The sequence below is a fragment of the Indicator indicator genome, chromosome Z (genome assembly GCF_027791375.1).
Source record: "Indicator indicator isolate 239-I01 chromosome Z, UM_Iind_1.1, whole genome shotgun sequence".
Classification (NCBI taxonomy): Eukaryota; Metazoa; Chordata; class Aves; order Piciformes; family Indicatoridae; genus Indicator; species Indicator indicator.
Genome location: NC_072053.1, coordinates 73,351,863 through 73,475,696, shown reverse-complemented (window position 1 = coordinate 73,475,696; position 123,834 = coordinate 73,351,863). Strand labels below are relative to the sequence as shown.

The following is a 123,834-nucleotide window of genomic DNA, read 5'->3' as shown; positions in this document are numbered from 1 at the left end:
CATAAAAAGAAAATGCAGAATATGAATAGAGGGAGAGCAAATGTGTGATTCAATTTTTAATTATCATCGCCTTACTCTAAAGTCAAGTTCATCTTTTGTAAGAGACAGAAAGCAACAAATTTCTTTCTCACCATAACCTGATTTAAATGATCAGCATCACATTTTTCTGGGTTTTGTTTTTGGCTTGTTTTTTTTTTAAGGAAAAGGATAAATCATCATAGAAATAGAAGAACACAAAGAAGAACACAAGGAATAAGGTAGAACAGTCTGGTTTTATTACCATATGTAATCACGAGCTTTTACTTCCCCTTTTTTCTCCTCCTTCTTTCTTTCTTTTTCTTTCTTTTTTACCCTTCTTTCTTTGTTGGTTTTTCTTTTTTGTTGTTGTTTGTTTGTTTTTGTTTTTGTTTTTTTTTTACAACATACATTAAGTTGTGAATCAGATGTTAGGGAGTGTGTGGAAATGAAGGGAAACTGGTGACATCACGATACTTTACAACTTTACAACAAATGAGAGTCTGAATTTGTTGCATCTACCAGTGTATAGCAAGGGTGGAAAGCAAAGGCACACATAGGTTCATGAATCCCTCGGAACAGAGGGTGGAAGGGAACCAGGGCTGGGAAAGGACAAAAACAGAAGACCCACCAAGCACAAAATGCATGTTTCCAGGTCAGTCTGGTAACTGGTGTGGTGTATGTTGCGAAGGCAGATTGCTGCACAAGCTGTTGCCATAATTATTCATCTCTAGGTTTTGGGAGAACGCTTTGCGGGGTAACATCAAGGGGACCTGCACAATTAGTGCTCCAGGGGGTTGGAGCTTGGTAAAAAGGTTGTGAGTTGGTGGTTTTTTTTTTAAATAATTATCTTGCTACCTACTGTTTTCAAAGGGTTTTCTGTTTGTTCCTATTGAAACTACAACATTGCTTTGGATACAGATCTATCTACTCCAGTCTGCATAGTTCGCTAAGGGCCAACAAAACTGTTTCATAAAAGAAGCCATGATGAAATGAAAGAACATGCAAGCACCCTTGTTACACACTTTGGTCTAGACCATCCAGAGTTTATATATACCATCTCTAAGCTAATGGACTTAAAATCTGTCTTTTCAATCATTCAGACACAAAACCAAAACCCTGAAAAACAAATGGAAGTATAAAATTTAAAAAAACAAACTGAAACAGAAATAACCACCCTACTCAAACATACTGTTCAGTAGATATATATATATATATAAAAAGCTTAGAAGCGATCCCCATCATTTTTCTACAGTATGTTGACACAGTTATTGTAACAGATTAAAAACACATCTAAGTTTTTGCATAAACTAAAAGACTGGAAAGGAACTTACACACCTGCCCGCACACACACACGCACACACTTGTGTACGCTCACACTCCCACCCTAGCTACATGCACAGTCACACAAAAGAAACAAAGGAAAAAAAAACCCAAACCAAAACCGAAACATTTTTCCCCAAAGTAGTATATGCAGCATCCTTCTGGAGCAGCAGGTAGCTTCAGCAGGAGCCTGCCTGCCTGTCCTAGCTCCATGTGCCCTGCATTGCTGCAGGATGTGTGGACGGGCTTTCTGCAGGGCTTGGGCCCCCTCGCTGGCATGCGTCCCCAGCCAGCAGACGCACCAGCCCAGCGGACAAGGGTGTTGGTCATTTCCCTGCCACCCAGACAGCATGATCCCTATGCTGACACAAGGTAAAGGGGGATCTGGAGGTGGGGGAAGGCAGAATCCCCAGGAGCATCCCCGCTTGTGGGTGGTTTTGAGAGAGGACTTGGCACAGCTAGTCAAACTCAGGTGGAGGGTATGGTGCTAGCCTAATTATTGAGGGACACTGGGTTATGACAATAACCACCACGTTCTGCTTTCAAAGTCTTTACTCCAGTTCTTGAAAGGGCTTGGAGGAGGAATAAATATTTGCATTACTCAAAGGGGAAAAAGAAAAAGGTTTTACATACTACAGCTCACAAGTATACACAACTGAGGGTGTAAGGCACAAATTTACATGTGGAAGAAAACAGGCTATTCACAGATATATTCCCACGAAAAACCCGTGTGATAAGACCATAATTTATGCATGGTAACAGCCGGCATATTAACTAGTTCACACTGTTTGAGGATTTTGTTTGCCGTCTCACATGCAAGGTGAAATGAGATGGCACATCACAAGCTGGTGCCTTCACAGAAAGTATTAGCTACTGACAAAGCCATGTTGATAGCAATGGTGCACAAATGTGCGGCTTTTAAGAGTTTCTCTTGCAGTTGCTTCAAAAGTTATGAACTTGTGGTATTTGTTTGTTGCTGTCTTAGGTCAGAGGCCCAGGCAGCTAATTAGCTGAGAGACTTAAATAGATATCCCCTTTTTTTTTTTTTTTCAGCTAATCAGGCAGTCCAGGCACAAAGTTCAGAATTCCAGCTCCAACTTATCTAACTCAGTGAATTTATTGGAAAAATAAAAGAGTTTTAATTACTCCAGTTAATGGGCTTCATGTTAAATAGGTGTAAATTTCAAAGTACTTCTCTGAAGAGCTGCTCACAGGATGATATGCAGAAGTCATTTCCTTAGGAAAAAACAAAAGTTGAACAATAAATAAGAGGAGTTACTCACATTAACAGTCATGTGTTATTCATTAAAAGAGAAGGGTAGCAGAAATCTATGATATAGTTTGCCCAACACGGTATTTAACTGATGTAACCAAATGGCGGTAACACTGATGGGCATCATTTCACAGTACCAGCTCGTAGTAAACTTCTGCCATGGTTAAGTCAGAGTTAGCTTTATCAATGGATTCTTTTTTTTCCTTCTTCCTTTTTTTTCTTTTTTAAATTTTTATTTTTTTTGTTTTTTTAAAATTTGTTCAGTTTTGTAAGTATTCATTTTGCTTTTCAGAGCACTCTTTCCCAGTTCAGGAATGCGCTGTGCAGTTGGGGGAGGGGGGTGAAATGTCACAGTCATCTTTCATCTGTGTGCTTTTGGCTCAATGTTTTATGACGGAGGGTTAGTCTTTTGAGCAAAGAACTGGCGGGTTGTGGGGGTGAGTCCTGCAATTGCAAACCTTCAACCATGTGTCATATGGCTCGGGTTTAAAAAAATATTCCACTTTTCCCAGAGAGCAGAAATCCAACACATCTTCAGCTTGCAACAACCATCTTCTCAGAGAAGTAAGTGTTAACAGTTGCAGAACATTGGTTCTCAAGGGCAACCTCTGCTTAATCGCCATCCTCCCCAACCCACTTCACTCTGATTATGTACACGCATCGTTGGGCTTCATGGACGTGGAGAGTGGAGCAAAGGAAGGTTTGGGAGGTACATCTGGCTTTAGCGAGGGTGTGCGTTTCAACCCTGACCTCGTCAGCGAGTTGTAGGCGGTGAGACTTGGCTGCCGAGATACAGTCACAGCCTGTGCCTGAGCAGCATGGACTTGTATGGAGTCCACTCGCTGTGGGGCTGGTGGCGGATTGTCACCCCGGCCAAAACTCTGATTGCGGGAGAGGTGGGAGGAGTTAGAGGAGTTAGTGTTGTTTCTTTTGAGGGTTGACGTCTGGTGACTTCTTGTCAATGAGTTTGTAGGGTAGCTTCTCTTGTAGTCCACACTGTAGGCAGAAGAGTGCATCTCCAGCCGCTTGCTCAAGCCACTTTGCGAGAGTGAGGCATTTGGGGGCCCAAGGGAAGCCTCCCGCTGGGGTACTTTTGGTGGCATGCTGTCAAGATTTTCCACCAGGTTAACCCCATGGCTGGGGCTTTTGCCACTGAGATGATCTTTGATAGTTTTATACTCAAGAGTGGCATTCTGGTCCTCCACAGACATCTGAGCCCCATCACTCATTTTTGGCTGGTCAACATACTCATGCTGGTAGCCTTGCTGGGCTATGGGCAGGACCACAACACTGGGAATGTGGCTAGGAGAAGCCCTGAGTGGCAGGTCAGTTGGGATCACGGGCGACGCCATTGGGGGGATATCTTTTGTGCAGGCATTGATGAGGTTCTGGTTTCTCTCCCATTCCCTGCTTCCACGGCTTGGCTTTCTCTTCTGTTGCAGGGTTGGGGTGGACTCAGGAGTTGGCAGGGCAGCAAGGTCCAGATGGTGCTGGTCAGCTTTGATTAGCATTTTGGCAGTGCTGCCTGGGGTAGCCAGCTTGCCATTGTGCATCAGAGGCGTGAGGATAGCTTCAGGCTTTGGCTCCTTGGACTGAGTGTCCCCAAAGAGGCCACTGAGCTTAGTCACGCTGCTCATGGAGCCGCGGCGGGAGTGGGTCAGCTCCTTCTCCTTCCTCTGCACAACAGCCACGTCTCTGCGGCGATGGTCGCAGATGCAGTACACTACGATTCCAGAAAAGACGGCCCCCATAACAAAAGCAAGAATGACAGCGATGGCCAACAGGGTGACCGGCACCAGCTGATTGTGACCCTTCAGGTAACTCTCGCGAATCACTCCTGCAAGAGACAGCATGCAGCAGTTAAAACAAACTAAGGACAGGGAAAAGCTACTTATCATTAACTACTTTGTTCAAAGGCACGCCCCGCGTGGTTTGTCTGTGCTTTGCAACGTGACTTTTGATCAGCTTGCCCAAATTTGGAGACATACTGTACCTGCCAGCTACATCTTGTTCATACAAGAATACAGTTGAAGTTGAAGATCATGAAGTTCGGGAGGAAAGAAAGAATTTGCTTGCAGGGTAAGTGCAATTAGTTTAAAATCCTGGCCCTGGGCAACTCACACTGACATCAGTGGGTCAGAGTCATTACTTCTGCTCCTCTGACATGCTGCTCATTCTTCCCCTCCCTCCATCTGATCACTTATCTAATGCCACCTTATTTTTATTATAGTAAACCATTCACATTGAAAGGATGAGGGGACACAGAAGGTCTACAAATACCAGAGAAGGGCATCCCACATTGTTTAAGGCTTCTTTCTCCACTCATCATTATGTTATCTTTGTCATGTGTTTTAAAAGCATCACATGCCTGAGCTTCAGGAGGACGCTTAAGCAACTATGAAAGGCAGAGCATAGTGTTGAAATCTATTGAGCCTGCTAGATGACTGTCCTTGCTATTTTCATTTTAAAAGTGCTCTCTTGTTCTGAACACATGAATAGCTTGACCTCACTGCCAAAGCCTATGCTTTCTCATTTGAAAGCTCTGACTCTCTGGGCCTCATCTTGTAGTCCTTTGCCATGGTCAGAGCTCATTGTCAAATCTTACTTGGCCCTCTAAGAGCCTGCTGTCAGAGATGGCGTCTTTGGCAAAGCGAGCCTTCTCCCACCTGAAGTCACTAACACAGCATTAATCAATACCTTGAGTTTCTGAAGAAAGCAGTTTTTATCTGACACAGTTGGGCACCAAGCCAGAAACACTAATGAAACACAAGTACAGAGCCACTAGTTTTCTTTTTTCCATTTCTGGTTTTGTTTTTAGCGCTTAAGAAGCAGCAGCCACGGCCTGATAAAGGGCTGAAGGAACATCTCTTCCACCTTCTTCTCAAGAGAGGGTTCACATGCCAGGGCATTAAAAGCCCCACACGCTCTAAGAAAATGTAAAACCTTGTCCTTATTACATCATAGAGAGTAAGACAGAAAATGTACCTCTCCTGAGACTTTGTGAAGATACAAAAATTTCGTGTCATAAAATGACTACTTCTAAAGTAACATCTTCTCATGGATTTAGCAGAGAAGATATTAATGGCCCAGAATTAGAATACAATGCAAAATCTTCCTCAGCAAACTATGCTAAATGAACACTGAAAAGTTCCCATTATTTCACAGAAACCTTTGACAAGTATTCTGGCTAGATGCAGTATTGCTCCCATAGCATATATTTTTCTGTCTCCATTTAACTGTGGTGTTTAGATGGACAAGGGATATTTGCTTATATGATATGAACTTTATATCTAAAAGCAGAACAATTCTTGAAATCATCAGCCCCTGTGTGTGACATCACAGCTGGTTGTCATGGAAATTTTTGTGCTTTAACAAAGGATTCTGATTTCACAAGGAGAATAAATAGCAAGAGTGGATGATAAGTTAACAAAAGAAAGTCCTGCATTCATATATCTTAACAGTAAAAAGTGATGGGAGGAAAGTGAATCTCAGAAAACAATATACAATTAGAGACGATCTTCCAGTTTAGTGTTTATAAAATGATTCCCTTTTAAAGGCCAGCAGCTTTTTGAGAGGGAGATTTTTCCATTCTTTGCCATCTTAAGAAGCAGCTGTAGCATCTAGGTCTGTAATTTATATCCACAGACAAAATTGCTGTTATACAGACCAGAAGCACAGTCTAGTGGTTATGGCACAGTCAGCACTAACTACATTCCACTGCAAAGGTGTTGGTCTTCCACCTGCTGATATTTATATGCTGTACTCTGCAGCATTTTGAGATCAAATTTCTTTACACTTGTAAAACTGTCTGCAGTCATTAACTGTAGGATCAGAAATAGTCTTAAACTGGTGGGAAGGCTGGTCAGGGAAGTGTTACGTCTTATCCAGAAATGCATTGCAGGGCGTGAAGCTAAGAAAAGTTTCTGTTTATAAAAGTCTAATTTCCTGACACATTCTATGCACAAACTTCTTAAAAGAGATGCTCCCTTGATCACTAAGACTAAAAATACCTGCTCAGTGCCTACCTAAGGGTTAAAGCACCTACAGTGAAGGCCAGCAGCATGAATTCACAAAGAGCTTAGAGAAGCAGAGACTTCATTTATATCTAAAACTTCTTCGTGATGGGGACTGGATAGGAAGGTGCTGATCTCTCTCTCAGTGATGGGATGTAGTGTCCATGCCTGACATTTCCTATTGGCAAAGTGACTTTATTCTACACACTCAGCCTTCTGCTTTAGGGTAAGTTCTACTCTGTGAATGAATAATTTGTGCCTTAAGCACAAATCTGCATCACTACATTAAGAAACAGTATGAAATATTCAGTTTTACATCACCAATGGATATTGAATCATTACAACTCATGTTATGGAATTACCACGCAGTTCAGACTGAGTGACCATGTGTGTTCAACAAAGGGGTAGCTGAAAAAATGTTGCTCACACTGCAGGTATTTTATGGGCAGAAATTTTAGAAGGTCTTAAAACAGTTAGTTCCTCTTGAACCTCAAACCTTCCTGATGTTTATTATGTTTTTTTATACTGGAGTTAAAGGATATTTAACGTTAGTGGCTTTGCTCTAGGGAATGGATCTTCTCTGGACACAGTGTCAGGTTAAGGATATAATTTATTTTTTATCATGGATAACATTCATGTGTCTTGAATTATTCAAGCAATCCCCACAACTTTAACTTAAATAAGATGGGCAAGATTTGTCCCTGTATTCATGTTTATGGTATATGTACAATTGAGTAGTTTAGCTTCATACTGTCAGGACAACACAGTTCCCAGGGCTCAGTCCAGCATCATTCATTAGCACTCATTAGTCAAATAATTAAAATAAATGGAGAAAGTAATCAGAAAAATGTAGGGCCTACATTTTTGAAAGTCATGTAAAATATTCAGACTCCCACCTTTGAGGACATATCTCCTGTTGAAAAGTCTTATAGTTATAAATTATCTGACATCTTCCTAAGACTTTATGTACTGGAAAACTGACTGGGCTAGCTGCATAAAAGGGTATGGAATCAGACTGTAAAACATAATTGATATAAATATCACTACAGTATTTTAATCCCACATTTAATAATATAACAGCTATTCTAAATTAAATAATTTTACTTTTAAAATATTATGTCTAGCACTTTACAGTACATTCTTTCCCAATGTCAAAACACACTGCTTATTTCATTTTATGAACTCGGAACTGTTTATCCACAATTTTGACTGTTTTCTGTAGCACATGGAGACGTATCGCATGGATAATGACCAGATACACTTGGGCAGGGATATTGTTACAAGAACTACCTGTATTAGATCATACTTGGCACAGGTTTGGTAGTGAAAATAGGAATAAAATTGAAAAAACTTCAAAGATGTAGGTGAGGTTAAATATTTGCACTTTGAAGGATCAGACATTACGTGTCACTAATACCACAAACATGCTGACACATCTATCTCCCTGAAGCCTTCTGAGCTCTTCACTTTGCACAGATCTGCACCCATCACAAATGGGTTTACAACTTCAGAATCTTCCCACATATGATGATTATTTCTGGCTGCTAAAGGAGCCAGGCTAGTTACCTGATATCCTCCACTTTTCATGGCCATTCTGATTCACATAGAAAACCTGATCCTTCCTCCTCCACTAACTTTCTGTAATTTCATCCCATGTCCTTTTGTCTGCACCTCCTAACAGCACCATTCATTTTCTCAGTCAGTATGTCCTGTACTGTCATAGCCTGGAACATGCAAAATCACCTCTTCTTACTTATCTAATAAGAGAGAAGACCTGATATTGTACTGTATTATTCTGCTATACATAATTCATTCTTTCTTCTAGCAGAGCTTGTAGGTGAGGTAGAGAGTTGTCTGTCTGCTTGGTTAAGAGGACATTAATAAAAATGTTTCCAAACCTTCAAAATGTTTCAATTCTGAAATGACCTAGTGCTTGGATAAATCACATGAGCAGAGTATTGATCTAGTTTGTTCACTAAAGGCAGTTGGGGAAAAGGCAAGCAGACATTAAATTTTACACCATTAAGATGTATATTTTTCTGATGTTCTGGAATAGGTGATAAGCAGACTTGTTGAATGTCTCTGGGTGAAAATAAGGGAGAAAAGACCAGAAGTGATACAACGATGTAGATCTACTGTAGCCTAGATTATTGTAAATAGTAAGGGATGAAGCTTTTTCTTTTCACCAATTAACTCAAGTATTCAAGGGTTAGAGCTGTATCTCTACATCTGCTTAAAAACAGGTTAAAAGGCAAAATATGCACCGTGCTGAAAGTATTATGTTAAGAAAGCACTGATGAAGATGTTCTGGACTTGTTTTGTTCCTAATTCTTATAGAAAAGAGCTTCCAAGGGTAGAAATGTAAGTAGGATGAAATAATCACCAAAAAGTAAGAGTTCAATGGCATGAGCATAACCAAATAAGAATAATGAATATCAGGACAGTAACTTGAATAAGAGAGGACTGCTAACACAAGACACAGAGCATGAAGCATTTAACCCTTCTTCTGCTTCACTTTTCAGTAAAAATCTCCACACTGATCTGTAATCAGAAATGTAACAAAGTCAGAGAAAAGAGGTAAAAATAGGCAATAGGTAATTTTCAAATTGTCTAAAGGATTTTATTCCCAACTGCTTAAGGAGCTAGCCAAAGCAATATCTAGACACTATGCAGTATCCTGGAGAACACTAGAGGAAGTAAGAGCATTAAGAGCTCCTGAAAAAGGACAAGCATTTTTACCTGACTTTGAGATGAGCCAAAGGGAGGACCTCACAAAAGACAGACCTGTCAGTGTTTAGAAAAGGAATGACACTTGAATAAGTGATTAAAAAAATCAATTTTATGAAGTTCTATGCCAAAGATGATAATGTAATTACATATTAAAAAGAAAAAAAAAAGCCAAAGCAAATTTGTCAAGAATGAATTATATTAAATCTCAAAAACTTCCTTTCTTGACAGGATAAGTGGCTTACTTGCTACGCAAAATATTAAACATGATAACCTTTGACTTCTGTAAGGTCTTTGACTTATTTTCTCAGAAGCAAATGAAAGTGAGATAAAACTTGCTGAAAAGCCACAGTTGAAAAGTAATGATCAAAGGTCTACCCGGAAAAAAATCTTAAATAAGATGTCTGTCTCAAGAGAATAGCAATTAAGAGGCATCAGCAGAAAGAAGACCTCAACTCCAGAGGGTCAGCAAAAGAGCTATGTCCTTTCAGCATGTACAGCACAAAAAGAAACACCCTGTGATGAAGCCTGAATTTGTCTCACCTATGATCAGGGACACAGATGGCAGAACATCACACAGAGCCCCACTGTTACATTTCTCTAGGTTTAGGTTCTGGTGTGTGATTCACAGTGAGCACAAATGAAAATTCCAGCTTATAACCCTTATAACTGCTTGATGAATGAAAACAATAGCAAACAACTTCCCAGTTTGAACAGCACTGAGGTGATACAACAATTGGACACTGCCTTCTTTCACAACCCAGATGAAGTCAGTGAGAATAACTCATGAGGCAGAGAGCAATACCTTGTCCCATCCCATAACTGAGTTCTTGTGCACGATAACCTAACTTTTCACCATAAACGCCTTTCAGTTTGAGCACTACAGTTACCTGTAGTGTTAAAACAAAGACACCCCTGTCTCGGAAATGATTTACAGCTGTTAAGAGGTGTATCCCAGACAATGACATGACTGTGTGCCATGTGTGCCAAGAGTGTTCTATGATCACTTCTGCAGGGAGCCTTATTGTCCAGCTTTCCGAAGCTGCCTGCAACAGATGGTAAAGCAATAACCCACAAGAGTGGCACACACGAAACTGAAACACTGAAGTTGGAAATGAAGATGGATGTTTTGTCATGGAAGTGACGGAATAACTGTCAGGGAATAAGGTAATTACTTATGTCTAGACCACACATTAACAGCAGTCAGTGAATAAGTGTCATTGCTGTCTTAAACTTCACCTCTCTAGCTAAAAGTGAATGAGCCCACTTCCATCTCCAACACCTAAAAAATCGCTTGAGACTTTTCACAGAACAAGTAATTGTTTCAGAAAGGCACAATAACTTCTTTATTGTTATTAAGGGGAACACCTTGCAGTTATTTGATTTCTTCAATGCAAGCATCTGATGCACGTCTCCCTCTGCTTAGACTTGCAAGAAACACTGGTATAGAATCATTATGAATGGAGACGTTTGTGGGCTTCACAGTATCTTTTTAAAATACTACTGAACAGGTTTTCAACATGTGTCTACAGGTGTTAGAACTGTGTTTACAGGCAGTCTCATGCTGTTAAAAGACTATTTCAGCCTGGAAAATCCCTGCAGGAATTAGCAAGCTCTCTTCTTCCTTTTTAACGAGGAAAATGAGTAAAAACCAATTCAGGTTAATTTAGACTGGACACTCACATTTAAAGTGATAGGAAATTCAGGAATGACCAGAGTCTAACATGCACTTCTGAGATCTTATCTCACTTTTTTCTTGAAGAAATAATTTCAAGATTTGACACCAACCATGTTATAAACCCAATGTTTTGATGTTTGCAACTGTTTTGTTGAAAACGGTAAGCAAGCTTTTCCCTTCATCTTCCTTCTGGCTGCAAGGACTCAGCGCAGTTCTACCCTGAATCCGTATTTCCGGACTCTTGGTGCCACCTGCTAGAAAAAAGCAAACCTCAAACATTTGTAGTTAAATCTGCTGGCAAATGTTTGGTTTTGTTTGGTTTTTTCCCCCTTCCCTTGCAGTAAAGTTGCAATGTTGTTTGTAAAGGTCTGCAACTGTTAAGTTTTGTGTGACTGCAGATTTCACCCTAACATCTCTCAAAGCCAGCTGCCCAAGCTAGCAATCTGAGATAGCCAGCAAACAAAAAGGGGATGCATGCCCTTGGAGAGAACAATGAGTCTAGTAAAGAAAAAATCTTCAGGTACAAGAGGCCTGGTGATCATTGGAGGTGTGAGGAGAAAACATACTTCAGAACTATGAAAAGAAGATCGATATACAATACGACTGAAGTAACATGCAACAAAGCCTTGATCTGATTCTGCACAATCAGATCACCCATCATGGCCTCAGTCCGGATTTTCTGGCCCTTAATTAGACCTATTTCAGAAGCAATCCCTCCAGGATAGGTTCATCTCTTGATCTCTAAGGGTGGTTTTATCTCTCCTTTCTAGTGGTCCAAATTATATCACTTCTCTCCACTTTTGGTGAATGACTGTCAACAGGACTACTTATAGAAAAAAAGGTAGCTTTGCTCTCAATGTGAGGATGGAGAACTTTTTTTTTTTTTTTTTAAGCTAGAGAAACAAGAAAGGTGAGTAAAGAACTCTACCATGTCCATATGAGATAACACATGAGTCTTTAAATAACATTTTCAGAACAGATTTCAATTATCTCTTTTTAGTTCAGTTATGAGCCTACAACCTAGTGCTTTTACATCCCACAGTAGCCACACAAAACCTACAACATGGCCATGCCTGAAAAAGGCTAGGATAGAGCTTTTTAAAATTACATTACCTTTAAGAAGTATCTCTGTACATAAATCAGTTTATTAAGCTTGCAGGTATAGGAGAAGATTTGAGATACACACCCTCGTGGATCTATAATATATATTGGTGGAAGCCACTGCAGTCCTGAAGCCAGCCTAGTTTTATTCATCTCAGTGGCCAGGCTCAAGGCCAGCTCTTGCACTAGAAAGTGCTTGACAAACTCTCCCACTGGTAGGTGGTATGCAGTGGCTGATCATTTTGAACTTTCTTAATTTCAGCACATTCCTTCAGCTCTCATGCTTGAGCATGACAGTTTCAGATGCCTCTGTGTGATGGGGAATAAGCAGTCTGAGCAGTCCTTTAAAAAAGTAAATCATAGGCATTCACAGAAGTTAAAATGAGATGTATAAAACCCAAATGTCAAGGCAAATTAATTCTTTTGTAGCTTGTCTCAGTAGAGGCAAACTTTATGCTGCTTTGCATCTTAAAACACAAGTTTCCTTTAAAGTCTGCTGTATTTCCTCTAATGACGCAAAAAAAGCTCAGTGAACATTCTGGGACATTTCTACTATGTCTGGGATGAGCTTAAACATATCCAGCTGTGCTTTATTAGTTTACTTCAGGGGAATTTTCACAGCTGGGTTAAACCAGGCTTACACATGTTTGGCTGAATATGCATGATTTCAGAGCTCCAGAGAAGCTGTTGTAGCCTGAAAAGTGAATCTCTCATCTTCACAGTTCCCATTTCACTGCATGGAGCTCCTCTGATGGCACAGAACAAATGCCGTACTTTTTGTTGTTGTTTTGCTTGTTTGTTTGTTCTTTTTTTTTTTTTTTTTTTCCCCTGCTGTGGGCATTATGTATTCTGGGCAGCCCAGTGCCTTTCTGGAAGCAGTTTTTATGAACAACGTCAAGGAAAGAGAAGCTGTCACTGAGAAATTTTGTGGCTTTTCCTCTCCTTTTTTAAAGCCTGTGTTGAACTATGGCCTTTTGGCACAAAAAGGGAAAAGTGAAGTTTGCTGAATGTCAACATAAGCAGCTCTGCTTAGCAGGCTGAAGCTCAAAGCAGCCTGGTTGAAGAATTGGGGTTAAATTTCAAACACTGCATGTGAGATAAAAGCAAAAATTGTTTCCTCATCAGCTCTAAACTTTTATTAAAAAAAGACCAAAAAATGGAAACGCTAGTTTTAAGTTACTAATCCAACTGAACATATCAGAGCTGAACTAACAAAGGAGCCACCTATTAGACATGCAAGACATTTAAATATGAGACCATACCCTATATATCCAGGCCCCTGGAAACAATTATTACACTGCTGAACATGTGACCATGCCAACAGTATTTTACTAATTCACATAGACTGTAGTCTTTAGGGATAGTCCTTCTGGACACAGCTGGGTTGCTTGTGTATGGACTGTATTCTTTAGGGATAGTCCTTCTGGACACAGCTGGGTTGCTTGTGTATGGGCTGGACCTCATGTTAGGTCTGCTCTTACACAAAACAGGGATAAATCTCCTGTCAGTAAAACAACAGCACTGTACATTTTGTGACAGAAAGCAAACACTGTGGATTAACTCTTCATTTTTCCTACTCTCATGAACACTTTAGGTGTAGTCACAGTCTGGATTTGAGAATTAAAAGATGCCCTCAGCGATCAGTAAACAGCAAGACTGCTTCTTCTAGAAACATTTGCAGGGCTGGTGTTGTAGGGAGAAAAATAGCTTATAAATGTCTGATGCTAGGTGTATAATTTCCCTCTGTACTGCAGTCCTATAGCCTCATCTGCTTTTGCATACATTAAGTGACTAAGGAAGTACAATGAGTTTGAAACACTGGCTGTAACAGTAAGGATAACTTTACCACTAGCTCTTTTTCTGTATCTCACTACTCTTACAATATAACTATCAGAAGCCTTCTTTCCTCTCAGCTACATTCAATTGAATTCACAGTAGGTTCAGTAAAGCAAGAATGGTTAGCCCATCCACATCCCAAGGTAAAAGCATTTCCCTGTTGGACTTCCTGTCTTCATGGTGCTATGATCTCGCTCTAACTTCATTTTCTGCCTTCAGTGATGGCTTCTTTCATGCATTTTTCTGTCTGTCCAATTTTTAGTTCTCTGTACTTTTTTACCTGATTTTTTTTATCACCTTCCCAACTTGCCTGTACATGTACACTTTGAAGCCATAACTTCACTGATGTCCGCTATCTCTGCATTTTTTAACATGCTCAGTGATTACTGTGGCCAGCCTGCTTCCCTGGATGAGGTGAACTTGATGTTTTATCTCAGAGGATATACTTTGGCAAGCAGGTACTGCGTGTACCAGCTCCAAGAAGGCTCTGCTGGGGCCAGCCACAACCTAGCCACAGCAGTGTGTGTAAACCAGTGTTTTCTCCAACACACATTCAAAGCCCTTGCAGATACCCTCTTGACCGTTCACTAGCAGGCCAGGCAGGCTTGTCTGTGTACATATCTCTCAAACAACACAGTTTCTGCAATACAACAACTTTCCCAGGCTTCCACTCAGTTCTATTACTGGATCAAATCTCTGCTTTCTGGATTTACTTGTAGTGTCTTCTTCTCCTCATGCTCTTTAAGCCAGTATTTTCCAATGATGCAGGCAAACCAGACAGCTTGCACAGCTAGTTAATCAACATGAAAGCAGGTGCTATAGCAAGGAACATGACTGGCTTTTTTGTATCTGTAGACTAGCTCTCAAGATACGTTTGCAGATCTACAGATACACAAACTTCCATGGGATAGGTTAAAGCAGTTTTTCTCCTAGCATTTAGACCCCAACAAATTTTATCACAATCCCTTTTCTTTCAGTGATATATATTTATTCTCTCTCTGCCTTTCTAAACACAGTGCAGGTGAGATCAAGCCTTTCAGAGAAGCACAGCTGATGTTATCAAGTTGTCTTGCCATGAGCAAGTGGAGATAAACGGTATTGTCTTTCCAGGTCTCAATGCTGAGTATGTGGAAGTAGCTGCTGATTTGATATTAGCAATTTAGCTCAGTGAGTGAGAACTGCACACTGAGATATACAAATCCCCCTGTGTACACAAAATTAATTGGTCTTATTGGATGAGTGCCTCAGGGCATTGCCTGTAGCTTGGTCATATTTAGACAAAAAGCATATAAAGTGCTGCAGGACTGTAAGACCTTTTTAAGACACTAAATGGAGACTTGTGTTTTGCAGAGATAAAGCTGAATGCTATCTGGAAAAAAAGAGCAGTGGTCTTTATGTTCGTTATTGTGAGCCACGATTGCCCAAACCTCTCGGCAGGCTCTGTGGTGAATGCAAGAGGTTCAGTGGGGAGAGCAGGCAGAAGAAGGGACAGAGGGCACTCCAGCTCTGTGCTCTCCTTTGAGTCTCTGATTGGGACTCATTCAGCAATGAATACACATGGAGAATTGTTGAATAGTTTGATGGGAGCTATAAGCTGGTGGCAGGAATTTAATTTCTCCAGTTCTGACCACAGGCTCAAAGAAACTACCAATGGCCTTTTCTGTGCCACATGATGGGACTGCTTCTGTTTGCTTCTTTAGAAACAAGCAGAGTTTACCCAGCATGATGGCTTATGTCTCACACACCCTACTTGCTTCCAAAGAGAAACTCAGTATAATTTTCTGATTTAAAGAATAAGGAAATACCTAAAAAATAGGTGCTTTTCAAAAGACTTTTAGAATTATTTTAATGAAGGCTTTGGTGTACTGCTATTCAGGAGATACTTCTGTGCACACTGAAATTCCTTGCCTGTTTGTGTTAAGTAATCACAGATATTTCAGGCTTTCCAAAAAATCCGTCTATTTCTTTTTCCAAGAACATGATAGTAAGTAACAACAGCTTTGTAGAACTTTAAAAATATGCCTGCTCCCTCCTCTCCCCCATCCCCCCCCTCCCCCCCATTTTTTTTTCAACAGCTGTTCTTTTATTTTTCCAGTACAATTGTGTGTAAGACGGGAAGAAGCACGGACAAGATGGCATATTATTGACAGCATGCAGCTGGTGCTATTTTTAATTTAAAAAAAGTCTTTGTCATATGAAAGAACTGTCTAGCTTATGTGAAGTTGTGACAATGTTGCTACACCTTCATCTGAGATTTTATTTCACAGAAGATAGCAATCTTTGGTTGCCGGTTAGAGAAATACAGTTTAATATCCAGGGCTAACCGCTTAAGTAAATGTGGGAGGCTGGAACTGGTCTGGAGGCTATCCACTGGGACCAACTATTTCAGAGTATTACAGGTATTTTTTTCCCAGCCAACACAAAATTGGTGATGAATGTGCTGTTAGCCATTTCCAAATGTTTGCTGTATTGTACAGCTGTGCCAGAAATGCCTCTTAATGCTTCCTGAGCAATTTCTCCACAAACTGCCCTAAGCTCTTGTAATGCCAATGGAGATGTTAGGATCTACTTCAGCAGGGACTGTGACTTATTCTGATCTATTGTGGCAGACTATCAGCTGGTGGTTAAAGTGCTTATCAGTCACAGCACCAATGCTCAACATACAGAGAGTTGTCTATGTATTTCATTGTCTAACTGTGACAAGTCTCTTCTGGGTATAAGGGACTGAGAATTTTTTTTAAACTTACAGCTTGGCCAGTAGGAGGTCTTTTCACCTCATGGAGATGTTGGGATGCACCTTTTGGTTATAACGATACGTTTGGGCTATATGCTTCAAAACTCAATAAAATGTCCTTAAAACTGGTTTTTTTTGGTTTTTTTTGTTGTAACATGGGAATAGCAACATATTTCTCCCTATCCTCTTTTTCAGCTACTGGCACAGAAAATCTTAGAACACATGATTGCAATCTAGGAAAAGTCATAGCAACAGTCATCAGATACCAGAGACTATAGTGTCTCACTAAAAGTCTATTAAACAGCTTTGGCTTACACCTGCCTTAACACCTGACTAAACTAAGGATATTCACAGAAACAACTGCTTTCCAAATGTGACAACACTTGTTATCTGTATTTAATGTTCAATAAAATTAACATGGCAAAATCTAAATTATGCCCTCTCCAGGCTTTTCTTCTTTTTTAATTAACTGCATGCTGTTAACCAGTAAGCACCAGCCCATCCTGACATAAAGAATTAAGCTCACCTTTTTTCACAGTCTTAAACAAAACTAAGAAAAAAAGGGAAAACAGTCAGTTAGGATCCTCCCTACATACTGAAAGGGATGCTGATACTATTTACTGAAAGGTTATCTACCTGTGAAGAATGTAGGTAGTGTTTTGTACTGAGACATTTAATTAAACTGTTCACAGTCCACAGATTTTATTAAAAGTGCTCTGAACCAGAACTGTCAATGTTTAGGTCATTGTAAAATTACTACAGGACATCTTACCTATTAATTAATATAATTATTGAAACTAGGCACATCCTGTATGAGAAAAATGAATTATTCAAACATCTTTAACAGCGTATTGACATTTTACTTGTACACTGGCATTAACACCAATAGGTGTTTTAACTGTCTTTCATCTACAAGATTTTCTGCTCTTTAACTCCTTCGAATTTCAAAGCATTTTAAGAAATCTCTTATTTAGAGGACTAGGTTGCCCTCCCATTTTGGCAATTGCATATACAGAAAAGTCTCCTTATACTCAACATAGAAGCCAGAAAAATGAAACTGGGTGTTCCTTAACACAATGCTGTTTCCAGATAGAGTAGTAGCCCTGTGGGGGAAGCAGGCCCTACAGCAAATTCTCAGCTCTTGATAAATATGGCAGTGCTACAAGGGTCAAACAAGAGCACGAGGCAGCCGGTGTTCCTTCACTGAGCTGTCCTTACCGGGTGACTATGGATGAATGCAGCCGGGGATCTAGTCTATCACACAATAGCTCTAATGCCCTAAACACTGAGCAGCTGCCTTGACAAATCAGACATGGCCTCTTTTATTGAAAAAGCAGATCAAGGTCCCTGGGCAATGACAGGTTTTGCCTGTTTTAGTAAGACAAGCTTCTACTGCTCATTGCAGCTTGGAAATGGATAGTCTGACTCTCAGTCTATGCAGGCGGACAAACACAGGTCAAGGATACCTGCTGTTTCCTGCAGCCACATTTGACGAGCTCTATTTTAAACTTTGCTCTTCTTTTATTTGTAGGATCCATTAATTTGGGAACAGAAAAGCTCTGTTAGTTTTTGTAACCAGGGGCTGCACATTGATACAACCTCTTTTATTACTAATAATGTCTTGTTTTGCCTATTAAATAGAAAATTTTGTTTCCAACACTTTCTGTGCACATTTCCATTCCTGCTACCTTAATCTGGAATCTGCAGTGTTAGTGAAACATAGAAACATTTTTATTTCTGAAAATTTTAAGTTCATGTCAGTGCTGAAGTACAGGCACTTATTTAGGCGTGGCACAGGCAGTTGATGAGTGTTGGAATACACCTCCTCCTTTATTTTGGTTTCCTCATCCCTGCCTATCTTTTGCAGTGAAAACTGTACCTCGCCTTACACTTTCAGAAGGTTACTAGACAAAATCTGTGACTAAATGAGCAGGGGCTTTTTTTACATAAGGTTTGAAATTAAGATTTAGTCACAGAGAAGACAGACTACATCACTGCCCTATATTCTACTACAATCCCCATGTTTGATTAAAATTGGCTTAAGGATGTGACCCTGCCTGGAGACTTTTGTTTCTGTCATCTTTTCTGCATGCCTTGTCTCCTCTCTGTCTCTTCACTCTTGTTCTCAGAGAAACTTACAAAAATGTAATGAAAACAAATTTGAAGAAAAATCGTCAGAAACATCCTTCCAGCATTCTTCTTTCATCAATTTTATATGAAATTTCCATTTTATTAATTAGCATCTAATTTTCTACTACCACTGTTTGAACTTGAGGATGCAATCTGAGATGATTAGCTGTCTCTAGCCCCAGGAGCAGACAGCTCGTACATGCAAGACAGAAGAGAGGAAGGATCAGTGTCATTCCTCTGGACACGTCTGGTGTGTTCCCTTAATCCTGACTGCACAGCCCTTTGATGCATGTCATAGGACACCAGGGACTCTGGTGCGATGCGGTCATCATCCTTCTGGCACGCTTGCTCATTATTAGCCCAGTATGGTGACACAGATATCTGTCCATTAAAAACTCTGCTGAGAAATTTGGTCCCATTTAACTGCTAACAATGACTTTCTGTTATTTATCTGATATGGACCTAAAATGGCACCACAGTAGGTATGTCGTGATTAGTCTCTGAGACATTCAGTTTCTAGCTCATGAGAGGAGTTCCATAGAAAAACAGAAGTGTTCCTCTATTGGCTTTGTTAGGTTTTTAAAAAGATTTTTTTTAATTTTGTATTTCACCCAAGCAGCTAGTATATGTCACAAACAGAATTAAGTTCCCCTCTAGAAAGAGGTATGTTTACAGTAAGCTGATGCTAATTTACCTAAGAACATTTCAGAAAAAAAAAAATCTATAGGGCTTTGTTTAGCATAGGCTCATCCAACCAACCTCTGTTTAAATCTTAATGGGAAAAGTAAGCAGGCTTTAATCTAGATAGGGATCTATAAAACTTTAAACGGACTAAATCCCATGTCATTGTCTTGTGAGGTGAAATCTCTTTGCGAGGCACTACAGCTCCAAGTAACCACACCTCTCACTTAAATCTCAGCCAAATGCTACGGAATCATAGACAGAATCAGGGCAAACTCCCTACTCCCTTTCTCACAGCACTCTTCTACTAGACTGTGGGCAAAAGACTTCAAACGTATAGTAAATGGAAGGATCTGGTTTTATTCCATCTTGTTTCCTCAGCACTTGAAATTTAACAACCTGCAAAGTACTTGCAATCTGCTTTATGTTCATATGTAAGAATGGTTTTGAGATATGGGAAAGAGTAGCAATGTTTGTGTTGCTTGTGTTGCTTTCTTCCAGGCACACGCTTTGAGTTTTTACCTCTTCCCAATCTAGCCAGGACTGACTATGGTGCCACTCCTTCTCCCATTAGCCTAACACTTTTCTAGGATCAGCCAGTTCCTTACAAGAGTTCCAGGACAATGACACAGATCACACAGAGAGTATTTGTTTCACCTTGAAAACCCAAGTCCTCCCTCTCAGACCTGCAAACACTGACTTAAAAGATTAAGTTTTGACAAATTTTGAGCCAATTTGAAACCTTGTGTGAGTTATTACAAAATAGCAGCAAGATAAAAATAACTTCTCCCTGCTTCCTCTGATAAAAGACACTTTGAATCTTTTAGATCCTTGGACATATTAGCATATAACAATATCTTCTGTGCAAAAACATACTCTGCAAATGTACTTCCTGGTGCAAAACTCAGACCTCCCATGATGAACACCAGTTGTTCAATTTATGCAAAAAAGTGTAAGAAGCCTTGTTCCCACCTTTTGTTTTATGTCTATGTGTAAAGTATCTTGTGAAATCAGCACTTTACATTCTTTATCATAACTGCACCTGAAGTTTCGTATAATTCCGTCTCACTGCAGTAGAATGTGACTGAACATCTGCAGACTCTTTGGAGTCAAGCATTGTCAGCTCTTGGTAAATCTTTCAAGAATCTATAATCACAGTAAAATTTAGTAACATTGCCACTTATATACAATATGAAATGCATTCTGGAATTAGGTTTTGAAATGAACAGTCCTTGGATTCTTCAATAGCAGTCCTCGGACTCATCAATAGCACATTCCTCTCCAGAGAGAGAAGCTGAGTATTCCTAATAATGCCCAATTCTGTATCATAGGAAAAGCTGCAGTTATTAATAATCATAATACAGACACTACAGTCTATACAATAACAAGTGGTACCAGATACTGTATCTGCAGGAGCATTCTTGACACTCAAATACACTAGCGACTATTAACTCTGTAAACTGTGTCCATAACATCACGTTTCTAGTCAGCATTTAACCATTGTTATATGGATATTGACAAAAGGCTTGTTAAGGAAAAGAGATACCACCTCATAATCTTCACTTAATGAGCGCTGAGACAAGTAAGAATACAAACATAAAGCCTGCTAACAGCAACACTACACTTTCATCATTCAGTGCTCAGCTCAGCCATGTCCATCTGAACACTGCAAAGAAGAAGAATGTATCAGAACGATGAAACCGTAATCTAAATTTTCAACCATTTTATTAAAAGGCAGACTCCTGGCATTTGGGGGGCATGTGAGAACACTGAGCAATTGGTTGCATTTGCACTAATGAACCCAGGACTTGAAATGCACGAGGCATTTCTGAAGGGAGGCAGGAAGGACAGAAGGCAGCAGAGAAGGGCAGCAGGGTAATGAGGGGTAAGGGCAGCTATTCCTGAAGAAAATCACTTTGTTTTCTTCATGCAGGCCTCTCTATGAGCGGTACATGTCTACTCCCCACCTTGTTAGTAGGACGACTACAGAGAAACACAGCACTAATGCCACTACTGCCGTGTGGAGGGTAAAGCCTTGGAGTGCTCCACAGGAGGAGCTTCACCACTATGGAGGGAGGGGGACCAAGTACAATGGCAGCAGGGGAGAAGGTTAAATGGTGAGGTTAGGAAAACTGTTTCAACAAAGGTGAGAAACACACAAATTAACACTAAAACACGTTAAGAAAGGAAACAAAACATAAACAAACTATAGAACATGTTTTTTTCTTTCTTTTTTCTTTTTTTCTCTTTTTTTTGGAGGAAAGGGGGGGAAGAGGTAGAAGAGGGGTGCAGTTTGCCCAATCAGAGCTGATCTTTTCTTTCATTTATTCTGCAACAGGAAGGGCTGAATCCTTCATGGCCAAAATGAAAATGCCAGCGGGATGGCAATGCATAGTTCCCACTCATGGGTTGCACTACACATTTTCATCTTGGCAAGAAATCTGATGTAGCTCAGAAACAACAATTCCAGAGTATATTTAGCTACTAAAGCTGTGGCACACAAATGTCACATTCCCATGAGTCAACTCTTTTAAAGAACCCCCTCTTCACGCCCCCACAGATATTCCCCAAGATGCCTGCACTGAATTAAAAGTGAAGCATATGGATGGATGTGATATCATCACAGCACCCGTGTTACAGAAAAGAAAGCAGCAAGTGGATTCTGTACAATTAGTACAATCAGTAAGAAGCCATTTGTGAGCACAGGAAAAGAAAGAAAACACTGTCTAAGGGATAAGACAACCAAACAAAGATAACACAAAGAACCTTGCAAAACAAAGAGAAAATGTTGAAAAAAATATTTTTTCTTTGTGAATGTGTGAAAGTAAAAGAAATCACAGCAAAAGTGAAAACAAAATCTTGATAAAAGGATAGTTAAGTATAACATTTTCTGATTTAATTTTGTGTAAGAACTCTTTCCTTTGCCCTTTTAAAACAATAGGTCAATAGCAATTTCAGACTGGGCAAGGTAAGGAGTAACAACACACAAGTAGATGGTAAACAACCATGCGGTCACCTCTGCCGCCATTGTTTTGATTGTGTGTAGACTACTTCCAGCTTTGTCAATATTCATAATTAGGCACCAAAGAATGCATGATATGTAAATGATCCTGTCAAGTGCTAACAAGGCTCTTTGGTAGCTCTCCCTCCCTGAGGAGGGAACTATTGAACGTAAAGCCACCTCATCAGTTAGTGAATTGAAGCACAAATGATTAGAATCCAATGGCTGTATGTTTATTAATATTTTCACTGCACGCTCTTCTGAAAGCTGCAACTGGTATACAAGATGCTTTTAAGAGCTTCCTTTCCATCTATTAAGCACTGTTTCACAAAAGATCTGTGAAGTAGGAACCCACACACAACAAATAGTGTCATTAAAATGCATACATGTCTTCACATTCCTCTGGGTACACCATTCTCCTGTCTGACTCCAGCAGAAAAGATGGGTTCAAGGATCTCTTCCTTTTCTCCTTTCTTCCAGGTGAAAGAAAGACACCACTTACTTTCAGAAGAGGTAACACTGGATTTTCTAAGAAATGTCCTCTTACCTCAAACATTTTGAATACCAGGTGTTACTAATAGACTGCATAGAAAAAAAGCCTGATTTTTTTCAGCTGTCAGCATTACTGTGATTTATTGCTGAGAGTGAAAAGGAGTGCTAGGTAAATTATATGCCATCTTTTGAAGGGCATGCAGGATTATGTGTCTTCCCTCATCTACAAATGTGATACCAAGAAATCGCTTCTTCTGAATTGCCCTTCTACAGCTGGAGAGTAAGGGCTGAGGAATTAAAAAAATGGGGATGATATCTCAAATTGAGCTTAAGTAGGAATCAGGAATCTCAGCTTTCTTCTCCAGCACCTTCAGTCCCTTGGACCCTAAGTTACAGTTCTGAGTCTGAGTATTGCAGCTGCCTGAAATTCTTCCTCTGTAGAAGCTCAGCAGCCCACAGGTCTGCAGGGTGCAGAGAAGCTCTGTGCCTAAGTCACGTGTACCCCTTACAGGGTTCTAGAAATCAATGTTTTTCCTCTAAATTTTCAGTTGTTCTCCCAGAATGTCTAAAAGATCAAGCTCTGAAAAAAAATTTCCAACGGGGGCCACTTTTAAACCCCATTTTAAGGAAGGATTGCAAATTGCAGTTTCTCCCATTTTTATAAGAAAAAATGTTGTGAGGTGGGAGACAAGTTTGTATTTCCTATCTGAGGGGATTCAAATCTTCATATTCTGTTTCCTGCCAAGGAAACTAGATTAATGTTTGCCATGGCATCTCAGGAAATTTTACTGCATCTCCTGCCTAATTTGACTGGCCTCCCTCAGCTGGAAAAGCACTTAAGGTTTTGTCTCTGCTAGGCCAGCTAGGTGACAGCCATTGCCTTCAGGACTAGTAACCTTGAAGGCTCTTTGAGGTCAGTCCCAGGGAGTTCACTGAGAAATCCAGGATATCCCAGGACCGTGGGAGGCACTGGGTGTCTGGGGCTGTTGTGAATAATAGGCATTGAGTTCACAGATCAGGTCCAGATTGCTGTCAGCTGTTTGTGCACCTCTGCTGAAGACTGTTCTGCAATGTTAATGTGCTCATCACCCCCTGCTGAAAGCCTCCACAGCAATGCAGAAAATTCAAGATTCACTAAGTCAGATGCAGGGGAAGGAATATGATTTAGTAACCTGCTAGTTTGGGCAAACAATGCAAAGCAGCAAGTCTGGCATTCCAGTATCTTCTCCAGGAACAGCTGATGCTTTTGTCTAATGAGTTTTTCATGTAAAATGTATGAACAATAGAGACTGGAATCCACATTTCAATTAATATTTTAAGTGTTTTATATCAAGCATTCATAGCAGAAGGGACTGAAGCTCATGTGTGTTCTTGCCCCTGGTGAGCACCCTAACCACTCAGTAAGTGAGTTTTGCTCATACCCATCCTCCTTCTGGCCCACTGAGTACTTAATTAGCCCATACAGAGTGAAACATCTTCAATAGAGAAGTGATTGAAAGAAGTGATCTACGAACACCCTGGAGAAGAATAACAAGGACTCAGATCTCTCTAGGCAGTGGAGCTATTTGAACCTAGGTCTCCTAAATACAAAAGAACCATTTTATCCTCTTTGAGAGACAGATTAAAAGAAGCTGGGAGAACGATAGAGAGTCAAGATGGAATGTAGAGGCACAACCATCTTTACACAGGAGAAAAGCTGCGTCTTCTCTGAGCACATTCGAGTGCCAAATTTAGGCCATCCTCTGCCTCATTCTCTACATATATAGCAAAAGGGGACTGGAGGTCCAAGGACAGGGGTGTTACTTGTATTAAACCAATGTGTGCTTCAGCACTGGACTGAACACTGTGATACTACACCTAGAGCCCAATCTTTTGGTGCTTTAAAAACACAAGACAGAATTTCTCCCCACCACCAGTCTCATCCACATCTTTCTAAAATACACTAATGGCCTCCTCAGCCCCAGCTCTCAAAGGTGTCTGATGCTTAGGTCTCACTGAAGACAGCAGGACTTAGGGCCCAGTGGTTTGGACTACTATCAGTTTTACTTCAGCAGTTAAACTAGAGCAGACCTTCAGTACCTTTACTATTGAGAGATGGAAATAATGTGAAATAGCTGAGACCTGCTGTGCTGGGAATTCAGACAAAAAGGCAATAGAAAAGTGCACCCTTAAGAACAATGGGAAGCCACGGATCTCCCTCTGTCAGAAAACAGGGCAGATCAAGTTTAAAGACAGCTAAATCCCCACTGTTTCCCTTCTTCCCATACACATGCACAACACACTCTGCAAAGGCATACACTCTTGTTTGTTTTGTGTGGTTTCCTCAGGCAGTGAATTATCTAGGACTGAGTCTGAGGTTGGCTGTTTCGTTTCAGGCTTTACGATAAGCTTTTAATTATAGCACAGGAGTTTCATTACACGTTACTCCGAGCCAGCTGGAAGCAGTTACACTTCAGTCTTCCCCTCCCTCCCTCCTCACCACAGGATGTCATTTCCAAGGCCTTACCCTTCTTGTCTTGATGATTATGGGATGAAACTGCCACATATGGATCTGTGTTTTCAGATGAACCAAGCGGATCCTTCCAATCCAGCATGCGTCCCCTAGCATCATAACCCTGTCGAGCGCGAGAGTCAGAAGTGGTGGTGCTTGGGACTAGGGAACTGGAGTGTCCTGTTTGTATTATAAATACAGGTAGGGAAGATAAGTCTCATTAGTCACTTACCACACTACCTCTCCGTGCTAAGGAATGGATGCACTGCTTTGCTTCTGTAGAGGTGAACACCTTGTCTTAGGCTGAGCAAAGTTTCAAAAGTCCTTCAAAGCATGGCCTCAAGAAAACAGGGGATTTGAACCTTCCAGATCAGAGCCTTAAGAGGTGCACACGTGCCTCAGGCTGTGCTGAGCTGGTGATAGTGTGCTTTCACTCAACAGAATTAAATGCATGTGGAAGAGGGTGAGCACACCTAGAATCTAAGTCAAGCATCCTTCAGTTGTATTCAATATATATGCTTGACTGATAGTGAAGTGTTAGTCCATGCTGTCTGGTACTGGCTTAGTTCAAGAGGAATTATAAAAACGATTTTAAACAGAACAGCTTCTAAGATGGCCAGAACTGGTGGGGAATGCCAGAGAAGCTACAAAATGGCTACATCTGTGGTTTTCTTCCCTACGCCCCCACGGGAATGAAGGACAGCCCTGGCGTGCTCACACCACAGCATTGCCCTCTGGATGGGAAATGTGCGGGGACTGTTAGCTGCTCACATCCTCTTGCACCCTTGCTCTCAGTCTTGCCTGTGCTGATGGTTCAAAATGGCTCTGGGATAAGCATGAAACTGAACATCATTTCTGCTCAAAGTGACAGTAAAGACAATGCCTTATGACATGGATCTGTCCAAGAACCTGTGGTTCCAGCAGCTACAGGACAGAGGTATCACATGCCTTTTTTTCCATTACAAGTACTCTAAATGTCATTATCATTGTCCTGAATAAGGCTGATGATCTCCTTGTCTATCTATCAAATACACCCCAACAAGCAGCACATTCACAAGATATACTCTGCTGGGATTACTGCACTGAAGTATGATACCAACCTGGACTTCCCAGTGGCTTAGGGTTTTCTGTCTTTGCTTGGGAGGGGAGACTGAAACTCCATTCATACCACAACATTTTGACTATGAAACTGCGTATGTCTGAAATTCCCTTTTGGCCCATGGACCAAAGTGAACTATTTTCATCATGTCTTGGGGAGCTCTGGGCCTGGTTAATTTAGTATGGAGTAACTATATTTTCCCTTACCTACTTTCCTGAAGGAGTCTATCAAAAGAGGGGTTTTTGAAACATGCTCAAACACAAACTAATGAAATTGGATTATTCACAGAGAGAGTGGCAGATAACACTTTCTCTTCAGATAACACCAGACAGACTGACAGCAGCTCTCCTTTCTCCTGCCTCCTTTTTAACAGCCCAGCAAATTAATTTTCCTTCCTTAGATGTGAGTCTGCCTTGGAGAGGAGTCCAATCACCAGGCTACAGGCTGCCCTAGCAGAGACCCCTCTCCCTGCTCCTTCCCTTGATGTTGTTTCACTGCTCAGAAAAATAATTTGAAACTCACTGCTGCAGAGATAAAGAAACACAAGGTGCCCAAATTTAAAGTCTCATGGAGAAGCCACAGAGCTGGGCAGGTAGGGACTGTGCTTCCATAGTACATTTTAAACAGTCACTGGATAAGCATAAAGCTTTCAGAAGCTGCACCTCAGAAAGGCTGCTTTAAATGGCTTTTAAAGCCACCCAGGCCCATCTCTCAGAAACACACAGAGAGATGGTGAACCTAGGCCCCACAATTCCATTCCAGTGATCAAAAATCTAAATGTTTGCCACTAATGCTCCCAAGCTTTTTGGTGCACCCAAGTAATTTGTTTTATCCAGTCTTTTCACCAGCTTCATAGGACTGAACTACTGATGAAGTCAATAAAAATGTGGCAACTTCTGTTAAGATGCTGCTATGATTTAAAGAAGTCTTGCTGAATATTAGTGGTCTTAAAGGAAGAAAATGTCTGTACTCCTCTGTATATTTTCAAGGAGCTCTTTTGATTTACTACACAGGATTATATATGGCAGTACTTTGGACTGTGTTTTGCATGGAACATAGAGACAAGCTAGTGTAACTGGTACACTTAGCAGGAAAAATTGGTCAAATTCACAGTGTTCTCAACACAAACCCAACCTTCAGTTACTACAGCTAATCATTAACACAATTTATCTCTGTACCTCAGGATGAAAGCTTATAATGACAAGGGCATTGAACTATTCTTTTCCTTTCATGATAGGAAGTGTGGTTTCTCCCAGCCATCTTTCTTTAACACAGTGAATTAGAGACCATATTTTGTTGAAGGCAGAACTTTTAATGTTGCTCAAATAGAAAAGAGGAGCCAAAAATTAACCACTACTAAAAGGTTTCTATAAGCCACAGCATTGCTGGGAGTACTGGTAACACAGCTAGATCGATGATGGACTCTGACCCAAATGCGCTGCCTGCTCCACAGCAATCCTCCAGAAGGGCTGCTTGTTTCCAAGAGGACAGGTAGAGGTCCAGCAAGTGAAAACATGTGCCCTTTTGAAGCAAGAACACGCTGGAGCGTGAAAGCATTCACCCCTACACCATTTTACGCTTGTCAACTCCTGTGCTCATTCCCAAGAAATAAGAGAAATAACGGGACAGAGAACAGGACAGAAAATGGAAATTATGAGATTTCCATGTCTTCTTTTCCCTAAGGACTAAACCAAAGTGCCAACATTCATGGGGCTTCAATCTCCAAGTTAACACCCCATTCTGCAACCACAATAACATGTACAATATTTGGTCAGCCGACAAATAGTGCTGCACTCAACATCAGAAAGCAATTAGTCAAAGCTTGATAAGGAGGTAAAAGAGAAGAAAATCTTGCCAAGTAGCAGTAACAATTTTACATCTGTGTTTGAAATGCATTTATATGCCTATATTACCGTCCAGACACTTGCACACTTTACGCTTGCCTAAAGTGGAAATTCTAAGGCAAAACCATAAGCACAGTTAAAGAACAACATCTCTTAATACAGTAATCTAGAGGAAACATATGCCAAAGACACACATTTTCTAGGGAAAAAAAAAAAAAGTTAAAAAAAGATATTGCCTAAACCATGCGCTGCAAATACATAGAGAACTTCTTTGTAATGGAAAGCTAAGGCTTTGTGAAGATATTAACATGTACCAGATGTTCATTAGGTAGAGAAGGGTTTCACACACACACGAGATATCAGTCGATTCACTCTGTTACTAATGTGTTAAGTCTAATACACGCTGAGAAGCAACTTTCCGCACCTAACCGAGATAAACTTTCTTCCAATTGATTTTGAGGAAGAAGGGTAGGAGCAGATTAGACCTTAACAGTCTGTTCCATTTGTGTTAGTGCTCCATTCTGCAGACACTTAGTACTGGGCACTGGCTGCTCCTGTAAGCAATATCCCTATGCCCAGTAAGTGCCTGAACAGCCAGTCCCTGCTGGGTTATTTTCACCGCTGAGCAGAGTGGCACCACGAATCTATGAGGTAGTTAAGCTTCTCTCATAAACAGAGAAAAGACTGAAGCTGCAGGCAACCCAGTCCTGGCCCTCTCACACACAACCACCTTAAAAACTTTACAACAAGCTCTGTAGTTTACAACCTGTAGTAGGCCTTATTTTTCCATCACACCATTTTTACCACTCTTGACTGTTCAAATAGGCTTCACTGCAATTTAAAGAGGCTTTAGCATATTTGAGATGTAACTAGTACATCCATGTTAATAGTGGTTAATACCTAAACATCTAAAACACTAATTCTGCCTTTGTTTTAAAACAAACCATACAAAAAACTGTAGACATAGTGCTTTTCAAAGTTCTTTGTTTAAAGCAAACATGTGAAAATCAAAATAGGCACACTTTTAAAAAATCTGCTCTACATACCTTCATTATTTGTAAAAACTTTGCATTTGGAGTGCTGTAATCAAGTAACAGAAGGAGAGTAAAAGCACTTAAGTGTCTACAGGCACAGATAATGATTCAGAAGGGCTGCACTTCTGTAACTATAGCTCATTCTGAAGTGCACTTGTAAAATAAAGGAGTTTTTTCAGGTTTAAAACAAAGACAGGGATTCAGTACGTATTTGATAGTTGCTCTAATATGCACAAGTCATTAGGATCTTAGAGGTTAAGATGTCTGCACACTATCCTATTAACAACTACAGCAACCTAATTAGACAATTAGAGAGAAAGGCTAAATCAATACTATAAAAGAAGAAAGGACTATGGCTAGGGGGTAAAAAAAGGGCCCAATTCACTAAGAATTGATGTTTCCAAAAGTAATTGAATTGCTTGCAATTTTGCAGAGGAATCCAGCCTGATCTCCTTGTTTGAATATATGGCTCTTGCATCATTTCTCTCTGACCTTCAGCCTGATATCTTCTTGGGTATGAAAAGGGACGCACCTGAAGAGTCATCTGTGTGGACTCTGTACTTTACTTGTTTTACAACGAATCACATGAGACTGTCCCAGAAAATGGAGTCAGGAGGAGGCTGATGCCAAGGACACAAAGATTAAGGGCTTGGTTCTCCTTTCAGTCATGATGCTGCAGATTGGTAATTAAGTCTGTTGAAGTCTGATTTACAGTGCAGTAAATCAAGGGAATCATGCTTTAAAAATTCTTTTGCAGCTGGAGTTTCAGCCGTCATGGCAGTTAGCAAACTCAAGCATTTTTACTAAGACTGGTTTACTGTCACATGCCAGAGTTTTTGCACTCATGTGGAGGATAACAGGGGTGACTAGCACATTTCCTTTCATATTTTCCCATAGTAGGTGAAACAAAAGACTGACTGCAATAATACTAGAATGGCTATTTTAACTAAACCCATAAAAGTTAAAAGTTAGTCAAAGCTACCTTTCCTAGAGGCCATATTATTGGGATGTACCTGAAGAGAGCCAATGAAATCACCTGTGCAAGACAGGGCATGAATGGGAAACAATGTTAATATTGGGTCAGCATTTCTCCATTGCATCTGTCTGCAGGGTCGTATTTTAAGAACTGGGTTACTTTCGTGGAGTCTATTTTTGGCCTTGACATGCTGGGACAGTGAAATGGACTCCCTTTTGTTACTTGGACTCTACTACTGCAGCTTTTTTTCACTCTGCAGCTTTTTTTGCACTCTGCTGCTCACCTGAATCACCTTGTTGTTTCTTGGTCAGAATAAAACATCAGCTTTTGCTAAAGTACGGATATGGTAGCTAACAGGATCCAGAACCACAGCCCACAGCTATAACTGTGCAGCCTACACATGCACTTAGCAGCAGGAAACCCAGAACATTTCTGGCACATCAGCACTATACATTCAGCATTATGGATTTTATTATTACTGTTCTTTAACTACTGATCTCTGCATTGGAAGTATAAGTGATTTTCAAATGAAAGAAAGTACAAGCTGTATATGCAGATGAAACCTTGAGTCTTCCATACATTATGAAGTCTCAACTTGTCTTTGATTTTGTACATTCTCTTCACTGGTTTTCATTACCATACTTTTAAACAAGTTTCACCTGCACATTTTCCATTTCCTGCTAATAAACAACATGGGCAATTTGCCCCCTCCTTTTTTTTTTTAATTTTTACAAATGTTGAACAGCATTACTGTGCCTCCAGTTATTTATATTCTGCTGTAGTGAACTGTCATTTATTTTCTTCTAGAACCACATATTTTGCAGGCACAAGATGAAAGGATCAATTAAATGCTTATCCCAACTGAACACCAACTTACTCCTGCAACATTCAGCCAAACATACAGTGAATTTGCCCCAGCTCTGATTAACTGCTAGCCTTATACAGCCTGAAAGAAATTTCACAAGCAAGCTCCCATCCCATGTGGAAATTTGCCATTGACTTCACTGAGAGTAATATAACATATCCCCTTAGCTTTTGAGTACTTGTCTTTGTTTAGGATGTCTATAAAGAGAAACGATTGCAATATAAGCCTAAGTTTGATTTTTAAATGATTATTTGTTCTGCAATAATTCCTCATGAAGCCATTTATTCTGCCTCCAACTACCAGCATAATCCACTTCCAAATACACAGAACAAAGTGTTGAAAAGTACTGTGAGCACAGATTAACAGCTGCCTTGTGGGAAACAGCTACTCGATACTCGCAGAAATGATCCTCTTCAGCTCAGGTCATTTAATTTGCTATGCGAATCCCTTCTTTTTAACAGACCAGGCTTCATTCAGGCATTAAGATATTGCAAGTATGAACAACATAAATGACTCATCCTAGAACTGATGGGAACCTTCAGGAATCGAGGCATAACCCAGTCTCAACTCACATTAGGAACAGGTTTATTTTCCTTTTAAGAGATCTTTCTGTAACCCAGGAACAGTCCTGATCCTTTGCCTAATGTATCTCTGACTGTCTGCTGCAGCAGTCATGACACCAGCCTGGACAATTCAGAAGTGGAATGTGAGCTGCTGTCTTGTTTTTCCTGGTGAATTGATAAGATGCATCACCATACCCAAGTGTTCCTTTGTTTGATGGTTCAGATGAAGCACGCTTTTAATTATGTCTGCTGGCATACCGTATCTGACTTTAATTGAAAGCGAGAGTTTTGAGGGAGGACTAGAAAAGAGGAATTGAAAATCAAGAGGTATGACTTAATCCTAGTTGTGATTAGTGAATCAGGCCCTCAAAACCAAGACAAAGCAAGTGAAAAAGGATAACAACTAGTTGAGTACAAGAAGAAATTAACAGGTTAGTGAGTACAATTGCTAACTAACACAAGGATCTGAGGAGAATTTTTAAAAACACCCACAAACTGACCATACACTGTGTCGTAAGACATTTCGTGATCAGGTGAAGCAGTTGAAATGTCTATGAACAAAATAAATTGGGAAGATATATTAAATAAAACATAAGTATGAAAAATACTTAAAAGTTTAGTGAAAAGTGATTCCTCCAAAATGGATCTGCTGCCAGTAAATAATGAAACTAAGAACTTCCTTACCATTCAGGGCTACGAAGGAATCTGAAAGAGAAATAACAGGGGAAAAATCATTATTTCTCTCTCATTTTTTTTTCTTTTTAATAGTCTGCTGCTAGCATCCTTTTAAGCTTCAGTTGACAATTTATATGTATGTGATTACTACCCTAAGGACCCAGCCAAAACTACTATTCAGACATACCCAAAAAAAAAAGTATGTCTTTTGAAGTGTTCATGACCAGCTCTGCATAAGGGATACCAAGTGGAAAGGCCAGTGCTCTCCCTGCCATAGCTTTCTTTTCAAGATGAAGTCCAAATCTAAAGCAAGGCAATACAAGTGATGCAGCCAGCAACATGAATCAATGAGGACAAAACTTAAATGACTTAAGACCATATGCAGTATTAAGATCAGTTGGGAGAGCAGGGAATGAAATCGACCCCTGTGCAATGTCAAGGTTCAATGCATCATTCGAGGTTGAAGAGGGATTTAAGCAGAGGTACTGCCTTTGCTGTTCTCCCCACAGGAGCAGAACTCTCTCCATGAGTACATTGTGCTGTTTCTGAGTAATTTCCTACCCTTCTTTTATATTCAACTGATATCTGATACATTCCATGCCTCTCTAACCTGTTTGCCTGAAGAGAGCAGAACTGGCTGAAAAGGGCAAAGATGCACCAACTGGGAACTGACCTGATTTTGGTGCTAACCCATTTTACAGGAAGCACAGGAATGACTATGTGTGCACCTCCTTCATAGCCTTAGAGGCAGACTACATAAGCCTGTCTTAGGGCAGAGGCAGGAATGTGTAGCTGAGAAGAGGTACATGTAGAGCCTGAAATAATCCTTGTACTCCCTCAAGCACACTGACCACAATAATAAATGGCACTTGAGCAAGGATGCACAAGGCATGAGAATGCTCTGGCTTTCTCCAGAGCAGCTGGCCTGCACTGTATCCCACAGCACACCCTAGTGCTCCATTATTTTGCTCTGTATTCCAAAGGTAATAACTGTTTACATTACTTCATCAGCTGCAGCAGTTTCACTGCATCTACAACCATCATAGCAAATTGCACCAAAAATAGTCATTCTTGATTGCAAAATAAATAATATTTGGGGCTTAGAACTAAACCAACCTTGGCAAGACTATTTGGAACAATAGCTGTCCTAAACACAGATGTTGGTGTTCCTGAAGGCTCAGAAATCAGCATGCAATGTTCCTTTGCATACAGTGCAAGCTGTGCACTTTTAAACTCTTCAGTGCAACATGTAAATGTTCAAAGACTGTGTTTAAGCTTTTAACTTATGCAACTCATACTGTCAGTACCTAAGGTTTACTATTAAAATGCCTTAGGCACGGTCAGTAGTGTCTGACCCTTAATAACACTATGATGTCCAGCCTCTATGTAAAATCTACTAAGATTTACAAACTAAGTAGTGCCCACTTCTTGATCTGGATCCAAAGCTATATTTCACTCTCTCTCTCCTGCATGGGAGTGTAGTGCAAGTCATAGTTCACAGCAAGAAAACAAACCACTTTGCATGTTTACATAAACAACCCAGTCACTGTGGCTGACAAAGACAATAAACACCCAATTCATGATATCATTCCTATAGTCAGTATCATCCAGAACTGATATTTGCTCATTACATATTGGCTTTGAAGTCTGGTGTTAGTATAAATCACACCAGCTGGGCTATTTCCTTTAAATACATTTAAACAATTGTTCCTCTGCTGAGCCTGCATCATTAGCCAGCACTCGCTGTCCCTGTTATGGCTTACATTGCCACAAAAGAAAGCCTGACAGGTAATGGTGATTTGAGGCACTCAGAAGGATGCTGTGACACATAGTAAATAGAGGGTAAAAGCTTTGCTTACTTTGGCAGTCACCCAGGCCATCTGTATTGCCATGTTCTATGTCCTGTTCAAATGCCAGTCTAAATAATAGAAAGAAACAAAACAGTATGAATAACAACAGTCACTACCAGAAAGAAATTATCACAACTGAAATAAAGCCCTGCTATAAAACTGGCTGTTTCTCTGGAACTTCCACACAAGGACTAAAAAATTGCAATACAGATATTTGAGCTATTTGTCATTGCTTAATGGTTTCTTGGCTTCTGATAATGCTTTGTCCTATTATTAATACTTTGGTTTTTTTGGTTTTTTTACTCCTCTGAATGCCTGTTAGGGGAAGCAAAAAGATCTATATTTTCTAAACTGTTAACTCCATAATATATATTATCAGAAGCAGTTATAATCCTACCTTAACTTGTCCATTTAGTAGTCAAGGTGCACCACACTTGGACATGAGAAGGAAGATGACCTTTTGGGAAGGTACTGCGTGGGGCAAAGACAACCTGCATTTCAGCAATCCTTTAGGTACTTGTGCTGGATAAGGCTGAGAGGCTGAGAGGGGTGAGAAGTCATTCTACTGAACTGAAAGGCTCTACTGAGAAACACTCAGAGGCTTTTCTAGCTGACATGCCTAGTTTACACTTCTAATCTCTGCCTGTGTTTTTGGATAACTAGTGCAGCTTTTCTTCCAGCTTCCTGTGTAATAAAAAGTGAATGACAACAGCACTGGAAAACCTCCAACACAAGACTTTGTCTACATTAGTTAGGATCCTGCCCTTGAGGTATAATTACCCTCATTCCCAATTCCATGTTCTTAAAACTACTGCTTAACTGCCACCTATTCCAGCAGGGCAGCTAAGATCTTTGCCTTCTGCTGGTTGGTTTAGAAGTTCACCAGACATCTTCACAGCTGATCTGGATCTCCATCCCAGGTGCTATGCACTGGATAGAGAGTGACCTGCCTTGCCTTGCCCCTGGATTGCTCTGCTGTCTTTGTCTCAATGGATCAATTGATAGACACAGGAGCTGGTTTGAAGAGGAAAGTAGAGAAGTCCCCTACAAGTTGCCATGGAATTGTTAAAAGACTCAATCAATATGGGAATGCTAAGAAAACCTGGTAAGATCACAGGTGTATTTTAACATTATGGTACCAAATGCCCAGTCAGGTAAAGTCCACACTCTCACAGTAAAGCATATACAAACAGATGTAGATACAGCATCCTCAATGGACAAAATAGTTTGACTGAAATATCAAATTAAACAAGACACAAGCACAGGGAGAGTAACTTATTCACTGTGTACCAAAGATGTGTACCGAAGTACTGCACTTCCACTACTCTCTGGAGGAAGTATATCTGTACCTCAAAATGGGCAAGCATGGGGTTTGTCAGATGTTGTGAAGAAATGAGAGCTCTGAAGTGGGTCTGCTCACCACAAGGAGGCTTTCTTAATCACATTTAAACAAACCTTCACAGACTTTCGTAATTATAAAATAATTAAATTGTACTGTTAAGCAAGGAGAGATCCAGCACTTCTCTGAATCTGCTTTAAGCTCTTACTGTGCTCTGTGATTCCTCTTAGTAATGCACAGTAAATTAGAAGGACTGGTTTTGTTTTCGGTGGACAAATTGCTTTAGTAATTTAATTTGGATTCTATTGCCTCTTTAATCAGCTGTGATGGCTCCAGCGTGGGCTGGTCCAGACATACCCCTTCAGTTCCCTCCTTTCAATAACATGCAGGCCTTAGTACAGCTCTTTCATTTGCTTCTTCCTCCTCTTTTCAGCGGTTACCAATCAGCTGAGAGTTCACATCAAAAAAATTTGTGAGACATTTCAGAGGTGAATGCAAATAAGTTAGGAACAAACACTTCCCACATTTTTCCTTCCCTGAGGGCCCCATGTTTCAAATAGCTCTGCTCAAGACCGCCTGGCGCCACCAGCAGAGCTTCAAGCCCTTTCAGCCAGATCCCTTACTCACTTGGAGCCAAGGACCAGCTGTGTGCACACCCCGCTCTCCTTCACCCATCCGCAGTAGGGGTCTCTGGATGCTATGCAGGCCCTTGAGAAAGAAGAGCACAAGGTGGCATTCATGAGCACTTCCACTTTCCCCATGCCCAGTGTGACAGCCACCAGAAAACACATACTTTTTGCATTTGCCATGACGTTCACAACGTCCCAGGGGAACCTTGATGACACAGGTGGAGAAGGCAATATACAGGGCACTGCTGGGCTTGTCAAGCTGCATGCCTACAATTCGCTTGTCCTCTACACCATCATAGTTGCACCTGATAGGAGAAAGAGCAAAACAAAGTTATAAACAAGTTCTGCTGGGAAAGCAGATGAAAATTTAATGATTCATCAAACTGAAAAGAAAACTTTAAACAGAAGACACAAAAACCTCCTGAGAAGTGTAGAATTCAACAATCTAAGAAAAAAGAATACACGACAGCCATAAAAAGCATTTATAGACTTATGGGTGAGTATTAAAAATGCATGGGACAGGGGAATAAGAAGTGGAGAGGGACAGCACACCAGACAAGCCTTTTGAGGGCCCTTCATTTTTTGTGTTTATTCTTATCTGGCATTCAAAGTAGCAGAAACTTCTGCATGATTATGGCCCACTTCAAAGCCCCCTTAGGCATATTTGAGGAAGGCTGAAATGTGGGAAATTTCCTTGGAGAGCAGCTTGCTGATTGTTGAGTTATTTGGAGAGGAATCAGAGTTTTTTTTTATAGGATTAGAAAATTAATCTTTGCAGAATTTCACTTTTAATTATCCATCAACTGCTGCATCAGATGGGCTATTTTCTACATGTATTGAATAAAAAATATCTTATTGCAATGTAGAGACTGATAAGCAGACATCCCCTTTCCAAACACTTTAAAACTACTCAGAAAATTTGGCTTCTCTAACCACTTCCCTTTTCAGGGGTCAACCTACTCTCTGGGAAACAAGAAAATCAAAGTCACCCATACACAAGTACAAAGAATTAGATACACACTTTTCAGGATTGTAAACGTTCATCTCCTCCAGGAAAAGGCTGTCATTTAGGAAACCACTGTTCCCTGTCCGTGCCAAGAACTTCAGGATGATTCCCTTCTCTGATCCCAAGAAAACCACCGTGTAGTTCTGATATGGCCCAGCAGCAGAGTCCACAGCAATCTTGGTCAGACGGTATCTAGAATAACAATACAGGGTTCTGTATCACTTGGGATTACACTGCCATTTATTTTATCACCTTTCCCACAATATAATAAATATAAGCACTTTTCCTAAAGAATAATGCTACCAGTCAACAGAATGCAATAGTTTAGCTCCCCAAATGGCAGGGAATTTTCATGTGGTTTTCTGCATGTCCATATGTCCAACAGCTAGCAGAAGTGTTTCCAGAAATCTGAAGGACTGCTAAGAGTCTGAGGCCACTTAGGAATTATCCTTCAAATCAAATGCAGAGTACTAGCCTCAAAACTTCTTCAGGTAGGGAGAAAAAAAAGTCACCACAGTGAATTTTTTGTTTTTAATTTAATTTCAAGCTTTGTCACATTAAAAGCAGCAGTAATAACTGATCTACATTCAACTTTTTTTTTTTTGTCAGGAAAAGCTATGGCAGTGCACTAGCTAGATGCTAAACATTATTCAGCCTCACTAAAAATAATCACACAACCATCGCTAAGCAAGTTACAGTATTGAGATGATGATAAATCTTGACATGACATCATTTATTGGAAACAAATACTAGTGATTTGGTACCAGTTATCTGGTACTGCTGATCAAAGCAAAGCCCTCTGCAGAGCTTGCTGCTCTTCTCTTTGGTTGGAAGTACAGAACCTGATACAAAAACCTGGCAGAAGATACATTACTAAAACTAAGTCTAACGCTTCCGGTGTTAAACACTATTTCGCACAAAACTCTACCCTTGTATGGAGGAATAGAGGAAAACACAGCAAAAATTAGTCACATTATTCAGCTCACAAGTGGACAGTACATAAAAGTACAGTGACCACAGCAGAGTGGGAATGTGTTTTGATAGGATGGGGATAGTGTATTTAAGGCTTGCTGATTTATGAGTCTTTGTTCAAATCTCCTTATTATTATTTTTCTCTTGTTTCCATAGAAAGTATACAGATTATGTGATTACTTCTGACTGTACACTTCTGTAAACATTAAAACATGCCAGCACACATCCCGACAGACATCTTCATATCCTGTGAACATATCCTGGCGGACATGTTTGTATCCTGTGCACATATCCCTGGGCTGTCTGCTGATCCTTGCCCAAAGTTTTCTACAGAGATGTCTCAAACGCTGGCCCATAAGCAAACAGGCAGGTCAGCTTTCCCCACAAAACATTTCCTCCAAGATCCTGTTTCAGCACAGCATGGTTGAAAAGCACAGAAACTTTTTCCTCTCTTGAAAGTTGCTCAGGGAGTTCGTGGCATCTGCTCAGTGCTGCCATCATTACTAGCTGGATTCAAGCCCCACACACTAAGGAATTTACAGAATTTGAGAGTATTCTGAGCAAGGCTATTAGTACAACTTGATGTCTAACAATGAAGACAAGAGTTGACTTAGATGTACATACCTGACCATTGTTCTCAGGAACCAAGGTCGATTGACAATGGAAGGTACAGCCTCATCCATCAGTGGATGTGTTTTGATGAAGTTCAGAGTATCATCCGGGAACTCATTAGAAGTTATGTATTTTTCTAATGATATAGAGCCAGCACAGCAACCAGGCCTAAATAAAACAAGATGGTAAAGCCAGAACATTTATTTCATGCCTAGGGCAAATCTCCTTCTGTAATGAGGTCCTCAGTGAAATCTGATGTGCATTATGAGGGTTTAAATGGCATATTGAGAAGTCTGGTGGACTTGTTCAGCCCCTCAGGGGACGCTTAAAATCCTGCTCTATCCTCCCCTCAAAAGGACTTAACCTGTCACCTAAAAGCACAAAGATTTCTTCAGCATGACTGCGACACACACAGTTTGCAGTTCATCTGCTCACATGAAATCTAATCACTGCATGTGTGCATTTGACATGATGCTGTCCACTGCCACAGGTGCTTTCTGATCTGTAACTTGCCTGGCTGACTGCTCTTTCCTGGAATAAAAGCAGTCCCTAACATACAGAAGGAAGGTGACTTTTTTAGCATATCTGGAAGAATGCTGCTTTCAGTCCTCTCGTGTAGAAAGTGGAGTATTGGAGAAGATGCCCCAGCAAATATCCAACCCTTCACATTAATGACTTTCACTGATGTGTTTTCCAACCATCCTTTGACAACTGAAATACAAATCTGCTCACTCTACTGAAGTCTACCCTGTTCCTCAGAAGTAACAACTTTTCTGCCTGGTCAGGCCATCTCTACACAGGAAGCAGCAAAATGTTTTGCACACTATTAATATTTTGTGAGTTATTTTCTCCCACAAAAAGGTCCACTTGATCTCATTCCCTAGACCCCTACGAATCTACAGAGACTTGAGCCACTGTAAGATAGGAAGATGAAAGATGGACCATCTGGTCATAAACACACTATTGGGCCAATGAGTATGGTCCCACACAGCTGCACAATGAACACTACACACAGAGATCATGTGCTCTGCTTCTTGGTATCCTAAGTATCTTGATTATCTTTTAACTGCACCATAGAACTAGCAGTAGAGAACAGAAGGAGAAACCAAGGGCATCACCAGTCTCCTAGGTCCTTGCAAGGGCACCCATTCACGAGGTAGCACCCCAGAGAACTCTAGGGAGCAGCTTACGCATTCTGGCACCACAGTGGCTAGGGTTTCTCTATATCTAATCTTGAAACCTATTTCCTCCTGAATCCAAATCAGATGATTGGATTAATACTTTCTCAATCTTAAAGCTGGTTTAACTGAGTAAACATAAACCCAAGTAAACCCTGCTACGTATGGCCGGAAAGGAAAGTGAGGCTTTTGAAAGGCTCCATTATGTTTCTGAGAAAGCTTAGGATCAGTAGGAGCACTAATGTTTCTGCACCATATTTAGACAGCCAAATAAAAATGATCTTATTTCAAAGGCATCTTACACCTCTTACGCATTCAATATGTTAGAAGTTACGTGTATTTTTGCTGTTAAGCAGACTGATGGCCAAACGTTACATGAAACAGCATGCAACAATTCAGTTTGTGTTATTTCCTGATGGCTTAAAAGTCGTAGTATTATCCCATCTTCATCATAACTTAGCCTACCACTGGTTCATGCCACAAGCTCATAATCATAGAATCATAGTCAGTCAGGGTTGAAAGGAACCACAAGGATCATCTAGTTCCAACCCCCCTGCCATGGGCAGGGACACCTCACACTACATCAGGCTGGCCAGAGCCTCTTCCAGCCTGGCCTTAAACACCTGCAGGGATGGGGCCTCAACCACCTCCCTGGACAACCCATTCCAGGCTCTCACACTCTCATGGGGAAGAACTTCTTCCTCACGTCCAGTCTGATTCTCCCCACTTCCAGCTTTATTCCATAATGCAACATTCTCTTCTTCCTTCCCATTGAAAGAGAAGATTTCTCTTTCTCCTCTCCTCCTTCCCTGCCAAAAGTCTCTATCTAAGTAAATTCCCAAATAAATGACTTTGGAGCCTTGCACTACCAGGGCTGCCCATCCTATCAATGAGTTGTTGAGACAGCGCAAAAATGAAAAGAAAATCCAGCAACATTGCTTAGAGGTGCCTTATTAAGGCTCAGATGAAAAACAGACACAGAATTTTACCAGATTTTTCCAGTCACTTCCAAGATCTTCTCCTGGGTGACAAATTCAGAATAAAGACAGCACAGGAATACTATACTTGGCAACCCTAAAACATGATGCACCAAATTTGTATTTTGGCAGAAGCTCACTTGCCACCACAAATCTTCAGATGTGTTTTTCTTTGAAGTTATGTAAGATATCAGAAGCAAAGTAATACATACATTAAAGTGGTAGAGCTTGACTGAGATAAATGAATGATGCTTTATCTACATGCATATCATATTCTTAAAGCAAAACACCACTGGTGGAGATGAGTTAACAACTGCCTGTCAACAGCAACTTGTATGAAACGGGTGCTCATAGGAAATATAAAGAGCGTGTTACAGAGGAGCCTCATGCAAACAGGAGCGCAGTGAAAGCAGGGAAAGCATCTCATAATAGGAATGAGGTAAATTGAATCTCCATTTCCATGTGATGATGTTTTTTTTTCTCTCCATGATGCTTCCTCTGTGGCATATAAATTGCATATTAACCACTGAACAGGTGCAGGCTCTGTAATGAGATATATCCATTACTGAACCAATTTGCAACAGGTGTGTAACTCATACCACTCTGAAGTGATAGATTATTCTGACCAAGTGGATCTTATAGTGGTCTGATTTATGTTACAGAAGTCTTGTTTAAGTGGAAAACTTCTCACCTGTATACCACAGATCCAAATGCAACTCAACAACTCAACTTCTATTTTATTGTTACAATGTGTATCTTAAGTTTTACCTGCACCTTACAAGGCTCTTCAAATTATCAAAAACCTCTGTTCTGCATGCAGGAACAGAACTATATCACTACACATGACACATACCTGGGCTTGGGCACTCGTTCATCAGGAACTGGTGTCCATGTGGAGTCTGGAGACTTTTGCTCTTTGAATCTTCCAGTAAATACATTAGCAATATCAAGCATGTCGTAGGCACAGACTGCAGAGCCAGGGATGCTGCAAAGTGACATTTCCCAGAAATTGTTACTCATTCTGCAGTTATGCATAAAATTTTGAGTGGAAAACACACTGTATAGAAGTCTTCCTGTCACAGGCTACTCAATCCTGAACCCTGTAACCTTTGAGTATTGACAGGAAAAGCCAGCCTCATGGAAAAGCCTGAAATATACCAATCAGCAAACAGCTCCTGCCAGCACAATTTGTTTCAAAGCCTCTGTAGAAAGAAGTAATCACAATAATCTTGAAGAAGGGAAAGAATCTGGGAAACTCTGCCTGCCACTGGCAATGCATGAGGAGTAACAGCCAGTGTAATTCACAGCCCATTATTTGGTAATGTAAGTTCTTGTAAGTCACAACATCTCTCCATATTAACTCTCACAGTTCCTGTCATGGTTCAAAAACACACTCCAGACAGCTCAGAAGCTGGTGCTGACCAAACTGGGAGGATGGTGCGTTGTGTCATTGACATGGCATTACTCAGTACTCCCACAGCCTTATCTTCACCAAGTTTTCCCAATGGAAGGGCATTAACTATGCTCCAAAGTTTGATTAACTCAATGAGGTGTAAAGAGCGTACGGAAGCAAATGCAATTTTCATTTTAGATCATAAAGTTGTAAATTTCAGCTTATTCATTATTTGCATGCAACTGCATGACAGCATTGTCTAAATGTAATTACGTTCTTACCTATAAACTTCATGAAAGGTTTAGGGGTTTCTCATGGTCAGTTACTTGGAATTTCACCTTCATCCACCTTTCATTTTTATATTCTCAAGTACTGTTTTCCTGTCTGACTTTCACCACTTGATTTTATCAGGTAATTAGCATGGGCCTAGATGAGTGAGGCTTTCAATCCTGCTTTTAGCTAGTGCACTATTATGCTTTGAAGAAACAATGCAGGAACTGTAATATAGTTACAGATAATAAAACTAAACTCATAAATGCATATAAATTGATTATTATTAATCAATATTAAAGATTTTCAAATCCTGATTAGTGAAAGAAAGAACAAATAGGGAAACAGTCTCAATTTGATCTCCACAGACTGTGCTCTTATACAGAGGGAAACTTCAGAGCTCTGTATTAACTGCTGCATACACAGCAAGTTTTAAACAAGGAAGCCACATGTATGTTGATATAAGAGTTATTCAAGGGTATATTTCACTACACACAGGACCTCACTCCATAAGACACCTCAAGATCCACTCAAGCTAGAAGATCTTGCAATTTGCTGAACTAAGCCCTAAAGAAAAAACAACCCTAAAATCTTGAGGTGTGCTATACAGTACCAAAAGTGCTGAGAACTGTCCTGAATGCATAGCTACATGGTGATGGAATGGGCACTGTAGTGAGAAGCCTGCAGCAGCATTTAGTCTTGAGAATGGCAGTTTGCAGGTCCATAGTGAGACAAACCCATAATGAGGGAGCACTTCAGGTCACAGCCAAGCCATGTCCTACTAATGGACTACAAACCATCACCAGCTCCTACCCTGGGTAAGTCATACTGGGCTGGAAAATATCCTCCAGCTCACTCTAGGGTGAAGCTTTGTTCCAAAGATCAAAGATATTCATTGGAGCTTCTAGTCAGTGGAGGAGAAATGAGAGGGACGTGTCCACGTCAGAATCATGTCTCTTAATGAGGTGTCTCCAAGCCTGTCATCTTCAATGTCTGGCAATGACTGAGGCCTATAAAATAGTACCTTGATTTTAACAGCAAGCACTTAAATAATAAAATGCAGGGTGTACTGAAAATTATTACTCATGACACACTGAGGGAAACACTAGCAGAGTGGGAGGACAATCTCAATTTTGAGATAATCTCAAGATACAGCCTTTCTTTCTGATTTTGAATCTCTGTTTGTTCACTGGTTTTTATTAAGCCTGTTTGCATTAAAAAAATAGATGATCGTAATTTAAGCCTTTATAGCATATTGGTGGTGTAAGTATTCCATTGCAGTTCCTACATTAGAATGTCAAAAGCAGTGATCATACACTACAGGCTTAGACTTATTTTCATTTGAAGTCAGTTCTGTGCATGACCTCACTGAGGTCAGGATTTGACATGAAGTAGCCAGTTCACAGGAAAACCAGATGAATTTCAGCAATAAAGTTCCCCTTTCAGCTTAAACATTACTCTGTGAAACAGGAATGTATTTTTTAATTAGAAAGTTACTATTTTTTTAACTTCTCTAGGAGACCTCAGTAATTAGATACAGTTACTCTTCTAATAGCTTCTGGAGAAACATGATATAACAGCAATAAATTCCTTGCAGATGAACCAATGCTTTTGGAAGACCACGGAAACAATGAAATACAGGTGTTATGGGGACCCTCCTCAGGGTCCAACCATCAGGACAGCCCAGAATTTTGGCTTTCCCAGGAGAACAGACAAGAGTCAGTAGGGATGCATGAAGAAAAGAGAAGGAATGCTAGCATGGGTTAGATGCAAAAATGACAGACCTAGTCCTTTGTGAGGAAAAAAATAATCATATTTTTTTCTTTGTAATAGAGTTACATGCAGCAAAACTTCTTGATGGTGGGTCTGAATTATTTCCATGTAAAGAAAAGTACATCCAAGTACGTGTCCAGATAGTAAATGGATGAAAGCTGCTCTAAATAATCAGATGTAAAACACAGTAAGCAATACCAGGGTGACTTAAAACGAAACATAAACTACTGGTAAGCCTGTGCTACAAAATAATTACATTGTCTGAGCAATCACTTCTTGTACCTTCATAAAGTAAAAACAAAATGCAGTGAAAAGCAAAACATAAAGGAAACAGGAGGTAAAAGGTTATTGCACCTATTACCTATTATATGGAGTGGAGAAGGTTGCTAAAACAACATCCCGGCCATTGAAATGGATAACATCTGTAACTGCCTGCAGTATGTTAAAGTAGAAGTGTGAATCGCCAGGAACTGAGCAGTTCAAACGAGCCTTGAGAAAGGAAGTCCATTGTTTTTCCAGCACTCTCTGAGATCCTCCCATGTCATTTTTGCAAACCTGAGCCACCCTTGGGAAAACTACCTGGAAGGAGTAGAGCAAAAGTAACAGAGAAAATGAAATGTTTGTTTGAACTAAAAGACGTTTTTGGTGTTCTGTTTTTACAACATTCGGAATAACACAGCAAGGTGCTTAATTTAATCCCACGTCTCCATAATCTATGACAAATAAGAAACAGAGAAAAACTCAGCTTTGGAACAGCGTGCTATAAAAGATAAGGCTGTGGCATTTACTATACAGACATAAATCCTTCAGAAGATCTGTTCTCAACCCATATAAAACTCATTTCCATACAGACTGCTTAGCTTTCTATTTCCGCAAACAAAAGCACATTTTATGTTCACAATCCCTGCAACCCACGCTGCCTGCTCCGATTCTTGTGTTTTCAGCACTTAAAAACTATGCAAATCTTGCTGGGCTTTTATTCCTGCCCTCCACCTTCGTGACCTTGGTCAGCTTTTCTGACTGCCTAGTCAGAAAGCTATTGTGAAATTAGCAAAAGCGCACAAAGTATTTAATTATTCTTTGCAGAACAGCAGTGCACAAGATTCCTGCCCCTGTTTACTCAGCACTCCAATTCAGATTTCTTGAAGAAAAATATCACCCTCCTCTGGAATTAATTTTTAACAGCTGCCTACTATTCTGAACTATCTACACTTGCCTCGTGCTTTTTACGATTTGAGAAAAGATCTCCAAACATACACAATAAGAAACCATCCTGTTTCCTTTTAAGACAGTGCAATGTTTCACTCCAACCAACCTTTTGGCTTGAGCAATAGGAATCTTCTCAAAATTATGACCTTGTCATCATGATTTATGGTTCTCATTTCAAGGTCACTACTAACAGCATTGGTCCAAGACTAGCATATGTTTTCCTCCCCCTGAATATAACAAAGTCATCCAAGGCAATGTCTTTGACCTTACCTTTCCCATGCTGTTGTACTCCACTGCTATTTCCCGGAAGAAAAAGTAAATGTAATTGCCATAGTCTACTGCCTGGACAAAGTATGGTTCTAGGAAAAAAATCAAGACATCCTATTTAGGCATCATGTACAGCATATAGCATGCAAAGAGAAGCCAAATACATTTGCACTAAACATCCAAAGGTGAAATGCCCACATTAGGCAAACTTGCTCAGTTTCCCGAACGAGCAATATCACCACTGCAGAAGAATCACTGTCTGGGGGCAGCACAGATGGGGATAAGTATGTACAACCTCACTGAAAGGTAGTTAAGTGTTTGCCACCAATATATTAGCCCTGCATGGAGTATGAGGAAAGGTAAGGAGGCAGTGTATAATGGCATGCCTGAGGGGTCCAAGCAGTGCTCTTTATGGCATGCAGGCTGTGTGTAGGGAATAACAAACCATGTAACTGTTTCTGCCCACACGTGTCTGTAGCAGCAAGCAAAGTGGGACAGCTGAAGTCGACACCTGGCAAAACATTTCTGCATGCAGAAAAAGACTTCAAACTATGGCCTTGCTCACTGTTAAAATTACTCCAAATGCTAACTATTCATAACGCCTACATGAAGCTAAACAGCACTGTTCTTAACAATGAGGGCATTCAGAGCACAGAAACTGTCTAATTCAATGGCAGCTGTACAGTCCCTAAGACCCATAAAAGAAAGGCTTTGTGCAATATTTCCAAAATTTTATTTTCATTGATGAATCTTAATGTTACAGGACAAATCTATACCTCATGAAGCCTTGACTGTTACCTAACAGAGTCCTGGAGCACGAATATTTCAAACACAGCCCAAGCACATTGAGGCCTCCAAGTTCCAACCTTTACATCCAACAGCTGTAAACTGATGAATTTCACCTTGGAAAGCTCACTTCGAATATATATTCTGATATACCATGCTCACAGTTTCTGTCAGGTCCAGTAACTTGGGGTCAGGAGAAGAGGGAAAGAGATCAGTAGTTTAGTTCCTTCTTTTTGCCAGAAAGCATGGGTGAAATGAAGTGACAGAGACATCTGTCAGGAATCCAAGACTCTCATCAGAGATGTCACTTTTTTTGTTTTGTTTTGTTTTGTTTTGTTTTGTTTGTTTACCTACCTTTCAACCACTTTGAATCATGTTTAACTGTCCGCAGAGTTGGGCTGTCTCCAAGGCTCCGATATATGACTGCATCTATTGCAAGGAAGTCGGTCACTGTGGCAGAATACAGCTTTCCCTCTGCAGGGGAGGAAAGAAGAAACAAGAGGGGAGGAGCATTAGAAGTAATATAATAGCTTTCTCTCATCAATCAAATGAGATGGGACAAAGAAAATCATCACCAACTCCTTAGCAACACTGAAGAAAGAGGAGAAATCCAAGTAGGTAAATGGGACTGAGCCGTGAACAAGCAAGTCACCAATTTTCAAAATGGTAATTTCAGAGGAAGCTTGTGGGAGAAAAAGGCTTATAGAGCCATTCTTTTCCAGTTTATGTAAGTCATACCAAACTACTCTACACAGCTTCTGTGCATACACCTTTGCTTCAATGCTCATAAATTCTGCCAATATATGTGAGCAAAATAAACATGAAGAAGTCAGGGCAGGACTGTTACATTTAACACGGAAGGCAAACCAGACAGGTCTTAGGGACTATCAGCTAACTGACACTTATGCAAATATCTCCCTTTGAGAGCACTACTCCTCTGCCAAAGATCAGTAGCAAAAAATTAAGTTATGTGCAGGGAGCCTAGGCAAAACAGGGATGCAAAGATATGGAGGAGGATTGTCTATCCATGTTTCTTTTCTAAAACGTCTTTTAGGTATTTCCTGAGTAAATTACACATTTCTCTCTTAAAAAAAAAAAAGATAACAGAAAAAAAGAAAACAAGACAACAAGCAGTAAGAAAATATCCATAAAATGGCCCCAAAGATAAACCAAACATGCAAAACTATCAGCAGGTAATTGTGTAATATTTTTTCAGGTTATGCTAACTGTACAGGGATGTTTTCATGTGTAAGACAGATCTGGGAACATGGTGTCTGACAGGAAGGCAAAGCTAACTTCTGTCTTTAGTGTGTCTACTTATGTAGACATACACTGGGGCAGTTTAGTCTTGAGAAGACTGAGAGGGGATCTGATCGATGTCTATAAATATCTAAGGGGTGGGTGTCAAGCAGAGGGGGCCAAGCTCTTTTCAGTGGTGCATAGTAATAAGGAACAGTGGATATAAACTTGAACACAGAAGGTTTCACCTCAACATGAGGAGTGATGGAGCACTGGAACAGGCTGCCCAGAGGGATTGTGGAGTCTCTTCTGGAGACTTTCAAAACCCATCTGGACGCATTCCTGTGTGGACTACCCTAGGAGATCCTGCTTTGGCAGGGGGTTGGACTTGATGATCTCTGGAGGTCCCTTCCAACCTCTAACATTCCGTGGTTCTGATTCTGTAGACAGAATGGTATGTCTCGTTTGACAGAGATTATGTTGGGTGCTAGGCCTTGAGGGCACCAGCACTGAGGACATCCAAGACAAAGCAGAAGAGGCTTCTATTGGTTAAGCTCTTCTCATTGCATATATGGGCAAAGTTTAATTTCAGATCAAGATTTTAAAAATCAGACTGTTCTTTTAATTAGCAGGACTGTACTTTTTGTTCTGAGCCCACAAATACCATCATTATTTGGCTACTGAAAAATGGGCTTTCTTTTTTTCACAGCAAAACCAGAAAAAAATGCTTGCCAAAAAAAGCAGGGACTAAAACCAATTACAAAATAGAAAATAAAGATGACTTTTTAGATATGGATGCTCAGTGTTAATACAATCATGCATTTCTTTTCTTTCCTGCCAAATTCCTGAAGACCACGTGACCAACCACACTTCACCCATAACAGCTACAACAGCTACAGATTAGAAGCAGAGCCATATTCATGTAAGTGAACCCAATAGACCCAGATGAGATGGATTAGTGCCCTAAAATATTCTGAAACTGCTTTTCACTGCACTCAGAGAAGTTATTATGTGTATCAATATGTATGGCATATCAAACAGTGATTTTCTGAAGCTAGCAGATTTATGGGATATATTCTACAAGAATTTATTTGAACAGTTATGAAATTTATTCTGAATTGTCATGAAAGAGTATGATCATTTCTATAAATATTCCTTTTATCTTCAAATAATGCAAAGACTTCTTCAGGGACAGAGTGGGAGTCATCTTACCAAACTTCAGCTGAATACAAGGGAAATGTTTACATTAAGTTGATCATAAAGATTTTATTGGCCAGTATATTGACAATGTCCCTTCTGAAAGGTAATACAGACTACCTTATGGACTGGGAATCTGAGACACATGGGATAAGTCTTTCTCTGAAAGTGTTTCTCTCTTTCCATAGTTTATGAATTACCTGCTAGTATCAGAGAATCTCTATGTTACGTTCTTTTGACTGTAAGAAAGAAATTACATAGTAGTACCAGTACCATCCCCATTATTTTTAAAACGAAAGGACCCATTTATTTATATGATAAAGAGTTAAAGAAAAAAAATTTCAACCTGCTACAAAACCACTCCTTTGTGAGGCAGATGATGTCACCTCACATACACTAGTGCTTAATACAGCCCTTTGTCCACACTCAGTTGAGTGGCTGCAATGCTACACTCTTAAAGATGCTATTGCTAAAGTATTTACATGTAGCACCCAGGCTCTGCTTTCTAGTGTCATACTAGGAAGACTTACATTATGATGGGTGGCTGCTTTACCACCTCTTTTACACCCAAACCTCAATCAGTGGGGCTTACATAAGAGAAGTTCAATAAACAATTTAAACAGGAATTTCTGAAGAGAAAATACCACAGAGCAGGACAAATTAACCCTGTTAATAAACACTTATTTTTTTCAAAACTATTTTATTAGAAATTAGAGCTAACTGTGTTCTGCTGCATGCAGCATAAATCGCTATTGACCAACACACTCTTTTTTGTCTACAACAGCTGATAATACCACACTGAGACTTTTTTGCTTTAAAATAAAATTACCTTCCCTTTTCTTCTAGATCTAGAAAAAGGTACATCACTGTTATTATGTAGGTTGTTATGACGGTTAACTTAACCTTGGTTGTGAAAGAGCATATCCTGCCCTCTCCTCACTGAAGTTCACACAAGCCTTGACTTTCAAAAAGCTGGACAAAGACAGAAAAGGTGCCTCACACTGGTGTGTCAACATATAATCATGAATCCAGGAAATACTGAAAAACTGAACCAGGAAACTGAGGCTTCAGGCAATGTTTATGATAGTGAAGTTAATCCCAGAGAAGGGAAGGCTTCCACGCTAGTGATGTCCTTATACCCTCTATTTTCAGTCATTATTCACTCCCTCTGCCATGTTTTAGATTTTGCCATCCTAGACTCAAAAAATACAGTCCCATGGCAAGCCTGGGCTGCAGGACAGAAAGTAAGAACTTCATCTCCATCACTTTACCTGCAAACAACGCAACGTTGGCATGCTTTGCATCATAGGGACACCTGGCCATTCCGCTGAATTCATCTCCCAGGAACTCCAAGGTATCCATCTGAAAAACAAAAAGGAGCTCCTCAGACAGAGAAACAAAACATTTTACCCAGGATGGAGCTTCTAACAGTGTTTCTCTCCTTTCTCTAAGAGTGCTCCTGACTATGAATTAAACACCTGACAAAAATCACAGTGTTAAATAAAATCAGTCTGAAGACAATATCTCCAGTAAGTCAGGTATTCTTTTGGAGGTAGTCAGTCTATACTTTATCTGAACACAGGCTTCCTGGAGAACTGTAGCAGGCTATGTGGTCTGTGGTTCTGGCAAAGATTCAAAATTTATCCTCAATAATGATCCAACAGAAGTGCTCTTGTACACAGAAAAAAACTGCAAGCCACAGCAGTCAGAAGAAACAACACTAGGACAATTATCTGTGTGTGCATTTTTCTCCCCAAAGTCCGGAGATCCTTCTGCTCTAGTCTCAACAGTGGTGCTCTCTTCCTTGATTAGCATACTCAGAAGGATGCTCTCCAAGTCTTACTGTATCAGTTGAGTCTGTGTAACAGAGAAATCCTCTTACCATAAGGCAAGAATTAATCTGTGCAGGAATTGTGAAATGTGAGGTTTAAGTGTAACTCTTGGGAAATAAATTCACCCTGGGTACTGCTAATGATACAAATATACAGATCAACTTTACACTAAGTTCAAGAGGGTTTTGTGAGCTATGGGAGAAAGGTACGCTATTACATCTTTTAAGATTCTTACACTACTGTATTTTGGGAATAAGAATCTTTCTAGCATGTTCAAGTAGCTTGAGCAGCTCCTACAGTATAAATCATATACAGCACAGACTCACAGAGCATGAAGAATAACCCACCCAGCACCATCAACTACTCCAATCAATTTTTTAGCTTATATGTTACAGCACCCAAATCCTCCAGTGGTTGTCATAATTTGTTCTCTGTCATGTATCCCTCCTATCAAAATCCACTCTGAATGGAATTAGTTGTGTTTGCTCAAGGGCTAAAAAGCATTTCACATGATAGTGACAGGAAATGAGTTACAGTTCTAAGCAACTTTCCCTGCACAAAGCCCCACACTTCCACTGGCAAGACAGGGGAACAGCCCTGTTTTCTTTAGTGCTCTCTATATAATGTAAGAATACATGGGGGAAAAGCCAGGGAAGCTGTTGGAGACACCTTCTGCTGACACACAAAGGCATCACTACCCAGTGCCTGGAACTCAGAAATGGGTGAGGCTGTCTGCAGAGGCCATGCATCACAGAGAACGAAATACTTGGGTAAGGGTAAGGAGGGCTCCCTCACATCAGGATGACATGGAAATATGTGTTTGTATTAGAAGACAGCTTTCTAGTGAGGGGACTGGCTTGGATTTGTTAGCTGCTCTAATGGCCTTGATAGCCAAAAAATGACAAACTGTTCTAGAAGACTAAATACAGCATGAGACCCACAAGTTTTCCTGTATGCTAGGAGCAAGATAAAAAAAAAAATATTAAATAGCTATACCACAAAGTCAGCAGGCTCTTTCTTTTATTCAAATCTGATTCTTCTTCCAGAGACTGAAAGAGAAGATTACCCTGAACTTCTCTCTCCTGTTTCCTAGACTATAGCCATCACAATGGCTAAAAAAGGTACAGCAGCATTGCAGAAGACACAGCAAGTCACATCAAATAACCACTAAGGAAGTAATTTTCCTGGGTCTCACTAACTCTGAACCCAATTAAATGAATTAGAATTGTGCTGTGAGTTTATCAGAAACAGCATCAGCAAAGCTCAATTTTCTTTTTCCTGAAGAAGGATGAGAAATGACTTGTGGGACACAGCAGTGCCTGGAAAAGCAGAGACTGGATTTCAAGGGTCCAAGTAAATTCATTTCAAAGCTACTCCAGAGACATCTATTGCTGGTTGCTGTATCAGATATTGGTGCAAAACTGAGAAAAAGACAAATATATTTGAATAAATGAGCCCTGTTACAATACAGATAATGGGGACACACTACATCAAAGGAAGAAACTTTGGTCAAAAAATTAATGCGAAGTATTAATGGACCAGGGCAGTTTTCTAAACTGCTCTTGGTAATTCTTTGGTCTTGCACATCCCCAGCTAGTGAGCAACACATCATCCCCCTGCTGTACCTTTCCCTGTGGAATCTCCTCTCAATCACTTTTACAGCACACAGTGCCGTAGGATCTCAGTTTCCCTAGGAAACATGGGGGCTTCTGTATGGGAGCCACAGCTTCGTATCTGCTGGGTCCCCAACACTAATTTTCTCAGGTTTTACTGTACTAAGCTCTCAAATGTCTTGAGAACTGACTCTGGGATTGAGAACAGTACAATAGAGACATTTAAAACATGCTACCCCAGAAGTAAGCCTCAGTACCAGTCTGTGACTTGATGCAGGTGTCTGTGACAAGCTAAGGAACTTTCTGAGGAGTGACCGCATCCCTAAGCAGAGATCTGAAGGACTCTGCACCTATAGAAGGCAATGCAAGGTGGAAATATACTCTTGATCTGAAGGAGTTGCAAAGATGTAGGTAGTAAATTTGAGCAATCCTCAGAAATACAGTCTACATTCAGCTCTGTGGCACTGAAACAAGTGTGAATAAATGCCACAGAGCAGAATGATGCACTGTTGAATGACAACCTCGTACTGTTTCCAGCACAGCCACAATAAATCCAACAAAAAGACAAGGCATAAATGAAATCTCTCAAACAGATCACATACCTTGTAGTTCCTGCAAGAAGGGTTGAATGCATTTGTTCCACAGATAAACAGTGTATCCTCATTTCTTTTCAGGAGAACCTTAATAAAATTATGACACTCATCCTGAAGAAAAATAATGAAAAGTATTTCAACTACTGTATTTTAGGTGCCTGCTTTTATTTTTATGCCATGATATTTCATTGTCAGGGCTAAAATGAAATTGGCTGGTAGCGACTGGGATATTCTGGGCAACTATGTTTAACTGACAATGAGCAAGATCGAACTTTATATTCTAGTGGTTTAAAAATGCTTCCAATGAACTGATGATATGATACCTATACTATTGCTTTGATTTTGCTACTGTATGCACAGGTGAATTTTGTTTGAAAGCTGTTACTTTCTGCAAGAGTGAAAAACTTCATCTCTGTTGCTGTAAGACACTAGCATCACCAGTACAATGTATTGGCATAAAGCATATCTAACTAGAAAGGAGAAGCAGCTGCAAAGAATCAGAGAGTCTGCATCACAGAGTCATAGCTTACAGCAGGGTAAAATGGCTTTAAGAAACAGTCCTACAACTGTACTCATTCATGCTTTCTGTGCTTTACACAAACTTCTCTGTAACTTCCTTCAGGAAGATGGACAGCAGCATTAAGATTTGAGGCAATGGTAAACAAAATCAGTACACTAGGCATTATGTCCGAATTCCTCAGTGCTTTAAATATTTCAGGATTTTGCTGTGTATCCTGTCGTAATGTTTTATCACATTAAAAGTAAACTGTTATGCAAATTAAAGCCTTCAGTAAGTTGATGGAAAAAGCAATTACTGGCAAGAAGTGAATGGCATGATCCATTCCACATCACAGACAGCAGCCTGAGATAATAGTGAGGCAACTAAACTAAAGTGGCAGATGCAGAAGAAATGAAAATTGCCTACCTTATGTTTTCCCTTCATTCTGCATGTGTCTACATCAGCTTGTCTAGATTTCCATGTCAATTTCTGCAAGAATCAAGAAAGAAATCAATTAAAGCCCAGAGGTTGTTGCATTTGGTTTCTGAAGTAGAAGTCCCTTGGGGGAAACTAGTTGTGGAGCATATATTTATTGAAAGCTCCCTGCACCCTTTCTCCGTGATTAATTCACCACAACAATGAAAGATCAGCGATGTGGAGCATTCACTTAATTTTATGTCACCATCTATTCATTAGACTAGAAATGCATCCTTTATTTAAAAAAAAGCCTAAGCCAAAGGAAATCACCAAGAGGCTGACTGATGACTTTATCTGCTAAGACTCCTCCTCCAAAACATTTACAGGTAAATCCTAGGCTGGATTTGTTTGTAGTGAGTTTCAGGAGTGGTTAGATGTGGTAGATTGTTTGATGATTACAAAACTTTACTTAAAAACATATCATGTAAGACAGTAATACCTTAGGCACTACTGAAATTATATTCCTGACAGTGTTACCCATCAGTAAACTGATGTGCATTCATATAAGGGCTCCAAGCTGGAAGAGTAACCATGAGTATTTATTTCTATTACAAGCCTGTGCCCTGATTTTTTGACAAGTAATTGGGCATAAGCTCATCTTCAGCATCATTCACAGTTGTAATGAAACTCTTTCCCCTCCTACAGTGGAATTCATCCAGTGCCCAAATCTGCATGATCTTCTGCTGGGCCAAGGCTGTGCTTTGCCTGTATTAAACAATACAAATGCAATGCAAAGGAGCTGAAGGGAGATTATTTCTATACGTTTATGTTAGTATACAATATGGTAATGCAGACAAAGCTTTTCTTTAGCTGCAAATTCCATTGGAAATAATGTGAACACAGCTACAAAGTGATATACAATAAGATTTTATCTAGTGACTACTTGCATGAGTGAATAAAATTTGTATGTATGAAAACATGTAAATAGTACTTGCTTTTTGTGACGAAATTTTCAGTATACTTAATTGGTATAGTGTAGCTGTTATAGAAAACTTCTGAATATAAATTAATAGATGTTTCATCAGGGACCTCATTGTATTTCAGTACAGATTGCTTATCAGCCCAGCTAAATCATTTATCAGAAATTCACAGAGGACATGATTGCTATTCTAGCTCTGTCCAAATATGATTAGCAGTGCCATCTTACTTGCTTATTACAGTTTTTACAGCAGCCCTGGCAAGTTGTTTGAAACGGTGTCATCTTCCTACTTATTTGAAGCTTGTTCTAGTGTCCTTGGTTTCTGAATTATGATAAAAGCAACTTACTTTGCTAAAATAAATTTCTTCTGTATGTGATGTGTCCATATCAACAGTATAAATATGATCCCTGAAAACAAAAGCAAATGAATGTGAAGTCAAATGGAGTAGTCAGACAGTTAGCTTTCTATGAAGAGAGCTCTCTATCACAAGATAATCCATACTACATTTCAAAAAGAAACATCACAGGTCTTAACCAGGGAACATTACCAGCAGCATTGCTTGCTTATCCCAGAAAAGCACTTTCATATATAAACTGTTTCCTTCTAATTAAGAAAAAAGAAAAATGCTACAAAACTTCAAATCCCCAAGGGCAATTATTTGGAGAAATGAGATTTTCAAAAGGAAGTGAGCCTCATATAATTTCTGCTCTATAGGTCCTACAGCAGACGCATGCAGATGTTTTTGCATGTCCTGAAATAAGCTACATTAGCTCTTAGGCAGCCTTTGCCAGATTTCTGGGCTAGCAGCCACTGTGTCACATTTAGTCTTTCAGGGTTAAAAAGAGGTTAATTCTTATTTCTTTTTTTATCTCTTAAAAAAAAAATGTATAACCTCAGCTGTGATAATTTGGTAGACAATACCGTAGGCAACAGGCTGATGGCTATGAAATATTCCCAGAAATCATTTTTCTTTTTACACACAGGTGGCCAAACAAAATTGTAAAATACTCTTCTGAAAATAGTTCCCACTTCTTGCTTGCATTTACTTTTCTGTTTTCCTGAGAACTGGACCCTTTCTACAGTTAGCTGTCAATCTCTTCTTTGAAAGAGGAAATAGACTCAGCTACTCAGGTAAAGAGATATTTTAAAATATTCTCCTCTGTGTAAGCTGAAAACAAGGGCATCTCTGTATGGACCTAAAATTTGAAGAAAAAACCCCAACAAACCAACAACCCACAATGCTGTAGTAACTGCCACATGAAACTGGGACTAAGAATCTCATTTTTCCTTGAAATAACATTGGCTTTTTTCAAAATGCAGGAAGCTGTGCAGCTGGAGCAAGATCCACAGCATTGGAGTGGTCTGCTGAAAGTAGGATACAGACTGTTTCTATTTTAAAAATCACTGCTCTCAAGGTTAGCTTCATTTATGGTTTTGGAGAAACAGTGCTAGGCTCTTAAATAAAGCAAACAAGAGGAATAAGCAACACTTCTCTCATGTGGAGAAAAGAGGCAGCACTGTTACAGGGAATTGGCTTTTCAAAATCTGCTGCCTGCTACAGCACTTGAGGCTGTTTGCTTTTTAAGATGCCAAACTGCGGAGTTGTGGCTTTTCTTCTCCTCCGGACTCTGTAAAATCAGAGCTGTCATTTACTTCCAGCATGGGTTTAATGTTTCAGTCTGTTATTTGCCTGACTTTACTGGCAGAGCACTGATCAAGGTTGGTGCTGGACTAAAACTAACCTATTAGAATGGTATCAGCTTCATAGACCACTGCATGGTTCCCTTTTTATGTACCTCACTCTCTGTTGCTGTCACTCCTAATATAAAAAAGTGGGAATGAAATCTCTTAATTGCAAATCAGGTGTGGCTGGAGCCGTAAAAACCTTCTTCTAACACAGCTCTTGATTTTAATCATCAGTCTTGCTCTCCAGTGGTTATGAATTTTTCCTTTTAAAAAAAACAATTAGAAAATACAGTGGTGGTAGTCAGAATGAGTTATTTAGTTTCACTCTGAATGAACAGTTTTCAAGCAACTTACTTTTGGTTTAAGAAACAGTTCAAAGAAAACTCAGATGCTAAGTTACAGGATCATCCAAAAGAGGGTTAGTACCAGTCAAATTACATATCATTTTCTCATGCCATACATGAAACAGAAGTTGCTGACAATGTCATCAGAGAGCGAAAGAGCTGTCAAATTCATGGGAGGGCTCTCTAACCACAGACAATGTGGGATTGTCCTTGTCGTCCTTTTCCCACTGCTGCCCAACTGCTACTATCCACTAGCTGTGGTATGTGTACCGCTTGCTGCTAATTAAGTTATTCTAACACAAATTGACTTAATCCTAGAGCTTCCGTTTTTCCCACCTCCAGTCAGCAGAACCGAGTTTTGTTGCCATGGCATAATCTTGTGGAGGAAGGGAATTTAAATAATGCCACTGGCTGTGCATGACCCTTGGCCACTAAGTGCCTCCTCTGGAAATGTGTAACTGCAAATGAGGAGGGAGCCATCCCTAAGGCTTCCTATACTCAACAAACTGCTTTCTACATACAGATGAGAGGTGGCAGATAATGCGAACAAAAGCTGCCACTGTACAAGACAATAGGAGGAGGAGACATGGCAAACTTAGAACAGGGTGTGTATGAGTGGGTGTGGGTAAGTAAGAGAGAGATATCAAGGGTGTACCCTTCCCTACAAGAAAAAAAGAAAGCGGTCCTGGTCCTTTGCAGACTGCAAGCCACATACACGCACAGCACAGCTTCACAGGCTTTGGTTGAATTATTCTAATTGATATTGCTGATAACATGAAATAAAGACTTTCTGAAGTGACTCAAAATTTTATTTGGTAACAGCTAATACAGGAGTCATGTATCCCATATGAGAAAATAAGCAACTGACAGGCAGAAATAGTGTTCTGTGCCAATCATTCAATAATAAAGTGTTAGTAGTTCTCAACTCTGAAAGACCTCTCCTGCATAAGGAAACTGTCTGCAAAGTAAAAATTGATTTTCTAAAACAAGCCATCAAACGAACAAACAAAACCAAACCTAAACAACCTCCAAATAAAAACAATGTTACATCATTTGTTTTGAGTACTTTTCAGATAATTTGGTATAAACATAAACTTAGCATTGCTATAGTTCAATATTTTAAAAATAGCATAACAGCAACATCTCATATGATAACTAAGGGATTTGTGTTAGCTACAGTTTTCAATTCATCTTATTACTAAACTCTTTGAGAAACACTTTTGATTGTGTACACATCTGCTCCAGTTTCTAGATTTACTACTACCTCTACCGGAGATGTGGTATTGCAGTTATAAACCTTCATTCATAGAAGTTATCAAAGAATGACTAATTTTCTGAAGTTTACTATTTAAATATAAAAATGACCTTTGAATTTTAAGTTGTATCACACAAACCTCTCAGCGCAGCAGGGACTTTGTTCAGTAACTTGTGGAGGAGGAAAAGAATACGTCAAAGAGTTTTAGAATTACTAAAGGAAAAAAGTGTAAGGAGATTTTTTTTTTGTCCTTGTGTAAGCAGAAAACAGACCAAGTCTTTATTCTTGGCAAGGAGTATATAAGCACTCTCATAATAGTAAACTGATACAAATACATAGCTACACAATATGTAAGAATGCATACTCATACATACTGGTGCACATGCTATCCCCCCAATATTAGCAATCTTTATATAATATATGCACACAGTGGTTTCATATCCCAAAATGTTTTGCTGGGTTTGCCTGCTGTAATGCCAGTTAACAGTCTAATTGTGTCGATCTCAGTCTAGGAACAAACTATGAAAACAGTGGAGCAAAATCTACAAAGCGGATTTACCACCTTCTTGCCGAAAATGATTTCCTAATTTAAAGGAAAACAAATAAGGAAAGCAAAGGGAACTCAGCCATGAAAAGGAGGAAATCCTGTCACCACCTTTCAAACCCCTTCAGACCACTCCCCTGCACAGCTCATTATCAGCACTAAATGCAGGAAAAATAATAATCCCCAAACTCAGTCAAAGCACAGGGAGGCCTTGCAGTGGGGCTGCCCACTATTTGTGCCCTACAGCCAACGGTGCTGCAGCTCCCACGGATGGGCTTTTTGCCCAGACTTGATGCAATGGCTCAGCATGAGTGAGAAACCAGAGCTCTGCCATGAAGACCCTGTACAAATGGGCATATGCAAGAAGCCTGAAGCAGCCAAGCTTAGATGGGAGAGCTTCAATACCAGGGTAGAGGAATAAGTAGAAATGAGGTGTTCCAGCATCCAGGAACGTGACTGTGTTAGAAACAGCACTCAGTGATTCTGCTGGTGTAATATAACCAATTACTTGATGCTTAGTGGAGATTGACAAGCAGGTCTCCATCACAAGACATGGAAACATCACAGAATCACAGAAATACTCAGGTTGGAAAAGACCCTTAGGATCACCAAGTCCAACCTATAAGCCTACTCTACAAAGTTCACCCCTAAACGACATCCCCAAGTACCACATTGAAACGAGCTTTAAACACATCCAGGGTTGGTGACTCAACCACCTCCCTGGGCAGCCCATTCCAATGCCTGACCACTCTTTCTGTGAAAATTGTTTTCCTAATGTCTAGTCTAAACCTACCCAGTCATAGCTTGAGTCCATTCTATCATTAATTACCTGAGAGAAGAGACCAGCAACAGCCTCTCTACAACACCCTTCAGTCTCCTCTTTTCCAAACTAAATAGCCCCAGCTCCTTAAGTTCCTCCTCATGAGATTTATTCTCCAGGCTCTTCTTCAGAATAGGACCAGAATAGGGCTGCTAGACACATCTGACCACCCAAAGGATGAAGAATGGCTGTTTGAGAAGAAAGCCAGGCAGCAACCAGAGGCTGCCAAGGGCTTTGAGGACATGGCTGGTGGTGAGAGGCTGTCTGTTCAGCATCTGTTCCCTCTCACCTCCTGGCCATCTCACCCACCACTTTTCCCTTCTGCAGGAACAGCCCGGCTCTCTGTGGCACATATAGAAGGATGCATGTTTCTCCAATGATGAGGACCAGAAAACAAGCAGGAAACAAGCTGCTACCAGAGAAGAAGACTGCAGAAAGGTCTCAAACAGGATCTGAGTTCAAGAGCTCCTGAACTAGACTATCAACACTTGCTAATGCAGACCCTTCTTGCATTAAACCTGCACTCTCTCAGACTGACAATCTCCCTTGCTAACAACAGGCATGGAGAGGAAGTGTTAATGGCTGAACCGTGCCAGGTTGGCAGCTGCATAAACTGGTGTAGCTCCACTGAAGCTGACAGTGCCATGCTGAGCTATGAAAAATGAATGGGTGGCTCTATATACAATTTTTATAAAAAGACATGTGCTTGTATCTGCACGGTATAGTTCTCAAAAAAAAAAAAAAAAAAAAGGAAAAAGAAAAATCCGGACACAAAATTCAATTAACCTTAATGAGTACATCAAAGAACAGCAGCAAAAATGCTTGCCTCTTTTTTTGTCTTCATATATTAAAACCATGCCTAAACCAGCAATGTTACAGTTGAATAAATTTTAATCTGAAAAAGCATTTGTGCACCAGCAGAATCATTCTCTACAATCTGTCACTAATGGTGTGCATTAAAAAACCTGCAGGATGAGAATGGACTCTCTCCTTCATGGAGCTCAATAATTCCTCTGGCAGTTTCCCTCTTGTTGGGCAAAGAGAGGCAGAGGTGCATAATCCTGACAGGATTGGCTCAGCATCTCATAACAACAAACTTTAGCTGATTAACAAGATTTCAAATATGTCTTACTAACAGGCTGCAAAGCTCATTCTGAGTGTGAAAAAAAAAAGTAAAATTAACATTTCTGGCAGAGAAAAATCTAAGAATGTCCCTCTTCTTCCTCCTCTGAAAGCAGAAAGGGAGAAGTGGCAAAGAGGGGGACTACCGACCTAGCAGCAACGTAGAGGGTCCTGTTCATGACCATGACCAGCTGGATGTCCAGCCGGTGTCTCTGCGTGGTGTTCCGCCCTGGTTTGTGACCCACAAACACCGGATACTGTCTTGTATCTGCAGGAAGAGGAAAAAAAACCAATAGGGTCAAAAGAGAATCACAAAGTAAAGCAGTACTAACATAGAGCACTGTGAGGAACAGCTATGGCCAAAATCTGTGGTTTCTGTTCCACCCTGGCAGTGCAGCCTTGGGTTGGAAGGCAAGAGCACAGAGGGCTGGAGAGTTCTTCAAGGTTACAGTCTTTGCAGATGCAAAGGAGAAAGTCATCACCTTTGTAGAAGACAAAAATTCTAAGGTTTTTAGACTATAAAGCTGTTCTGGAGCTCTTGGCGCAAAGGTATAGGGCACTTTCTCACAGTTTTTCTTCTATTGCTTACAGAGCTTAAATGCTTTCTCCTGACTGCCAAAGCGTGTCTAGCAGGACAAAGCTGTTTCACAGTGGCACATCAATCACCACAATAACAGGACTGGTAGAGGTTAAAGCAAAAGACTTGGCTATTCTTGATTCAAACTGCCAGATCCCTCAGTTTCCCCCAGGACTGGCCTGCCATCCTAGAACAGCTGTGGGGATTTGTGAGAAATGGTGGCAAACCGCCACTTAAACTTTACAAAATTAAAGTCACTGCATATTATTTTGGCAACCCAACTGACACTCCGGTTCTTCTGTCAACAAAACAACACTACTGAGTGGAAGCTCTATACTGAGTTCATGCTATCAACCAGTCAACTTTCCCCCACCCTCTACCAGTCAGCAGGACCACCTATTCACTCTATTTCCACACTTTTTTTTTTTCCCCTTGGGAGACCTCAGCATATACAGGGTGCGCTGTTGCTCTCCAGACAGCCTGTGCATACAGCCCATAACAACAGTGAACACTTCTGACCAAAGGCCACCTTGCTGTGAAGACTTCATATGTACATACTATCATTGTATCTAGATGCACAAACTAGGTGGCTGGTTAAATAAGAAAAATGACAGTTATAAAACAGGTGATGGATAAACCTCTCAGAAGTTTTGTCATCAATGCAGAGCCGGCTAGCATGTAGCTATACCTGAGCCTTTTTCTAATCAATATGTGTTTCTGGAGCTGTTTAAGGAAGTGTGTTTATTCATAATCTCAGCTACTGCTTTAGTGTTTTCAGCGATTCTCCTCTGAAAGTACTTTCCCTGCTAAGTATTGACTCACAACATGGCTTCAACAAAGCACCTGAGAGTGCCTTTTGTTAGAAAGTCTGGTCATAGAACTGCATACTAACAGGAACTTCCTTGCAAAACAAATGCTGAGAATTCTTGCAGAAACAAATTAAGCAGCCCAGGCAGCTTAATCCTTCTGACCAAGTCCCACGTGCAAAATGCCAAGTTTAACTGTCAGGCTGTTCTCTATCCTCCACCATGTGCTCTGTGAATAATGGATCTAACATGAGCTGGGAAGCTGTACATTTATGTGCACTTTGGCAAGTCATATGGCAGAAGAAAAAGTTATCCTGTGTTCCATTTCTCCAAAACAACCAAGACTGGCTATTTCCACACTATCAAGGCCAATTAGCGTCACCCTCCTGGAGGATGAAAACAGTGTTTTTAAAGACCACAGTGGTTATACTAGACATATTTCAGTAGGGTTTGCTTCACAGCAGTTCCTGCCCTGTTTCTGTATTCCAGATGGCTATTAGCATCTGGATCACATGAAGTGACATCTTTCAGCTTGGTGCTACCCAAGCTTACGAGTGCCAAGGCCACTCCAAATCACAATAAGCTAGGACAAGCAAGAGTTTCACTTTAAAATCAAACTTCTGACCCAAAGGAGGCTTGAACATAAGCATACTCATTGGTGACTTGCTATTCCTTAGCATACTTTTACAGACCCAGACACTAAAGACTTCCTTTTAAATATCTGAACCTTTGGGACTTCAAAGACTTTTTATTTGCAGCAGTTGTAATTGTGATGAGGCAAATGTGAAAGGATCAGTTATGCTAATCCTGACTTGCATAGAGAAATACACAAAAAAGCTCTCCTCCTCTTTAGGCAGCAAATTTCAATGCCAATTCACAGCTGTCTGTGTTACCCCAGATTTTGGAGTGTTTGACCATTACTGCTGGTTAGAAAGAAGAGACATGCCACTACAAAAGACTCTTAGTATTGATTTGAGGTTTAGCTGCATTTCCAGCTCAGTAAAACATGTCTAATATTAAAGTAGAATTCATCAGAGTTAGAAGAAAAAAGTTTGTATTAGATCAATAAATAATGTTTTCAGAGCTGTTACTTCAGTGTGCTGTGCTTGATACTGAGGCTTCACTGCTTATTCCAAACTACATTTTCACAAGTCGGGTGAAGGACACTTTCATTATGGGGCAGAACATGAAGACTTCCTTCCTTTCCTGCTGGAAAGAGCTAGTTGAATGGTCAGTTTGAGAAGGAGAAAGGCTTTGGATAGGGCTTTGAATGAACAAGCGGTTTACCACCCAGTACTTATAAGTCAACATGAAAAAAATTATATTCCTATGTTACTAATTGAGAACATAAATTGGCTGACCTGGGAGACACCAAGAAAAAAATTATTCACTGAAATAGTAACAAAATACTGTGGAAGTTCTCTGATCAGTATTAAGCAAATAAAGACCTTTGGCCTCTTATACTTACAGTTGCCATGCGAAATACTGATCGGCTCAGAATCTTCTGGGAAACCAGCCCCAGCAAAGTGTAGCAGTGTGAAATATAGCAGCAAGGCTTCTGACCTCATAGTAGTTCAGCTGGGAGGCTTCACTTCTTCACTTCACCCTGTGGAAAGCAAACAAGGGCTTAAGTGTCTTCTGTTGATTCAGTTTTAACCACTACATACATAAAGTTAAAAAGAGTCAATATAAAGTAGAAGGAGCTTTCTTCTCAAGCCTCTTGCCTGAGGAAGTATGTCATGTTTCTAAGCAGAAACTGCCCTACCATGCCCCAGCAGTGCCACATCTTGCTTGAGGATAGACATAAGTGTCTGTGTGTGATGAAGAATTTTACCTCTCAGCTGCCTATATGCAATAAGGAAGACTCATCTCCTGCACTGATTGACAGTTGACAAGAATTTCCCAGGAAATATTTTGTTTCCCCCTTCTTTGGTGTACATAATTAGATGATAACATGATGACACACACCATAAACAAAAAAGCCACACTATGTTCCTCTGGTAAAGAGATTAAGGTTTATAAGACGGGACTGATTCATACCCTGCAGAGTTGTGAATCAAGTGAAGAAACACTGAGAGAGCTTGATGGAGCATGCAGAACATGTCACTGGGCTTTACCATAAAAATATGTACCCATAAATTTAGGTGCCATAAAACCAGTACTCCAACTTGTGATAAAATAAGGGAGAACGGAACTGTCTAAACCCAGCGTTTTTCCCCTGTGTTCCACTGATGCATTCACTTATTCACATTTCATGTATAAAAATATCCCTAAATCTTGAAGATAAAAGGAACCACAGGGGCCTTTGGATACAATGAAAGAAAACAGCACATAATACAGTAAATAGCTCATAATTCCCAGGCAAATTTCACAGAGACGTTGATCTGCAGGGGAAATGAGTGTAAAAGTGGGGTTTTCTTTTCATCCCTTCCAGAGTTTCAAACCTTTGATGATGCCTGCCAAAGATTCCTTTTGAACAAAGCTATTTTACAGTAGTCTGTCAGTCATTCAAGATTTACAGGCAGAAAGTCAAACTTCATAACCTACATAGTCTTTGAAACTTAATTTGGCAAACAAAGTGCTAACTTGCCCTTCTGCAACACCATTTAATATTAAATACCTATGCTTCCTTTCTCAATGCCAAAAAAAGCATTAACAAATCTTAAGTACTGCATTTTCATTTTTTAATTTCACAGACACATCTGATTCCTCATCTTTTACCCAACTGAAAAATGTCACAATAATTAACTTGCCTTATCAGATATTTGCTTTCAAATAAAATTTCAGTTCCTAAAACTGGATTGGAATAGGGAATCTGTTGCAGGGCCACAAAGTTCATAAGGGTTAATGATTTATTATACTCTGTGTTTGGCTATTGTTATTCAAACACCTAATTTGGAATCTTGGCTGATTCTCTATTTCTCTTAATAAAATGACAGACCAAATTAGACTGAGACTAGGAAAAAAAATAATGTAAGGCAATGACTGACACTTGTACTGAATAAAGTGTCAGACGGATGGTAAAGGATAAAAATAGCAAGAATAAATGCAACACAATGCAGACACTGTCTATTATACTTCATATGAGAATACATACTAGAAGATAGTACATGCAAGCCCCAAGAGAAGTATTTCTATCACTGGTTAGGCTGATAGCTGCGTATGACTACTGATACATCTCTGTCTTCAAACACTTTCTGTACCTGTTTCCTCCATTTGTCTCTTTAATCACCTCTTATACATTCTCTCTATTCTCTGGGGCAGATACTGTTTCTATTTGTTTCCATGCTCAAGAAACATCATCTGGAGTCCTTAGGAATGCCCAAAGTAGAAATAAGCAGCAGAAATAAATATAATGCTTGGAAACACAGCTTCCCTTGAAGGGTTTGAATTAAAAGTGAGATATACACGTTAAAGGGGTAATACCTTTCTTTCTGCATATATTTTTAAATGTAATTTTACCACTTTAAAAAATTTGCCCTGTAAGCACACTGCAAAATGACAAAACAAAATGCCTTAATACATAAATAGATTTAAATTCTTTCTTTCTTCAAATAGTTGCCCTCTAATGCAGAAGTCTTTTCTCAAGTGCACATGAACAGCAGTGGCTTAAAACGAAGAACTTATCAAGCAATCCAATTCTTCCACTTAAAGCTTATTCATCCACAGTATCAGTCTGCAGGCTGACAATTCAAACCACTTGGCTCACAGTGCCAAGGCTGTGAGGCTTTGGAGCATAAGAATAGCTGCATTCTGTTACTCCCTATCAGCACATCATCCTCTATCTAACAATGTGTGTACGTTATGAGGAAAGCATTATGGTACTGCAGCAATGGTATTGCTGCCACTCCACTTCAGAGCTTGTAAAACTTTTCCCTTGGGTGATTCCACACCGTCATTCCATGCTTCTCATTCTGACATGTGTACTACACTGCATGTATATGTATGGGAAAGAGCTTGCAGAAAAATGAACGATGTCCAGCATGCTTACTTAAAATTTTATTTACATGTTATTGGGTCAGATCGTTTTTCTTTTACCTGAAAAAGAATTTACTGACAAATGAACTGATACATTGCCTTCTAACAATGACTAAACAGTAAGTTAAGTTAAGTTAAGTATTTGCAATTCTCCATCATTCTTAAGGGTAGCTTCTGGGAAAGAAAAGAGGAAAAAAAAAACCTAATTCTCTGTCACTCTAGTGTGAACATAGTTGTTTAAATTCATACAGAGTAAATGCAAAATGTCTGCTTCGACCTGTCAATGATTCAAGTTGGCTACAGATCTGTATCAATCCCTGTGATAATAAAGTAACATCAAGTAAGACACCAGTTGCAGCTAATTTCCACCCAAACCCAGCTCTTTACTAAGAGGTAATTTTTCAAACACAAAATTACTTTTACTGCTATCACAATGGCTGGAAGAGCCATACTATTTCAGTGGAATTTCAGAAGTGCTGATTCAAGAAGGTCACACTTATTTTTAGTATAAATTTCCTTTTTAGTAAATACTCAACTCTGGTTGGCCTCCTGGGAGTGATGCAAGTGTTCCTGCAACTATACTGAAACTACCTTCTACTCAAAAGTGCCTGTGAAAACAGTGCCTGATAAAGCATGAGTAGGTAGATAGTGATGCAGAATGAGTACAGGCACTGTCTCCAAATAAATGTTTTACAAACATCAGTGAAGAGATCTTCAGTCAGTGTAGACCACTGCAGTTCAACCTGGCCTGCATTAAGCAATACTTGTTGAAAGAGAACTGACTCTAAGAAATCCAGTTCTCTGGACTACCACTCCTGTTGAAGGAAGCCAGTGGTGACAAGAAGAGTGAGTTTTGGTGGCGTTTTTTTCAGCAGACATGCTAAGAAAATACAGCCCTGCAAATGTTTAAGAGCATGTTTTATAGCCTATGTCTAATGTGATGACTTGTAGCCATTGACTTGGTGGAATAGATCATATTTCTTCTGAGCTTCAAAAAAACTCCAATTAGGCATGTTCCTTGCATGCTTAAAACCAGTAAAAACACAACTTTACACAAGATACTTTGGTGCTTTCGTTTTCTTTCTGAAGCTGATGATTTCAAATACATATGTGAGATGACTTGTTCTGCTTACTTCTGTGTTCTCTTTTTTCTTTTTTTTGGTCATACTATGAGTAACTATAAATAAATCATTGAATCTCTTACCACATAGAAATCAAGGTTTTGCCTTCCTAAGTGGAATAGTTTTTCTGGTTGTACACTGAAGCCCAAAGACGAACTGTCTCTAACTAGGACAACATTTGGTTACCAGTGCAATATAGTTTCTATTGCTATTATATTTACTCACTCAAAGCCTACACATACACATACACATATACCCACCACACAGATGTTTCACATAGGAGCATTTAATTTTGTAAAAATGCTACTGGCATGCTGGCATGAAGGAGTTTCTGAAGCTAAGAAACTAATTATCATTCCAAATCAAGGAGAAAAGTATGATTTTTCTGTGCCACTATGGCTATCCATGGCTATCTCAGCCAACAAGAAGCCACCTTGATGAGTCCTGCTTTTGCCTTCTGGTATTTTTAGCATTCAGTGAACAACACTCTGGGTGGAAATGCATTTACAGTAACTGCTTGGCTAAGGAAATGATTACATGGCTGCTGCCAAAATACCCTAGTAACCAGCTTTTAAGTTCCAGAAAGGTTATACAAATCACAAGAAAAATCCTAAATGGAAGAGTTAACTTCCTGGTATACTTCATGAAAGTGTGAGGCCAGATTTGGTCTTGAGAACAAATTCAATAGCAGCAGGAATGACTACATAGACACATCTACAAATAACTACTGAAAGGAACACTCTTCCATGTTACAAAATCTCCTATCTTGTTGCTTTGGCCTCACTGTATGCTCAGCTAACCCCAGTGCAACTCCAAGTAAAGCCCAAATATGTAACCATGTCATAATTTTCCCATGGCACAGTAAACCTGCTCAGTAGCACACAGATCTTGTAATATTCATTTACTACAAACCCCCTTTGTACCATGAGGGGTTGTGTTCATACACAACAGCTGCATTTTGATCCACAAATTATTAAGGTTAATGTGAGAATTAGCAGACAAAATTCAATGATCTGTGTTATGCATGAAGCAAGACCAGAAAACCTAATAGCCATAAAAAACCATGACTGTCTTAAACAATTTCTTCTGTTTCTACACACATGTATAAATAATTAATTCTTAACAAAAAAAAAAAAAAAGAAAAAAGACAGCAAATCCAGTAAGAAGGAACAGCATTTAACCAAACAGTGAGGAAACTAAAAAAACATTAGGTGTATGAATTTAAATTCCTACAAAAGGAAAAATACGTGACTGGAAAAGTACCAGACACTAAACTGAACCCAGAAATTATTGACAAATAGCTCCTCTCCTCACTTTCAACATTTCTTGCCCTGTGAGAAAGAAAAGGACCATTAAAAAAAACCCTCAACCAACCACCCACCACCACCAAAACAAAACAAAACAAAAAAAATCACACCCCCCCACCAAACAAACAAACAAAATGTTAGAGTTGCATAACAGAGGTAACAAAAAGATTTGAGAATCTACTGCAGTAAGAGCTTTGAAGGAATCAGAAGTGAATCAGGAAGCAAGTGAATCAGAAACCCACATTCTACACCAGTGTCTTGTTGAAAACAACTTACAGAGTAAGATCTGTCTACCCATACAAGAAAAAAACATTTTTATCTACACAGTACATGCTTTGCCATGTTGAAGGTAAAGCACAGAAACCAGTCGGTGGACCTGACTGCTGTTCCCTGCTATGGTACAAATTTGCCATGCAGTGCTGGCAAGCATCCTTCATCTCTTTGGCTGAGCCTTTGGAAATCTCTGAGTGGAAGATTACTGCTATTTATCCCTTTAAATTCACAGGTCCTAGAAAGTGAAAGACAAGAGTTCTGCACAAGTTAGAGAAAGAAATCGGGAATAACACAACAACAAAAAGAGACGAATACAACCTGCAGGCTGCAGCTTCCAGGAAACAAGGAAAGTTAGGTCAGCACAGTGGAGATGTTCAGTAAAGCATCCTTTGTCTACGGCTGTTTGGGTGGTGGGCTAGCTGCTGCTCAACCACCTCATGTGGCTGCACCTGGCAGCAGAAGGGATCATGCAAAATGCTTGGACTGAGCGGTGCCAAGGGGATCAGACAGATGTGAGTGAACAGAAGCTCAGCAGGTGCTTGGAGAGCTCAAGAGAGTCGAGACACAAGTGGTTATCGGTAAGACACAGCATAGAGTGCCAGACATTACAACTGAATTGGCATGTAGTAGGACAGTGCCTGGGATGGTCAGCTTTTTTTTTGCTTGTGTGGCCCTTTCTCTAACGATTGTTGCTCAGTCACCTGAATGGTGGTGCAGGTGGTCACAAAGACGTAATGCCAGCCCTGTGCTCATCATCACTACCAACCTCCAACATCTTTTTGTGACCAACGGTGTTGCCATCATTCATCTTTCCTCTCCTGTCTTGTTCCTGTTGTCTCTACAGCTGGCCATTCATTTCATGTGGCCAAAAAAGCACTCTAGCACTCCAGGCAGCTGGTCCTTGTGCCAAAAAGGCTGGTGCATGAATGCACTGGGATAATCACCTGTACTCTTTAGTGGTTACAATGAATCCTGAAAGCTGGTGAGGGGAGGGAGGCAGTATGCAAGGGAAGCCCCCACTTGTCCAGTATTCCTTGTTGACCCTCAATTACATTTGTGAAACACATTCCCATCTTTTGTGCTTATCAAAAAGTTCTCTCTGACTGCAAGAGAAATGCATGGGTGCCCTCTGCAATACACGCTTTACTACCGTTTTAATTGGATTCAGCACTGCTTACTCATTGCCCAGCTGCTGTGGGCTGCATGCCAGATGTGACGATTAGGCCCAAGGGAAAGACACCAATGAGAGCCATTTTGCCTCATATAGTAAGCAAAATCATCTACCTTCATTAAAAAAAAAATACAAACTTCATTACCAGTTTGATGAAACACAGATACATGGGCCACGCTGATCTTTCCACTAAGACTTGCAAAAAACGTGCTTGTAAAATACTATTTCAGCCAAAACAAAAAGCACTTTTCACACAAGTTTCAGGGATACTTGCCTATGCTGTTCAAGCTTGTTCAAACTTTATTCTCCCCTCATTTGTGACAAGGCAATACATCATGCACAATAATGCCCACTAGGATATGTAACATCACTACCTCCTGCTTCAGTAAGCGATAAACTGAAAAGATCTGGACAAGCCCCAGGCAGCAGTGATGAGCCTCGGCCTGCCAAACAGTAGTAGCAGGTGTCAAGTCAGTAGGCAAAACTCAGCATGCATAATGCTGGCAACCTGTCTTGTAAAGATCAACATTACTGCTCGATCCAGCGTGGAGCAGTAAGAAAATATAAGGACAAATGGAGCCCTAAACAGGCTGCCTAAATAGAAGAAACCTTCTGCTGACCTTAGTGAAACATCCCTGATGACTGCAGCGTTAATAGGATGTTGCTGTTCAGAGAGGGAAGAGTCAGATGGAAGATGAACATCTCCCAGATGGAATTAGAAGCATCTCAGGCCTATCGATTTTGGTTGTAACCTTTACTGTAAACAGTCCACAGGGGCCTCATCAGCCACCTGTTCAGTGATATTTGCATTGAAATATAGAGCCAACGCAAATGAGAAAATGGCCACAGTTCCTTGCTAAAGCATCTGCTCTGTTCCATTCCTCTGTCTATGCATCACCAGTAAGCAGCAAAGACACAGGTTTTAGGGGAAGGGGCAAGGCAGTGGCACTAGCTCTCTCGCATGGCACCAGAAACAATGAACACTCCATTTGTCATGATGCTGATGGTGGTGGCAATGGTCTTATATCATGAAATATTTCACTCTCTAATAATTGCTCAGTTTTATACTGAAATCAGGTTTGCCAAAACTGGGAGGAAAGCCATCTGTGCCTGGAGGATGACTGCCAGAAATATTTGCAGTTTTATTTTGGGGTTATAAACCTGCAGAATGGAACACAGGTAATGCCTAAATAACCCCTTTCACTCACCACCCTGAAGCACACAGAGCAACAGACTCTAACTCTGAAACAGCTTGGTCGGTCATTACAAAGATGTCTTTATTATTTTTAAAAGCCTCACTCATTTAAGAGATAAAAATAGCTCTACTGATTATTTGTGGGACTTCAGCAAACCTGTCAAGATTTTCAAGTGATTTAAGACCTAAATGTAGCAATCACTACCTTTTGACAGGAAAGAATGTCACCTCTAATATATACTTTGCTGTTTCATCTCAGCATGCTTAATAGAATACAGATACACTACCAGCAGCACCATTACTCTCACCAACCCTTACTTTGCCTGGGAAATATCAGTGCCAACTGACCTTCCATTCTCTCGACTGATGAATGGAATAAAAATTATGTAGCTGCAGGTTGATGCAAAGCTGTAACGTGAAAGAAATGTGGCCTCCCTTTATTTTCCTATCATTTTAGATAGAAAAATGTGAAATTTGAAAATGCGTTTACAGAACAATACTTAAAATTGTCACTGATTAAAAGTTTAACACAGCCCTGCAGACATTGTCTCAGTTGCCACATGCCTGATGTAAACATAACTTTAGGATTGTGCAGTAATCCTGAAACAATCCCTACAGCTCAGCCAGCTCTTCAGGTCAGATTTTCTCAGATACTTGCATTTGCTTCCTTTCACTGCTGCTACGTACTTAAATGGATGACAAGCCCTTCTTCATCCCCTAATCATGAAGAAAAACTTAATTTCCAGTCCTCTTATGTCCGCATAAGAGACCAGATCGATATACAAAGGCATAGGTTAACTTTGAAGAAACAGTTAAGATCCCAAAGAACACATCACTGTACTTAAACCTTAATGTAATCACAAACCATTCTCCTTCTCTTTTTGTTAATGCAAGAAACGTTCATGCATTTAATGAGTGAGCCCCAACTATATTCCCTTGGAAACTTGTCTCATTTATTTGAAATGAAAGTGTTCATTTTTTTAAGGTGATAGAAGAGAAATGCAAACCTTCACATTTAAGTCAGCTGTTAAGTAATCAAACCACATTGCTTATCTTTTGTGTAATTTGCCAGTTCTGGCCCTGATTCTTTTAAGCAAAAATGGACTCATTTACCTGGCCCCATTTACCTTGAGTGAAACAGCAAGTTTTGTCAGAGTATTTTTTCAAAAGGCCTCACTCAACTTTGGCATAAACTGGTTTGATGCAACATCAAACTCTTACCCTCAAATTGTGAATGAAATTTACTGTAACCCTGAAAATGTTTTAAAAAGACATTACCATTTATTGTTTTAATTACTCCAGCTGTGGACACCACTCTACCCAAAAGTGCTTTACCACCTCTGGAGAGCCCACCTCTTGTTCTGTGCTGTAATACTCTAGTCATGGCAGCAGGACAACTCAAGCCAAACCTCAGTATCATAGAATCATAGAATGCTCTGGGTTAGAAGGGACCTCCAAAGGTCATCTAGCCCAACCGTCTCTGCAGCAAGCACAGGCACCCTCAGCTAGTGGGGCCTCAACTAGTGGGGCCTCAACTATCTCCCTGTTCTAGTACCCTCATGGTAAAAAACTTGTTTTTAACATCCAATCTAAATCTACTCTTCCATAGTTTGAAGCTATTGCTCCTTGTCCTATCACTTATACCCTAGGGTATAAGTGCTCAGCATAGGATGTGCTGATGCATTGCATTCAGGCAAGCTGACTCCTACAGGTGGAAAAAGGGTAAGACTTTTCCCTCTGAAAATCAGGCAAACTCATCAGGGAGAGATAAGTTTGTCCCTGACAGATAAAAAATGCAAGTAAGCAATGAGCTCTCAATATGTATTCATAATTTTGGCCCCTAACATGTTTATGAAATCTGTTTTCTCAGGTTTCTCTACACCTTGCAGAAGAGCATGAAATAGATTACCTCAAAAATGCAAGATGTTCACAAAACAAATGTAATCCCTGAGGGATTTTAAAAGCATTTTAAAAATGCTTGTGGACAAACACAGGCAGGTAGGTGACAAAATCAGAAGATTTCAAGTGCTAAGAAAACATTCTGATTAACTGGGAACATAGTTTCTTAGCATTACCTCTGACATCTCTCTCCCTCAGATACCTATTTCTTTATGTGCCTATATGCTCACAGACATTCAGCTTAATTTAAAAGCCTCAGAAATCATAGGAAAAGGTTTTTTATTAAACCTTCAGAGAAATTTCATAGATCTCCACCTTTCATCATTACTCCTTGTGGCTTGATTTTTTTTTTCTGGTATTTTTGGAAACCTTAAGGGAGTTGAATAAATCTCTCTCTGAGACAGAAAATCTATGTAGTTTGCTATGTACTTTTTTCTCTGACATGAGCATGATGTTTGCATTAATCCAGTTCCTCCAGTTTGGTAGTAATTGCTAGCTGCAAGTGTCAGGATCCCAGGTTTGCTCTACCTAGATTCATGCCCAACAAATTCCCAAATTTTATACCATATGTAATTCAAATGGTTTTGTTGGCAAGATAATACAAGGAAGTATCCTACCTTCAAGAATGCCTTTTGAGCAAAACGATCACCTCAGAATGCCAACATGATACCTTTTTCACTCTTCATCCCACAACTTTAGGGTTATTAAGAAAACAGAAGGTAAATCAAGAAGCCAATGGATATACATGAAAAATTCTACTTCCAAGTTACTGCTGAGACAAATGATATTGTCTGTTAACCTGGATATAAGGTTAATTACTGTAATTCCATTTATTTTAAGGGAAATGGCTATATGCAGATATCATCAATTAACCTGAGTATAAAAATCACAATTCCTGTAAATAGAACAGTGCAAAATCTTTTTAATTACTGGGGGTCTGTTATTGAAAGGAAACATGAACTAGCTGATGACATTTCAAGGGTGAATTTAAAATTGAGGTGGTGTGGGTCAAAACAAAGTTAAAAAGATTACATTTGGACAGAGATGAGCCCCTGCACCATATAAATACACTAGTGTCTTCTTCTGACATACATTCACCCACAGATTGAAGAACACAAGCATCCTTACATATTTGTTCACACCTGCTTCTTAGCACAGAATGAGGGAATTAAGGCAGCACAGAAAAGGAAGTCAAAGCAGCATTGACAAATGCCTGTAGTACAAGTTACAAAAGCAATAGCTGTTATTATGTACTTTACTTCTTTGGAAAAGCTATGGAGAAAAAGGTTGAGTGTAGCAAGAGAGAACAAGGCCACAGAGTATGACCGCCTGAATGGGGCATGATGGATGAGCTTCCTTGATAATAGGAAAAGCCTCTAATACATTCTCCAGCTCATTGGTAGAGTAAGGAAAAGTCATTCTCTTCTTCTGCGGGAAATATCCTCTGCCTTTTCGATACCACATGCAGGGTTTTTTTGCAAAGGACAATCCAGACTGACACCCAGTCTGACACCCAGATGAGAGAGCAGCCTGTTTCCAGGTCCTGTGCTAGGGCAGGCTCAGCAATGCAGCCCCAAACCCAGCAGTAAGACAAAGACGTTTCTATATGGCTCATGCTTCCTATGGCTATTTTAAGAATTATTCCAGTTAATTTTGCAGAGTTGGAAAAAACATGTTGTGTGCGACAGAATGCAGGATCATAACGGTAAGTAAACGACATGTACCAGCACCAGGACAGGAAGACCCTCACTCTGGGGTTCACTGAAGAAAGTTTGGCACTAACCAAAATACTAAGGCTTTCTCAGACAACCAAAGACCTGCTCCCAAATCTCCTCCTCTTCTCCTTCACTCCCAGAAATTTCCCTCCTTAAAGGTGGGGGATGCGTGAAAGGCAATGGTTTCTTAGCTGAGTGGATCTATGTGAATTCAGCAAGATTGCTTGATGAGTAGGCATAGAGAGATAAAGTATTTTAACAGGTCTTGCCAGGTGTTTTTGAAGGCAAATGAACCCTTCCTAGTTTGCCTGATACAACACAAATTCTTGTGCAGGAACAGGGAATCTTGATGGCAAACTTCTGCTGTTATTTCTTACTCTGCACTTCTGCTGCTTTCGTGATTTACATCAAATGCTGCAGAGAGAGTTTCCCCTAACTTTGGGTTGGCCTCAATAATATGGACAATCAGCTGATCAGCTGCCAGGAGCTGATCTACAGCCAATATCCAAATTCTTACCAGTACAAGAAAAGAAAAAAAGAACAAAAGGCATTAGAACACAAAATCACGTTACTTTTTAATGAGACTGAAGGCACAGACTGTGCTGAGCTCACTATAAAAGTTTGAAAAGATCTAGGTTGGCATCAAGATGTGATGTTCTCAATTGTAGTCCAAACTAGAAGCCTCATGTGAAGCTTTGCCTACGTGTCTCACAGATTATGCTTCTTTGGAATGATGTCTCACAGATTATGTTTCCTTGCACTACAGAACAGTGACACTCCAGCTTGCAGCATAGTTGCACAGCAGTTACAACTAAAGGGTATTGGCTTGGTTTTATTTATGCCAGAGAAGTGCTGACACTGGCCTCCATTAAATTGTGCAGTTTTTTGTTTTCAAGTGGATTTCAGAAAGACCTGTATCTGCTCTGCAGCTCATACTATCTGCATTGGCTCACAGGTGACACTGCTTTTACCTATTTATGTGTCTTCTGATTGGTGAGTATTGTATATATTTAATATTTTCACCCTCATAAAAGTACACATCCTTACATATTCAGTTAAATTCTGCTAACTTTATATAACTTTTGTGCAAAGTCTCCCATCTAAAGTGAGGAAATGGAAATATCACATCCAAATTTCCTGTGATATTTGAGGTTATGCTTAAATGTTTAAAAGAAATTATTTTGGTTTGAGTTCTTGTTCTCTTAGATTAAGCAAATTAGGTTCTTAGTCATATTCCACACTGTCTTTCTTGACTGTGAGCAACTCAAAATGGAATCTCATGGGTATTATCCTTCTGTGATAAACATCACTAACACTAGCTTTAAGTATGAGACTACTCTTTGCACATTCTTGTCCCTACATTCAATCTGTGCTTGAGAAGAAGTAAATTTTGCAGCTTCTATGACTATACACATTGCTGATTTCTGCTATCCTGAACAACAGGACCAATACCACCGGCAAAATAGTCTGTGATGGCTTTTTGGAATACTTCTTTCAACGGCTTGCAGCAAAGACATCTAAAGGACATTCCTCCCCATTTATAGAAAAATGTAGCTTTGAAAGAAGGCACTTAACATACAAAATCTTTTCCAGAAGCTCTGAGGGACCCTATTACCTGACATCTGCTTTTCCTGAGGGTTTTCAGTAACAGCTTTTCCTAGATACCAGCCATAGAGGTACTTTAGTGGGACAAACAGCCAAGAGCTTTTTTACATCTTACAAAACTTCCAGAAAGGAAGAAGACTTTTATTTAGTTCACCTACCAGTGAACTTAATAGCAGTAAGCTATGCTTATTGCAGTGGAATTAGAAACATGTCTAGCCACATAATGAAGAACAACTTTTATTCTCTGGTATCCTAAAAGTAATACTCACTGCTCCTGACAGTAAGAAACAGCCTGCACAGGACCTCCATGAAGGAGCACGCAGCCAGGAGGGACAACACAAACCTATGACTAGTTAGGTGAAGGTCAGACTGGCAGTGCTCTACAATATAGTCCTTTAAAGAAATAATTGGTTTGTGAGACTGAACACTTTGCTGGAATAGGCTCTCAGAAATGCTTGTATGATGTCTTTCTGAATCCTAAGGAGGTCCCTACAATCCCTTCCCTTCCCAGAACTTTTCATACAGCATCTCTCTCTTGTAAAAGGGCTTGGCTTTCCTCACACAAAAACAGATTAGGCTTTCGTTACACTAGAACAGATTACTTCCCTTACTCACACAAGTCCTTACATTCCCCAAAAGCTGAGAACATTATTTCTGTTGCAAGCACATGGAGACAGATGGTATCTCCCCTCCTTTTTTGGATAGCTTTAAGGAAATTGTTAGTCCGTCACATAAATAAAAACAAACAAAACCAAACAACCAAACAACCCCCCCAACGAAAAAACCCTAAACAAACTAAAAAACACCAAAAAACCCTAAAACAAACAACCAAAACCCCCCACAAACAATTAAAATCAACCAAACAAAAAACCCCACCAACAAAATCTCTTGATGATCAAAGGATGACTAACTTGGAATATATCTCTTAATGTACATTTTAATAAAACTGACTTGTGACATTATTTCTCTTAGCTAAATGCTGGTAAACACTGAAGGCCCATCTTATATGGAGAAACCAGGACAGAGAGATATAGTAGGGTTGGACAATGAAGAGCAAGCTTCTTTCTCCTGGAGCTCATAAGGCATGTTCATTCTCTTTCAACATGGAGACGGATCTAGTTCCTTTCTCAGTCAATAGAGCTAGGTACCCTCCTTTCCCCTGATCTGCCAAAGACAACCATTTCCGTCACTGCCCTGTCATTTTGCCTGACTGGAAATGCAAGTGAGGAGAGAAATCTTTTTATCACAACTTTCACTTCAGTCTCTTCTCTTGCTATGCATGCTTAGAAATATAGAAGCTCAAACACATTAGGACAAAATGCTAAGCCACACGTCTTCCAAATGATCACCCTGCCTAGGTCCAAGCAGGATTAATTGTACTGCATGAACCACCACACACAAACTCTGTAAAAACATTTAATTTCCAATATGCTGCTTTCAAGGTATTTCTAATGTAAACACAGACAAAAGGTATGCTCTCTTCAATGATTGGCATGAAATAAAGCAGTTATAATCAGTAAAACCAGATACAAGTTCAGAGGTAACACACTTTTGAATGAAAGGATAAAAAAACCCTCTCTAGAGCTTACTCAATAGCAAGCAGTCTTCCACCTTTCCTCCTCCTTATATTTTCTCTTTGACTCTGCAATGCTGTACAATAGATGAATTGACAATTTCCTACAGTAACAATTTGATTACTGATTGCTGCTTTGTCACAAACCAACCACCATCATTTACAGTCAACCAATGTCCAGCACCAGGAGAACATAGGGCACCATGCAGTGCACTGTGCAGTCCTGTCCACACCATCACTACTATTGCTGGCTCAATCCACCAATAAATTAGAAAACTGTAAACCAGCCTCTGTCTGTCACTGGTACAACAATAAAGTTTGCGCTACAAAACTGTATGACAAAATACTGCTTGAAATTGCTTATCTGCTACCAACAGAAAGAAAAATAATGTGTCTTCACTGGCAGAAGACACTATTGCACTGCAGCTCCTTTTAGCTACTCTTTCCTAAACTTGTACTTTACTACAAGAATGCTTGGTGCTGTGCCATTTTTAAGGAAAAAAAAAGTAATAAAAGAAGAAGCCTTGTCTTAAAGACTAAAATTCACATAGTCAACACATACATATGTGGGTAAAGCAGGGTGCAAGAAAAAATGTTCTGAAGTTTTCTTGATTCAAGGAACAAGTGTTCCTTGGCCCCATTCTTTCTCTAAGCAAATATTTTAGTCACTAAACTATAAAAATACCGACATTTCTGAGGTGTAGCAGCATATATAACTGACTAGTGTAGCAGCACAGTAACTGACTTCCAACATCCCAAACTGCTCAGATCAATGTTTTGGGCTCAAACAAATCCATTCGGTCGATGGCCTGTAGTCCAACATCAAGTCCTTAAAAACTGAATTGACTCACGCACACATGCACACACATGGGATGCACTCCCAAGATAGATGAGTTATTGCTTACAGCTTCAGCAGGGACATGGCTTTGGAGCACAATTTTGCAGTTCAAGGAGCACAAATCATGTCAGAATAAATGCTAAACTCATAATTATGCATTTGTTTTGGTTTTCCATCATTACCAACTTGTCAGTCAAAGTTACTTTTTTTTTCCTCTCCATACCTACAAAAGTTACCCAAATAACAGAAGAGCTGCATTCTTTCCTAAATGATTAACATTTGAAAAACTCTGGGCAGGGTCTAGGAATGGATTGCAGAATTCACTGTTCAGTCTTTGTTCAATAACAAGAGAAATGATGCCCTACATTTTTTCAGTTGTTTTATAAAAGTTTTTCTTCATTCTGTCTATCACTCAAGTTAAATTGTGTTTAATTACCAGACTCCAGCAGGTGGGCTTAACCAGAATAATCTAATAATCACAAAAAATCCACACTTGAAAGCAAACCTCAATCACAATGTCTTGGACAAATGAAGGTTTAACATGCAAACAGTTACCAGATGATACAACTAAAACAATACGGTTTCACTCAACAGTCATTAAGTTTCAGTTCCAGCAGAAATAAAAAAAAGGTATTAAATATTAACCTTCTTTTTGAAGAAAAAATGAAAATAATTACATCCTGTAGGAGGACAGTGCCATGAGCACCCCAGACAAGACAGAAGAACAAATACAGGTATCTCAACACATTACAGATTTCTGTTAAAGGCACAGCCAGATCTGGCACAATATAAACAGCAGCAGCAATTCCCTTGGGACTGCAATGTTGTGTGAAGCTACACATACAACAGTTCATTGATGCCTCCTGGGGACCACAGGAGGCTGAAGGTCTGTTTTAGCTAACTATTCTAATCCTCCCATCACTTCCTCCCAAACTTACCTTCCTCTTTAACCACAGTGGGAACCGAAAGCCTAACTATGCTCTGATTTGAAGATCCTGCACTCAATAAAGCTCTTTAGGTCTGATTTTTAAGCAGATGTTATTAAAAATAAACTTTATAAAGCTTAGTACTTCCTATCTTTGGTGTCCAAAACCACTGAAGGATCTCGAGAAACTAGCAGGTATCTCTGGAAAAAAAAAAAACACCACTACATCTCAGTCTCACACTGCTTACTATTTACTCCTTCCCCTCCTCTTATTTTGCTGACAGCAAGATGGACAATACATGAAAATTTGATTCTTGGTAAGCCGAGTCATGCAAATTAGCTTAATGAAATAGATGACTTTGTGTATGTGCCTTTGATACTGATTAAGCTCAAGTATCCACTCAGCTAATGACTAAAGCAATACCATGAGAGCTCTCCTGGAGGTGTCACAGCTACACTTTTTTTCTTCAACGGCCTTTTACTCAGCACTTATTTCTACCACAGATCCCTCTGGCCAGGAAAACAGGTCAGCTTCCAAATAGCAGGCAGAAGCAGTTAACAGCTTAAGACACAACTGATGTAACACCAAAATCTGCAGCTACTTTGCACATGTTGGGCCTCAACATATAAAGGAGATATGCCTTTGTACCCTCAGTTTTCAAAGCAGATTACCAGTGCCCTGCAAGGGGCTGCTTTGACTCTGTAATTATAGCCCTCTCAATAATGATCTGTTCGATGGCTGCCTACTGCTGGTGCTCAGACAGTTTAATCACTATGCATTTGCCTGTAGAGAACTAGCTATCCTTCCTGTCATTTGAAACATGGGACATGTTGTGTGAAGGCGGTGTAAATGAGCTTCCCCTGAACTAGCTGGCTAATATACTTTCACCATTTAAAGCCTAAATTATAAAATAGAGTAGTAAAAGTGATAATGCATTGCCTCTTACTACAAAAAGATGTTTCACCTCAACTGCACTAGATGAACAGTCACTCCTTACCAACCTTACACATATATTATTTATTGAGCACCAGCTGTGTGCTCAGGCACTGCACAGGCACAGAGAAACATGCTCTCCACTTCTGCAAAGCTTTTATACTCTAAAGTGGTGGAGTTTAGCATTCATTCTGCACATGGAAATCCCATTGACTTCACTATGGGGAGCAGCTGGAGAAGCAGGTATTAAGGCATTTATGCAAGCCAGTATAGTATCAAGTGGTAGGTACAGTGAGAGAGAAAATTCAAGCAGTGCTCCCACATGGAATATTTTTTAGGCCTTGTGGAAACTACTCTGAAGACCCGCATAAAAGAGGTATACTTAAGCACATATAAATGTGCAGAAAGATGACACAGTGCTACAAGTTCCAACAACCTTTCGTACTGATGCTGGCTGCACCTCTCAATATCCTGCTGCTGGGTGGTTGCCGTCACAATTTGTTCACATACTGTGATACCTTCCAGGCAAAACTGATCCATTAACATCCATAAATGGATGAACCAATGTCCAATGTCCTCCAGTGCTAGGGCTTTCTTAAGACTCCTAGTTAAACACTAGAAGTGACCCTAATGTGAAAAGGAGGCACGAATCACCAGCACAACCTTCAAAATGTATTTTATACTTTAGATTAAATTCTACTTTCAGACTCCTACAAAGATTTCCCACACTATAGAAGTGGCTGAAGGTACAGCTATATTTATGCACAGTGGATGGAACATTCTGAAAAAGAATTGGGCAAAAGCAAGGTTGATGTGTGGAAAAAAAAGAGAGCAGACCTGAGTACAGGAGCTGCAAAGCAGAGAACAAAAGACTGAAAACTGGGAAGCTGGAGGTTCAAATAGGTGTAGCAGGCTAGGGAGGGAGAGCTGTCATGGCATTTGGGCTTGGAGGGGGAGAAATGATCAGAAGGAGATGGAGTGAAAAATACAAAGATGAGAAGAACATTTCAAAATTAATACATCTGTAAAAAGACTGTGAGGCAGAAGGACAGATGCAGATATGTAGAAAGAAATCTTTAGATATAAAGGAAGGCAATTTCAGACAAAAGAAGAAGAAAGGGAAAAGATTCAAAGAGATTCCTACGAAAATGGAAATGAGAAGGACATCAGCTGGATGGAAGGCACTGAAGGAGTAAGAACACATGTTAAACTTATCAGTGTGTATCATATCCATTTTCAGATGGAGTCTGTGCTTGAAAATTCAGTCTCTTGGGTGTGTGTTATTTTTTTCCTTTACCAATTCATCAACTTTTTAGTCTTACAGAAATAATTCAAGGAGAGGGAAGGACAAGGAAGTCTCCTGCATATCCTTCATCACTTATCAAAGGAAGTAATGATGCTGCCCTCCCAGCAGCTGGCTCCCAGGAAGACTGCAGGTCCCAATACAATGGCTATATCCAAACACAGGCTCACAATTTGTGTCTCATGGGTCTCTAATGGATCAAAAGACAATTCACTATCACTTCTGTCGGCACCTCTTTGGTCACAGGCCATATAAACACATTAAAATACATTAAATGCTTTCTTAAATGCACTCTTCTATGCATGTTAATCACAAATGAAAGAGAAAGTAGCTTTCAGATCATGGGTAGGAAAGCAGGTGGTCCACCAAACAACATCACTTTTGTGGAGGCTAGTACTGACCCAAAGGAATTTTGTCTGTGCATGAAAATTATCCTTATGTTTCAGAGATAAAGGATCTGGAGTCTGGGACAAGCTCCTTGTGTGTACCCACATGTTTTCTGCAGCTCAGGAACTTGCTATAAAAGCACAGGAAAATGTCCTCCTGCAGAGCACTATTGTCCACTTCAGTCAGTAGGGGATTTGGAGAGGACTGACAAATGGCCCACAAGGAGGGGAAAAGACTTCTAAGCCTGATGGTGCATCGGAGAAGAGTAAGATGGAAAGGGCAGAGTTGGGGGAGAAGTACAGGCAGCAGGAAAGCAACCTGCAAGAAACAGGGAGTAAGGATATATACAGAAAGCCCAACACAACATGTATCTAACTTGTCTCATGGGAGGGGGGGTAGGTAAGTCTAAATGCAGTAGACCTCTATTTTCATACAGCTGCAAAGATAAACATCCTTCCCATGAAACTATTATAAATCTCTCATCTTCAGGGTTGATTTAAAAATTGTAATTCAGCTGTTGCAATTTGTATCGGACCGGAATTTGGCAGTCCCAGACATTAAATCAATTCCACATGAGATGGGGATCTACAATGCTCCATTTTACAGCCTGAAATTGTATTTTCAAGGGTTTAAAATGCTTTCTACACTACTCCAAAGTGAAAGAAAGACAAGGTTAATTTCTAAAACGAGGAATTAGTTTAGCTTTCAGTGGAGTCAGTGGAAAGATTCCCACTGGATTTAAAGGATCAAGTCAGAAATATGTGACTTCAGCATTCTTCCTCTCAAAAACAATTAAAAAAAGGCAACAAAGCACAAATATTTTAGATGAGAACATTTAAGGCCCTAGCACATGCAGTAGATATTTAGCATTTGCCAAATAACCTGCCATGCTGTGATGTCACACATTACCTTTTCTTGCACAGTCATCACTGATTTCCATGTGCTTTTTTTCATACCTTTCCCCCCGCCTCCCCACCAATATTCTTATTTTAATGGGGTTACATCTCCTGCACAAGGCATACAAGGTTAGTATCCCATATGGCAAAGATCAAGAGCTGTGCACTGCTATAGTTTCAAACTGTTAAAAATATGCAAACTGTGGGTCTGGATCCTGAAAAACATAGGCAGACAAAACTGCCATTTAATTTAATAAAGTCGATGGGAGTGTAGCCAGCAAGTCAGACCTCACAAAATTAATGTTCTGCACTAGCTAGTCTGCTAGTTTATGTTATAGGATGTGTTGGGCACTGCGAAACGAAACATACCAAATTCAGCCTCACACAATCCTACGGGAGGAACATTCTGTTTATTTATATGGAAACGTTACTACTAAACAAGCACTGGAACCAGCGAAGCCCGGTTGTTAGGGATTTGTGTCCTGATGATGATGCCTTTAAAAGGACAGAGCTCCCCACACACCCTTTGCCTTTCTGAAGCCACACTCTTTTCACCTGGTTATCTGGTTTCATGAAGGACCTTGGAAAAACACCATATTGCAGCCTGGGCTAAGTCAACCGAAAACCGTGCAAGTTTCTGAGAGCTGACAACTTCATCTACACAGACAATACAAACACTCAAGTCCTGTTTCTTTAGGATGCTGGGCTAAAAATATAGCCATTTGCATTAATTGCTCAGAAGAATTTCTGTCCTGAACTACAGTGTGAATTGTACCCCCTGTTGCACAGATCCAAATTTAGCCATGGAGACTGAATGAGGCTGAGCTCTTCTTTGCCCCTCTTTCCTTCTGTGGACTTCAGACACTTCCTTCACCCTGTCCTCACATAGTTGTTTGTGATTAATTTGAAACAGTTGAATTTCCTGCTACTCGTAAGCAAACAAAGCACCCTCTCCACCAGCCCTGGGGTGACTGCTTGGCTGACTTTAAATAGATGAGGCTGGCCAGATACTGACCATCAGTTCAACAGAGAGCTGTTGTGAGAGAAAGCTGCATCCCCCCACTAGGGACCCAGGAAGCACAGTGCTGGCATTGCCTGTCACAATCCCACTGTCAGATTTGGAGAGGTGGGTTTAGAAGACAAGAAACATAGTCCTCCATCACATCAGGAAGACCTCATTGTGCAAAAAACTCAGTACAGATGCTGACAAGTGGACAATAATTTGTTACTTATTTACAAGGATTTTAAAATGGTAAAGGTGCACAGGGAAAGAGTATCTCAGCTCTCCATGTAGGAATCTGGCAAATCCCCAAGCCCAGCTCCTCCTGAAAAGCTCAGTGTGCCAGTGTTTCCTGCAGGTACTGCTTCACTGTCGACAGCAAGATGTTCTCAGCAGCAGAATAACAGCTGCACAATACAAGCAGCAACTGAATGGTTGAACAGCTTTCTATACAGGCATGGTGTGATAAAAACCTAGTGCTCTTTTGTGCTTCACAAAGCCCCTACTTTGCTGACTCCAAGTTCAAATCTCATGGGCTATTAGGAGAAGGAAGAAGGACAATGAATTAACATGCATGGTAGAAAAGAATGTGTTTTATTCTGGAAACGAAGCTGTGTTACATCCTAAATACCAAGCCAGAAGCTGCTTTCATGTCAATTAGAAGGTATGCATTTCAGCACACAGGGATCAAGCAGTTAGTCAAAGTACAACACAAGCTCGTTCTTCATGACGAGGTGTAAGTGGAGCATTTTTCTCTCACTAGTTGTGCTGCCCAGTAGAGGCAAACACAGAAGATATAAAGCTGTCATCAACTGGTGGCCTTGCAGCTTACTTTTTAAAGGTTGGGAAATGTATGATTTTTCCAAGTTCCCAATCTTTTCTCCACAAGTAAATCACAGACAAATAAATTAGAGGTGAGAATTTCCATTTAGACTGCTGTGTGGAACCTTGTGCTAGCAGAGACAGTTAGGCCACTGATAAATCATTTGAATCTCGCTGGAGGAAGAAGAAGAGCAACTATTAAAGTATCAGAAAAGAAAGGCAGAGCAGGACTGGAGTGGCTGTTCAAAGTAGCAAGCTAGTTGACAACTGAAACACTAGGTCTCTGAACTTGTTCTTTTTTGAGGGGAAAGGGGTTCCTTTAACCTCCTCCTCCCAACAATCAAAGCTGATTTTCTCTAGGAAAGGAATGCCAGGCAGCTATGACAAATGAAGACTCATCACTGTATGGGTGGTTCATCAGTAGGCACAAGTTCACGGTACGTTAGTTTGTCTTTGCTACCATTTCCCAATTTCTCTTGAGAATATTTATCACTTTGCTGTGAGACTCAGGACCGCATGACGCCTTTGTTTATTCATCTGTAAATCAGCATCGGAATGCAGTACCTGCCTCACATGGAAATTATGAGGCTCCATTAACTCTCATAACGTGCTTCAAAATAACCAAATAAAGGATGCTACGCAAGTGTATGGTAATGTTACTGTTCCCTGGAAATTCCCTCTTTTCCTAGTTGGCACAATTCTCCATTTTCCCTGCTTAATTTTAATCTCTTTTAGCCCTTGGGCTACAGTTTATTGCTCTGTCTCTAAACTGAGGCCAAAAACTATTTGCAAATAAAATTCCACTAGCAAAGTTGAGTCAGCGTCAGAGTTTTTAGTATAAGCTATGGGAATTAGAACAAGCTACACCAACAGTAACATAAAAATCCACTCCTCTCATCCCTGCTGCAAAAGCTTTCTACACAGCTCTCTAAAAGATAACAAAATGTTTGAAGGTCAACAATTGGTTTTGTGCCATATGGGCTAAAGGATGAATATCCCTATGAACACTTGCAGAGATTTGAGGGTGGGGGCCTGGTGCAGGGTGCAGAGAGGTAAAGCCTAGCAGTAAGGCAAGCTTGAATTACATGCTGGTCTTGATGAAGCAAATTACTAATTAACTGGAATTACCTTAGTCTAAAAATCCTGAACTTGCTGGATGGGAAACCAGACAATGCAGTCCTCCCATGTATTAGTCTTATAAAAACCAGGTGTCCGTATTAAGAAGAACTGCAGACAGACTTCATTTGAAAGCCATGATGTTCTTAATCAATAAATCATACAACATACTAAAACTATAGTTGAAGTAACTGTTAAAAAGGAGATTGCCATGGACACAGGAAAGGGTTAACAATTACATACTGACAATTACAGTCCACCCACATAACTTTTGTCTGCCAGCGCTTAGCACATTATTTTCATCACAGGCTCAAACAGTGTAGTAATTCTAGCACACTTGCTGCTATCTTACGAGAGGATGGATATCTAGGACAGGAAAAAGCTTCAATTTCTGTAAAACTTGAAAAAGATTGATTTATTCACCCAAGACTTCACCCCCACAACTGCATTATGTCTTTGTTCAAATGCTTTTTTTGTTTTCTGTACCCCGGTTCCTAAATTAGTGCTCTCATTTCAGTGAATTATTTCTCTCTGCTAGATTAAAAAAAAAAAAAAAAAAGTCCTTTCCATCACAAAAAGAGCATTAAAAAACGTTAAGCAGACCCTTTGCTGGCAGACTGCAGAAAGCACTTCTGAAGGCCTGGAGACTCTGAAGGACAAACTCAGCCCCTCACACTTGTTCACCGACGTGCTGTTTCTTTCAGCATAACAAAAGAAAGTACTTCAAGCTTCGGTTTACATATGCATCCTGCTAGACGCAGCAAAGAATACGATTCGAGCAGCAGTGAAACGTATGCAGGAGCTTTTAGTTGTTTAAATTCTGCTCTACAGGAAAAGTCTACCTTAGGTTCCCAGTGAAATAAAAGACTTTTACCTAACTGTCACCAAGCTGATCCAGACTCAGCAACGGTATTTGCTTCAGTGGTGTAACTCCCTATTTCCTCTGCTGTCAGAGTGAAATGAGGTACAACATGTGTTTTACTAGAGTTCAATGGACAGCTAAACTCTATGGTTCTCATTAGAAAGCATACATTCTTTGCCTTCGCGGTGTTTAATAACATAGTGTTTTGCTAAGCCAGCTTTGGAGGACTTTCCCGTGAGATAATAAAAAATAATAAATATCATGTGCATGTGTTTGTCACACACTCCAATTTATTTGCCGTTTTCCTCTTTGCCTAACAAACTAAAGCCCTGGATTACAAATGACGACAAAGAACACATACGTTCGTGTATAAGGAAATTACTTTTTTTTCCTTTCTTCCCAAGAATTGCACACAATGAAGGTCATGGCATTTCCCACATGAAGCAACTTTGAGAGTCCCTTAATTTAACTTTTGTTTTCTAACAGGTTTTGAACTTCACTCTTTACTTCTTAAAAAGTTCAGTTACCCAGTTGCAAGGCTCCCTTCTCAAAACTTTCTATTTGTTGACTCTGCTTTTGATGAATTATCAACATCTTAAAACAAGCTAATAAATCTGAGTCTCCATATACTCCAGCATTGTGACTAGAGACTTAAGTGGCATTTTTGTTTTACTTAAAGATTATAAAAAGTTGGGCAGATGAAACAAGGGGAAAAGCATATGGCTTCACCTTTTAGCAAAACATTCTTTCGGAGCCAGTGAAGGCGATGACAAGTTTGAATAGGTGCCAGCTGCAATTGGCGCAACTTTAAAGAGTACCAGAGGGTGTGCTCTTCACTTTTTTTCTGGTCAGACCTGAGCAGCTGTTGCTTGGATACACTCCTTGTTCATATACTGAAACAACCCCATCGCTAGAGATTCCAGCTGGACTGCTCCTGGAATCCACTTGCAAGCTGAGGTTGGGGCATGAAAGGTGATCTGTCTCTTTCCATTTTTCTCATCCTCCATTTCTCTTTCCCTTTTGACAAGTGCTTTCAATCAATGGGTTACCTCCATCTCTGCTTTCACCTTTGTCCATCATCAAAATCAACAAAACAAACCACAAGCTATGTACACCCCAGAGTCAAAATAAAAATGCTTAAACTACTACAGGCTTTCTAAACTGGGAAGCAGCATATACTGCTCTTGGAAACACACACCCCATGTGTGCACTACTACGTCTTCCAAATTCTTTCTTTAGGGAAAGACAGCAGCCTTGATCTGGACCCAGGCAAGAAGGGATAGATCGACACTAGGGGCAGCTCTGCCTATTACCAGTTTCAAGGGCTGAGAGCCCAGGCCACTCTGACAAAGAGGAATGAAGGGCACCCCAGCTGTTTCGTCCCCAGATAAATCCATGCATGTTCAGAATAGTCTAGCAAGGACCTGGAACAAAATCATGGTAAGCGAGTTTTTCCACTGCTCTCACAAGACAAAGTATTTCTCTCTTGCTGTGAAGCACATGTTGACTCAGACACCAATAGGAAACCCTTATTTTAAGATGGGTATGTGCTGGTGAATATTTCTGCCTATTTTACATGTAAAGGTTAATAACCTAAACAAAAGCTCAAGAAGGTTCAAATTTTACAGCTAATCATGCAGACAGGCCTGCAAATGACTGCTTCATCTGATGCTTATTCCCGAGCGCATATTACAGCCACACTTTCTATTTCTGCAAAAACAGGCATTATTAAAAAATTATTTAACTACCAAATAGCTTTGCTAGTCCTGATTCTATCAGTAGTTATGCTCATATCAGTAGATTATTTGTTGGTCAAAGTACTTCCAATGACATAGAAAAACGAACACAAGTATTTTCCTTCAATACAGCATTAAATTTTTGATTGAGTTAGCAGTAGCTGCTTTTGTCTGGGGAAAAATTAAGAACCAGCTGCAACTGGAACTCCAGCTCAAATCCTGAACCCCATCCACATTTTCTTCACATTTGCATAAATAATGCTTCATCTCTATGGCAGGCTCACTCTTTACAAAGAAAGCGTATTTATTATTATGATGGGGAGATGAGCAAATACAAAGTTGTCTGCTTCTCAGGGAATCTCCTAAAACTCAGATAGTTTTCCTCAAAGACTGATGGTACAATGCATCAAAAAAGCCTGAGGATCAGATCTGAGAAGTTGTCACGTACTGGAAGACAAAGGCAAACAAATAAGAGGTAAAGAGGCAGAAACTAAGCAAAAGAAAGAAGAATATGGAGGAGTAGGCACCACTGCAATGAAGATGTAGAGAGAAAGGCAACTGCAATTACAGAGAAGAAAGGAGAAAGACTTGAAACATGAATCCTTTGGAGGAAAAAAGGATTTGGTTGGACTGCAGTAAAGATTAGGAGCTTGTCAATACTGTGATCCTGCAGAAACTCAAGACAATTGAAGAAAGATGTGAATTCAAAGTTAATTCTTAAAACATACTAATCTTCCCAAGTATGCAGATTTAAGATGAGGTAAGGCAACTTCAGAATCAGATCACTCATATGGGGATCAATGCACTTTAATTGAAGCCTTTTACCTATCTGTGTTCTGCAGAATAAGGACATAGTGACATACAGAAAAGAAAGCATGAGAAGATAAAAGGCACAGAGAAAAGTGAACATCTGGGAAAGCTGGGTTGGCAATAAAACAGAAGACTTTATCCTAGCTGGTAGGATCTTTGACATCCTCACCTGTACTCAGTTTCTCCAAAACCCTTATAATATTGCTGATAGGTCGTAAATGTTCATTCTGCAGGTTCGGCAAGAGATTACATCCTAGAAGGTTCCTGTAGATGTTATGAAGATCACATAGCCTGCTGTGGCTAATCAGCTGGATATCCTGTGCATTACTACAGGAAATAATGAAAGCAGCAAAGACATTTCAAGTAAGAGCACAGGATATTTCACCTCCCTTGTTCCTGTTATTTAAAAATTTAGCTGAGGCAGTAAGACTGAAGGACTTCGACATGCATCAAACTGTTCCTTCATAAACTAAACCACTTCTCACCTCAATCCTGCCAGCAGCGGTTTGCAAGTTTCCCTAATTCCTTTCCAGCTACCCATATGACATCTGCACACACAAGGTGCTTGCTTCCCTTGCTCCTTTCAGACAAAAGCTTTTTGAGATTTTTCTTTTTATGATAAACTACAAGAGCTCACTGAACAAATAAAAGGACCTTTTCTCAAGTAACTCTTGTTGAATTCACTGATAAGGACTAAGCTAGTACAAACAACGGCCTGATGTAGGGTAACTCTTAGTTTCCAGTCAGTCTCTATTTACCCTGGAAGAACACAGCTCCAGTCCTATCAGATGAGATTTCAGTCCTGTGGAGTGCAGGTATTGTATTCCATAAGGCAGGCAAAAATGCTGAAGTCTACTGTAATTAGTTTTCAGATTAAGCCTGGCAGTTCAGTATGTTTTATGTGTGATCAGTAACAAAAATTTTTAAAGTGTTCTTAAAGGTAAAAAAGCCCAAAGCTAAGAAATATTTTTTTATCCTTTCTTGTTTCATAATACAGAATTATTTCTGCTTTTGAATTGCAAACCTGAAAAAGCGCTTTTTTGGACATCTCATAGGATTTGGTTTTTTTGGTTCAGACCCTTTTGATAGTTCTGAGGGTGAAATGGACACAGATCTCTGCAGCTGAGCTGCAACAAGGCTTTTTCAGAAAGTGAACTGTCTGATGCTGGCACAGAGCTGCCAGGTTGTGTCCTTAACTATTGCTTCCCAAAGCACCACTGCGTGCAAAACAAAGAAGGGAAAGAAGCCGTGAATAATGTGTCTTTGCATCCTACCAATTTCCAAGAATAGTACAACCAGCCCCTGGCTGTAACACAGTTTTCACACACCTCTCCCCAGCACATCCCCAAGCCAGGCTTTCGTAACTGAGGGCTGCTATAAAGGCTCATCATGCCACGTGAAGGATTCCCACAGGTTTCTGCCACTCTCAGGGATCTTACAAGCTGTTAAAGGCAATGGGAAGTTTCTTCTGTAGAGTCTGCAGTCAAGTCTATAGCCACCCTCACCCTCCTTTCAAACCCTGAAAATTACGGTATTGTTACTTCTCTAAAGCAAGGCGTTTCAAAGAGCTGCAAATTAGCCATGTGAGACTGAGTTGAATAATACCTTCTACCCACTGCGAATTCAGTAGGAAATTAATTCCCACTAACTGACTTTATTGCAAAAGTGTTTGTACACTACAGTGACTGAAAATATAATTTCTACACGAACTGAAGAAGTGGGGTTCGGTTTGGTTTTTTTTTTTTAATTTTTTTTTCTAAGTAATTATCAAATAATTGGTCTTTCTGTAAGGAAGAGAGGTACTGCTTAGCATCAGTTTAACATTACCTACTTTACCTGAAGGCTATATCCTGGTTTTGAAAGCAGGTACAAAATCTTCTTATCCCTAACATCCATAAGCCTGATTCGTTTATAGATCAGAAAATATTACTGTTTACTATTTTTGTATTCCTTTTACTTTCTATATAGAAATACTCAAGAAAATGGTCAATTTCCTGGAATTATTGTATAGGATCAGTAAGCATTACTTTGTGCAAGCTTCATAGATACCAATAAGGTAAAACAACAGAGAGCTTATATCAGACAAGGGAGTGAGTTTATTACAAGATCCAGAGAAGAAGACTTTATTCATCCTGGCAGAGCCTGGTTCTGACAAAGCCATAGGGCTTCTGCATGAAATCACCAAGCACCAATTGGTAAACCACTGCACACTGAGCCATGATAACGCTCCTCCTGTTTCTACAATCCAGTGCCTGCATAGAGGAGGTTAAAAATGCAGTTATCAGTTTGCTCTACAAGAGCACCTAGGTTGCTGTAAATCCATTCACTAGTCAGTGAATGCACTTGCATCAAATTAATTGGACCAATTCCCAGCTCTTTAGCAGATTTTTTTTAATAGGGTCATTGTGTGCTGGTGTCTGTGGAGCTATCCTCACCCTATTCAGACCTACCTTCACTTTGTATATTCTTTTTCTCAGTCAGCCCTGATTCCGTAGTTTTGGTTCCTACTTTCAAATACAATAGGATTGTCAATCAGATGCAAGTTCTGAAAAATGCTTTTTTTCAAAAAAGGCTTCACTGCAGATGATACTCCTTTTCTCAGTGACACTTAGATTGCTGATGACAGCCTAAATTTCTTGTATAAAGTTCAAGATTCAAAATGCAGTGTCACTGCTCTTCATATTCTCCACAAGTTGTAAAAAACAATTTACTGAGTCACGCTCTTTGCAATTCTCTCACATGCTATCCTAACATCCCTGAATTTTTAATTACTCTTAATTTCCTTCCAGAAATATACACTATCCATTTAAAGAACTCACAGAACTTGAGATAATTTTTACTTTTTTTGCTGTTCATTTACATATGAAAAATGGATGCAGATGTCTGCAGTCACTTGCTTGCATTGGTCTCTATACTGACCTTGCTTTCCCATCCCATGGTGTATGGAATAAAGCCATTTAAAACATAATTGAAATCCAACCACTGATCTGTAAAAAATCTATCACAAACCAGTCCTAGAGTCTGAAGGCACACCATTAGCTTCGCACACTGATCACAGGGAACATCTCCTTGTCTACTATGATGTACTTGACAGTGAATCAGCAGCAATGCCAAAGTCTATAAACTCATTTCTTTACTCAACAAGTAATCTTTTGCGTTAAGTTACAGCTGACAAGAACATACACCTTTTTGAAGATAATGTAAGAATCACCACTTGCCAGCTAATGTGATGCACATTTATACCTTCAAAGAAAAGTTTTCTGGTGTGCCAGTGTTCCTAACTTAGGAATCATGATAAGAGTGAATTTCCAGGAGTAAGAGAACTCATTGGTCACTCAGGATACATTGCAAGCTTCCCTGTTTCATCAACTTGCAGTTCTGATCAGTGGAGGTTGGCAACCCTGTGTCTTCTCATATTTCCAGAGACTCTAGAAAAACAGCACTCTCCTGCAAGTGCTAGGAAAAAACTCAGTGATGTATTTTTTAGCCACTCATCAGGCCCAGGTTAAGGAATTCATACCACTGATAAAACCCGAGCTTTTCAAGTACCCCTTCTTGCAGAGAGAGCTGAGCTTGTTCCAGCCCCCAGGCAGAGCTCAGCACAACCCATCAGACCCAGGAGAGAGGCAGAGCAGGCTGGGATGGCTGCACCAGATGGGCCAATGGTCCACGTGGATTTTGCAGAAACAAGCTGCAGGATTCATTAAAAAAAAAAAAAAAAAAAAAACCTGTGCTGCTGCCTGTTCCTGAAAGTTAAAAGTACAGATCTGTGGTCTGCCCTTCAGAGGTATGCTGCACCTTCCAGTGCCACAGACTGCTCCAGGAAGTCCTGAATATTCAGCATTTCTGAAAGTCATGGCACCTCCCTTAAGCCTCCACAAATGCAAATGAACCTAAACAATAAGAGCAAACCTTTGGAGAAAATAAATCATTAAACCCTCTTTATTTATAAGAGAAACAATTGACAAATGCATTTCCAGTAAAACATTCCCTTTAGCATTGACCTTTATTATTAAACAAAGTAATAAAACTGATTGTTCCTTAGCATTTCTACTAAAACTACAGAACAGGCAATTAATATTACATTTCTTCATGACTCTATATAGAAAAGAATATTAAAAAAAAATCCACATGATACATTTAGTGGCCAGCACTGTCATGATCACTGAAGGGATATGAAAATAACTCTTCCTCCAGTGCCTGTGCACATCCAACTCTCCCATGTACAGCCAATGCATAGGTCTCTGATAACTTTTCTCTTCCGCATAGTCACACAACAAGAATTTGTTTAGCTGTATTTCCATTTCACTTTACAATGCCTAGATCCATGATCATATCTAATCTATATCTATATAACCTATACCTATATCTACATCTATCTGAATGAACTGCCAAGAAATAAAGACGTCTTTCTATGTAACTTATATCTATCCTTCAAATTCTTTCATCTCAACACAAATTTTAACATCTACAAATTTTCATAATGTCTCTTAATACAAGCTGTTCCTGATGTCAATTTCTGAACATGCAATTTTCTCATACAGAAGACAAGCATAAGCAGCACTTGTTTCCATTTAAGGACTGCAACTGAAATGAACATCTAGCCTGATGGCAGCAGCCATACATTCATCAACGCTTACTGGGACTGCCAAAAGGTTACAAAGAAATCTACTCTCTCAGGTATTACTTGCTACCAGTAACCCTACAATCCTTTTAATTCTTGGGCTTGAAATTATTACTATGAAGTAACTGTGGGAAGTCACAAATCATTCTGCTGTATGAAAAACCTGTGAAAATTACTGTGTCAGGAAGGTGGCATATGGGTAGCTCCACTCTTCCTTTATTATTTTGTTGACGTTATTCCATCAAAGAGCTGGAGTAGTCACTTTTGGGTTTTTTTCATTTTTTTTTTCATGTAGTTTGCATATAAACCTCCACCAGTAACTCTTCTGCTGAACAGCAGACCAACCCACACATCTGAAACTCTCCACACCATCAGAACATTGGAATGGACATACTGGCCATTACAACCAGAAGTCCACCTACCCCATATCTCATCTTTAGCAACCATCATGAACAAACCTCCTCAGAATCATAGAATGGGTTGGGTTGGAAGGGACCTTAAAGATCATTTAGTTCCAACGTCCCTGCTCGGGGACTAGACCTACTCCTTCCACTAGACCAGGCTGCTCAAGACACTGTCCAATCTGACTCCGAACACTGCCAGGGAAGGGGCAACAACCAGTTTCCCTGGAAAACTTGTTCCAGTGTCTCACCACCCTCACTTGTAAAGAATTTCTTCCTAACATCCAGTCTATATCTACCCTTTTCCAGTTTAAAGCCATTCCCCCTTGCCCTGTCACTACAATCCCTTGTAAAAAGTCCTTCCCTAGCTTTCTTGTAGGCCCCTTTAGATACTGGAAGGCTACTATAAGGTCTCACTGGAGCCTTCTCCAGGCTGAACTGACCCAACTCTCACAGCCTGTCCCCACATGAAACTTTACTGAAAGATTTTAACATTTCACATATTCAAACTCTCATGGCTTTGTACAATTTTTCACATATTTTTGTGACTATCCAACTTCAGCACTTTAGCTACCTAGCATCTATCTACAGAAGTAGATAGAAATGGGAAAGAAGAAAAATAAAATTAAAATTATTAACCTCAGAAAGACCCAGTCTGGATTTTTTTAGCTGCATTAATGCTTCACATTCTGATACCTATGTAAGTCACACAACTAGGAGGCAAGTAGTGCTTTTCTCCTTGGAGATATGGAAATCTCCCATTCTCTATACTGCAGCGCACTGATGCTTGATAGGGAACAATGAGTGAACAGAGAGAAATCACCTGGGGGTCCAGCCATCTGCCTCTCACTCTACCAGATCAGAGGATCTCAGCTTTAAACCTATTTCCTACCTCAGCAGAAAAAAAAAAAAAAAAGCTTTACCCTTGACAAATGTACATCTAGATAGGACACTTTTCATTTGCTAGTTAAAAGAGCAATTCTCCTACACCAGGCTGGGGTTTTTTGGTTGGTTGGTTTGGGATTTTCTTTTTTGTTTGTTTAATTTGCTGGTTGGTTTGGGGTGTTGTTTTTTGTTGTTGTTTGGGTTTGGAGGTTTTTTTGCCTCCCTTTTTTTTTTTTCTTTAAGAAAATGGCAGCTGTCTGAAGCTGTTCAAGAAGGCTGAAACGGTTAAAGTAATCTCAACACAGCTTTAGGAAGCAAAGTGCACGTTAGGTGGTCAAAAGTGTGTAATAAATGCTTTTTAACCTTTGACTGTCATTCATCACAGATGTCACCAAGCATGTGTGGCATACAGAGAAATACTAATAAATTTCACAAAAAGGCCTTTCCCTCATGGATTTTTCTGCTTCCAAATTAAGGTTGGTCTGAGTTAAGCTTTGCTTTTATTTATATATATATATATATATATATATATAATTATATTGCATTATCTGGCTTAAAAGGAACAAAACACTATTTTACAAACTTTATTTCAATGTTGATAAAGCATAGTACAAACTCAGCATTTGCTTACCAAATCTCTTCCCTCAAGACCACCCTGAAACTCTAAAACAAGTCAACACTGAGAATAAATATCAAAGACATTGCCAACTTTATCTTTCTATTTAATTAGCAGACAAGCTCATTAGCAGAAGAGCTGTATAGGAGACTATGCCTGCAGCCCTTCCTCACATCACGTAGGTTGCAATCACACATGCAGAAAGCTGCCCAGTGCTGGCAGCCATAGCAGTAGATGGCAGATCTGGGGACAGGAAAGTCTGTCCTCTAATGAAGGTAAACTCTGCAGTACACCTTGCCATAAAGTGAAATTTGGCATCTGCAGTGGGAAGCCCAGCAACGGATTCAATATCACAGAGCACCAATGGCAAAGCACATCCTTGCTCCATTTACCCAGTACGTTTTCTGTGTGAAGGAGGAGGAGTGTATGAGAAAGCCCTCATCCTCAGCATCCAAGTGCTGACCTGTCCCACAGAGCACTGCACCTTGAACAAACCAACACAGACATGGGTGGTAAATAAACACCACTATCAGAGAACATACGTGATGATATATGTGTGGGTGGGAGAGGGCAAGCGTGCGTGCCCAGTCTGCATGACATGAGGGCTGAAATTCACAATGCAGCCATGGCAGCCTGCTTCTGGATTCAAACAGCCTGTCACTAAGCAGCACTGTTTATAACTTAGATTTTAGCACTTGCTCAGCATTCAGCACCTAATACTCACAAAGTGCTCCAGGAACTGAAAAGACTGTTTGAACTAAAGGCAGTTCACTGTAGCCTCTCCAAGCAGAAGCGTGTCCACCTAATTACTGCTGGGACACTGTCCAGCATATCTTCACTCAAAACAAACCCAAAACCTCCATTGACAATAATTTGAGGATTTCTTCAACTCTTTTCTACTGACAAAATAAAATTTGGGGGACTTGATGAGTCACAGCTGTAACTAATCAAAATTACTTAAGAGACTAATGTGAAACAGCATGTTTGCAGAAGTTCATAATCACAGCAGAATTAAATCACTTTTACAGAGCATTTATTTGAAAAGTTCTGTACACTAACTTTGAATACGGCAGAGAATATTTCCTTTGCAGTTTAGGTTTGATTTCATCCCTCGAAACCGCTATAAAATTTCTGCTCACTTGCAGCAGGGCTTTCTATTTACACTCAGTTTTAAGACCGTTCATCACGATGCAGGCAGAGCCACCACACACACTGCCCTGCCTCCTGGTACTCCCCGTCCAGCATACTGCACTCTTGGCTCACTCTGCAGCAGCCAGCTCAGTAGGCTTTTCCTCTGTGAACATCCAGGTCCAGAGCTGGAAAAGCGGCTTTGAGTTTCACATGCCTCCTGGCACATCAGCAGCTACACCACCAGCATGCCAATCACACCTAAAACGATGATCCTTGTGTTGAAGTTATCCTTCCCCTACTACAAAGACCTATCCTGTAGTCACTGTCTGCACAGACAAGTCCTGCTCATCTCAGCAAGAGTTTTGAGTCCAGCACAGACCTGGAGGACTTCTGCCTCCACTTTCCAGCTTCTCCCTTTCCCTTTGCCACAGACAAACCCCTCCTCTGTTCAAGGGTTGGTACTTTTTAAGAAAAAGGTATAATATATCAAAATCTAACTTTTTGGGATTGTAACCTCTCTGTTGAGCAGCGGCTTTTGCTTTCCTGCTGCAGCTACTGACGATTTTCCTAAACAGTGCCAGGTGCAGGGATTTTTTTCTAAAGGAAGTTTTACTAGTTCAGTGGAAACTGGCCAAAAGCCATGAACTTGTTCCAGACAACTGACCAGCCAGCTGCAAAGGGTAATGCCAATGCCTTTCCCTTATGGCTGCAAACATATCAGCTCACCATTGGCTTGAACACAAGAAGATCATATAGACCATTAGCAGCTTCCCTCAAAACACAGATTGTAAAGCCTCTTTCCACCTCTTTGCCCAAGATTTATTACAATAAAATTGCTTACTGTACTTATTTTCAGTGCCCCTTCTCTCTGCATTTCTATGTGTCAATCTCTCTTCCCCCCAGGAAAAAAAACTTTTCCAAGCCAATCACTTGAGATGCTCAGCAATGATGAAAAACCTTTTTATTTTCTCTACCTATAGCTTGTCACAGAAGTTGAAGGAGTCTTGTGAGATTTCCACAAGCAAGGAGGAGGGTGTGGGGATGGAGGAGAGTCCCATCTGGGCTTTTTCCTCCTCCACCTACCAAATTTTGTATGAAGGGTAAAGAAATCAGGCAGAAACACAAACGATGTCACTTGCATCTCCTGTGTGCCATCTGTTTTTTCCCCTCCAAGCTTCCTGTATAGACAGTGACAGCTCATCAGAAAAGAATCGTCCCACAGCATACTGCCACTTTGTAGACAGTACAATGGAATATAGCACTCCCCTCCTATACCTTGGCATTTCAGCTAGCTCTCTGTAGAGATACATACCTATAACCATTACCTTAATTCTTCTGTTTCTAGGAACCTTCTATCCATTAGCCTTAACATTACAGCTACCATCCTTGCTCCCTCATGACCACTTATTCCTTCTAAGTTATTCTACTTACTTGTGCTTGTCCCAGCACTTGTGGGGGTAATTGAGATTGCCCAAAAGCCGTGTGGTAGCACAGCTATATCCACTCATAATTTCAAGATTTCTGGGTTTCTTGTTGACTTACTCAGTCATGATGTTATCTTTTCAAAGACAGTATCTTTAAAAGATTACACATATCAAAAGCACTGACACGCCACCATAAATTTGACTTCAACTTAACTGCTAAGCACTTACTAAAAACATCTTTCTCTTCGATAAAGTATTTTGAGTGAAGCTTCAGTCAAAAAAAAAAAAATCCTGTCAAGATAAAGTGATAGCTCAACTTGAACCATCTTGCTGGTTTTGTTATGGCAAAAAAAAAAAATTTGCAAATTATTCACAGCTTTATTGCAATCTCTCTAACCTAGCAGGCATTAACCTGACATATAAATATTTTCCAATAATATTTCCCAAATGTTATTAACACTTCAAAGACACCATAAATATTGAAGTAGATAAATTCTTTATTACTTATTCTCTTCCAGTGTATCCTTCAGCAGGACAACACAGCTTCCCATCTTTTTCCTGCTGAGTTCACGCTGAAAATATGCATCAGTATCAAGTACTGGATTCAAGAAGAGAGTTTCATTTAAACTGATAAAAAGTGAGGATTTTCCCTGCAGTTAAGGAAAACATCTTATCCTTAATTTTCCATTTAGTCTTGCAAGTTCCAGAAAAATGTTTAGTCCTCTTATATCTCATACTATAACATAAAGTCACAATGGAATTTAAAACAGAAATGTCCTACTATTTTCTATGATAGAGCCATGGTGAAGACAGTGTAGTTGTTACACATCCATTGAAGTCAATGGAAATACTGCCTATGTTGCTAGATTACAGGTTCCATCACAGCAGTATTTCATGGACTATCCCACCTCTTTCTTAAAAGACAACCAGTCTAGTTAGTATGAGCTGCTTTGTCACTCAGTGGCATCATGTTTCATCCCCACTGGTTTCACCACTGTATTGCAGAAATCACCTTTACTTGTCTGAATTGACTTGAGCTGGAGCTGGCAACATGCCTACACAGCCATGGCTACTGAGACACCACTCTCAGCAAAATGATTTGATGGTATTAAACAATTCTGCATGTCTTTACATCACCTTGTGTTGGCTGCACTGAAAATCCAGTGCCCTTTCTAATGTACAAGCTCCCTATTTTTCAGGCTTCATCAGTCAGTATTGAGATGGCCTTGGGACAGATGCTTACAGAGTCTGTGGTTTGTATAGAGAAGAAATGGAGGCTTTCAGTCTTAACTTCTCCAAACCTGAAGTTAGTAGCTCGCACAAAGTAGAAATATAAAAAACCCAAGTGCCTAAAAATGTCTGGTTTACCAGCATGTAACAGGTGTGAAATATATTTATTTATTTGCAGACAAATTTCTGTGCATCACCAATGCATTGCTAGTGCATCACCTTCATGATGCACTCTGGAAAAGAAAGTTTGGTGTCTTCCATAATTCTTTCTACATGTCTGATTTATTTATGTTTGTGTTTGAGTTGTTTCTCCTCTAAATCTCCAGACATATTAGTCGTGACACATTTTAAACACACAAAACTCACTTAAAAAAAAGAAAAAAGTGAGATCTGATCAGCTGAGATTGAAGAACTGAGTGCTTTTTTGTGTGAGTGTATCGCCGCCCTTCTACTCACAGCAGCTTTCTAATCAAGTCTCTGCCTAAAACCACCTACAGGCTTGCATATATGACTAAGGCATGGATTGTGCAGACGCCAAAGGTCTGAAACGGGGTCAGAAGCAGGCATCTATTCATAAAGCAACGTCAGGATGCAAATACAAACATGCCACCTTTTCAGAAAGGTTTTCCCCAGATGGGAGTCCACTGTACCCCAGCAAAACAGATACAGCAAATTTAAAGCCACAGGAAAGTCAGGAGTCCCAAAATCAGCATGTGAGCATAGATGTCTTGATCACCCAGCTGTGCCCTACTGCTGATTTCTCAGCCTGTGTGGATCTCAAGAGACCCACAGGAGTGGGAGCAAAATTACTCCAAAACATATAAAACTCTCTCTATGGGGATCTTGATTTGAAGTAAACAAACAAACAAACAATCCTAAAACATGATAATCCCTGTAAATCATTTTTGATAAGACTGGAGCACTTAGACTTGTATCCTTAACACAAAAGTAACTCTTAAAGAGCTGAAAGAACCACTTCCAGAATCTGCATGTCACTTGTTCCATATCCATAATATGACTATTGATAATGAAATGAAGGCTGAAAGATGTTGTGTCTCAAGCAGGACACAAATTAAATGGTTTAGAAGAAGCACTGATTTCACATGGGACTAACCTGAGGCAAAATCCACATCCAGATACAAACTTTCTCAGTAAGTTAAAAAACTTGAAAAATAAAATAGCCTTAGATTTATGGGTCAGTCACATTTCTAGCTGACTTCTGAGTCACTTTCAAACTAAGGAATTACTAGAATTACTATTTATTTATTCTTCTAAACACTGGAACAACAAATAGCTGTTGCATTCTATTTATCTGTGTATTACAAAAACTTTATATAATTCTAAATTCTGGAAGCTTTTTAAACTTTGGAGAGTATTTAAATGTTCATTTGAGTTACAGAAAATATACTTAATATGAGCAAGAGGAAGTGCTAGAACTAGTGCCATAAACTATTTAACAGCTTGAAACGATTTCTACCCTACTATTTGAACAGGGAGGGGAAAACAGTATTTTTAATGGACACAAAATCCCTGTCTTCCCTTTTCTCTGAAACATCCAACTCATTTGCCTTAACTTCAACTGTGCTTTTAGCCTCCCCTCCCTGTGACTATTGAAGAACTAAGCAGCAACAGCACAGGAGCTCAAAATAGACCACGCAAATGTTAACCTGGGACACCATTTTGCTAATATGCCCAGCCACTGTTTCTGCTCAGTACAAATTGTATTATTTTGTGTCCAACTGGTTGCACTTGTATAGTTTGATTATCTTATCTATCCTGTATGGCTGAGCAAAATGCTGCAACCATTGAAACTAAACATGAATTTATTTTCTGTAAAAGCAGGGCTGAGACATGAAAGCTGTGAAAGAATCTTGTTAGCAATTCCTTGTGTAGGCAGCATGTCTCATTTTAATCATATGCATTATGGCCTTTACCCATCGCTGCAAATTCACTCCTAGAGCTTTTCTGCACATCAGTTTGGCTAACCCACTTTCCAAAGTCTCTGTTTAAGAAAGCTGAAAATGATATTGATTCTTATACTGCAAACAGCAAGCAAACACACACAGACAAAATCTGTGCCTTTGAGGAGCATGGCTTGTGTCCATCATCTCTTGGTTTTGTTCTGTTTTTCACCACCCTATCATCTGGATGCCTGAAGAGTCTGCACTGAGATTCTGGAACACAAGAGGGCAGACTACATGCAAAGGAAAACGAACAGGGCATTTCCCTTCGTTTTCACCACTTATGTATCCCGGCTGAAGAGGCTGTCACAAAACTTGAGAACAGAAGCATTTCTCAGTGCTAGTATATTTAAAAAAAGGGAAAAAACAAAAACAAAAACGAAAATAAAAAAGTGACCAAGCTCTTCTACTGTGTCTCTAGACAGCGTACTGTTGTTACAGTATAACTCCTGCATTTAGAAACTGTGTCAAAAGGTGGAAGGTATTTTTCTCTTGAAATTTCTAAAGCCAGTATGTAATAACCAGAAAAATTACCTGCCCTCTTTCCAGGCTTTGACATGCAATCTAAAGAAAATGCAACAGATTTCCTCTCAGTATACTCCATCCATTGAAATCTTTAAGGTCCTCCCTTCCCCCCGCCCCTAAAGTGTATTTTGGTAAATGTGTTGTGTTTGTTCTTACACAACCATGTTTTTTAAATGGGGGTAGTTGTTTGAGCAGGCTGTCATATGATAGTTGTCTAGATGTAGGCAGCACAGCTGCAAAGTAGCACCCCAGCCCCCTTACTAACACATTCTGCTGGTTTACTGTTAAAAAATTTCTAGTACTAGACTCTCTGAAGCTGAAATATCAGTTCAATGTACAGATGTTTTTATGGTACAATGCCGGATATTAATTTTCTTATGAGTTAATATCCACCAGAATTTTCACGTTTCAGCAATTAGCAGGTCTACTGAAGTCAGCACAGTTTATGTCACCAATATGAATGAGTCACAGGTTATCTTTACTAGACAAATCCCTTCTGGTGAAATAAATATGGACATGCAATCTAAAGCAAAACTTTACCCTCATTTTTCTTTTTGATGTTAGCAGATCAAACAGTTAGATCCTGGTATTTTGTGCCTTAGCCCAGCTCCTCTACACTTATCTACATGAGCAACGTTCTGATGACATATTCATGCAATCTAAGGCAACCAATTTGAATATAGCTTCACAGCTGGAAATCCAGGTATTGGATCTTTGCAGACTGGCCCAAAGGAGGAGATCAGGATTAGGCCTTCTTAAAAAAACAACAGTGTAAGTGTCTGTATAGGTGTTGCAGGTTTTTAAAAGATTTTAAGATTTTCAATATTTCTTTCACAGTGATAACAATTCTTTCATCTGTTTCAAACCAAAACAGATTAATGATCACATGAAAAAAAAAAAAGAGTCTGTAGAACTGATTTGCTATTCAAGGTAAATTAATGCAAGCATTCTCACAGACCCTTTCTCCAACATTAGTGGTCTACATTTTCCACCCTTCTGCAGCATATCACTTGCATTTAGTAATAACCACAGAAAAGACTTTGATGAATTATCTCTCTCATTTGAGCTAGGTGCTATTTGGGTTTGGCTTTGGTTGTTTGGGGTTTTGTTTGTTGGTTTGGTTTGGTTTGTTTTTTTCCAGATGATACTACCTCCAAGACGTCACCTACACATGAGAGAGCTTATGACAGACACTGATGAACACAAACAATTAGTCAAAATGTAAATGGCACACTGAAAAGGAACTAGAATATGTACAGCACAGAACTTACTCTTTTCTACACTTTGTGTTTTACTTTCAAACTTCTTCTCTTACAGATAGTTTAACACATGTATGTGGTACTCTAAGAAAAGCATTCTAGCAGATCAAAACTGCATTATTCTCCCAGTCAGCCAGATGCCAGCCTTCACCTTTAGGTGGTTAGCTCCACAACAGCTAAACCTGCCTTTTGGACTATACATGTTGTTGAACAAGAACAGGGTAATCGGCTTTGGTCTGGTGTTGTCTGCAGTGTTTTGTTTTGTTTTGTTTTTATCTTGGGAAAGGAAGTGTTCTGGCAGTATCTCTAAGTTTTATGCTTAGAACAGGATAAAGCAAAAAAGATGACACCACCCTACAATATAAGCGTCTCGTGACGGAATTAATCAGTGTATCTGAACATGTTGAACTTCCTTACAACAGAATTAAAAGGAAACACCTTGCAGATAATAATGAGAAAGTGTAGCAACTCATGCAACTGGACCTTCCTCTTCCCACAACAGCTCTTTAAGGATTCAGTTCTTAATTTCTTTTTAAAGAAAACCAAATTCCTGTTCAAATTCAAGAATAATTTCATTGAGGAAAAAAAAAAAAGGCATCCCAAAGAATCACAAGAAAGAAGTTAAGTCTTCTTACCTCTTTGTGAAACCTGAAAAGGCTCTCCTCTTTCATTCCTTTCCAAGAACAAACAAACAAAATCTGCACAATGTATTTATATAAAATACAGGTACTACATGAACACAGTTTTCAAAATCAAAATATGTTATATAATCCCCTCCCTATTAACAAGCTACAGCAAATTTAAAAATTCAATTAAACTGCGATCATTTCTGTCTAAAATGGTATGGATAAGTAATTTGTAATTGCAAAAGCTATGCATTTGTAATTAGTAAGTTCAAATAATTTGTAAGTGGAATGAGTTGAACACTATTAGAAGTTTATGCACACAGCACCCAATTCTGTTCATACAGAAAACTAACTTCAAAAGTTTATTTAATATACAATGGCCTTCTTTCGTCAGAGACCTACGATGACAAGCCACTACTAAAAATATTATGATCCAAGGTTCAAAATTGCAGTTAAAAAGCCTGTGATACTCTCTATATATTAAAAAAGGGCATTTTGATTCAAATATCAGGCTGCATTGAGCCACACTCATGGTGCAAACTCAAGAAAGATAATCCTATGGGACTCAGATTCTGCTTTGCCATCAGGTGATGAACACTGGGCTGTAGCCTGCCTACAGAGCAAGTAGCAGAAAAGATGCTCCAGATGGCACAAAGGCATCCCATCCTATCTTTTTCCATGCTCTGGCATTTTGGGACAGGATGCAGTAGTATCCTGCTAGCCCATCCTGACTGCAATCACAGCATTTCCCCTACAGGCCCAGGGCCAGCGGCCAGGGATCTGGCCAACCCTCTCTCTCCTCGCCATGCATCTGTTCCAAAGCACCAGTGGGCAGGGATGTACTCTGCCTACTCCCAGGACCAGCTGCAAGTAAAAAGGAAGTCTGAGAAGGAGTGAGGGATAACTTTCCTTTCTTTCAGGTCCCTTCATGAGCAAGCAGTCCAAAACAAGCTTTAGCCTTAGAAGAATAATCAGGAAGTAAGATGATACGCAGCATGTGCAAGATTTGCAAACACTGTAACGTTGCTACAAAGACATAACAATTACTTTCCCAGAAATTATTTTCTTTCCTTGACAAGAATAGTGCATCTTGATGCTAAAATTAAGCTACTTGTGGATGCAGAACTTTTATGACCAACCATAAATAAACTGAAATAACTATACTGAATTATAAATGGAGTAAAGACTTGTTGCTGAGGTGCTCAGCAGATACTCTTTTTTACTCTCCAATAGGAACAGGACTCAGTTTTCTATACTGACAATACATCCACCTATCACTCACTTAATGATTAATTAATGTTAGAGAAAATACAAATTTACCTTTCAGAACTGCAAAGTGGTTCTACACCTAACCTAAAACTACGTGGAGTACAATACATTCTAAGAACAAAAACACAATTGAATTTGTACATCTACAGCTTTTGACCTATAATATTTTTCCACTGTAACTATTTCCTTATGCAATCACCAGCTCCCTTCCAAAAGGAACTAAAAAATGACCAGAACATATCATTTTGTTCTGTCAGAGTGTCAATCTGCTTGATACGTGCACAATGTGACTTTAACAGGAAAAAGGCTGGGACTGATTTTATGCAAAATATGCATTTACAACAGAGTATGCAAAAGCCTGACTATAAAACTGCAACTTCCATACTATGTCAGAATATAAAATTACAAATACAGATTTTTCTGTGCATTCTGTGCATTTCTGTGCTTTGCCATCTTTAAAATTCATGTGAAACTTCTGGACTTCAATTGGCTCAGTTGGTAGGACTCCTAAAGGTGGGTTACAATCAACAGGCACATGTTCTCAATTTGCTTGTGGATCTCACTTGAAAAACTGACAAGATTGGGAAGTCCCAAACTGGTGTTTCAAAACTTATCTCTGAATGCAAGCTAACTATCTGAAAGTAAAAAGGTGGTTATTTTTCCAGATTAGTTCCAATTATACTGAATTATTAAACTGCTCCGCTTTTAATGTGATTCTTTGCTTGATGTGATTATTCAAAGGTTTTTTTTCCTTCTTTTCTTTTTTTTTAACAGAAAATATGTATCAAGCTTATGTGTGCAAGAACGAAATTCCTTTATTTGAACTGGGGGAAAACCACTTAATTCTGGAGACATGGTAATGTATAGTACAAAAGAAATGGGATTTAAGTACCTGCTGAAAGATATGCCTCACTCCTGTTCACACAGAAGTAATGAATTCTTTTTCTCAAAAGGAAAAGGAGATCATGACTTACTTAATGAAAGATATTTGTGCATTATTTCCTATCAAGCACAACTCACGAAACAATTAATATTCAGCATTACATTGGCAAGATAGTCTTCCAGCTACTTTCCCATTTTTCTCATTTGTTAAAAAAAAAACATTTCTGACTACTCACAGCTCCACATTTCTTAAAGTATGTATTTAATTTAATTTAATGCTGAATTTGTGAACAGATACTGAAACATTAAAAAAAAATACTGCCAATGCTAACACAATGGAGAAAGATCACTGGTTCTGTCAGGAAAAAAAAAAGTTTATTTCCCCTTTTCTACTTTGTAATTCAAGCTGCTCTGCAGCTAACAAAAGAGTACTTATTGTCATTTTATTGAAGTTAAGGTAACAATAAACATTAACTCGGTCTCAAAAATGATGTCATGCTGTATGTAGCTAGGTTAAAAGAGAATGTAAAACAAATTACCTGAATTTCTTAGGAAACCCTAAATGCCCTAATTTACTCAACCATTTATCAGCAGAACTAATGAAAGGCCTTTTTTGCTCTTGCAATGGATAAAGGTAGCCATTTGTCTCTGAAGTGCACAGTTTTACCAGCAAGACAAAACAAAAAGCAAATCTTGGGAGTAAGTATCAGCTGGATGTTCACATAACAAGGTCCAGAGAGACATATGCAGAAGTTTCCTCTTTTAATCCAACTCTAAATAATGTTGGATGCTGTTCTCTGTTCCTTCAGAGCTCCTCTACTGCCAAAATAACTGCAATGCTTGCAAGTCCGAGTATATCTCAAGCCTTTCCCAAGGCACCCCAACACTATCTGAGGCACTGAAACTATGGCAACCGAATAAGAAAGCAGCTTCCATGATTAATAGATGAAGATCCCAGCGACAGTGCCTAGCTAGGCCATAATTCAGGAATGTAGGAGGAATTAACTTAGAATCCACCTCAATCTACCAATAAAAAGTAGATCTCAAAGGGCACTAACAAATCAGCAATTTTTTAACTGCTGAAGAAAGAAAAAGAAAAATTACTCTAGAACTATAAACTGTTAAAATTCTCATTAACATTTCAATGAATGGCTGCATTGACTGCAAGTAATGGATAAATGTTCATGAACAATGGAGAAGGAACCAACATAGCAGACTTCATGTCTGACTATCAAAGTCATACATAGGAATACTCAATATAGAGAACATCTGAGTAAAGCTGAGCAGACAGAGATAAGAAAGTAGAAATAATGTTTGCTGTAGTCAGGAATATATTTGGACACAGTTTTCTCCCATTGTGTTGGAGATTCATATGAGACAGTACTCTTTCTGTCTGATGAACTGGAACATCTGACCGTATCTATTATATACTCTACACATTTTCATTACTAGAAGGCCCTGTAAATCAATTATTAGGGTCACTGCAAAATTGATTAGGGTTAGGAATTCCTTTTTCTTAAAACTAATCAAACTTCCACTATTATGTCCAGTAAAAATGCTAGTATTATAGCCCTCATCCATTAGATGGTCTCAGACTAAGGTGAAAAGGTATAACAAAAATATAATTTCTTTCCATTTTGATAAAGTTTTCACTTAAGGCAACTGGCCACAGAGATTCATGAAAGCAAGGGAATGCTTTTTTTGGCCCGTATCACACAAAAGGTATAACTCTGCAGTCAAGGCATGGTTTTAACTGGGGAGGGTGATGGAGAAGGAGCCAAACAGTTCCCACACCGAGAACAGCACCCATGCTGTTGTTGTTGTATGATGTGCTGCAACACTGGGCATCTGGCCACAGAGACTCTTACTTTAGCAATGCATGAGTGTTATAAAACTGCATTTCTACTGAGTGTTTCTTGGAAGCAGTTTTGTCAGTAGCTAAAAAAAAATAAAATAAAAAATGTCATAGGATAGTCCATGACATGTGAATTTCAAGTATCTAGTATAAATACTCTATATAGGAATGCCTATTATTAACAATACTTTTAAAGAAAAGGTCATCACTGAATGTAGTGAATTACCATATGTCTTCACTCTAGAGATGTAGCAACTGGCAGCTCTGTTAATAGCTGGTTCATCTACTTCATTTTACATCTCTATTTCAGCCCCTGAAGAAACATTCTAGGGCTTGGGGAAAAATCCCTTTCATAAAAAAAGGACTCTGCTCACACTGACGATAGTATATCCCTCCTTCTGGCTAATAAATAACTACAGTTCTATACTGGGAAAGACTTCAAGAGGTTTTGCAGCAAATTACAGGATAATTAATGTTTTTAGTGGGTTTTTCTTGTAATGCTCTTCCTTTTTTGAAAGTTTCTTTTTTTTTTTTAATGAAACTATAGATAGATCTAAACTTAAGATTTCAGAGGGCATAAATCCGGCATTCCCATTAATGTTCACCTGGTCTATGAAAGCTGAGAATATGATTATTGTATGGGGGCAGACACAGATTTTGCATCTCCTTTCCCATTTCCAATGGCCTTTTTAAGTTTGAAGCGACAAAAACTGCAAATATTTCTATGCCTGTCTTTCAATGAACCCCTTCTAATACTGCCAGAACAGACTTATGTTATAGGTGCATATCTCTTTTCTTCCTTTTTTTAAAATCCTCCCTCAGTTCCCATACCACATTTAATTTTGAATCCCCTCACATCTTCCAGCTGCTGAAATGGGATAGGCAAACAAGCAACTTGGGAATTCCAGAGAACAGGCAGGACATGGAATATGTATAATTACAGCACAGTAGGTGGCACTCTTCCCTTTAAATCTTAAAACAGTGTCTTGAAGCTCTGCTGCCATACTTGCCATGTTGTAATCAAGACCCAAAGCCAAACCATCATTTGCCATGTGCAGTTAAAGATCTAACACTGTAAATACATGAACATCTAGTTATGTCTGCGACCACAAGTCATGGTTTAGTTGCCTAACAAGACAGCAGATAAAGAAAATAAAGACATGCAAAATCCAGTGTGACAGATTTGCATTGAGCTGGGGAAGTCTTCTTAGGCCTTCACATATCCTATGCACATCTAAACTGTTCCTCATCCAAGAAACTGGTGTGATGGAACAAAAATAAAAATATTCCTACAGAGAGATGTCAGGCTCAGGCCCAAGCTTTACCCCAGCTGCTTGCTTTTGCTTTTGAAGATCATTCCTGGTTGCTGTATGCTGTTGATCATCAGCTGGACCCCATGCTACTAGTGACTGTATTTTGCCACAAAAATGATCTCTGTGCATGCCTTGTCCACCTCAGAGTAATCCTGATAAAAAGAATTAATGAGTATAAAATGCTCAAGTGGTCATCAATACAAAGCACTGCTTATTCCTCCTATTTTTCTGTACCTCTGTTAAGACAAAGCTTGTCACAATTTGTCAGATGTGACTTGCCTCACAACACACAGACCTTGGTCTGACTTAACACTGAAGGTCAACGCAGTGTGAATGTACTCTCACCACTGCTTCAGGTCTTTGCCAAGTATTTTCAAGCTGGGGCCTAAACATGAAAAAAATCCCTATTTGAGTAATTTTTCAGCATTTCACTTTACTCTCCAACAACTATTCAGGCAAGCAAGGCTTCACTGGGTGAACAAAGCTTACTTGGGTGAATGAGAATGGGTAGGATAAAGTCTAAAGACTTACCTCTGTAATAAATGAATAGTGGAAGGTAAAATACTGTAGCATCTGTGTTGAATTAGGATAGTGAAAACTTCTGGTTTAGCATGGTTCAACTTTTCTCTAGCATATGCTGCATCTAATGTAGTTCAACATTGTTTTCCAGAATCTACCCAGTTGTTGTTTTCAGCACCCTACCACAGTGCATGGGAATCAGGTTCTACGCACAAAACGATTTGTTTGGGTAGTGTAACAATGTGTTTTTGCAAACAAGTTGGATGCAAGGCATGTATTAGCCTAGGTCAATTTAATCCTAAAACATTTTATTTCTCCCCTGCTGTAAACCATGTGAACTCCTTTCATGTGTATTTATGTAAGGCTCTTCAAAACAAGATGACAAATTTCCCCTTCCCTTCACAAAACATGCACAAGCAAGTTCACAATCACCTACTTCCTTTTTAATGCAAACAGTTCTTGTCTGGATTTATCACAGGTCATTAATTTGATCTCTCTCCTTTTCTTCTTTCTTTAGGTTTTTTTCTTTTTATTTCAGTGAAGGCAACTCCTCATCCTAAGCCCGACCTGCATCCTTCTTCAGTCTTAAACTCTAGTAACTCTGATCATCTATTTACAAACATTAAGAGAGGGTCTACATTAATATTCACTTTTATCTTCAACTAGCTAGAGATGTTAGCTAGTTGTATTTCCTACAAATGTTAGGGCCCAATTATTTTTGGCTTCCAGTAGCATGAGTTCAGTTGATAAGGTTGATTTTTTCCATTGAGTAAGAATACAGTTTTAATATTGACTAATTGACAATACATAGGACATTTGTGACTGTATGATTCATCTTCCCTAAAAGTATTCACCCATGCTTTAAGCATTTGATTCCTACTACATGAAAAGTAAATGCTGCAACTATACTTTATACAGTATTACTTGCTATTTTAAAATTCATTTAGAATTCAGGAAGAAACCTGAATCGGGCATCTGCTAATGAACTAAATTTTCATAGAAGACAGAGATTTTCTCCAGTAAAGAGTGGTAGAGAACAGAAATCAGCCTTTCCATGCATAGGAAATTGTTCAGCTCAGAGAGTTAGTATATATTCTCTTTGTCTTACACCTTAGGGAAGCTGCCATATTTAAAATGGGTTCCTTTTGGATAAAATTATATCCTAGACAGCCTTGGCAACTATACTTTTTTAAGAGTGACAAACCTTTCTGATCTTACTGAAGCTAAGGTTTGCTATCAACCATGTATGAGGCAATTCCACGAAGAAAGGCGTTTGCTGGAGCAGACCCACATTTCCTCACCATATACTACACTAGCCTCATTAAAAACAAAACAAACAAAAAAGCCTCCCAAAAAAACAAAACAAGAAACCTCAGCAGATAACCAGAGGGAGATCATTTTGCTTTTCTGGTCCGAAAACAAACAACAAAGGAAGCCCTGAACGTTCTAACAGCTGCATAAATCTTACTGAGAGAAATGTCACAGACCCCTCAAAATCTCTGTGAGTTCTGTGATTAGAAGAGTCTGACTGCTGGACTTTCTCATGCTCATGCCAAAAAGATTTACCTGCCAAGTAAAGATTACTTGGATGAGAACGGCTCACTGCGTGATACTTAAATTAAATGAAAACCAAAAGCAGTCACTGCACTAGTTTTTGTAAAGGCAGCGGGAGAACAGTAGCTACTAGTATAATAGCCTCTAGCTACTATCTTTGAGGTTAGCTTAATAAATAGTATCCTTGGTGGATGATACTAAACACAAGTTAGCAGAATCTGTGCCAAATAATAAGCCACCTCACGCAGCCCTGTGACAGAAAATGGTTGTAGACTTTGAACTCTTCGGTATTTATAACACCTGCAAGCCGTGTGTGCTCCTTTGGATAATTAAGCATTCACCTTGCAGAGTCAGGAATTAGCGTCTTACACAATGTACCACGGGGCAGACCACAGCCTGCAGTTGTGCCGTTCTACCAGAGACATAATCTTTTGTCCACAGCAGCTTAGAGATACGCGCCACACGGACGCTTGGCACAGGCGCACATGTTTACAAACTTCAAAAGCTGCAATTACCTTTGGAGAGAAAATTTCCCGCTGAGCGAGCGCTCACGGTTAGAAAGACAGAGCCATTTGCCCAAGAAAAATCCAGCAGTTACTGCCTCGCGACTCACCCTGGGAAGAGCCAGGCAGGAGAAGCGGCGGCCAGGAGGGCATCTCTGCTCCAGATAACCGCGCTGCAGCTCAGCCCCGCTTTCCCCGCCAGATCCCCACCCGCACCTTCGGGAGCCACCCCCGGGAAACGCCTCCCTCGGGCAGGAAGGAAGGAAGGGGCGGTGGGATGGTCGAGCCCTCACAAGAAACAGGTAGTTTCTCCACGCGTGATGGAGACCCAAACTTTTTGCCTCCCTTTTCGGCGGCGGGGCGGTACTGACCCCAAGCCGGCCGGCCGGGCTGCCTGAGGCGCCACCGCCCTCCCTGGGTCTCGGCTCCGCGTCCCCAACGCATCGCTGGCAAAAGCAGAGCCCGGGGCGGGGCGGGGAAGACCCGCGGGCTCCAGCTCATGTGGAGCAGCAGCCACGACTCCTAAAGCACCTTTCCCTCAGCCTAGAGCCTTCTCTGCCCGTGCAGGCAGGAGTATGCGGTATATCTGTGCCTAGGGAGAAATCCTTCCCCTTCTCGGCATCCCGACCCCACTGCAGCATCAGAGGCATGAAAGCGCCCCCGTTTCGGGCCCCCGCCCGGCTTCCCAGCGCCCCGCCGCCAGGCCCGAGGCTCCGCGCCGCCGCGCCGCCAGCCCTCAGTGCCTCAGGGAAGGCTGGCCGAACAGCAACTCCTTTGTGCCGGTCGGCCTTGTTATTCCCCCTTAGAAAAACTTTCTCTTTTCCGCCGCTTCCCCTGGCTCCCACCGGGCCGGAGGGAGGACAGGGGCTTCAGGAGCAGCAGGGCTGGGGCGCGAGCACAGGCAGCAGGAGCCGGACTGCCCCGCGATGCCCCTGGCCCGGCAAGCAGCTCGGAGGGGTCTGGTCTTCCCCGGGCTCGCCGCCGGAGGCCAGCCCGCCGGCGGCCAGCCCGCCGGCCTGCGCTCACCATCCAGGCAGAAGCTGCCGGCACTGCCACCGGCCCGCGAGGAGATACTGTCGGCGCCCGGCATAAAGGGGCGGGGAGCAGCCCTTCCCGAGAACCACCTTTCTCCCCGGGGCTGCGGGAGTGCAGCCGGCAGCCCCCCTCCTCCGGGGCCGGGCGGAGGAGAAGGTGGCCGCTGTCAACGGGGAGAGAAGCCCGTGGCCCCAGCCCACGATCGCGAACAAAGCCCGGGGCTGCGCCGCGGAGTAAGTTTCATCGGTTCCTGGCCCCTTTCCTCAAAACGCAACCCCAGCCTTGAAAAAAACAGATAAAATAAAGAAATCGAGCACAAGCCGACTATCCGGCATGGAACCGCGTAGACCGTGGGGTTACGCCTCTCCACCGAGTGCCCACATTGTCCCCATAACAAAGACGCCAAAACACCCCCCAACCCCCGTCAGCAACCCAGCTCCACACGATGCTGGGCGGCCCCAGAGTGAGTGGGCACCAGCCTCAGACCCGGCGGCGGCGTCCCGCGGCCGCCCAACTCCCTGCAGCGCCCCAGCGGGCGCGACCCCCTTCCTGGTGCCGGCCCGCTGCAAGCTGGGCTCGGAGCTGGGGAGGCGGAGAGGAGCCCGAGTACCACGCATGCAAACCGTGCCAAGGGGCTAGGGAGGAAAACTAACACATCAAACAGTTCTCTGTGTATGTCAGTGGGGTTAAAAACAGAAAAAGCGAAGCCTCGAGATGCCTGTAAAGTGGCAACAGCAAGCGCAGCCTGTGCACTTGCCAGCGGCTGTTCTCCTCCCCAGGCGCTGCAAACGCCGTCGAGACAGACAGCAGCATCAAGCCTTAAACCACACACCATCCTCGGTCCTCCCGAGTCAGTCGGGGCAACCCGGGAGCCATCCTTTCCAAGCAACCCCGAAACACCAGGTAGGGGATACGGACGGGGTAGTACTGTACCTTTTCGGTGCATGTATCTAGGCAGCTAGAGGACAGAACTAGCTGATGTAGTGTCCCATTTAGTAATCCATTTAAGGGGATCTCTCTGGGAAACTGGAGCCACTCTCTCCTTTGCAATCCTTTGTCATTACTACATGTGTGCTTCCTGGGGGATGGAGTATTTAATATTTCTACTTTCTGAATTGCAAATGCAATTTGTTCATTTCCAATGATGGGCGAAAAGAAGGGAGGGCACAAGGAAGAGAAAAAAAAAAAAGAAAAAAAAAGAAAAAAAAGGAAAAAAAAAAAAAAAAACGAAGAAGGCGTTAGCAACTCCTCTCCAGACCCAAATTCCACTACGGTTCCACTTCAGTTAAGTCCCCTTCAGTCGCGCCTCGGGAGGTAAGTCATTTCGGGTTCTCCTCCTGCTCCCTCTCTATCAAAAGTGCTCCCGGTGTGACGGCTGCTTCAGGAAAACTCCTAGGCTGGAGGCACTCGCCGTGCCACGGCAGGAAAGCACAGTCGCTCCTTGCCCCGAGCTGCCGGGCATTGGACTGTGCGCGGCGAGGACTCGTCAGCCGCCGTCCCCCGCTGGCTGCCGCTGGCTGCCGCTGCCCTGCCTCCCCTCCGCGCCCGCCTCCCGGCCCTTGGGACGCGGCTTCACCGGCGGAGGCGGAGACAAAGCCCGGACTGGACTAAGGCGGGGGACGGGCGCGCCCCGCGCCCCGCCCCTCTTCTCGCACCGCCCGCCACGACGGATGGGGCACGTGCCCCAGGGGGGGCGCGGCGGTCGGGCGAAGGGTGGGACTTCGGAACCTCATGGGGAGGCGGGGGTCGCCGAGCCCCGGACAAGGGGGGGCTGACGGAGGCAGGGTTGGGTTGCTGTGTGCTGGGGCGGGTGTGCGTGTAGTGGCGGGGGTTGGGGGGGAGTGGTGCGTTCTTCCTTCCAGCGCTCTCTACCGGCGACGCTGCTGCCGGCGACGCTGCTGCCAGCGACACCGTCCCTCCGGCGCGGAGCGCGTGACGAGCGTTACCGGGCTTATGTCGAGCAGGTGCATGTGGAGGGGACTCGCGGCCACCGGCCTCTGCCCCCATCCCCACGCAGCTGCCGCTGTCTCCAGCCATCACGGTTGTTTCCGCGCCCGCGGGTCGTGGAGGGGCAGCGGGGGATGCGAAGGCGCCCAAGGACAGCCAGTGTAATCCTGACCGCCGGCGGCGGCAGGGTTCCAGGCAATCGGCCGTAGCCCTCGGGGAATATGCAGCTCCTTGGCGGGCTGCGGGAGCTTGTAGCAACGGCTGCTATGGAGCCTGGAGTTGCGGCGGGGTTCCGCGTGTGCTGCCGCCGGCCAAAGGGCGCGGAGCCGGGTCTGGCCGTATCCCCCGGGAGTAGCCCTCGTGACCCTGATGGGACCGGGGAGTAGGGCTGGCTCTGGTCTCGGCCGTGCTCTCGTCTTTCCACTTCCCTCCGCTCCTGCATCGGTGGTCGCTCGCAACGCTCATCCCTGTCTCGGAGCCGATTCAACGAGGAGCAGGAGCAAGTGCTAATACATTAAAGCCCTCTCCCCGGCCCCTGCGCCGCGGTCCTCTGCAGCCACAGCTGGTAATCTCCCCGTCCCGGCCCCAGAGCAGCGGGGCATTGCGAGGGCTGCTTTGTGGACCACTCTGAAGCCGCTCATCCTGGCTCCCGCGAATTCTCCCCGCCCTGGTGCTGCCGCCGCCGCAGGACAGCGGCCCCGAGAGCGGAAGGTGCTGGAGATGCGCAGCTCGGAGACCTGGCTGGGGCTGTGCGGCGCTCAGGATCCGCCGCGAGTGCGGCCGCCTGGGATTCGGCCCGCACGTGGGTCTGGCCCTTGGCGCCCGTGGGGCGGTTCCCCGTGTCTCCCTGACCTCAGAGCACTGGGGCTCGAACGGACAAGCTGCGAGAGCGAACGGACAAGCTGCGAGAGCGGACTACGGTGTGAACTCGACAAAACAGATGGAAGGCGCTGTGCACATGTCGTGGGCGATGGCATGCGATCCTTCAAGAGCTCTAGCAGCGATTTCCACCCTCTAGATATCGCCGGAGTAACACTGCAAGGAGAGCCTCTAGTTATTTCATCTCGAAAGTCTTTAGTTTTCAGAGGATTCATCTATATGTGCAATTGCTTTAAAGCGATTTATGCTGATTTTTAATTTTTTTTTGTTTTTCCAAACCAGCTAAGAACAGACTCCAATGTAGGGGATTTGCAGTCAGGCCACTAAGTGTGGCATTAAAATTAAAATAATTACTTATTCATGAGAGCTGGTTTTTTTTTTTTTTTCTTTTATTTTCAGATAATGAAAGGACTCTGAGAATATTTTTTTGTTCAGTATTTGATTTGGGATCTAAAATTACATGCACATTCATTCAGTTTCTAGTTGTTAGATTACAACATTACATTCATCTGTGTCAAGGAAAAGTTTCTTCTTTCCTTTCAGGCAGTTTAAACTGAATGTATACTTAGGGTAATTTTCTGACCAAAGGAACTGAGACATAATACTTGTTTTCTTTCTTTCCCTGGAAATCTAAAACAGAAGTGAGTTCTGCACCAAACTAATTGCTGGGGACAGATAAATTTTAGTGAAACTAACTAACCCGAGATCTGAAAGCAATTAGAGAAACTGAACTGGTACAAATAATTTCTGGGTACTGAACCATGTGTGAGGGGGGTAAACCAGATGAATGTACCTTGATTTGCCAAGAGTTCTAATCCCTTTTCCACAGAGAGGCCCACCATTATCTATGCTACTTCTCCCTGTCAGGAAATGGGAACAGCAATGGAACATGTTCAGGATTTGTGGGAAATACCCATTCAACAATACCAAAGGCTGACATTCAATCATTACATTATGCTCAATCGCTACATACGTTTTTAGGTGTTCAAAAATTCCACTGACTTTGTTGTGGGTTTGAACTGTAAGCAGATCTAGATTGGGCTCTGTGCTTCAAATACAGATATTTCTGCAATACTGAATGGTTCATCTTACGCTTGCATTTCTTCCTCAATCAAAAAAGGCTCTCTGACAGAGAACATTATCCCATCCTATATTTAGAGTTTTGAAAAATACAGACTAGATTTTTGTATTATTAAAGTTCCACAAGAAGCAGAAAGTGGTAAAAAAATCCCATTTTCCAGACACTGGTAGTAACTGAGGCATCAGTGGCTAGAAGTTTTATATGCAGGTTCTTTTATGAAAGTGTTTTCCATTCATCCATTTTTCCACACAGTCTTTAATTTCCAAGTCTGCACTGCTTAACTTCTTTGCTTGGGTCACACATTGAAGCCCTTTTCCATTTAGCTATCTTCCGAAACGAAAGTCAGTTCTTTCTGTCGTTCATTCCCTTACTGCTCCTTCTGCTCTTAACTTACTAGAGTGGATTTGCAAAATTAGATCTTCACAGCTTAAAAACCCTAGCTTTTATTTGACTCACTCTTCTGCCTTTCTCTGTACCCAATCCGGGAAACTGTTGTCCTATTTTCTCTGCCATGAACATTATTTTCTCTGCCATGAACATTATTTTAGACTATTTTTATGGAACTTTAATATGAATCTCAATTCTTCATGCTGTCAGAGGTTCTGAAAACAAAGACACAAATTTTTAACAACTGTGGGCTACTCACACTGTCTCAGGCAAGAGGACTTGCTAACCTTATTGATGGGAAAAGGCATATTTTCTTCACTGCCTGCTTTTTGGCAGCTGAAGAAGGAGAGTGCAGTAGGTTTTCCATTCAAGAATTCTTGGTGAGGTCTCCTTGGAGCTATGCATTCTAAAAGCCTTATCAAACAATTCTCACAGAGAATTGTTGAGAAGGTCTCCAGCTCACTCTAACCATTCTTCAAAGTAGCTGTCTATCAAAGATTTGACTTGAATTCATAAGAAAATGTTACATCTTCCAGTTCTTCCTAATAGCATATGAAGTACATTGGCTTGAAGTTCTTGGGACACCTGGCCTGTATGGAGGAAGGGCAGCCACTGACTCTTTCACTTTGTGTGAAGTTTAATGCCATCTGGCATGCTGAGCCCCATGTATATGTATATATATATATATATATATACACACACACACACATCTATTTTCTACTCTACCATCTTCCCAGAGCCATGTGATTGGTGGCATAGCATTCCATTAAATGCAATTCTGAGGAGCTGGGATGCTGCAGGGGTGCAATGGCACCTTGTCATTGAGTACATCCCCACTCATTGTCTTCTAAAATCAGAATAATATGTGCAATGTTCCCCAATTTGTGTATTTGTTGTTCTTGTTAGACTTAGTTCACTTCCTTCTTGCCTGTTTCAAAGGTTCTAAGTGCAGAAGAGATTTCTGTTGACAAGAAACAATGCACAAGAGTGGCAGAGCTGAGGATCTTGGCAGCTGTCTGAGAAACTGCCATGGGGCAAACTATACAGTGGGTTTGCCCCATGCAGGGTGCCCCATTTGCTGGCCAGGAGACACTCAAAGCCTGCAATCTTAGGAGAAGAAGTTGTAACTCCTTTTTCCCCTCTCCTGGAGATGCCTTTACCTCACCACAAATAAAAAAAAAGTTGAGTGTGGGGACTTCTTAATGTAAAGAAGTGTTGACTTATTTAATCTTACAGAAATAGTAGTCACTAATCAAACTTTAAGTATGATTTTTGTTAAGACAACAGTATTGACTGTCTGGCAAAGTAATTACTCCTACACAGGGAAAAAAGAAGATTTTTTAATCACTTTAGAGGAATTCACCAAACTCATCTGTGTGGTGAAAATGTGGTTGAAAGTGGGCAGATTTTTAAGCAGGTCATAACTGTTCTTAGACACACTGCAGTTAAAGGAAAGAAGACACATAAAAGCCAACAAGGACCCAATAGAGAGCCTCATAAAATGGCAACAAGCCTTTTGTGCATTTAACTCCTGGAAAGTCAGGCTCATTGTTTAAAATTGTGGGTTCTAGACATCTTACAGACTGTTGTAAACCTGTAAAATGAAGTTAAATTAAGGTAGATCATGAGTTGTCCTCCTGGATGTGATTTTTGAAGGTTGATGACTCCTTGCAAAATTCCTTCTTAATTAAGGACCTTACTAGAAATGACACATTTTTAGGTTGCTGGATGGTATATATTGATTTGTATTTCTTAATCACTTTATTCAGACATCTTTCAAATGTATACCCAGATGGCTGTAGGCTGACCTGTGGTATGCTCAATAGGAGCGTCCAAAGTAGTAAAAATTCGGGAAGGAGGTAGCAGTTTGAAATATTCACTTGGAAATACCAGGGACTCCATTGAAGGATTTGCCTCGGCGTGGGAACCCAAAGAGAGTTGCTCTGTGCCAGTTACATGCAGGTTGGCCTTTACAGAGGATTTTGGAAGTCAAACAAGGCTGCCAAGCAGATGTTTTATGCTGGAGGCTGCCCTGGCTAGCCCCTGTTGTACTGTGCCAGAAAAATCAGCAGAAATTCATGTTGCACTGTGAGCAACATTCATATGTCACTGTGTCATCTAGTTCCCAGAAGAGGAGAGTGTTACATGATGGTGAAATAAGCAGAGAATACTGTGGATAATGGCTGGACCACATGGCAAAAGGAGTGTTTCCCTGTTAAAAAAACAAAACAACAAAGCATGTAAGGTCAAAATGGGAAAGTGATGTAGAATTTAACAGTTGTTAAAGCTAATAGACATTTGCACCAATTTGTGGTCAAATTACTCTGAACACACATGGGCTAGATCCTCTTTTGGGGTAAATTTACATAATCCTATTAATGTTAGTGGATCCATATTGATTTCAGATCTGCTTTGCAAAATTTACCCAGGAAACGAATGCATGGTAATTTTTAACTAGCCCGTAAAGCTCCACAACAGGAGTATAACTGATCTGTTGTATTCCACAGCAGTTGTTAAGTCACTAGAAAAATTATTTGCTATTGAACTCTATTGGATTTTCCATAAAGGGAACCTTACTTTCTTCACACATTGGATGTTGATGATCTTATATTAGTCTCTTCTAGTTAGAGTCTCTGAGAGGAAAATTAATCAGAAACCGCAGAGAGACTATCTGGAAAGAGTTTTCAGGGTTTCTTTGCCATCCGTTTTATTATGGGAGAAGTTAAGCTCTGCAGTAGCTTCTTGATGGTTTCCTTCCAGGTATCATGCTCTACATTTTTAGTATTTCAGAAATTCCTACTTGCCTTAGCTTTGCCAGCATCGTGCTTGTATTTTGCATTGTTTTTGAGTACAGTGAGGAACTGAGTAGAATAAAATATATCTCTTAGCTTCTGTTTCTTTTCGTATGATTAAGGTTTGACAGTAACTACTGAGTTGTTCAGAGAGCAAGCAAAGAGGTGTAGAGACACTCTCTGAAAACATGCAGAAAGTATTTTGATCTGAATGTTAAGTCAAATTAATACATTTTTCTTGGGGTAAATCCTGTTCTCATCAGAAGTCTGTAAATTGGGGGCTCGATCAAGAGCTTTAGGAAAACAGTCAGAAAAGAGATTTATTTTGGTTTTGGCTGTGTTCTTGCAGTGTATAAATATGGTCCAAATGAACCATTGCAGTGGCTCCCAAAAAAGCAATGAACATTTCAGTTGTAGATGGGGAAAATAAATGTAAAATTATTGTAATTGAAAAGACAATACTGAAAGAAGTCAGTATTATAACAAAAATGTTTTAAATACAATTATTGCATCAATCTGAGAGCAAATCCAATTTTAAAGAATAAGAAATGGTTAGCTTTCAATGTCCCTTCAGCTGAACCAAGCCCTTAGAAACCCTTAGTAAGTGAAATTGCTGGGCAATACAATATTACCAAAGAGAAACCTTCACTCATTTCAGTATCTGAAATAAAGAGACTTTATTCCATCTTCCTACACACACACACACACACACACACTTTAATTCATAACATTACATCCCATTCAGCTGACTTTTTTTTTTTAATCCTCAGATTGATGGCACTGGCAATTAAAAAGGGTCTGTGATTGACAGACATAAAACCAAAACCAAAACCAAAACAAATAAATGTCCAATAAAAAAAAAAAAAAAAAAGAAAAGTAAAAAAGAAGGAAGGAGAGGAACAGAGAAAAGAGTAGCCAGGCTGACATGGAAGGCATGAGGAGAAGGGTCCTTCTAAGGAAATCTGTGAAGCAGAGTATGCACTGGAGGAAAGGGATGGAAACCAGAAAGAAGTGATGAGGGGAAGGAGAAAGGTTAGAAAGAGGACCAAAGAGAGGGGAAGTAAATAGTCTCTATCTGAAGCAGAAGATTAGTGAGAAGTAGTAAAGCAAGGTAGGAAAAATAGGATTGGTTAAGCATTGACAAATGAGGAGCTGATAGAAAATGATCGTTCAGTCAGGTTTTATTCCTTGATCCTGCAAAATTAATGAATTGAAAAAAACCAGAAATGAGAGGCTGAGTTGTTCTAGGTTTACATTTGCTTTTAAACAATATTAATATTTTTACATACTAATGGAGAAATTAACGTCAAACACGTTATGGCCTGGTAAGATACGGAAGAGTGATTGAAAACGTGTTGAAAGACATGACAAAGTATTTGGGAAGAAAAGAGCATGTCCTGCTTTTGGCAAAGCAGTTTTCATCAGTGTCAGTAACCTCCCCATGTCCTGCTTTTGGCAAAGCAGTTTTCGTCAGTGTCAGTAACCTCCCCACACAGCCTGATGAGCTGCCCTGTACCTAATTCAGTTTGGAAAAAGTGAGACAAAATAGCCAGGAAATAACAGTGCTGGAGGACAAAGGTTGTATGGTGGATCACTCTAAAAAGGCACTGGGGCTAACAGTGGTCATCATTCTTGGGTGGGCTGGCTGGAGTTTCTCCTCTTGGCTCACACCTGTGAGCACGGTAAAACCAGGAGGTGAGTGGAAACTCATTTCTCCCATCTTCCCCATTCGCCTGCCCTTCTCAAAATCTAGTTAATGTCCCCTAGTGTCTCACAAGGAAGAGCAGAAAATGATTTCTCTCCAACAGAGAACATGGAATGAGCTGTCAGTTTTTAGCACAGTATAGTTTTTATAGGATGCAGCGAGGAATTGGCATTGGGGAGCTGATGGGGTCTTTTTAGTGATTTTTTAATGTGCTGTATCTAACAAAGATGAATATTCACGGGGAAAAAAATGAAATGTGTATTTTCCTCTGTCTGCTTGCCTGTAATTTTTTTTCTATGAGGAAAACTGACAGGATTGTGTTTCTAACTCTAGTTCAAATAACTGATGTAGAAAGGGCTCCCTTTATGCATTTCCCTGTATTTCGTTAGGCCAGGAAAAGTAATGATAAGAATGTTGGAGATGCAATTTCAGTAGTCAAGATTTTTCCAGGCAATTGTCTGTATATTGCCGATGGTACTTGTATTTAAAAAGGTTTTATACCACAAGAAGTTGCACTGAAGGTAGTGTACCTTTGGAGTTAGATGTTTTTCACTCTCTGCATAGGCACTAGCTTCTGGCGCATCTGAGGATGATAACAGCGTTACTGGCAGACTAAAATCCCACCCTCCCTTCCTTCCTCGCTCCCTCTCTCCCTCCAGGCTGGTTGTAGTCTGGAGTTTCCTGGTGATTATTAGAGCTGAAAAGCACTTGCTAATGAAACCTGCACTATTACCAGGGAATGTGGGAAGGGGAGCAGAGACTTCCTGTGTTTGCTCACTCCTGGCAATCATTAGCTAGCCCATGCTCCCGGCTGTGACTGTCCCAGGTAAATCACAGCCTAGGCATTCCAGCCCTGCCTAAGTGAGTTTCAGTCACTCCACTGAGACTGATACTAGTGCAGTAAAATTGAGTATAGGTGAGTAAAAGCTGTTTGGAAGATTTGTCACTGATCCAATAGAAAGGGCAAGAGACCATGCAGAAACTGACTGCTGGGAGAAGCCTGTTTGACTCACTGTGATGAAAGGAGGGTTTCCATTCTTAGAGACACATACTGGATTTCTGAGTCAAGCTATTATCCTTTCCTTGAATGATAATATCAAATATACTGTGTTAGAACATACTTACTCTTGCATATGTGGAAGTTTAGCAGATAATGAAAGATACCTTATAGGTGCAGAAGTGGCAAGACCATGAATAAAGAAGAAATGCAGAGGAAAACATCAGCTTTTATGAAATAAGCCAAAGGCATCCTCATTTATTTGTGATGAAACTCCCACTAGCTAAAAAATAAATTCACGTATTATTGCCCAGGGTATCATTTATAGCAATATTCTATGTGACTGGTCTGTCCTGAAGACAACATTATTCCTCAGCTTTGGCAGAGACTTCCTGTGGATGTTGCTGGGATTGTATATTCAGCCCTGTGTGGAATATGCAATAGTGTTCACAGAAAATCAACCAGAAACATATGTGCATTTTAATATCTACTTACATACTATGTCAAAGATACAAATCTGCATTTAAGAATATGAAGTTTTACTTGGGCCTATAATCATTGAAATCTTTATCGAAATCTATTGAAATCTTTTATATCTTTATAAATCTACCAAAGTAGATTTATAAATGGGC

The 123,834-nt window shown here is 40.5% G+C and overlaps 1 protein-coding gene across 4 annotated transcripts; it reads right to left on the bottom strand.

The window, feature by feature from the left end:
* Positions 1 to 3,011: 3,011 nt before the first annotated feature.
* On the bottom strand, positions 3,012 to 63,904 carry SEMA6A (semaphorin 6A). 4 transcript variants are annotated; one of them, XM_054398248.1, is made up of 19 exons: positions 63,805 to 63,904; positions 61,104 to 61,221; positions 55,529 to 55,589; positions 54,212 to 54,274; positions 53,296 to 53,397; positions 50,520 to 50,610; positions 47,167 to 47,286; positions 46,030 to 46,118; positions 44,912 to 45,129; positions 41,968 to 42,099; positions 38,972 to 39,127; positions 37,391 to 37,567; positions 36,534 to 36,674; positions 36,368 to 36,448; positions 34,411 to 34,469; positions 32,561 to 32,581; positions 32,377 to 32,427; positions 25,511 to 25,675; positions 3,012 to 4,448 (listed from the first exon to the last, which is right to left on the bottom strand). In XM_054398248.1, the coding sequence occupies exons 1-19, from the start codon at positions 63,902 to 63,904 to the stop codon at positions 3,259 to 3,261; spliced, it is 3,135 nt and encodes a 1,044-aa protein (XP_054254223.1). In that variant the 3' UTR covers positions 3,012 to 3,258. The 4 variants fall into 4 exon arrangements, with proteins under 4 accessions (XP_054254223.1, XP_054254225.1, XP_054254224.1 ...); XM_054398250.1 differs by lacking the exon at positions 25,511 to 25,675; XM_054398249.1 differs by lacking the exon at positions 32,377 to 32,427.
* Positions 63,905 to 123,834: the final 59,930 nt, after the last annotated feature.

Excerpts from the sequence above, each read along its gene's own strand:
- SEMA6A (XM_054398248.1), bottom strand. The coding sequence starts at position 63,904 with ATGAGGTCAGAAGCCTTGCTGCTATATTTCACACTGCTACACTTTGCT. Across the intron at positions 54,275-55,528 it reads AAGAAATTTATTTTAGCAAA|AAATTGACATGGAAATCTAG; the intron begins GTAAGTTGCTTT and ends TGATTCTTGCAG. Across the intron at positions 53,398-54,211 it reads GAATGAAGGGAAAACATAAG|GATGAGTGTCATAATTTTAT; the intron begins GTAGGCAATTTT and ends ATTTTTCTTCAG.